At 43.4% G+C, this 130,000-nt stretch overlaps 6 protein-coding genes across 7 annotated transcripts in view; 4 read left to right on the forward strand and 2 right to left on the reverse strand.

Moving 5' to 3' along the window:
- The window catches only part of pxk (PX domain containing serine/threonine kinase), a 39,833-nt gene extending 27,000 nt beyond the window's left edge, over nt 1-12,833 (forward strand). Inside the window, 11 exon segments of the mRNA XM_078283864.1 lie at nt 76-292; nt 1,630-1,744; nt 2,167-2,245; nt 4,362-4,410; nt 4,520-4,597; nt 4,837-4,923; nt 5,119-5,182; nt 5,741-5,804; nt 11,000-11,006; nt 12,563-12,583; nt 12,585-12,833. Coding sequence (XP_078139990.1) covers nt 76-292; nt 1,630-1,744; nt 2,167-2,245; nt 4,362-4,410; nt 4,520-4,597; nt 4,837-4,923; nt 5,119-5,182; nt 5,741-5,804; nt 11,000-11,006; nt 12,563-12,583; nt 12,585-12,776 — 973 coding nt within the window. The 3' untranslated portion in view covers nt 12,777-12,833.
- Nucleotides 12,834-19,706: 6,873 nt separating this feature from the next.
- pdhb (pyruvate dehydrogenase E1 subunit beta) lies at nt 19,707-32,287 on the forward strand. Its single transcript, XM_078283814.1, has 11 exons — nt 19,707-19,773; nt 19,864-19,923; nt 22,338-22,445; nt 23,587-23,649; nt 25,008-25,043; nt 26,146-26,336; nt 26,789-26,883; nt 27,135-27,245; nt 27,769-27,860; nt 28,029-28,170; nt 31,252-32,287. The coding sequence occupies exons 1-11, from the start codon at nt 19,738-19,740 to the stop codon at nt 31,395-31,397; spliced, it is 1,080 nt and encodes a 359-aa protein (XP_078139940.1). The 5' UTR covers nt 19,707-19,737; the 3' UTR covers nt 31,398-32,287.
- Nucleotides 32,288-36,312: 4,025 nt separating this feature from the next.
- Nucleotides 36,313-44,224, reverse strand: LOC139931644 (uncharacterized). 2 transcript variants are annotated; one of them, XR_013504890.1, is made up of 6 exons: nt 43,342-44,224; nt 42,198-42,365; nt 40,376-40,554; nt 37,451-37,691; nt 36,481-36,957; nt 36,313-36,354 (listed from the first exon to the last, which is right to left on the reverse strand). XR_013504890.1 is itself a non-coding variant. In XM_078283820.1 (5 exons), exons 1-5 carry the CDS (start codon nt 43,903-43,905, stop codon nt 36,553-36,555), a joined length of 1,557 nt encoding a protein of 518 aa, XP_078139946.1. In that variant the 5' UTR covers nt 43,906-44,224; the 3' UTR covers nt 36,320-36,552. The 2 variants fall into 2 exon arrangements, 1 of the variants encoding a protein (XP_078139946.1); XM_078283820.1 differs by having other exon boundaries at nt 36,320-36,957.
- Nucleotides 44,225-47,227: 3,003 nt separating this feature from the next.
- kctd6a (potassium channel tetramerization domain containing 6a) lies at nt 47,228-52,991 on the forward strand. The gene is made up of 6 exons (XM_071925198.2): nt 47,228-47,478; nt 49,521-49,636; nt 50,287-50,456; nt 51,260-51,512; nt 51,967-52,125; nt 52,390-52,991. The coding sequence occupies exons 2-6, from the start codon at nt 49,610-49,612 to the stop codon at nt 52,498-52,500; spliced, it is 720 nt and encodes a 239-aa protein (XP_071781299.1). The 5' UTR covers nt 47,228-47,478; nt 49,521-49,609; the 3' UTR covers nt 52,501-52,991.
- A 15,138-nt stretch (nt 52,992-68,129) lies between these two features.
- On the forward strand, nt 68,130-94,893 carry ccdc71 (coiled-coil domain containing 71). The gene is made up of 2 exons (XM_071925195.2): nt 68,130-68,183; nt 91,479-94,893. Exon 2 carries the CDS (start codon nt 91,489-91,491, stop codon nt 92,566-92,568), a length of 1,080 nt encoding a protein of 359 aa, XP_071781296.1. The 5' UTR covers nt 68,130-68,183; nt 91,479-91,488; the 3' UTR covers nt 92,569-94,893.
- Nucleotides 94,894-110,285: 15,392 nt separating this feature from the next.
- stab1 (stabilin 1) overlaps nt 110,286-130,000 on the reverse strand; it is a 102,200-nt gene continuing 82,485 nt past the window's right edge. Inside the window, 13 exon segments of the mRNA XM_078283630.1 lie at nt 110,286-111,440; nt 113,084-113,188; nt 114,320-114,469; nt 117,682-117,786; nt 117,924-118,058; nt 120,745-120,864; nt 122,970-123,076; nt 124,461-124,626; nt 124,918-125,051; nt 125,836-125,980; nt 126,084-126,144; nt 127,040-127,172; nt 129,025-129,141. Of these exon segments, the coding sequence (XP_078139756.1) occupies nt 111,375-111,440; nt 113,084-113,188; nt 114,320-114,469; nt 117,682-117,786; nt 117,924-118,058; nt 120,745-120,864; nt 122,970-123,076; nt 124,461-124,626; nt 124,918-125,051; nt 125,836-125,980; nt 126,084-126,144; nt 127,040-127,172; nt 129,025-129,141 (1,544 nt within the window). The 3' untranslated portion in view covers nt 110,286-111,374.

Below are 130,000 nucleotides of genomic sequence, written 5' to 3' on the forward strand. Positions count from 1 at the left end.
CACACATATACACACACACACACACTCATATACACACATATACACACACGCGCACACGTCGAAACAAATTGTCAGTCCAACAGAATGCATTTTTGTGTGTGTGTGTGTGTGTGTGTGTATGTGTGTGCAGGGCCTGAAGCTCCTCCATGAAGGGGGCGTGGTCTTCGGTCACCTCCACTCGTCCAACGTTGTCGTCGACGACGGTGTGTGCCGGCTGCTGGACGTGGAGAACGGCATGCTGGGACTTCCCTCCGCGCTGCGACCCTGTTTCACCCAGTTCAGGAAGATCAACGTATGTAAACACACTGCTGAGACTAGTCCGGGTTAGCCTGGGTTAGCCTGGGTTAGCCTGGGTTAGTCTAGTCTGTTAGCCCGGGTTAATCTAGTCTGTTAGTCTGGGTTAGTCTAGTCTGGGTTAAACTGGGTTAGTCTAGTCTGTTAGTCTGGGTTAGTCTGGGTTAGACTGGGTTAGTCTAGTCTGTTAGTTTGGGTTAGACTAGTCTTTTAGTCTGGGTTAGTCTAGTCTTTTAGTCAGGGTTAGACTGGGTTAGTCTGGGTTAGACTGGGTTAGTCTAGTCTTTTAGTCTGGGTTAGTCTGGGTTAGACTGGGTTAGACCGGGTTAGTCTGGGTTAGTCTGGGTTAGGCTGGGTTAGTCTGGGTTAGACTGGGTTAGTCTAGTCTTTTAGTCTGGGTTAGTCTGGGTTAGTCTGGGTTAGACTGGGTTAGACCGGGTTAGTCTGGGTTAGTCTGGGTTAGGCTGGGTTAGTCTGGGTTAGACTGGGTTAGTCTAGTCTTTTAGTCTGGGTTAGACTGGGTTAGTCTGGGTTAGACTGGGTTAGTCTAGTCTTTTAGTCTGGGTTAGTCTGGGTTAGACTGGGTTAGACCGGGTTAGTCTGGGTTAGACCGGGTTAGTCTGGGTTAGGCTGGGTTGGTCTGGGTTAGGCTGGGTTGGTCTGGGTTAGTTTGGGTTGGTCTGGGTTAGGCTGGGTTGGTCTGGGTTAGTTTGGGTTGGTCTGGGTTAGACTGGGTTAGTCTGGGTTAGACTGGGTTAGTCTGGGTTAGTCTGGGTTGGTCTGGGTTAGACTGGGTTAGTCTGGGTTAGACTGGGTTAGTCTGGGTTAGTTTGGGTTGGTCTGGGTTAGACTGGGTTAGTCTGGGTTAGACTGGGTTAGACTGGGTTAGTCTGGGTTAGACTGGGTTAGACTGGGTTAGTCTGGGTTGGTCTGGGTTAGACTGGGTTAGTCTGGGTTAGTCTGGGTTGGTCTGGGTTAGACTGGGTTAGACTGGGTTAGTCTGGGTTAGACTGGGTTAGTCTGGGTTAGTCTGGGTTAGACTGGGTTAGTCTGGGTTGGTCTGGGTTAGTCTGCTAGTGCTAGTATATTAGTATAGTATTAGTATGTATATTATTAGTATAGTATTACTATATATTACTATTGGTGTATTGTAATATAAAATATGTAATATATACTACAGTATATTACCATATATATATATATATGTCATATATATATGTATTAGTATTGTAGTATTAGTGTATACAGTATGCTGCAGTACGTGTGTGTGTGTGTGTGTGTGTACCTGTGTGTGTGTGTGTGTGTGTGTGTGTGTGTGTGTGTGTGTGTGTTCAGACAACAGAGAGTATCGACGTCTTCTGCTTCGGTCTCTTGCTGTATGAGATGACATACGGCCGGCCGCCAGACAGCCTGCCTGTCGACCAGCCGCCTGCTGCACACACACACACAGGTACACACACACACACACACACACACACACAGGTACACACACACACACACACACACACACACACACCGGTACACACACACACACACACACACACACACCGGTACACACACACACACACACACACACACACCGGTACACACACACACACACCGGTACACACACACACACACCAGTACACACACACACACACACACACACACACACCAAGCCGACATGTCCTCTTCATGCTGTCAGAACTCCTGAGATCTGAGAACAGAAATTTCCTGAAATGTAATGATTTTCCAAAGTATATCTATATCCTCACTAACGCGTGTGTGTGTGTGCGTGTGTGTGTGTGTGCGTGTGTGTGTGTGTGCGTGCGTGTGTGTGTGTGTGCGTGTGTGTGTGTGTGCGTGTGTGTGTGTGTGTGTGTGTGTGTGCAGTGTCGGTGCTGCAGTCCATCCTGTCGACTGAAGCCTGTAAAAGTGGAATGCCAACAGTTTCCCAGCTCATCCAGACTCCGTGAGTTTCCTGCTTCCTCTCCGTTTCTCTCTTTCTTTGTCTTTCTGTCTTTTTCTGTCCTTTCTTTTTCCCTTTGGTCATGAATTTCCTGGAATATCATGGAGCTTGGAGCGCCGTCTCCCAGGCACCGGACAGTCAGGGAATGTGAAACGACGATCCTCCGGGGAAGACCGAGGAACAGGAAGGAACAGGCAGAATGTGTTTTCCGACTTGTTTCACACGTTCGCCGCATTTTCAGCCCGACTGGAGCGGAAACCAGAAACAATAGACTGAGAAACAGCATTAACAAACCAGGAAGAAGGAGTAAAATTAAAAAATAAAATTAAAATAAGTCACAGAAATGCTCTGAATTAGTCATGGAGAAGTTGGAGCTTTACATCAGGGCTTTACTCCTGCGCTCCACACAGCAGGAGTTTTGCCGTTGGAGGTTTTTGGGTCTCAGCAGCTAATTTCACTTCTTCTAATGTGCGTCCTTGTGTGAGATTTTCAAAATAATTGCGTCATTAACAGATGTATCGGTTATAAAACAGGGTTGTTGACAAGTCTTGGATTTCGGACCAATAGCGGGCGGAGCTGCGGCTCTGTGTCGACCCTCGGCTTCGCTCCGGCTGCTCCGGCTCCAAATCGCGTCGACGCGGCGGCGATCGTAAACCAGATCTGTCGGCTGGATGAAGAAGATGGAGCTGATGTGATGCTTCCTATGTAACCATACAAGGCTTCGCATCGCTCGCATCAGATCCCTATAAAGCCTCGTACCGGATCCCGTCTTCGACCAGCCAGAGAATGAATGAATAAATAAATAAACAAAAATATATATATATATAAACAAATAAATAAATACATATATAAAAAAAATGAATCGGAGGTAGATTGGACGACCTGTAGCCGATGCTGATACATGAGAATTTGCTGGGATCGGACCCGGATCGGACCCGGATTGGACCCGGATCGGACCCGGATCGGACCCGGATCGGTGCGTCCCTAGCTTCTATTCCAAAACCTGATGCATTCATTTTGGAATTCTATTTACTAGCTGAAATTCATTCATCATTATTTAATAAATGAGGCCAATTTCATCCTTTTTAAAAGTGCAACTGTTTAGAAAGCAGAAGTGTTCGGTTGGTTTATAGCTTCAATAATATTCCATAAGGAATATTATTGGCTATTGTATACATAAGGCTTTTGTAGCAGTAGGGCTTCTGTCCGTTTTTTGTTTGAGCAGAAGCAGAGAAATGGAGCTGTTGTTTGTCCATTTTGAGCCCAACACACACACACACACACACACACACACACACACACCCCTAACCTGCCAGTGATGCAACAGGAAACTGTTGATTTGTGTAGAGCAGGTTTAGTGACCTGGAATGTGGAAGTTGGTTGTGAAGGGATGAGGAAGAGAAGAAAGGGGGTTTGGTAAGTTCTGAATGAAAACATTTGACATAGATAATTATCTCATGGCCGGTGAGGATAAACCTAAACTGAAATGTCTATCCCCTAAACACTGTTGAAGTTGAAACATGATGCTGCAGTAACTTGGTACTTTATTATCTGTCTTGGGTAAGTTTTAATGCCGAACATTTTCTATAAAAACCTTTTCTCAAAAGATTATTTCTGGTCTTCAACATGCAAAAAAATGATATGCTTACCACAGTCTGGCTGCACCGACTGATAATGTCAGACTGTCACAGCGTTTGTCTTGTTTTTGTTTTACTTGGCAAATACCAGTTCTTCTAATTCATCAAGTAAACAATAATAACGTAAATATAACGACCCGACACTACCTGTTGGCGCTTCACCGCGTCTTCAGAGCTGGAAAACAGTCGAAGCAGCTGAACTTCAGTTTGTAGCTGCGCTGCCCGACGCGCCGCTGCATTTTACGCTCTGGCGTTTGCAGCGTTGTGTCGCCGCTTCCATTGAAAACAAATGACCTCCTGTCGCTTTGTAGCCCGCAGTCTGAACGCACCATTAGATGAGAAAAAAAATCCTCCCAAATTCTAGAAAATTAGGACCGGAGAAGTCGAATAGAACCTCGGGCCGCAGTACAATATCAGCTGAACTGTTTTCTGACGAGCCGTGTTGGATTTCCGCCGAGTTAAAAAGCTTTTGTGGTTTGCAGGCTGTTCAGCGACGTCCAGCTCCTCCACTCTGACAAGGTCCAGTTCAAGGTGAGAGGATCGACTCACACTTACAGTAGAATGAAAACGCTGCAGGTGAACGAACTGCCGGCTGTCTTTAAACAGGACAGTGAGTCTGAGTGTGTGTTGAACCCTGCAGATCCCCAGCAGGCTGAAGGAGGCGCTGAAGACGGCGAAGGAGAGTCTGGAGCGGAGGCTGCAGGACGAGCAGAGAGCGGTGCGTCGACTCTCATTTATTTTACTGTTTTTCTGTTTTTCAAACACCGTGCACTTCAGTCAGCTCCGTCAGCACGCTGGTTATAGCCACGCTCTGCTTCAATAAACCCTTTAAACCCTTTAAACCCCATCAAGCCCCACAGATACAGTATGTTGTGGTCTGTTTGTGACGTGGAGCAGGAAAAACCTCACTTTTAAATTTGAAAAAGTATGATAATGTGTGTTAATTTTGTGTTGAAGCTGCACCAGCACAGGAGGCTGACCAGAGCGCAGTCGCACCACGGCTCCGAGGAAGAGAGGAAGAGGAGGAAGATCCTGGCGAGGAAGGTGGGCCAGAAACACACACACACACACACCAAGAGAAACACACAACATGACTCCCTTCCCCCTCTGTGTTTTTATGTGGTTAACTGCTCTTCGATTATACTCTGATCCCCCTAGACGCAGGTTCATGCAGCTGGAAACCGGTCTTAGTGCTGTGTGGAAACAATCTAAAGTCATGATGTGTTTATTTCATTGCAGAAGTCCAGACAGTCGGCATACGAAAACGAGGAAGACGCTTCTGTCAAAAACAACAACAACTCTGGTATGTTACTGCTGCTGACAGCTAGCTTAATTCATCAGTTCATTAGTTAGCATCTCTTCTGTCTTTACAGCCTGTCCAGACCTTTTCTTATCCTAACTTTGGGCTACTAGTTAGCAGTGTTGGGGGTAACGAGTTACGTAATATAACGCGTTACGTAATATTATTTTCCTCAAAATACGATAATTTTAAGCCTCTGGTACGATACTTTAACATTTCCCATCTGGCAGCGCTGTAGTGCAGGAGGGAGTGGCTACACTGAGAAGTGCTGTGATCATCAGACTGACTCTAGAGCAGATCAGCATCAGATTCAACACATCAACACATCAACATTGTTCCTCATGGTCAGAAGAAGTCGGCAGATTTGCCGCCAGTCGCTTTTGAGAAATAAAGTCAGCAGGGTCTGAAAAGTTGCTAAATCACACAGTCACACAGCGTGGACAACCGGGTGAATCTCCAGAACACAAACTTTACCGACAGCTTCATCACTCAACAGCGATTGGTTTCTTTGTTGATCAGATTGGTTATTGATGCTGATTGATCTGTCTGTCTGTCTGTCAGCAGGTTCTGGAGCCAGTTCCCCTCCCACCTCCCCATCCTCCCCCACCCCCCCCCTCCACCACAGGTATGCCTGTCTGTCTGTCTGTCTGTCTGTCTATTTCCATCTCTCTGTACATCTGTCTGTCTGTCAGTATGTCTACCTGTCTGTCTTCCCATCTGTCTCACTGTCCCTCTCTCTGTCGAACTCTCAAACTGCTTAGCGCCGCCGTGTGGTGAGGAAGAGTCTAACAGCATCTTTACCGTTAACACTGAACTAGACTGAACTGAAACTAAATCTGTCCTTAACTTCAATCTGAACTTTGCATGTGTGAGGATGAAGAGTGATCATTTGACTTCACCTGTCTGTCTGTCTGTCTGTCTGTCTGTCTGTCTCTCCACCTCTTTTCTCGTTACCTGATTGGTTGGTTTCCAGACAGGTATCTGTCTGTCTGCTGTAGCAGTGTGTCTTCTTCAGCTGTCTGTCTGTCTCTAGCTAGCTGGACACAGGGTGGGAAACGCCGACGTTAGATTTTAGATTTTAGGTGATTAGCCAACGTGTGTTTATCGCATAATGACACTTTATTAGGCTCCTTAGTTTCTGTGATTGCAGAATGTTTTACGGAAAACAGATTGCATCTCTGAAAATGTGCTATGAAACAGCACATTTGCCATACTTGGTCTGTGTTAAAAATGACAATAGTTCTGATTGGTTAAAATATTACCATTGCACACATATTACATACTGGCTTGAACTTGAAGTCTGTTTTCCACGACCGGAGAAACGTATAATGTTGGTGGTCAAATGTTGATCACCTATTTTGGGGATGAATATTTGTGCTTTCATAAGATATTTACACACAAGAAAATTTTGGAAATGAATAATGATCATTAGTAATCAGTAATGTGTAATCAGTAATAGTAATGTGGGTATGATGAGCAGGTAAAGCCAGTCATTGTTCATTTCACTCAGCCAGAACCGGCTGATAAGTTCAGAAAGTTGTGTCACTTTACTGTAACGCCTTTAAGACCAGGAAGAGGAAGTGACATTTAAGTTATTTCACAATATTACGATATAATCCCAGACGATATCTAGTCGATATTGTACGATATATCGCCCAGCATCTTCACCTCATGTCCTGGTTTGTCGGCGTGGAAACATGTGAGGCTGAACAGCAGCAGTTTGTCTCGTCTGTTGCAGTTTAAAGGAATAGTTCTGTATTTTGAACCCTGGGCACAAATAACATGTTTTCCGTCATGATCCCTGTTAGTAGAAAGCAGAACTTCGCTGCCGCCTGCTCCGCCCGTCCGGTAACAACCGGCTGCCTCCTCCCACTCTGCTGCAGTAGAAACCTAGGGGCGGACGAGACAGTCTTTGAAAACTATGATAAACGTTGTTTTGCAAAAACACGACGCTCACAGTATAATCATACCGCTGTCAGGATGTTATCTTGACAAAATTGTAAAAAAATGCAAAAAAAGCTTTCTGTCAGCAGTTATTTTTGGATTCTTCTGGCTCTGTGGAGCTACAGCGGCTGAGAAGGCAGAGCGTCTTTGAGAAAAAATAGTTCCTATCCAAATAGAACACAACTATTGACAGAAAGCTCTGTTTTTTTTAATTTTTTCAAGATAACAGCGAAGTTATGCTTTCTACTAATTGGGATCATGACGGAAAACATGTTATTTGGGCCCAGGGTTCAAAATACCAAACTATTCCTTTAACTGTTGGTCGGCTCGCTCCGCTCAGCCGGCGGACATCGACTTGTTTCACATCACATCAGAAGAAGCAGCAGAACGGGACGACATGTCATTCCTACAACTTGGAAGCGTTCACGTGTTTAACTCATTGGAATGGCCACGTCCAAAATTATTTTGAATTTTAAATCAAACAAAACAAACTGCGAATGCAAATTAGTTTCCTACCCTGGTGTTTGTGTCTCCTCCTCTCCTCTCCTCTCCTCTCCTCTCCTCTCTCCTCCTCTCCTCTCCTCTCCTCTCCTCTCCTCTCTCCTCCTCTCCTCTCCTCTCCTCTCCTCTCCTCTCCTCTCCTCTCTCCTCCTCTCCTCTCCTCTCCTCTCCTCTCCTCTCCTCTCCTCTCCTCTCCTCTCCTCTCTCCTCCTCTCCTCTCCTCTCCTCTCCTCCTCTCCTCTCCTCTCTCCTCTCCTCTGTCCTCCTCTCCTCTCCTCTCTCCTCTCCTCTCTCCTCCTCTCCTCTCTCCTCCGCTCCTCCTCCTCTCCTCTCCTCCTCTCCTCTCCTCTCCTCTCCTTTCCTCTCCTCTCCTCCTCTCCTCTCCTCTCTCCTCCTCTCCTCTCCTCTCTCCTCTCCTCTCCTCTCCTCTCCTCCTCCTCTCCTCTCTCCTCTCCTCTCCTCCTCTCCTCTCCTCTCCTCTCCTCTCTCCTCTCTTACTGTGTAAATACTGACTGCTCTGATTGGATAACCATCGTCTTCCTCTCTCTCCTCCCTGTGCCGTCTCCATAGAGCATGCTCCATTCTGACCGTGTCATTGGGTAAAGTAAACGATGATGATGATGATGATGATGATGATGAAGGTCTCTAGTGGTTTTTAAAGCTGTCGCACACCCTGGCTTCCCAGCATGCACCAGGCCCAGGTCACAGAGTTCAGCCTCCTGAAGCCACAGAGGAATGAGGAACATTAAAAATGTCCCTGAGTGGGACAGACTTCCCATTGAATCCCATTGAAAGTCAGTGGAATCATTGGAAGATGCTGCTGACAGACTTCCCGCTCCAACCAGACCCAACAAATCTGCAAGTGAGGATGGGAGAAAATTAGTCTCAAAACAAAATTACGATGCTGTCCCGCTTTATTTCGTTTTTTGGGGTATTTAATTTTATATCGTATAAATTACATCAAATTTATAGGCTAATAATAATGTTATTGTTATTATTATTATCATTATTAATATTATTTGTAGCCTAGAAATTTTGATCTTACTCTTTAAGCAATGGGAAGGGAACCCATTTGAAATAAAATGACAATTTTCTCGGATTATTTTTGTTTTTTACTGTCCTACCACTAGTAGATTATAGGTTTCTAAGATTAAAAGTACAGCGGAAAATATTAAACGTCACCATTTGAACAAATTTCAGCGTCTTTTAAATATAAAGTTACTCAGCAAGTTCAATTCCTAGATCACCATCATTACAAGCAACCAATCATAACGAGGTCGTTCAATATCCTTATGACCACAGAATCATCATCTTGGTCCAAAGTGCTCAGAAAAATAATTATTTATTTCGTAGAGTAAATAGACTGTAAATAGAAATATGGCACTTCAACATTTCCTCCTGACTCTTCTTAGCTGATGTCTGAACCAGAGGCCTGACAGGATCTGACCTGTGTCTCTCTCCCTCCCTCTCCCTCCCTCTCTCTCTCTCTCTCTCTCTCTCTGTCTCCCTCCCTCCCTCCCTCTCTCTCTCTCTCTCTCTCTCTCTCCCTCTCTCTCTCTCTCTCTCCCTCTCTCTCTCTCTCCCCTTTCGACCGGCCTCTGCTCGCCTGGTGAAGGGTGTTTGCACATCTTTAAAAAAAACTTCACAATCTGCAATGATTCCCAAACCGTCCTGCAGGACTGTCTCCCTGTTCCACACCAGCAGACAGTCCGGCTCCCGATTCAGACCCGCTGTTCTCATTGGAGATTGTGATTCGTCAGTTCTGTCTGTCCTTTTATCTGCCTGTCTGCCTGTCTGCCTGTCTGCCTGTCTGCCCGTCTGCCTGTCTGCCTGTCTTTCTGCCTGTCTGTCTGCCCATCTGTCAGTCTATTTTGTCGTTTCGTCTGCCTGTCTGTCTGTTGGTTTATCTGTCTATTGTTCAGGCTGTGGGGTCCCAGTCGTGTGTGTGTGTGTGTGTGTGTGTGTGTGTGTGTGTGGGATGGGGCAGCAGTCAACGAAAGCAAGAAAGATCTGAATATCTGAAAACTTGGCTGGTCAGAAACTCCAAAAACTCGACATTGCTTTAAATGTACAGTTAACTGTAAAATGTGGATTTCATAGGTTTTTACAAATGTTTTGAGCCATTGGGCCGGTCCCAACACCTAACCAGCCACATGTTGAAGGACAGCTCCTGTTTTCTGATCCTTAAAGCTCACTGTGGCTGCTAAACTTCAAGTCAGTCCGTCTCACTGGAGACATTTGCGTTATTCTACAGTTGTTAAAGCAAGAAAATCGCATTTTTTGTGTTTTTCTTGTTTGTGAAAGACAGAGAGAACGCTGGCTAGCTTTCCAATGCGATCACACCGGGACAAAATAAGTTATTCCACTAAAAATATCACTTTCAAAGGTGACGATGTCTCCTGCTGTGACGAGTTTCTCCAGTTTTGGTTTTCATTTCTCAGAGTCGATGTTCAGTCAGTCCCAGCTCAGCCTGCGCTCCCACCTGCAGCTCCCACCTGCAGCTCCCACCTGCAGCTCCCACCTGCAGCTCCCACCTGCAGCTCCCACCTGCAGCTCCCACCTGTAGCTCCCACCTGCAGCTCTCACCTGCAGCTCCCACCTGCAGCTCTCACCTGCAGCTCCCACCTGCAGCTCCCACCTGCAGCTCCCACCTGCAGCTCCCACCTGCAGCTCCCACCTGCAGCTCCCACCTGCAGCTCCCACCTGCAGCTCCCACCTGCAGCTCCCACCTGCAGCTCCCACCTGCAGCTCCCACCTGTAGCTCCCACCTGCAGCTCCCACCTGCAGCTCCCACCTGCAGCTCCCATCTGCAGCTCCCACCTGCAGCTCCCACCTGCAGCTCTCACCTGCAGCTCCCATCTGCAGCTCCCATCTGCAGCCATTTTGCCTCTCTGCCTGTAACCACTGGGGTTTTAATCAATATTGGGATGCAAAATGGCGCAAGCAAAAGAGACCCAGCAGGGTCGGGTTCAACTCACCGTCAGTTCACTCTCCATCAGAACGACAAATGGACGGGAGTTTGTCTTGACGTTGATAACTAGCATGGTGGTTGGGGGCCGAAAGCCTTTTATCCAATCTGAATCCAGTATCGAATCCCTTATCGAATCTTTTTAGGTCATTTGTTGCGGGTGTGAAAAGACAATTTCTTAGTGAAAAAAAGGGTCTTGTTTTCATTGTACTATGGCGCAGCAACAAAGTAGCTTTCAGCAATGTTACTTAAGTCGTAAGCCGTAGAAGCTGAAATAAACATGAGGTGGAAATAATATTAATTCTACTTCATCACTGAGCCAACGTCAGCCGTGTCGAACTGACTTCTCCCCAGGAAACACACGGGGCGGTTAGACCAACTCGTATGACATCATCAAACTGCAGAAGAGGCGCAGTAACGGAGCGCTACTGGGTTTAGTAACTGTAATGGAATTACTGAAATTGAAATAATCCCTTACACTACTGTTACTGGAAAAAGTAATCACATTACTGTAACACATGACCGCAATGTTCAAAACATACAGTGAAACTGCAGTTCACAGAGCAGAGACAGGCCGTCACTCTGAAGCAGGGTCAGAGGTCAGAGGTCAGAGGTCGAGTCATGACTGAACTCATCAATCCAGTTCAGCTGAGGACTTGGAATTGGAATTTGAAAAAAACGGCAGGAAACAGAATTGGAATTGAATTGGAATTTCAGGAAGTTGAATTTAATTCTGTGAAATTCCATGTTTTTTATCTGAGATTCCACATAGTGTTTTATATGATCAATACTGAATATCATAAAATGTTAAAGGAGCCTTTCAGCTGGTATTTGATGCAGAACATGTGATGGTAATCCATACATTATGACTGAAGTGTCTTTTATCTGATTCATAATGTTTTGATTTATAATGTTCAGTGAGTCGAGAAAAACTCTCTTAGAAGTGGAATTTCATGGAATTAAGTGAAATTAAATTCTGTTTCCTCTTCAATTCACATTCTGGATGGACATTACAGACATTTCCTGAGTCTGAAAATCTATCTTATCTCAGTTTAGGATGATATTTAAGATATTTGGTATTACAGAATCACGTAATAAACTGCATTTAGGAAAAAATCCCATTTTATCTTAAGATAAGAATTTAGCTGTCACAGAAGCATCCTGACTTGAGAATATCCTAATTTAGGAATCCTATTTTAGAATAGTAGGTACTGAACAAGTCCTAAATTAAAAAATAACAGACAGAAATGGCAGCCAGACTTCTGCTGGGTTAAATGACGATGAAGAGAGGGAACAGAGACATTTACTGAAACCGTCCTAAACGTCCTGAACGACGTATTGATTAGGATTTACAGGAAGATCAGCCTCTGTCTCCTCATGTCTAAAATTAAAGGCCCTTCTCTTTTTATCACCAGTATTAGCAGCCATAATGCTAATGTGCCGTATAATGATATATTTATGTTAGTTGAAACAGAGCAGTTGAGGCACATTCTGACCAGAGCTACAGGCAAAAACAAACGATTGCCGATTGAGATTTAGATTTTACAAAAACAGTTTGTATTTGCTAACTGCAGTGGGGCAGCAGGTCTGAGATCAGAAACACAGACAGGAGTTTGGGATTTGCTTCTGTAACAGCAAAATAAAATTTTCCCTATCTTTGAAACTTAAGATAAGATCGGACAAGAACTTAGGATTTCTTTCTGTAATGAGGCCACTGCTTCCTCACAGCCGGGTGACATTCAAATTCCAGCTCCAACTGCAGGAACCGCGTTCTCAGTTGAGTTCATGACGGGACCGACCCTGATCTGAAGTGTTTCCTAACGGAGCGATATGAGAAGCCGTTACAGGAGAGGAAGCTGATTGGTCTGATTGGACTGAAGGTGAACTGACCGTCTGTCTGAAGTGTGAACAGCGAACGGCAGCTTCTCTCACCGCTCCTCTTTTTCTCCTCTGTCCATACAGGAGTCCAGCCTGCACCTCCTCCTCCTCCTCCTCCGCCCCCCCCCTCCTCCTCCTCCTCCTTCCTCCAGCCAGCCTGACTCCTCCCCCTCCCCCCCTCCTCCTCCCCCCCCCTCTAACGGGGCGGGGGGGGGTCGCACCGCCTTGCTCAGCTCCATCCAGAGCTTCAGTAAGGGGAAACTGAAGAAGGCCGAGACCGCCGACCGCAGCACGCCCGTCATCTGACCCCCCCCCCCCCCCGCCAACCCGGTAACGGTCACTATAGCGACTCGACCAACCGTTGCCGGAGTAACCACAGTGACAGGGGATGACGGAACAAAACAAAAAAAAATCCAACTACCGCTTCTTCTTCGTTCTGCTTTTTTTTTTTAGGCCTTTTTTCTGCTTTCAAATCTTAAACATCCGCTGTGTGTAGAGAGACTGGAGGGGAAAATGGCCGTCCAGAAACTGAAGAGTCTTGTCTCCTCCGACTGCTTCTTCTCTGGGAAACGACCGGCGGCCTCCAGACGAACGCTGGTGAACTCAAACGGTCTGGCGCGTTAGCCTGCTCCACCAACCAGCTAGCCTCTTTTCTATTCTCAAAAGGAATCTGGCTCGTGAAAATAGAAAAAGTGGAAATCCACCAGCCGCTGCGGACGGTAAAGTGAGTTTCCTGCCCTGGATCCTGTCAGTTCCGTTGTCCGCCTCCCACACCTTTAACCTTTAACCTCTGAACTCTCCTGGCGCTGTGATGAACTCCAGCTTCCCTCTATGAAATCATCTCCGACCTTCGACACGTTGCTGGACTGTACTGTGAGGCAGAGTGACTGTAGAAAACCAACGCAGCTGCTGCAGTTTGTCTTGGAGAAGCGGCTTAAAGTCTGTTTGAAGCGTTGTTGAGACGCAAAACACACAGCTACACTACCAGTCAACAGTCTGGACACACCACATTTTCTTTATTTTTACTATTTTCCACATTTTAGAATAATGGTAAAGACATCAAAACTATGAAATAAAACAAATGGAATTATGCAGCGACCAAAATACAAATCAAAACTATCTTATATTTTAGATTCTTTGCCTTGATGGAAAGCCAAAGGCTTTGGAAAGAAATTCATACATAGGATCAACTTCACTATTTATATTTGTCTAAGAAACTCATTTCAAGCATTTAAGCAGAAGCCTTTAGATCAGAATGGCTTCAAGAGAATGAAACACAGAACATTCAGTCAGGACGTCCAGACTGTTGACTGTAGTGTTTGTAGTTCAGACAGGCAGCCGAAATCAAAAAATCAAAAACTCTCACTGTGTTTTTATCAAAATGGCCTCCTAGCAGCTCCTGGGCCGGTGGTTCACTCCTGTTTGATTAAATGGCTGCTGGGTGGGAAGTGATTACCTTGGTCTGGATGGTAAGTCAGGGTGCGATCAAACCTCGACTTTTTCTGTATTTGGTTCATTTAGGTTCAAACTGACCAATCACAAGCCAACCAGGGCTTGGGAAAAAAAAGTCACATGACTCACAAGCAGCTCGTTTATTGGACAGAGTCTGAACCTGTCATCTGTTTCCACTTCCTGTAACTTTATCTAACATGATGGACTTGTCTGTCTCTTCTTCTGTGGTGTTCATACCAGTTCAGAACACATGAAGAAACAGCTGAATGTGAGTCAGTCCAGACTTGATTTTGTTCTGCTAGGCTTTCCGTCTCCTTCTACCCATAATCCCTTGTGTTTCGGGGTGGTTTCCTGTAGTTGGAGTTGCAGTTCTCTTGCTAGAGGACTGAGACTCTCGCTGCCGTTATTTGGTGCCACCAGAGTTCAAAGGTCAATGTTCTCACCTGGACAAACCAACTGAACTGAAGGAGGAAACACTGCAGAGTTCAGGTAAACCGATCAGAACGTGGTTGGTGTGAACGCAGCCTGAGTCGAGTCTACAGGTAATCAACCATCATTTGGAGTCCTATTCTAAACATCAGTCTGGTTGGGTAGAGAGGCGGTGTGTGAGGTAAGAAACCACTTGTCACTTCCTGTCTTCACCTCCGCTCCGCTCAGCGCTCTGGACCAGAGGGAGACCAACGGAAACTGAGTTTGACTGTTTCCAGCTCTTTCAACACTAGAAAGGCCAAGCCGCCGTCGACCGACAGCTGTTTTGAATTTTACAATTGAAATATCTCGGCTTGCAAAACGTCTAGACACCACTCTGTACAAACCACTCTAACCCTTAGATTTTCAAAATCAAACAAGGAAATAGTGGTTATGATTATATTTAACGCCTTGTTGGCCTTCTCTCAGACGCCCAAAGTCCACCGGTCTGCTCTAGTGTTAAAATTTGAAAAAAAACACAAAAGAAATTGTGAGAGACAGTAAATTTACTTACAATTCAGCAGTGCCTGAAAACTACAGTGTGGAGAAGAATTACTTGTAAGGTGGGAAGTGCGGAGGAAAGTCAGGTCTACCTGTGTGGCTCCTCCCCCCCGCCGTTCATCTGTGATTGTATTGACTCCTGCCATTTTTAAGTGTTCCGCTTCTGTTTTGTTTTTATTCTGTTGTGTTTTAATTTGTATTTGTTTTCCTCAAATTGAAGGAGCTCTGTGATTCTTTTAGTGTGCCATATGTATCCTTGTGCCTACAGAAATCGGAATATTTTTTGTATTACCATGTTGACCGACTCAAAGAGGGCTCGCGGGGATCAAACCTGGGACCTTCCGGTTACAGTACAGTCTCTCTAACCACTAGGCCGGCCTGCCGCTGCCATACGACTCAATCAAACACCAAGTTAAAGGACGACACTGACGTTTCGGGGAGTTTTTGGTCTCCTTACCCAACATCTGATGAGAGGAATGAGGCCAAAATCCTCTCTGTCTCTTAGTAATCCAGAGTTGGTATTAGTTTTTATTCTCTGACCTGTAGATTCATGACTTCTGAAAACAAAATCTCAATCTTCATCATTAGTGAAGTTCATTACGAATCAACAGACAAACCTTCAGCTGTCTGGCTAACTTCACTCAGTTCCTGTGTAAACAAAACCAGTTGTGCTCAAAGTCTCACGGGAAGAGAGATCTCCTGCTGTTGAAAGTATTTCAGAAGAAAACTTTCTTTTCATCCAATTTACCAATCCTCTAAACCAGCCTGGCAGGTTTACACACCAAACTGAACTCCAAACCCAAATCTGTGGTGAAGCCTGACTGAACTGGACGTCTGCTATAGGCTGATCTTTGGTGTCAGGTGATGTTGTACAGCAGGTGGTGACATCATCACCTGGTACCAAAGATCAGCCAATAGCCAATCAGCTATTAGTAGCATGTTTTCTACCATGCGATTTACACAGATTTGGGTTTGGGCTATTCTTTAAAATGAGCATCAGCCTCAGAGCTGCTACAAGTTTCCATTGTCTCGATTTTAGCATAATTATGGAAGCCCATTCCCACCACTCAATAAAATAAAAAACGACTCAATTGTGAGTTTATTTCTTTTTATTATCTCAGAATTCAGACTTTATTTCTCACAATTCTGACTTTATATCTCACAATTCAGACTTTATATCTCACAATTCTGACTTTATATCTCACAATTTTGACTTTTTATCTCACAATTCTGACTTTATATCTCACAATTCTGACTTTTCTGACCGACAAAACAAAACTCAGAATTGTGAGAGATAAAGTCAAAATTCAGAGAAATAAAGTCAGAATTTAGTCGTTTTTTATTGTGGCGGGAATGGGCTTCCATACATAACGCTATTCGCCTATGATTAATACTGTATGCTAAAGCGTTAGCATGCAGACAGAGCGATCCACCAGAGACGCAGAGAGGATTTTGGTGTCAATCCTCTCATCAGATGTTGGGTAAGGAGACCGATGGGACAAACTCCCGGACTCCGCGACCCAGATCACAAAAATCGTATTTTTAGCGCTCAGAAATTCTGTTTTAAATTACTTTGCTTTATGCTCAAAAAAAATTTTGTTTTGTTATTCAGTGCAATCGTGATCCAATCAAATGCAATGGTGTTTCCGTCTTGAATGATAGTGAAAATCTGTCAGAATGTTTCTCTGCAGCACTTTACCCATGAGGAGGTGAAGGAGGTTCCAGATGGCTGGAAATCAGATAATAACTATAGAGGGTCATCGCGGGTTCTTCTAACGCCGCGATCACTTTGTGTTGCTGTGAGTTTTAACTCTAAAACCTGCTAAAACCCCATTGGACAATTTAAAAAACTTGGGGATTCATGAGAAAATACGCAGTCTTATATCCTGAAAAACACTTTTTCTTTTGGAGGTACGTGGTTTTCTAACTGTGATGAGCTCCCTTGTGTTTCATTATGGTTGATCGTTATTCCAAAGGAAAACTTTTCCACTCATGTTGATTATTCAGTGTTTTTAGCATTTGTCTTGAGTTGACCCTTCCAGGAAGCAGAGCCCTACACAGACAGAGTTTGGCCATGTTGATGTTATGGACGACATGAATCCATATTTACAACACTTCTCATGCTGCGTTCCAGAGATGTTTGAATGTTTTTTTATCTTTAAAAAAATGTTCCCATGCTTTAGGCCGTAATGTAAGACGTGCAGTCTTACCGAGATTTTATAGAGTTTTATCTCACCTGAAGATTTTCTGTCCTGTCAGCTCTTTGGAGACTAACTGACTTTTTATTGGTGTTTTTTTCATAACTGACTGACTGCTGTGTTTCCTGCTGATGTCCTGAAGTGTAAACTTGGGGAACACTTTCAATTACAATCATTTTTTGTAGGTTTAAATTGATGCGGTCAATTTGACCCCAAACATAAAAGGCGTTTGTTAATTTTAACATTATAGGAGGATTAATATCATTAGCTGTTGCATAGGGAACAGTATTTTACTTTGGGCAAATTAAACCTCGCAGGTGTCCATGTTTCTCTCCTGGGTTTTCAGAGCTGGATTGCGATTACAACCCATCAAATGGGAATTTCCTACTTTGAAGCATTAGTTCTAGAGAAGATCATGGTACAACCTGGACGAACTCTGTCTGTGTATGGCTCTGCACAAAACCACCTCACACTGATGAACACAGCTCACCCATAGGAATCAATGGGAGTCCTCATGCTGTGTCCAGTCTGTTGGAGAGCAGCGGGGATCCACCACTTTGATTTCTGTATTCTTGTTTCCATGTTTTCCCGTCATGAACGCTCTGACAGAAAAGCCGTCCTGTGTTTTATTTGTTGACAGTCATTTATTTGGTTGTGTTTGCACACACTGCTGTCTGATTTTAAAGATTCGTCTGAACATTTACAGTTTCAGTTTGTTATTATTCTTCAGCAGGAGCCTGTTCTGAAAATGAAAAGTAGGTTCTGATGATGATGATGATGATGATGATGATGATTATTATTATTATTATTATTAGAATTATTATTCACCAACTGTATCTGATCTTAACTTGTCTTAACAAACTGAAGCAATGCTCCAGAGGCGGGGACACGAGTCACATGACTTGGACTCGAGTCAGACTTTTAATTGCTTGAGACTTGACTTGGGTTCTAGTGACTTGGGACTTGACTCTGACTTGTACTTTGATGACTTGAAAAGGTTTCTAAAGTCTTGACTTGAGATCTTGTGTTTGTGTAAATGACTTAGATTGAAAGTGATGAGATTTGTTCCAGCGGACGACTGAATTTAAATTCTGTTTTCTGAATTTGTATGGAATGATTGAATTTATTGAAGTTGAAACTGATTATAGAAATCAAACTCATGATGCTCTTACCAAGTTTTTATCCTATTAAAACCATATTGCATTGAAAAGTCCTAGATATTTAGTTTTCTTTAAGATATTAAATTGATACTGGACTCTTGATTTGTTCTGACTTGACTTGCTGTTCTACATTTAGACTTGAGACTTGACATTAATGACATGGACTTGACTTGAATTGATAATTTACATTTAGACTTGGGACTTGACTTGAGACTTGTGCCTCAAGACTTGAGACTGACTTGGGACTCGAGCAAAGCGGACTCGGTCTCACCTCTGCAATGCTCTGATCAAAACAGTCAGAAACCTCGGGCTCGTCTCCCTGGAGCGGACGCTGCGCTGCAGAATGTGAAACCCGATCGGCTTCTGGAAGCTCCGAGTTCCTCTGAACTCGACCTGATGTTTCTTTAATGTGAATTACATAAATCTGTTCAGCTGTGAGACGTTGCTGCTGTTTTCTGTCTTTGTCGAAACTCTCAGCACAAACACTTTGAAGGATTATTTTGAGGCGTTGCTGCTTTATCAGACAGTATGGAGAATTCTTCCAGTTAAAGGGACATTAAAGGGATAGTTCACCCCAAAGTGAAAATTCAGTCATTATTCACTGCTGGAGAAGCTGTCTTCCAAACAATTGCAGTAGATGGAGTCCAGTCCTTAAGGCTTCAAAAAGGGCAAAAAATGTCCAAAAATGGACTCAAACCCACAACCTGTTTGTTTTGTGTCTCCATGCTGTATAAATAATAGGATTAACTAACTGGAAAAGCCAGTTCTCTCTCTCTTTACATAACAGTGGAATTTGCATTAGACCTGCATTGATAACAGATCTATATTTAGAAGGAAAAAAAATAGAGGAGGATAAGATTAAATGACGCTTATCCCTGTGGGGAAATTGCGTCAAAATAAAGAGAAATAAAATCTAAAGAATAGAGCGACGGGTCTGAAACAACACAGCAGCAGAATGTGTTTACTAGAAATGAAGTGAGAAATATAAGAATAACAGCATACTGATGAAGAAATGAATGAAAGGTATGCACATATGAAACATGAATTATAGGCAGTATGAAAGTATTATTATTATTGTTATTATTATTATTATACGTATTATTAAATGCAAAGTTACACTGTACTGTAAAGTCAAAGGAACAAAACCAACAACAATCAGTTATAATAAAGGGAAGATTCAATTAGCGCCCATAGCTCGTTAAAATATAAGGTAATAAGTGAACTAAATCTGGTTAAAAGGTTAATAAAAGTTAATCTTGCATCAATATATTGCTGCTGTCTGTCGGTTCCAGACAGGAGCAGCAGAGCTGAGAGCTCAACTTGTCCTTGGATTGTTTTTTCAGTGTTTAGACTTCTTCCGCCTCCGTCATCAGAGGACAGCCGCGATTGGCTTTCCATAATGACAAGTTTGAACCGCAATTTTGATTGGCTGAAATCTCCTGTCGCCAGCAAGTTCCCGCCCACTCGCCAGCAGAGGACAGGTCAAAGATGGCGTCGCTGAGGTGTTTTCTTCGCTCCGGACGGGTATGGAGTTACTTTTATATTTATTTGACAGCATCTCATCGTGTGTGTGTCGGTAATATTCTGTCAGTAATGGCGTCTCTCCCTCTACAGAATGCCGCGTCGGTGGTCCTGCGGCGGGAATTTCACAAAACCGCGCCGGCCTCTGTCCAGGTCTGTCCCAGTCTGTCCCAATGTGGTTAGCAGCGCTAGCTAGCTGGCTGTCAGCTAGCTAACCTTCCAGCTGATGGTTATACTTGTCAAGGGCAGTTTATAATGAAAACCGACAAAGAGTGCTATGTGACACGTGTTTTACTACAGGTGTACTTCTTTACGGAGCGATAATAGGTTAAGGTTATTCAGGACGTCAGGCTCTGAGCGTGAGATGCGGGTTGTCTCATTGGATCCGGGCTGAGATGACTCCTCTTCTCCGGCTAGCTTCCAGTCCCCATCCAGTCTTTATTAAACCGAGTCCGGATCCATAAAGAGTCGTGGGAGTTTTCCCCTCATGACCAGAGTGATGTATGTGTCACTGAACCCGGCTCCCAGGGGACAGTTTAGGTCCCCGACAGGTTCTGCTATCGCCTTTATGGAATCTCCATTCAATATGTCAGTTTAATGTTGCCTTGCTTTTCGACAAACGTACATACCCGTTCGAATATAAGACTTTTCTATATTATTTATATTTCTATTTTCATAAGAGGCTTCTGGCAAATTCGGCATGTAAGTGATCCACCAAGCAGCACTTAATTTAAATGAAATATCAATGTAAGAGTTGGGATACACTGCCGCCCTCCACGGTGTGTTTGAATGACGAACCAATTATAAAAGTTGAAATTTTACTAAAATAACTGCTGCTTTGTGTATTGGATACCTGCCGAATTTTCCAGTTGCTCTCAGTGATTCTCAGTATGTCTAAAGTGAAGTTTTACCAGGTATGTACTGTATTGATATGCAAGACAACATTACATTGACGATTTTTTAAATGGAGTTTGGTGTGATGTTCTCCTCCATACAAGGAAGTGGAAAGTATTGGACTGTGTCTAATATGTTATATGTGCTATATGCAGCAGGTTGTCCTAGTAGTTTTATACAGCACAGCAGTACTGACAGTTTAATTGAAAGTTACAGCTGCTGATGTGACTGATACACAGGTTGTATGGAGATTTTACCTCCCACTAGGGCTGGGCGATATGGTTGAAATCAATATCATGATAATCATATGGATTTTTCTCTATATCAATATATATCACGATATGGTTCATGTATGCAAAATCACGTTAAATAATCAAATTAATGTTCATCTCATTGAACCGAATGGTAATGTTAGGTGTGATGTCAAACAAAACAGAAATATTCAAATAATATTCCTACCATACCTCATTTTATGAGAGTTTTTAAGTAAAATTTGCTTGTCATCATCAATTGAGACAGCAGAAATGTGTCACGATATCAAAATATCTTCATATCATCACGATATGATTCCACTGAAAGACGATAAACGATAATATTGAATTATCGCCCAGACCTACCTCCCACCGTCTTATAACTGCCTGTTTACAATCAGCCATTATTTCTGGCTCTTGTGCTGTTCTGGTGAAACAGGGCGAATTTCCTAATTTGAAGTTTGAGCTGAATAAAATGGAGCAAATGTAGAGACAGTTTGTTGTCTGTTCTGCGTCTGACCCCTAACCCTAACCCTCTGGTGAAGTGTTGTGATGATGTGAAGAAATTAGGGTTTGAGCGATATGGGTTCTTGAATATCTGTTTTGGACTGAGGCTGCTGATAGCTGATAATTATTTTTCAATATTTATCATCTTTAAATTTGAGTATTCAGCATTCAGTTTTCTTCTCTGAAACATTTAGAGCATCATGAGACACTAAAACTCTCCACTGAAACCCAGAATAACTAGTACTTCTGCTGCTTCTATTATTACTACTGATACTACTACTGCTACTACTGCTAATACTACTACTACTGCTAATACTACTACTACTGCTACTACTACTAATACTACTACTACTGCTACTACTACTACTACTACTACTGCTACTAGTACTGCTACTACTGCTATTACTACTACTACTGCTACTACTACTACTACTAATACTACTACTGCTACTAGTACTAATACTACTACTACTGCTACTACTACTACTACTACTACTACTACTACTGCTACTAGTACTGCTACTACTGCTATTACTACTACTACTACTACTGCTGTTGCTACTGCTGCTGCTACTACTACTAGTGCTACCACTATTACTGCTATTATTACTACTACTACGTTTACTACTACTGCTATTATTATTACTGCTATCACTACTACTGTTATTACCACTACTACTATTTCTACTACTAATGATAAAGCATCTTCATGTGGAATCTGATCAGAATGCCTCATTAGAATCAGTTCAGGTTAAGGGCTTCAGTATTGGGTATTGATCAGTGAATGTGTAATGAGTCAAGCTGCATCAAACCTGTCCTGTCAGACCGGAGCAGGACGTGTCGGTAACGGGACGTCCTGTCTGACAGCGGGACGGTGTCGGTCTGTTCTGAGCGTGTGTGTGTGTGTGTGTGCAGGTGACGGTGCGCGATGCGCTGAACCAGGCGATGGACGAGGAGCTGGAGCGGGACGAGCGTGTCTTCCTGCTGGGGGAGGAGGTGGCCCAGTACGACGGAGCCTACAAGGTCAGCACAACTATAATGATGATGATGATGATGATGATGATGATGATAATGATGATGATAATGAACTTTATTCATAAAGCGCTTATCGAAACATTTTTCTGTGTTCTGATAATTGATGTGAAATGTAATTAGTCGTTACCTTTTCACAGTTATCAAAGAACCGCATGATCATTAAAATGTTTATTTTCTGGAAGTCACAAAATGCAGCAAGCTAGCAAACTTGTGTTCACCAGAGGAGTCGTGTTGCATTTTGACACTTTAAGAAAAAACATTTTAATGATCCTGCTGCTGTTTGACAACCGTGAAAAGGAAACGACAAATTATTTCCACCAAATACATTTCACATCACTTATCAGAACTGACAAAACAACCACAGAAAATGTGGATTTACTGTTTTGCTCATAGAAAGTGAGTAGAGTTTCACACTGTGCAGGCGCGGCCTTTCTGCTGCGTCATCACCACTCTGATCTGTGGAAATATTTACACCAAAGTTATTTATTATTTGTTTCGTTCCTTAATAGTCAGCAGTGTTAGGTTGGCTCATCATTAGGCAAAGGCTACCAGCTCTCCCCACCCACGCCAGTTTGGCAGCCCGGCCGGTTACCATGGTTACTCCAAAACAAAAGCAAAAGGCAGAACCGAGCGTAAAGCAATAAAGCGATGCATTTAAAAGCCTGTTTTTGAATAAGCGATCGCTCCGGGGTTTTAAATCAGTTTAAATCTGATCAAGTCTTTGCTTTCAAGTCTCGGGTCTTGAAGCAGTCAAGTCGCAAGTAAGTCGAGTCTCACAGCGGACGAGTCCAAGTCTCAAGTCTACAGCTCTGCTATTACTACCACTGTTATTATTACAACTGCTCCTACTGCCGTCTCGACAGCTGAGAACATGTTCAGTGTTCATTTCCAAACTTTTTATGTTCATTTTGGAAATAAAATGTTTGGACCTGCCTCACTTTGATCTTCAGTGTTTCTTAAATCTAGAAGATCTAGTTTGTATCTCGCTCTCTTTGTTTGCGAGATTTGATTTTGGAAGTGAACGGTTACTTGAGCTAATAGACGTCCTGATTTATGGAGGTCAGGGTAACTTTCACAGTCATTTTGCGTGTGTGTGTGTGTGTGTGTGTGTGTGTGTGTGTGTGTGCAGGTGAGCCGGGGTCTGTGGAAGAAGTATGGAGACAAACGCATCATCGACACTCCGATCACAGAGGTTAGACGCAACACAGGAGATCTGACTATCTGACTGTGAACTGTTGCTGTGATGTGAGCTGCAGCAGGAAATGCATGTTGGGTAATTTCCCTGTCCCGCTGTAAAGACGGAGAGCAGAAGTTCAACTGTGTTGGTGCCAGAAGATGAAGCTGTACGGAAGAGGATTAGGGCCACATGTGAAAAAGTTATTTGAGTTTAAAGTCTGAATTCTGACTTTAATCTCAGAACTCAAATACATTTTTCACATGTGGCCCTAATCCTCTTCCGTAAAGTTCAGCTCACCACTAGCATGTGTTGTTTATTTTATACTAATGTTAATGTTCTTATAATAATAATAATAAACTTTATTTATAAAGCGCTTTTAGAAACAACAAGGTGCTTTACATAGGAAATGATCAAAAAGGTCCAGTGATAAAGAAGGGAAGTAAAAGAATAAAACAAATGTTCAAGTGTTCAAGCCACATGAGCAGTCAAGCAGTAATAAAAACATCAAAGGGTGATCAGATGCATCAGTTAGGTCTCATATCAACAGAAGTGACACCATAGATGCTACTAAATGATATTTGTGAAGCAGAATTGGATTCTTGTAATATTGGTGATTTAAGAACTGAAGCTTCTTCTACTGTTCAATAGAAATCTCTTAGAGAGTCGGATAAATCATTAAAAAGTAAATCCAAGGTTTTGAGTTAAAGGGGCGCGAGTGACATTTTCCTAATTTTATAGCAGAACAAAACCAAAACTTTAAATACCTGCATCTTTTTATTTAAAACATATGAAACGTTTAAACTTTCATGGGGAGTAAGAATCAGAAAATTGATATTTTATAAAAAGCTATTAAGTAGGGCTGCAACTAGCGATCATTTTCATTGTCATTTAATCCATCAATTATTTTAGAATCCCTAAATCCCAAAAGGATTCATTTAATAATGAGATGAGATTGAGAAAAGCAGTAAATCTGTGAAGGTGGAACCAGAAAATGTTTGGTATTTTTACTGATTAATGACCAAAACGATTCATTGATTATCAAAATTATAATCGATACATTTTCTGTCCATTGGCTAATCGATTCAGCCCAAGTAGGTCGGGCCGATTTTAGATATTATCGGATATCGCAGTATTTTCCGTGGTATCGAATGTCACTTGAGTCTTTTGGATTGTCCCCTTTATTTGAATTGAGTTCACGATGTTGTGTTGTGTTTGAGCGTCACACGGCTCAACAGCTTTCCACTGATGTAAACACATGTTGGGTCAAAATGTCTCTTCACCGTCGACTCAGCCTGTCTGTTCTGTCTGTTCTGTCTGTTCTGTTCTGTCTGTTCTGTCTGTTCTGTTCTGTCTGTTCTGTCTGTTCTGTGTAGATGGGATTCGCCGGCATCGCAGTGGGAGCCGCCATGGTGAGACACACTGCTGCTCTAATGATGAGTCAGCGTTTCCTGTCTGTATGCAGACTGATGTGATAGAGTCTATATGTATAGAGTCTATATGCAGACTGATGTGTATAGAGTCTATATGCAGACTGATGTGTATAGAGTCTATATGCAGACTGATGTGTATAGAGTCTATATACAGACTGATGTGTATAGAGTCTATATGCAGACTGATGTGTATAGAGTCTATATGCAGACTGATGTGTATAGAGTCTATATGCAGACTGATGTGTATAGAGTCTATATACAGACTGATGTGTATAGAGTCTATATACAGACTGATGTGTATAGAGTCTATATACAGACTGATGTGTATAGAGTCTATATGCAGACTGATGTGTATAGAGTCTATATGTATAGAGTCTATATACAGACTGATGTGTATAGAGTCTATATGCAGACTGATGTGTATAGAGTCTATATGTATAGAGTCTATATACAGACTGATGTGTATAGAGTCTATATGTATAGAGTCTATATACAGACTGATGTGTATCCATGCTGTTGTCATGGCATCATATCAGCTGCAGCCATACTGTTGACATTAGTGGCAGCGCAGCAGCAAGAGGCAGCTTTACTAACAAACTGCTGTTGTGCCAAAATTTGTTTCCCCTAAAAAACAGTGTTTCCCCTGGCGGAGCGTCTTCCTTCAGATCTCATGCCAGGGAAGAACAGATCAGAATGTGTTCAGTTGTTGTGGATTGTTTTCCCAGTGAAGCCCGCCAGCTGCGTCATGATGAACACGCATCAGGCCGGTTTGTGATCTCATCTCAAACCACAAAGCGTCCGTTGATCCTACAGGAAGTTGTCAGGCTCTACATATGAAGCACATTTCCTTCTATAATGGCAAAACAGCAACACACACACAGAGTCCAGAACGCAGACGGGCTGCCAGGGAAACGCGTTATTTAGGGAATTCACATTGTGGCACAACACCTGTCGACCGTGCTGACTGGCTTTATCTGGATCCAGACGCATCAGCGCTTTTGTGAATTCTGTGGCTAGTCTACTGTGTAAATGTGTCAGTATGTACTGCAGTGTCATGTTGTCCCCCCCCTCCCCCCTCCAGGCCGGCCTGAGGCCCATCTGTGAGTTCATGACCTTTAACTTCTCCATGCAAGCCATCGACCAGGTCATCAACTCGGCGGCGAAGACGTACTACATGTCGGCCGGTCTGCAGTCGGTGCCCATCGTGTTCAGAGGGCCGAACGGGGCGTCGGCCGGCGTCGCCGCGCAGCACTCCCAGTGCTTCGCTGCCTGGTGGGTTCAGGTTCACCAACACTGGACTGACTGAAGACAGATAGATAGATATACAGACGGATAGACCGATGGATAAACTGTGAAAGTGCTTTACAGAAAACAAAATAATAATACTACTATTACTACTGCCACTAGTACCACTGCTATTACTTCTAGTAGCACTACTACTGCTAGTATTACTATTAAACCTTAAATCTACTGAATCTTAAAATATTATAAAGATGTTGGTGATGATGTCACCAGCCTCCCCAGTAACATGGGAATATCTGGTTTTATCTTTTAAACACTGAACTCTTTTGAACGTGTTATTAGTAGTAGTAGTAGCAGTAATAGTAGTATTCGTATCAGTATTATCAGTATTAGTATTAGCATTAGTATCTGTTATCACAGTAGTAGTATTAACAGTAGTAGTATGAGTATCATCAGCAGTGGGTGTGCTCTGCTGTCTGCAGGTACGGCCACTGTCCGGGTCTGAAGGTCTTGAGTCCATGGAGCGCTGAAGACGCCAAGGGCCTCCTCAAGTCAGCCATCAGAGACGACAACCCAGGTGAGAGGCTTCCAGAGGTCAAAGGTCACGACTAACCCTACCTATATATGTAACTATATATGCTGGTAACTGATAAAAAGTCCACCTCTGTAGAAAAAATACAGTGTAGGTGTCACTGTTTCCAGTGAACTGTCCCTTTACCTGTGTGTGTGTGTGTGTGTGTGTGTGTGTGTGTGTGTGTGTGTGTGTGTGTGTGTGTGTGTGTGTGTGTGTGTGTGTGTGTGTGTGTGTGTGTGTGTGTGTGTGTTCAGTGGTGTTCCTGGAGAACGAGCTGATGTACGGTGTTCCCTTCGAGATGTCCGAGGAATCCCAGGCCAAAGACTTCACCGTTCCCATCGGCAAGGCCAAGATCGAGAGGCAAGGTGAGACTGGTGAGACTGGTGAGACTGGTGAGACAGTTTTCAGGTCCGGTACCTTGATTTTGATACCGATAGAATGAGACTTCTGTTAAGCCTTACTGCAAGTGACAAGAAAACCACTAAATAAAACCTTCACATCAAAACAAAATTCAAACATGGAGAGAGAACAGAGAGAGAAATGGGGAGCTTTTATTTATTATTTTATTTTATAAGTTCAGCTTCCATGCACAAGATGCTTTTACACTGGGGAAAGATCTTAGCTAGTACGCAGACGCAGAAAATCATCTTCTTCCAGAATTTAAAAGAGGAAGAAAAAAGAGGAACAGTGTGAAAACGGCCTGAGAGCAACAAGGAAGTTCAGGTAAAAAGATTCAGTAAGGACGAGTCGGACGGTAAGGAGAAGACCGAGAGACTCAAACTGTGTTGAGTTGTGTCATTGATGTTTTCTTGAACTTCTCTTCCTCCTCCTCTCTTCTTCTCCTTCTTCTCTTCCTCCTCTCTTCTTCTCCTCCTTCCTGTGTTTCAGGAAGTCACATCACTCTGGTTACTCACTCCCGGTACGTCAGTCACTGTCTGGACGCCGCAGCCGTCCTCGCCAAGGAGGGAATCGAGTGTGAGGTAGAGGAAGGTCCTGATATCTGGGCTGAAGACTCCCATTAATACCTGATGAAGAGGATCAGTCAGCTCTGCTAACTCCTGTTGTCTGTCTCTCTGTCTGTCTGTCTCTCTGCCTGTCTGTCTGTCTCTCTGCCTGTCTGTCTGTCTCTCTGCCTGTCTGTCTGTCAGGTGGTTAACCTGCGGACCATCCGTCCTCTGGATGTGGACTGTATTGAAGCCAGTGTGATGAAGACGAACCACTTGGTGACGGTGGAGGGAGGCTGGCCACAGTTTGGGGTGGGAGCCGAGATCTGCGCCAGGATCATGGAGGGTAACGGCTAACGAGCTAACCAATTAACTCACCAGCTAACAAGCTAGCAACCCAACACTACATTTTACACTTGTAGCGTGTAGAGTCGCAATTATCAAATCTAGGATTTAGTAAAGGTATGAAAATATGAAACTTTGATAAAGATATCAATTTACACTCGTAAGGGGCACCACCTTCGTAGATGAAGGACCTTTACTTATACTAATCAGTCATCAGTCTAAAGATCGTGAAATCTTTTCAATACAGGGATTACTTTACTCTGCAAGTAATGAAACACATAACAACTTCTCTGTAATAAATGGAAATATTTATTTAACTATTCAAGCATAACAAATTCAATGAAATAAGCAATATAAGGCACGTATATTGATCACCAGAATGAAGCACGGAAACTATAGACTAAACATAGACATGAAATGCAATGAAACAAATTAAGAATGAAAGGGAAATGATAATGAAATATGGGAATAAGAATTGGCAGCAGTAAATGGAGGTATGTATGGATCAATCAACCAGAGAAATGAGGCGGAACGCTACGGGGCAACTAGACTATAAAAGCCTTTAAACTTTTCCTGATCTATTTAAGTAATTTGAATCTAAGCTGTTGCATCAACTCTCAGCAGTAAAGACGTGGATAATCAGAGCCTACTTTGTTCAGTTGGGAAGTCCTGCCGGGTCGGGTTGTCTGGTCCCGCTGAGCTCGGAGAGACGGGCTCGGCGTGGCCGGTTACCTGGCAACGGCAGACGCTGGAACAGCTGGTCTCTGACGTGTTATCGTCACGTCGAGGCAAGCAGCGCTACCGGCTTTTCACAGGTGTAGACAACAGGCCTCTCTGGATGTGGAACACTGCGGCGATGTTGAACCAGGGTTTGGCTGCTGGTCTTGGAAGAGTTGACGTTTCTAGCTCTTCTAACTGTTATAAAACTAAATGATCTCGTTCCTAAATGGCTTCGAAAATGATCTTTGCTTGGCCGAGCGTTGATAACTTCTTAACTATTAGACGCGAGGTTCAAACTTCTTGTACGCGATTCTTAAGTTCATCTGGAGAAGACGTCTCTAACTCCAGGTTCAAACTCTTAAGTTTCAGCTAAAGTCGAATTGTAGCTAAATTGTTGGTCTTGGCTTCAGCAGGTTTCTTGGCGAGGGCAGAATGTTGAACTGTCTGAAAACCCAGATAAGAACATTTTATAGCTCTTTGAATTCTCAGGCGTGGTTTGCCATGCAAATCACGCTTCGCGCTCTTTTTCTGTTTACTAATTAATTTCTTTGTTTGAGAAGATTTCACCCCGAACCGAGAGGGAGGGGGGAAAGGAATGCAAGAGGAATCATTCCTCTAGTCTATTTTATTTTGGGATCTATTACTAAGTGACCCTAATAAAGATTCCTTTTAAAACACTATGTCGGTATTTTACATCTCCACCAATTACTGTTGTCAATTGATCGAAATAATAAAAAACTGTCGACTTACATTCAAACTTATATAGCTAGCACATCAATATAAGGACATCAAATAAACCTTCCTGGTACAATCTGTGGCTATAAAGTCTTCATCAAGTTGACTCATATATGTGACTTGTGTCTCTAACTGCGTGATCAATATGAGAAAAACAATTTAAACATTTAAGACATTTGGACGCACTGACATTTTATACGGACCTGTCGTTGCTATGAATGACCACAAGGTGGCAGTGTAGGACCATGAAAATAGTCTCTGGATGAATATCTGAAACAATTCAATCATTTAACGCATCATGGTCTATGCATGTAACTTTAGCTATTGAACATCTTCAACATATATATGGGCCTATAGTTAACACATCTAGTATACTTCAAACTACAAAATAGATCCATTAAAGACATTGGGAAAATATAGTTGAAAGTAGGTTTTAAAGGAATGTGAAAAGGGAAGAGATTTATGACTGTCCTGAGTCAGAGAGGAGGGGGGGGGGGGGGGGGGGGGTAGTGATGAGACTCTGGTACTCCAAATGAAGAAAGGAGGGTGATTCCCTATATTCAGATGTGTGAGAAGTATGGATGTGTGATTGTATAGTTCATTAGTATTCCTGAGCTCTTGAGTCCTTCTCCTCCTGATGGCTGAAAGATAAAGGTCGTTAATTGTGGAATGTGTGATGGCGTTTCAAACCTCTTCGCCGGGTTGGTATCCTGTCGTTAATTTCCTGAGCTGTCCTGTAGAGACATCTCTGGCTGGCATAGACTCAACTCCTTGAGCCATGGACTGTGTCCATTCGACACCTTTATGGCCACTTGTTGTGATAGGCCATTTGGTGTTGATTCAAGAAAGCAACAGAAAGGTTGTGGGCTTTCTGCAAATGTCTCCCTGGTATCGCTACACACTTTAGGCCGTTATCTGACTCTCTTAAAGGGTTCTAGTTAACCTCCAGTCTGTATTTAAATGTCCCACATCATGTACAGCAGGACTCCCTCTCCTCTGTGATGATAAAGGAGTTGGATGTGTATCTAAACATGGTGAAAGTATCAAAACTAAATCCACACAATCCATATTAGAAAAGCGAGCCTCTAAACGAGCCGTTTGGACTTCCGTAACTTTGCGGCGTCACAAAGGTTCGCTCATTATCATTTCTGTAAGAAATAATAGACTAACAAAGTGTTTTTTTCAAAGCGGTCGAGCGGTCGTCATTGTTTATTACCGGAGAGTTTTCCCTACCTGTAGCCGCCGGGCCGCGGCGTCTCACGTTTCGCTCTCGAAACGGTTAGCCGATCGGAACGGAGGGTCGTTAATATTAATGAGCCTTAAAGACACGGCGACAGAAACGGCCTGTTCTTGGTAAGGCTCAGAGAGATGCTGGAAAATGAACGTGGAGAAATGGATTGAGAGTGTTTTTGGTTCATGACACCACACACACAGCTTTGAATGGACAGAAAGACACAAAATAAAACTCTGGACAGTAGAATATGGAGCTTTAAGGGTTCTAGTTAACCCCGAGTCTGTATTTAAGGGTTCTAGTTATTAATGCTGGCTAACGAGAATCTCGAGAATTACCACTCACATCTAATCTGCTTTAGGTGAACTTGCCCTTTAACCTCAGTGTGTGTTTCAGGTCCGGCCTTTAACTTCCTGGACGCTCCGGCCATCAGAGTGACGGGCGTCGACATCCCGATGCCGTACGCCAAGATCCTGGAGGACAACAGCCTGCCGCAGATCAAAGACATCATCTTCTCCATCAAGAAGACCCTTAATGTCTGAGAGGACAACATGGCTGCCGTGCACGTGCACACACACACACACACACAGCACCTGGGTTTAAGCTCTGTAATCTTTAACTAAAGCTTGGCAGATCTGATGTTTCCACGTGTGGAAATACAAAACCAGATTTCATGTGGTTTCTCCATGTTCAGACGGCCATGAGGAGATCAGGTCTGGACAGCAGTGTGTGTGTGTGTGTGTGTGTGTGTGTGTGTGTACATGTGTATGAAACGAGGCAGCCATGTTTCTGAGCTCCAGACTCGGTTCAGCCTGATCTGCTCCTGGCTGTGTGAACGGGGGAAAAATCTGCTTTTTCCTGTTTACACCAACAGCGGAAACATCAACATCTCAAAAATAATCCTGACCAACCAAAAAAATGTAAAATAAAAAAAATCTCCAGGATGTAAAGTTGTATTGGAACGTCGACAGTTCCTAGATGAAATGCAGAACTGTTGAAGTGAGACTGTGGCTGACGCAGGAGGTTCGCTTGGCAAGAGCCACGGAGCCGCAGTGTGGCTCAAACATGGCCGCCGCTCAAAACTGCAGTGGCCAAACAGTGTGTGTGTGTGTGTGTGTGTGTGTGTGTGGGGCGGGGGGGGCTCTGGCTGATCTGTCCACTCCTTCCCTTCAAAACGAACCTCTCTCCCTCTGCTTATATTTCAGTATTTTCTCTTCTAACCACCAAACCAAGTCTGTAACGGTTTTAAAAAGCACTTGCACTGACTCGGGTTCAGTTCTTAAGGCAGCGTTAAAATAAATCACCTTATCTTTGCAGTAGAGATGATGGAGGAGTCAGTTTGAGTATTTATTGTAGCTGCATTGTACCGACACCATGATATTTTTGTTGCTGTAAATGGCTCTGTTACAGAAATAAAGCCTGTTCCACCCTGTCCACTGCTGTCCTCTGCTCACTGTACTGCAGCTACACCACACGCCTCTGAGTTACTGCTCAGGGTGTAAACAGCATGATATCAGATTTATTTATTTTTTTTGTGTTTTTTCCAAATCCGATTTGTGTGACGGCATATTAGGGATATTGTAGGTGATTTTTTTTTTTTTTTACCTCAGCTGGGGGGAGGTGGTAATATTCTGAGAAAAAATAATTTCTGAGATTTAAGTCAGAAATTCTCAATTCTGAGAAAAAATAATTTCTGAGATTCAAGTCGGAAATTCTCAATTTTGAGAGAAAAAACAATCTCAGAAATTTAGAGTCCTGTTTTTTGGGGACGGTCCCCAGATTTGGTGCTTTGTCCCCGGACACCCCGGCAAATACCTGACACCTGACTGAATGTTCTGTTTCATTCTCTTAAAGCATTTTGATCTAAAGGCTTCTGCTTAAACGCTTGAAATGAGTTTCTTAGACAAATATAAATAGTGAAGTTGATCCTATGTATGAATTTCTTTCCAAAGCCTTTGCCTTTCCATCAAGGCAAAGGGCGGCTACAAATCTAAATATAAGATAGTTTTGATTTGTTTAACACTTTTTTGCTCGCTGCATAATTCCATTTGTGTTATTTCATAGTTTTGATGTCTTTACTGTTATTCTGAAATGTGGAAAATAGTAAAAAAAAAACATTCCAACGTCCAAACATTTGACTGGTAGTGAATATATTAAGCTATTTCTCCTATAAAGGGGCACGTGTCAGATTCCAGAATACACCTACTGTGCAAAGTATTTCTAATTTCTGAATCACACAGCATCAGTATGGACGATCAATACGAGTTCGCTGAAAAACAGGTTATGAACGTTGATCCGGAATCACTGATGAATCTGGTAAAAACTACATTAGCAGACCTCCTCTAGTAATACTGTCAGTCATTTATTTTCTGTCTTAAATGATCTACCTGCTGTATTGTCTGAGTGAAGTCTGACATCCTGGAGTCATTTTAATCCCGTCTGGATTGACAACTTGCACTCTGTCTTATAACTTCACACTGAACCACGTCCCCGAGTCTCCTCCCAAACATCTGCAGCGCTCACCTCATCCGCTGCGAGCTGAACCAGAGATACAGAAACAGAAAGACACTCGACAACGCTCCGGCGGAGGTTTGGTCTTCAACAGCAGAGAAGACTAAAGAGCCTCGAGGTTCGCGTCTAGTGGCATCATTTGTTATTGTTCATTTGCACGTGTGAAGATTCAGGATGCAACCTGTCTAAACCTCCAAACACATGAATCAGATATGGGTCACATACGATAACGTGTGGAAAGTAGTCCAGATGAGAAAAGCCTCCAGGGGTCCAACATCCATCCAGAGGGAAGAGAATTTCCCTCTTGGAGGATCAATAACTCGGAACATGAACAAATCACAGTGAATCTGGTTTAGTACACAGACAGATCTGGATCAGATCTGGTTTGTTCCTGATCCTGAAGCAGCATCAACAGCCAATCAGATTTCAGCTTTCTTGTTCCTTAGTTTCATGAACAACTGTTCAAAATGGAGAAGTTGATTCCAGCTGTTCAAAACTTCAGTTCTCTACAAGTTTTATTTGAAAGATGACAGGAAGAAACGTCTCAGAAACTAAGATGGAGAACAGCTGATCCATCGTCAATGAGAACTGAAGGTATTTTATTCAGTTTTAGTTTCTTTTCTCTTAATTTACCTAATTAGCGCTTATTAAAACAGCGTTAACGTTATAGAAATCCATGATCTGCCTGTTAAAAACTTTATAGCTGCAGACCCTGGCCCCGCCCACAGCCGGAGCCTCTGGCCCCGCCCACAGCCGGAGCCTCTGGCCCCGCCCACAGCCGGAGCCTCTGGATAATGTTAAATAGGCCTAGGGTTATGTTTAGCAACACTGCAAAGTTTATATACTGTGTTAATGGAAATAGAATACTCTTCATTCTACTAGAGGTTAGCTGCATTATTTCATTACAATATGTAAAAAAACAAAGAAACAGCAGGAGGAACTTTGAAGGCAAAGAGTATTTTTAATAAAACTTAACGAGCGCAAATAAAAAGCCCATAAGAAAGCAAAAGAACACAATCACAGGCTATATTACATGCTTCTAATATTAGCGGCATGCAATATAACCTTAAACCTTGATAACTGATAACTTTCTTTTTTTTCAAATGATCTATTTATAGTTTTAATGTTGCAATGCTTTCTCTTTTAATTGTATCTTGCCCATTTATGCCTGTTTCTAAGTTCTTTTTAATTGTTTTTTGTGTTTATTTTTCCTTCTATTTTTTTTTTATTGGGTTGCTGATATTTTCCACATACATTAACGTCACAAACACTATGAACTGTGGGTAATTCCCTCAAGCAAAGTCTGCAGAATTGTGGACTTGCTTAAAGTCGAAAGCATAAAGGGCTCAGAAAGCCGTTGGGTCGTCGGGACGGTGAGATGTTGGGACATTGGGTCGGTGGGACGGTGAGATGTTGGGACATTGGGTCGGTGGGACGGTGAGATGTTGGGACATTGGGTCGTCGGGACGGTGAGATGTTGGGACATTGGGTCGGTGGGACGGTGAGATGTTGGGACATTGGGTCGGTGGGACGGTGAGATGTTGGGACATTGGGTCGGTGGGACGGTGATATGTTGGGACATTGGGTCGGTGGGACGGTGAGATGTTGGGACATTGGGTCGTCGGGACGGTGAGATGTTGGGACATTGGGTCGTCGGGACGGTGAGATGTTGGGACATTGGGTCGTCGGGACGGTGAGATGTTGGGACATTGGGTCGTCGGGACGGTGAGATGTTGGGACATTGGGTCGTCGGGACGGTGAGATGTTGGGACATTGGAATCGGGACAGACACTGAAGCAACACACCAGGTGAAGCCTTCAAATCAAACATTTTATTGACGAGCTGTTTTCTCAGAAGAATCACCATTCAGAAAATCAAAGACTCTTGGCGGAAACCAGTCGGCTCAGATCTGATCTCCAGTCAGTCTGAATGCGGTACGATCGGTCCGGAGATCCGATCTGAGCCGAACTGTCACACATCACGTCCCGTCTGTAAGCTCCAACAAACAAAACCTGGTCACAAATGAAATTATATTACAGCGTTTCCTGGTTCAAACTCTCCAGGAAGCGTCGTCCCGACTAGGAGAACTTCCTCTTTCCATCTGCAGCTCCGCCTTTTACAACTTGTGGGATTAATTCTGTTTAGAACCAGCAAAGAATTCAGAAAATACACTCAGGGTTTCCTCTCTATTAACCTTAAAGTCAGGCTGTTGCGTCGGCTCGGTTAACAGACAGGATTTAATATAGAAACACACCTTCAAACTATAAACAATAACAGCCTCGGGAATATGAGCGCACAAGTCTGGTCGCTCTTTCCCGCCGCACAGGAAGTGATGCGTTTTACATTTCCAGATTTGTTTGGAATCAACAGAAGAAGAACTGGGTAGTTAGCATGAGCAGCGATAGCCACCATGACTGAACAGACAAAGAAAAGAGAAACTCAGACTGCAGGGAAACAAACAGATGAAAGTCAGAGATGAAAAACACTTCAGGAGGAGGGGGAGGAGGGGGAGGAGGGGGAGGAGCGACCGGCGGCTTTCACCAAAACGAGCGCTGAGCAACAGAACTCCAGAAAAACAAGGATTATCATTTTTAACGTGAAACGATTCTAACATTTTGATCAGATCCCACATGTATGAATCTGTTTTGTTTAATGCAGTTTTGTGTCCAGATGATGGGAAACGCCGACGACTGGATCCGTCTGTCAGATCCTCCTCATCAGTCTGTGGTTATTTAGTGATGTCATTTCCTGTTTTGGTGAACCCACTGTCCCTCAGCCTGCCTCCTCCACTTCTACTGGTGATCTCCTACGTTTCCCAGAATGCCTTTCAACAACCTGCAGAGAAGGAGCATGAATTTGGGTTTCTGCTCTCTGAGTCGAGGCATACTGGTGTTTTCATTCTGGTTTAACTAGTTTGACTGGTTTAACTGGTGTCTGACTGGTTTAACTGATTTAACTGATTTAACTGGTGTCTGGTTTAATTGGTGTCTGACTGATTTAACTGATTTAACTGGTGTTGACTGGTTGAACTGGTGTTGACTGGTTGAACTGGTGTTGACTGACTGGTTGAACTGGTGTTGACTGACTGGTTGAACTGGTGTTGACTGGTTGAACTGTTGTTGTCTGACTGGTTGAACTGGTGTTGACTGGTTGAACTGTTGTTGTCTGGCTGGTTGTCTGCCTGGTTCAAGGGGCGGACAGGTCGGAGCGTCCCACCTCGGAGTGTCCCTTCAGCAGGTCGAGCCTCACCACCACCACCCTCCTCTTCTTCTGCTCCGAGCCGGACGAGCCGGACGAGCCTTCTTCTTCCTCCTCCTCCTCCTCTTCTTCCTCTTCCTCCCTTTCTTTCGCCTTTCGTTTCCCTCTCTCCTTCCTCTTTCCCTCCTTTCTTCTTCTCTGCTTTTTTGCCTTCTTCTTCCTCTTCTTCCCCTTCTCCACTTTTTCTTCTTCTACCAGCTCCTCTTCCTCTTCTTCCTCCTCCACCTCTTCTTCCACCTCTTCTTCTTCCTCTTCCTCCTCCTCCTCTTCATCTTCCACGTGTCTCACTTGCTCCTCTTTCAGCTTCTTCTTCTGCCTTCCGTTCTGTGTTGTCTGAGTAGAATACAGCACAATGTAAAGAAACTGATACAACAGTTTGTTTCAGACAAGCAATCTGATTAAACTCGCTCCACGAGTTCCTGCTGCTGCTACTACTACTACTGCTACTACTACTACTACTACTACTACTACTGCTACTACTACTGCTACTACTACTACTACTGCTGCTACTACTGCTACTACTGCTACTACTACTACTACTACTACTACTACTACTACTACTGCTACTACTACTGCTACTACTGCTACTACTACTGCTACTACTACTACTGCTACTGCTGCTACTACTGCTACTACTACTACTACTGCTACTACTACTGCTACTACTACTACTACTGCTGCTACTACTGCTACTACTGCTACTACTACTACTACTACTACTACTACTACTACTACTGCTACTACTACTGCTACTACTGCTACTACTACTGCTACTACTACTGCTACTTCCACCACCACCAGTACTCCTCCTCTTGGTAGTACTCACAGTTTTCTTGGCATTACTGATCCTGTGCAGTCGTAGCCTGACGGTGTCTTTGTTCTGGCAGAGTCCCATGGTGTTGAGGGTGTCGAGGGCGGGGCCAGAGCAGCCCTGCAGCCGGAGCTCCGCCCCCACGGCCGCCTGCAGGAAGTTGTTCCTCCAGATGTTCCTGGTGAAGAGCGGGACGGAGAGCGTCACCACGGTGCGGCGGGCCAGCAGCATCTGGGCCTGCTCCTCGCTCAGCTGGCTGCTCACACACACACACACACACAGACAGAGAGAGAGGCAGGACACCGGGTCAGACACACACACACATCAGCGCTCCACCAGAAACATTTTTAATACACAATAGGAGCATTTATTCACTGACAAATAGCCTAAACTGTACACACACTGCACTCCTGCGTTCACAGCTATACTGCTAACTTCATACTCTCTGCTCGCCAGCCTCACCGTCACACACACACACACACACACACGCTCTCTCTCTCTCTCTCTCTCTCTCTCTCGACCGCACCGGAGTCGGACTGGCCACCGCCGCCGCAGCAGTTTGCAAACGGTGCCACCGAACTTTTCAGAGAAGATACAGAAGATACAGAACTATCATGAAGTCAAGTAGATGGAATCAATAGCTAGCCATGCTGTTATCAGCTAACCCAGGGGTCTAGCAGCTCCTGCTGTAGCTAACGCTAACCAACTACATCCTTTAGCTGCTTACTAGCAACAGGTTGTTTGTTATCATATTGCTTGACAGATATTTATTTATGCGCAGTGAAGTCATTCAGTAGCGCTGCCGCTGCTGAAACTCCACTAGATTTTTTTTTAAATCAAATGTGTTTCTGCTGAGACGCATCTTTATGATCGAAATGACAATTAGTGACATGTGGTGATGGAAAAAGCGTCATCATCTCCGCGCTGTCAGAAAGAAATACACTGGAGCTAACGTTTGCTATGTGGCGCGTGGCTAACTTTAGCTACATCACAGGTTGTTTACCTGTCCAATAAACACAAGGCCAGCTCCACATCGCTCTTGTTTTCAGAGTCCAAGCTCCTCCACCTCTGCAGCAATACTCACTCTGGTTCTGGAGCAGCTTTCTTACCGCGGGCTGTCAGGCTTTTTAAGCTTGCTGCAGTTCGTTCTGCCGTGGTCGCACAAATGAAACTGAAAGGAGTCCCGAACTCCAGATTGATCCAAAATGATAAAGAAATTATTTAAGACCTCTGGGAATCTAATTTCAGACTTTTTAATGCCATTTAAGGCCTTAATTTTCGCAAAATTGATTTAATGCTTTTTCATACTTTTTAATGACCCGTGGATACCCAGGTGTGTGTGTGTGTGTGTGTGTGTGTGTGTGTGTGTTAGTACAGTGTGTGCGCAGCAGCCTCTGCTGTTTTCTTTGAGCTAAACCTGATAACTGAAATCTCCTAATTTTCTTTTCGTATTAGTATCAGCCAGAGCAGGAAGTCAGCAGACACATACACAGCCATTTTTTTGTAATGTAAATAGTTGTTTGTTGTTATTTATTACTTGAAGGCTACATGCCACTGTTGTTGCTTTTTGTACAGTTCAAAGTTTTCTTAAATAAAGGGAGTGTATGTTGAAGTACATGGGATTTATTTATTTTTTACCGTGGTATCGAGAATCGTGGAATTTCAACGGTATTGGTATCGACTACCAAATTCCTGGTATCGTGACATCACTAGTTGAACAGCAGGTCTACCACGGGACAGGCCTGCAGGGAGATCCCCCCCGCTGGCTCAGACCTCCGCTATCGGGATTTTCTTTTCTTTTCAAGTTGCTAGAGGCCTCAGCTGTTATAGAAAAATGTGTTTATTCTGCACATTTGGCCTCATGTTTAGTGTTTACGTCCTCTAGTTACACTGATAAGTTCTGCAGAATTATTAAAGTTAATCTTTTGAATTGTGTTTGGTTGAGTAACTTGTTGAGTCGGCCCCTAACCCTGAAGACAGGAGACAGGTGTAAAAACACACACTTTGTATTTTCTATTTTCTGTCACAAGCTGTTTTTTACATAATGATTAATCGATTAATGTGACTGACGATCGATTAAGGAAATTGATTAAAATTTGCATCCCTACATCTGACAACTACACACACACATCAGACCGTCACACACACACACTAGACCGCCACACACACTCATCAGACCATCTCACACACACACACATTAGACCGCCACACACACTCATCAGACCGTCTCACACACACACACATCAGACCGTCACACACACACACACACATTAGACCGTCTCACACACACACTCATCAGACCGTCTCACACACACACACACACATTAGACCGTCTCACACACACACTCATCAGACCATCTCACACACACACACATTAGACCGCCACACACACTCATCAGACCGTCTCACACACACATCAGACCGTCACACACACACACACACACATTAGACCGTCTCACACACACACTCATCAGACCGTCTCACACACACACACACACATTAGACCGTCTCACACACACACTCATCAGACCGTCTCACACACACACACACATTAGACCGCCACACACACACTCATCAGACCGTCTCACACACACATCAGACCGTCTCACACACACACACATCAGACCGTCACACACACACACACACACATCAGACTGCCACACACACACATCAGACCGTCACACACACACACACACACATCAGACTGCCACACACACACACACATCAGACCGCCACACACACACACCAGACCGCCACACACACACACATCAAACTGCCACACACACACACACACACACACACACATCAGACCGCCACAAACACACACACATCAGACCGCCACACACACACACACACATCAGACCGCCACACACACACACACACACACATCAGACCGCCACACACACACACACACACACACACACCAGATGTAGAACTGACCTGTTGCGTTTGGAGAGTGTGTTTGTGTCGGGGAAGAAGGAGCGCAGGCAGCTGGTGACCAGCGGGGCTTTAGACTCCGCCCACTCCAGGCAGCGTTGCCAGGGGAACGACGACAGCGGCTTCCTGCAGGAAACCTTCTGCTGGAAGGGGCTGTCCGTGTCCCGGGACAGAGCCTTCATCTGCCGCCGCAACACAACAGACGGGTCAGCGTCTCCAAAAACATTTAGATAATATAGCTGCGAGCGGCGATTGTGCGGTCCAAGCACAATTTGAAAAGACAAAACATTACAGAAGCTAAATGTAAATGTGAAGATCGGTCTATTAGTTACACCGGCTTTGTGTCGGCCCGTGACGTCTGTCGAGTTCATCTGTCCACTGCAACACACTGCTGGAGTTGTTCACAACGGCCAAACTTTCTAATACTTGTGCTTGATGACTAACGACTTTGGAAAGGTCAAGCCTGGATTTGAACCCACAACCTCCCACATGAAAGGGCTGTTTACCAATTGACGATTTCAAAAATCATGTTGTTTTTTTCCTTGTAACATACAGTTTAGGAGGACAACACTGTGGGATCACAGTCAGTTTCTGCTATAACCAGAGGGGGGCGACGTCAGAATCGGGGGTAGGTACCAGTGTACGAAAGATTTATCTCACTTCAGCCGACATGTTCTGAAAATTTCAGCTCTCTGGGACATACGGCTGAATTTTAATGAATTTTTGAAGCTGTGACTTTAATACCAATGAAGATTTGGTTATTATGCAATAAGCCACGCCCACTTTCATCAATAATGACCAAATTTCATGGTTCGACTTGGACATCATCCTAGAACATGTGTAAAAATTTTCATAAAAATCTATGTAGTCAATTATGAGATATGAACTTTTTGCATTTGTAGCGCCCACTAGTGGTAGAGCTCAAAATGCTTTTCAAATTTTGTCTTGATTAGATGAATGGTTAATGAGCTATGGACAATTTAGTGTTATGGCGTGTTTCGGTAAAAGTTTATTGGTGGATAAAAGCCAAACCATTTGACCTATCAATAACCTTTATACAACTTTGAAAGAGGACGGTCCCAAGATTCTCCACACCAAGTTTCGTGTGAATCGGATGAGCGGCCTAGGAGGAGTTGCGAAAAAAGTGTTTCTTAAATAATTCAAAATGGCGGACAATACAATATGGTGGACATTGAAAGAACACAGAATTGAATCCTTGTCACAGTGGAAAAGCCTCTGAAACATTTAGATCATGGGAAACTAAAACTCTCCACTGAAACCAGACTGATGAGATTGTTTAAAGCAAGACTCCACCGAGGTTTAACATGAAAAGCAGAATATAATCTCCTCTCCAAGACCAGATGCAGCCGGACCAGTTTGTAGTTCAGATTTTTACTTCCCATTCATTTGAATGGAAACTGACATTGAACACGTTGGTGAACAGATTCAACCACAGATCCTGCTCTAAGACAATAAAGCAGCAACTGGTCCGTCCTAATTTTGTATTTCTATTCTTTACACTAAAATTAGTATTTAAAATAAAAGTAGATCCGGTCTCCCAAACAGGAACTCTCTCTCCTAAATGGTATCCCTCCGCTGTGTTCTCTTCTATCAATAAAAAAGCTGTTTGGTGAGATTCTGTTGTGAAGCGTGGGACCAACAGTCAGCTGGACTCACAGCAGCAGATCTGATGTTGAATCTGTTCACCAACGTGTTCAATGTCAGTTTCCATTCAAATGAATGGGAAGTAAAAATCGGGAGGAGATTATATTCCGCTCTTTTTACTAAAAGCGCTCCAGACTCCAGGCTCCGCCCCCTCGCTCACCTCCTCTCGGACCAGTTTGCTCCAGAAGTCCATCATGGAGCGGCGTGCTCCCTTGGCGGTCCAGAGGGTTTTGAGGGCGGAGCCGTACCGGGCCTTGCTCACCAGTAGCGCCGCCCGGCTCTTCTTCCCCAGCTTCTGCACCTTCCTCCTCTTGTCTCTCGCCTCCGCCTGTCGCCACGACGACCACAGAAACAACAGCAGTAATTCAACATTTATCTATGTAGAATTCACATTAAAATAACCTTTTTGCCGATGTTTTTGGATCAGGACCAAAAAACGACAAAAAAAAAAGACATTTTTACACCAAAGCGAACAGAGCGTATCTGTCCATGACTCATCCTGCACTCTGGGGCGGAGACAAACTTTTCACCCCCCCCGCCCTATTTCTTTTGCCAGGATGCAGCTCAGTTCAGCCGCAGCACGGACGAAGGAGTGTTTTTGGCGTTAAGGAGCGTTGTTTTTTATTATCAGTCCGCGAAACTTAAGACTGAAGTGAAATTGATACTGGACTCTTGATTTGTTCTGACTTGACTTGCTGTTCTACATTTAGACTTGACATTAATGTACAGTGACCAGACGTCCCGGTCAAGGTTTTCACCACAATTAAAATAATAATAATAGTATTATACTTGTTTTCAGTGCTTACATAGACGTTTATCATGTTCTGTCCCGCTCATTATTACCTAACCCAATCAAAAAACATAAACAATGCACCACGTGTCTGAATGTTTTAGTGGATTTTTGGAGACAAAACCTCATTTTTTGTTTGCAGAGGCTCTGTCCATGGTGTTGAAAGGTGCAGTCACTAGGTGTGCTAAGCGCTGAGATAATTGTCCCCCATCCTGATGAAAACGCCTATGGTGCGTGCATGAGCGCATACATGTGCGCGTGCATGAACGCGTGCGGTACACTTAAGGGCCCCGGTTTGGGGGTTTGAAAATGTGGTCACCCTACATTAATGACATGGACTTGACTTGGTGATCTACATTTAGACTTGGGACTTGACTTGAGCCTCAAGACTTGAGACTGACTTGGGACTCGAGCAAAGTTAACTTGGTCACACCTCTGATATGATGATATGTAAAGTCCCTTGAGACTTGACAGTGATAAAGCGCTTTGTAAATGAACTGGATCAGACTGTCACCTGTTTGGCCGGAGGCGACCGCAGCCACATCGACCTCTTCCCGCTCTGTCTCCTCTTGGTTTTGCTCCTCAGGATCCGGACGCAGCCTTCACACAGGAAGGACTTGGCGTGCACCGCGGCGTCCGGGAACACCCACTGCACGGTGTCCGGCGTGGTGAAGGTGAACACGGACCGCCGGTTGAAGTGTCGGCCCTGCCGCTCGAACTCGCTCTTACAGCAGCAGCAGTTCCTCTCCTCCGGCGGCCGGGCGGCGGCGGGCTCCGGCTCACAGGTTTTGGTCTGCGGGTCTTCAGGTGGCGGAGTTCCCGCATAGTTTTCCCCGCCGGAGGGGTCGGGAAGCTCCGCCGGCGTAGAGGCGGACTGTCCCGGCTCGCTCTGGTCGGGCGGGGCCGGCTGTAGGACGCTGTTTTGCGGGGGAACCTCGCCGTCAGCCGCGGGCAGGTTGGAGGACGGCTCTGTGGAAGTAGAGGACGCGGTGTTGGCGTAGTCGTGCTCGTTCGGCTCGGAAAGAGCGGCTTTCTCTTCCTCGGCCCCGGTGTTCGTGTCGGTGTTTTCGGTCGCCATGGCGCGGGGAGGCTCTCCGGGTGTGTCAGCAGTCGAAACAGGCAGAGAAAACAACTTTACCAACGGTCATAGCTAGTTCCCAGCTCCGGGAGTGCAGCTACAAGCTAACAGCCGAGCTGACAGCGCGAAGCCCGCCAGAATAAAAAACACTACTTCCGGTCACAGCCTTCCCAATAAAACTATTCTTAACGCTTAACGAACTTTTTTATTAGTATTACACAGCAGCACGGTGAAGAAAACGAAATGATTTCAGGAGGAATGTGCAGTAAATGAAAACACAGAAGCAGCGACTGACCGGATGCAGCTACACAGATAAACAAAACAATTTCCGCACTTCTTCTCCGCCTGTTGTCGGCAGGAAGGCTGCAGGCGCCCCCAGGTGGCAGGAGGGCGAAGCTACAGGCACGTTTCACCAATCCTACCGAAAAATAATAATAATAAATAATATTCCTATAATACACCTATAATATCCCAATAATACACCTATAATATTCCTATAGGGGCTTACTGTGTTTCTGTGATACTCAGTAGTGTGTTTATAGTGACTTTATGGAACTTCATGGTATTTTATCTCCTGTAATACCATTATAATATTCCTATAGGGACTTATAGTTTAATATTTTAATTTTACTTTATTATTTTGTTTACACTTTTAGGGCTTAATTCTCTTCTAAATCTCTGTAAATCGCGGCCTTTTGTGTCTTTTATTGCTTTTATTGCTTAAATGTGTGTTTACCTGCCAGCGCGTCTCTCTTTGTGCGCGTCTGGAGCGCGCATCACTGTCGTATGAACGCGCACCAATTGGCTGGCCGCGCGCTTTTCCGTACGCAGAAGCGCAGTGAGACAGAGCAGCACTTTCTGCTGCCATGTAGCCTAACAGTAAAATCAAAATAATATGTAAGTTTTGAAAAGCTTTTCCCAAATGGAAAATCGAATGAACTGTAGAAGAAAATAAGACGCTGCCACCCGGTTACACTGTCAGACAGGAGAGACAATAATAATAAAAGAAAGAGAGGCAGATCAGATCTATGTGCTTCAATCATTTTATCCATTGATTGATTTATTGATTGATGTGATCACTGAACCATTTGCTGTTGTTAATGTTGCGTTATCGTGATTGATAACTAAATCTGTTCCGAAGTAAGTCAGTGTGCCAATAAAGCACCTTTGAATTGAAATTGAATGAACGCTGCGTCAAGTAAACAGAGACAGACAGAACCGAGGTGATGTAGACTTCAAAATAAAAGCGTCAAATTTTAGTTTGGAGGGTGTCACGAGAAGTCGCATGTTTTCTGCTGCTGGTGTAGGCTGGAGGTATCTGAACTGGAGGATGAACGGAAAAATGGCCGCCCATTCATTTGAACGAGGATTGGATTGAACAGCCTGTCTTTTTTTTTTATTTTTTTTATTTTACTATTTTTGTTTTACAAGTATACATACAACAACAATATCAACAAGTTCTCAACACTTTGTGTATACAACTTGATCACAATCACACAATTACAAACACGCCATTGAACAGCCTGTCGAGGTTCTATCAGCCTTCACTCTGACGTCAGAAGCCTGCGCCTACTCGCTCCAGGCATTACCAATCGAAGACTGTTCAATCCAGCGCCTACATAGGGGGTAGCGTGTGAATATGACGTAAACTGCTGTTATGCACTTCTGATGGGTGCTGTTTGCTGCTATGTTCTGTTACTTTTAATATATGTGTGTTCAGGGTAACTCAGACAGAGTCTGACATGTTACTTCAGTGCCTAGCACATGGCCAGTATGTGTGTTGTGTTTACATGCGCACTTTCCCCCCTGTGTATTCTGTTTACATGCTACGTTAATCTTTGTTTTGTTTTGGGTTTTTTGGGGGTTTTTTATGCTGTTTTGTTGTAATCTCTTTTTTGTGCATAGAAATGGGGCCATTTCTTTCAGTAAGGGGGACGTATGTAGGCGCTGGATTGAACAGTCTTTGATTGGTAATGCCTGGAGCGAGTAGGCGCAGGCTTGTGACGTCAGAGTGAAGGCGACGTTGTGTTGTGTTGAGAAATAAATGGAAGCGGTTTTACGAAGCAAGTTCAACATACGCAAGATATCTTTTGGTTATCTGGCTTCACTAAGCCTAACAACCGCAGTCACGCTAAGCGGTCACACGACGGTGTTATCAACTCGGTAAATCAACCCAGGTTTTCCCAATCTAGCTATGAGCGCGTTCACATGAAAGAGGCGGGGTTTGTAACAAATAGCCAATCACATGCAACATGGACAGATCCGATCAGACAATTCGGATGAGATAAAATGAAACTATTGATCCTATTGATCAATAGGACTAACTATTGAACTATTGATTGATGATAGTTTAATACATCCATGATTGATCCCTGTGGAGAAATTAGATTGTTGCACAGCAAAAGTAATATGATTCAGCGGGGAAAAGGACATAGAATATAAGCGCAAAACTATAAAAATAAGTAATAGCCTAAAAATAGGCGAAAATAATAGAATAGGCTAATCAAACAATAAAAGCCATAGACAATAGACCTAATTATAGGACGATATAAGCTCTAATATTTCCTGCTGACATTTTCAACACATGGGTATCGGAAAGAAATGGATAGCTACTAATATTGGGTTCTTCTCTCAAGAAGAACAAATTCTTATAATGAATAACTGTCAGCATTACAAAACATAACCGTGAAAAGTAAAAGTTGTTTCTGCTTCCAAGGCTAGAGAGGATTACTGGAGGAACTGCCCCGTCATTAGGACACAGTGGGCATATTTTTCATTGATAAAATAGTTTGTGGACACATTGAGGCTGTAAAAAGATTTTCTATTCATAAAGTCGGTCTCTTGTTCTTCAGGGCTGCGGTAATGGAATATGAAATAGCCGACATTGAACCAAACACTGTCGGGAATCCAGTTAAATAAAGTCAGCGCAATTAATGTATGCAACATAACTTTAATCCATTAATAATATGATCAATTAAGTAGCCTACCTGCTATATCTCCGATATAATAAGTTATCATGGAAAACAACGTGATTCTTTCTACTGGTCTGTAAACACGTCGCCCTGCGAACAGCACTTCTTACTGCCTGTTAATTCCAAAATAGCCTAACAGTTTTCAGTTTTTATTGTGATTTTCATTTGTATATTTGTCCATATCGGGATCCTGTAGGAATGGTGACTCCCTGTTTCCAGAGAGCTGATTGGTCAGGAGGCCTTTCATACGTTTTGATCCGATACCCTGAACTGAAGCTGCTCCGGAGCAGGTTAGCCGTGCAGCTTAAGTTACCATGGTGATATACCCCGGTTAGAAGTGAACCACCTTCGTGAGACCGAAAACCCAGGGTTAAACCTGAAGTTACCTCGCTAACCCCAAATCCTGCTTCGTAGTACAGGCCTCAGACTACAAGTTCCTGAGTTGTTGTATACATTAGAGTATATTTGGAGCCCACACACCTCGGACGCTACACTGGCTTGACAGCGATGTGAACGGACAGGTTAGCTAACCTGAGGCTAGCTTTCATTCCCAGCTGTGTTGTCTGGAAGCAGCAGCCGTAACGTGATGGAGCCGACATAGGTAAGACAGACAGGACAGGTTATGATTTAAAATAATAATAATTCAACATAGGAGCGGTGTGTTTTGGTTCACGCCTCCCGTGGACGCGCACGTTAACCAGTTTAGCTAGCTGCCGTTTACTGTAACGACTAACGTTAGCCGTTAGCTGTTATTTAGACGGAGAGAAATACAGACGGCGATGAAAGCTAAATGTGGGGTTTAGTTTGGTTCAACTGCCACAGTGTTATATAGAAAAACACAACGCTTTGCTTAGCTAAATATGACGGCATGCTATCATCATCATCATCATCATCATCATCATCATCACCTCCACCTGGACGTTAATGTTCAGTTTTGTCAGGATGCTAGCTACCTGTGTTGTAGGCAGTGTGTATTCAGCATCAGACTGAACAGAGGGAGTAGAAACACACTTTCTCTTGGCTAACAGGCAGCTGTAGCATTTAAAGTCACAATGAAATGAAAAGGCCTTTGTGTATGTCGTAGTATCCACACATTTAACAATTAACAGCAAAAAAGTTACAACCTTTTTATTTTCTTGTATTTTTACATCAGAATCCCATTTGTTCTCCTTCCTGAAACCAGAGTATCTTTAATGGTGACATCATACTGCACCAGGAAGAGGAAACTCAACCAATAAAACAATACAGATTTTTGAACAGTCCCACCCCTCACATCCAATCACACTGCCTTTCTCTCCCTAACTGATCTCCTATTGGTTTACACTTTTGAATGATCCCTCCCTGTGTTAAGCCCCGCCCCCAACATCCTGTTTCAACAGGAAATAACATCACATTCAGGAGGCAAGATGCTCTCAGAATGTCGTTTCATTGTGACTTGATGTTGTCTTGTAAACAGTGTTGGGAGGGTTACTTTTAAAACGTATTCCACTACAGATTACTGAATACATGCCCTGAAATGTAATTTGTAACGTATTCCATTAGATTACTCAAGCTAAGTAACGTATTCTAAATACTTTGGATTACTTTTGGAATACTTCAACAGGAGAGGTCCTGGCTTACAACTATAATGTATTTTAAAAAGTGTGAAATTGCCATTGTTTTGTCAGTCCCCACTTATTGGCTTGATGGTTAGCTACATCACCCGACCAGCTAGCCAGCTACTCTGCCACTAATGTTAACTAGCTAACGGCAGCCAGGCAGACTGCCGGCACTCCCTGGGAACATAGGACCCTGGGAACATAGGACCCTGGGAACATAGGACCCTGGGAACATAGGACCCTGGGAACATAGACACGCTCCCGCCGTCTGCTAGCTGGCTGCCGGCTAGTTAACATTAGTGGCAGAGTAGCTGGCTAGCCGGTCGGGTGATGTAGCTAACCATCAAGCTAGCAGACTGGATAACTAATCTCTAGGTGGCTAATTAACGATACATATCGGCAATTCGGCTAAGCTAGTTAGCCAAACTAACGAGTAAATTAGCATGACCAAAAAAAAGAATTTACCTCAAGGTGCTTCTTCAAATTAGACGTGGAGTCTTTGATGCGGAAAGCAGCTTGGTTGATGGCAAACAGAGCTTGCACTGCACCGTAATGTTGCGACCTTCTTGACCATGTTTGTAAGTAAAATGTTCTTTATATTTCCATGTCAAAAACGCTTTCCTGAGAGTGTCCTGGCTGTGTGTCTCCTCCACATTGCCATTGTCTTGTGGTGTGTGGCAGGTGCACTGCGCGCGCACAAATTGTTGCACATTTTTTAAATCTGTTTATGGGAGATGCGTGCCTCATATGAATTTTAGAGCAAATAAAACAAAACAAATAAATAAAGTAATCCCTTCAAGTAATCTATTTTTAAAGACAGTAACTGTATTCAGAATACCACCAATTTAAACTGTAACTGTAACGGAATACAGTTACTCATATTTTGTATTTTAAATACGTAACGCTGTTACATGTATTCCGTTACTTCCCAACCCTGCTTGTAAATAACGGATGTTTTATGTTTAGACCCATCACAGACTCAGATTATGTCGTCTCCATGGCAACACATCAGCTGAGCCTTTGGTGAAACTTGCTGTTGCTGCAGGTCTTGGTGGAAACAGATTTCATCTCAGCAGCCGACCTGGGAAGAGAAACAGTCAGTCAGTAAACCAGTCAGTCAGTCCAGTGGCGCTGATGGAGAATGGAGACTGGGGCTACATGGTGAGAGTGTGTGTGTGTGTGTGTGTGTGTGTGTGTGTGTAAGCATGTGGAGACCAGTCAGAGCATCTGAGCCGGTTTGGTTTCTGTTAAAGATTGAAGCTGGAAAAACCCTGAGCCGCCGTTTGGTACACTTTGTACAGTAGTAGTAGTAATAGTAGTAGTATTACATTAGTAGTAGTATTAGTAGTAGTATTACAGTAGTAGTAGTAGTATTAGTAGTAGTATTACAGTAGTAGTAGTATTAGTAGTAGTATTACAGTAGTAGTAGTATTACATTAGTAGTAGTATTGCAGTAGTAGTAGTATTAGTAGTAGTATTACAGACTATGAATTATAGGGTAAAGGACAACAACTTGCTTTTTGTCAAAAGCAAAGCATTTGACCAAGCGTTACATCTGGAGGAAATACTACCTGGGTCGTATTCTACCTGCCAGTCAGTTCAGTCCAGTTTCAGACTGACAGAATTTGCATAAAAACGTGCAAATTCTCCATTAGGCCTCATTCTCTCTGCTCTCTGTGTGAGACAGAACACTACTGTATTTCAGCACTAGGGGCCAAATGTGCGTTTTTGGAGCGGCGTGTCTGTAGCTCAGAAAAAGTGCGGTAGCGGCGGCCGTGCCTCGCTCTGACTGCTGTCCCTGCTGTGTCCAGACGGGGGAGCCGGTGACGCTGAACGTGGGCGGCTGTGTGTACAGCACGTCTCTGTCCACGCTGCAGCGGTACCCAGACTCCATGCTGGGAGCCATGTTCAGAGGAGACTTCCCCACCATGAGGGACGCACACGGGAACTACTTCATCGACCGTGACGGGCCGCTCTTCCGGTGTGTGTGTGTGTGTGTGTGTGTGTGTGTGGCAGGATTAACTCTTATTCAGGCTCTTTCCAAAAAAAAAACAGATTTGCTAACTTTCCTACCTCAAAATAAGCCAGTCTCATTATTTATGCAACAGTCTTAATCATTCTAGTATAACCTGAGAATCTAAGACCAGTCTAAGGCTTAGACTAGTCTTAAACTAAGTTTATGCAACTGGCTGCAGGTGTTTGGGGCTGATTCCAGTAACTGAATTTGTAAAAGGTACAAAGGTGGAAAACAGTGAAGAGCCCCAAACTGGCCAAAATACCAAGCAGAATAAGGGAAACCACTTGTAGTGCAGAAAGTAAGTACATTTATTCAAGCTTTACATCACAAAACCTAGAAAATGTGCTCAGTAGTCCTCCGCCTGTCAGGGTCTGTTTGGTGCATCATGACCCAATTATGGATCAGCTGTTCTCCATCATCGTTGCTGAGACGGTTATTCCTGACGTCTTTTCACAGTTCTGCCGTGACAAGCTTGTTGAGGGTCTTGTTGACTCCTCTCTGATTGGCCGTCAACCGACGATCACATTTCTGCTTCCTTGTTTCCCTGCTGATGTGATTTAGTTTCATGAACAACAGTTCAAAATGGTCAAAGCTTCAGTTCTCTACAACTTTTATTTGAAAGACGACAGGAAGAAATGTCTCAGAAACGATGTTTGGAGAATGTTGATCCATCGCTGGTCGATGGGAAGATCTGAAGGAGTTTTATTTGACGCTTGACGCTCAACGAGCCAATCAGGGCTCATCCTGTCTCTCCTCCTGTCGGCCAGCTACATCCTGAACTTCCTGCGGACGTCGGAGTTGACGCTGCCCTTCGACTTCAAGGAGACGGAGCTCCTCAGGAAGGAGGCCGACTTCTACCAGATCGAGCCCCTGATCCAGTGCCTGGGAGACCCCAAACCCCTGCTGCCCTACCCCACCGACACCTACGAGGAAGTGGTGGAGCTGTCCAGCACCAGGAAGCTGTCCAAGTACTCCAACCCTGTCGCTGTCATCATCACCCAGCTCACCATCACTACCAAGGTTGGTAGTAGCAGTAGTAGATTTAGCAGTAGTAGTAGTAGTGGAAGTAGCACTAGTAGTAGTAGTAGTAGTAGTAGTAGTAGTAGTAGTAGTAGTAGTAGTAGCAGCAGTAGTAGGGGTAGCACTAATAGTAGTAGTAGCAGTAGTAGTAGCACTAGTAGTAGTAGCAGTAGCAGTAATAGTATTTGCAGCTGTCCTAGTACTCCAACCTGCACATGCTCTTTTCTTCTTCTGCCTTGTTGCTCTCCTCTCTGCCTCTAACTCGTTCTCTCTCTCTCTCTCTCTCTCTCTCTCTCTCTTTCTCTCTCTCCCTCTCTCTCTCTCTCTCTCTCTCTCTCTCTCTCTCTCTCTCTCTCTCTCTCTCTCTCTCTTCTCTCTCTCTCCCTCTCTCTCTCTCTCTCTCTCTCTCTCTCTCTCTCTCTCTCTCTCTCTCTCCCTCTCTCTCTCTCTCCAGGTTCATGCTGTGTTGCAGTCTATCTCGACCAGTTTCACTAAGTGGAATAAACACATGATGGACACCAGAGACTACCAGGTGTCCTTCACCTTCGGACCATGTGACCACCAGCAGGAAGTCAGCCTGCGCGTTCACCTGCTCGACTTCATCTCCAAAGCTGTACGTTGTTTTTATACTGCAGAAAATACTATTCTCTCAGCTTTCAGACGGTAAATACTACAGAAAATACTGTTCTCTCAGCTTTCAGACGGTAAATACTACAGAAAATACTGTTGTCTCAGCTTTCAGACGGTAAATACTACAGAAAATACTGTTGTCTCAGCTTTCAGACGGTAAATACTACAGAAAATACTGTTGTCTCAGCTTTCAGATGGTAAACTCTACTTGGGAACTCAAGTGTCTATCTGTCTGTCTGTTCTTCAGGGTTTTACGATACGGAACACGCGTGTTCACCACATGAGCGAACGGGCCAATGAGAACACAGTAGAACACCACTGGACGTTCTGCCGGCGAGCCCGAAAAGTCGACGACTGACAGCCAGACCGATGGACGGACTTAGTGACATACAGACTGTTGTCAGACAGACAGACAGACAGACAGACAGTTGTTGTTGATGGTGGTTATGAGTATAATGTGTTAATTAGTGTTTTGTATGAGTGTGTGTTGTGTTTGTGATTGATGTGCAGAGAGTTCATCATGAAATCTGAATCCATCCCTGGATCTGTAGAAGCTAAAGAGCAAGGCTAGCTTACTGGAAGGCTAGCACATTACCCACATTTGGCACGTTAACATAAGCCATGCTAGCACAGATTCCCATTCATATTACCTCAGCTATATCAGCATTAGAAATGTTAGCACATTTCCCCATCAGTATTTCATCTGGTACGTGAGCATTAGCCATGCTAGCACAGGTTCCCATAGACATTTCTTGTGGTATATTAGCGTTAGCCATGCTAGCACACATTCCCATGGACATTACATCAAGGGGCTTGGTATAAACTGATAAAAACAATAAATCTTCTATTCAAAACCAGCAGCATCTGCTTCATTAACTACTAAACTATGTAGGACATTTTTGAAACTTGAATATTAAAGCTTGAATTTGAAACTTAGGTTAGCTTGTAGGTTAGCATGACAAATTAGAGGGGAGTCTGAGGATTAGTAGATTAGAATGGGAGTCAATATGAATTACAGGTTAGCTTGGTGAACTGATGAGTTTTATATATGACGTGGTTTCAGCTCCCTGTTGTATTTTCCATCCTGCAGATCATGAATTAGATTTCGACCAGTCAGGTTCTGTGTTCCAGCTTCTCTGCTCGGAAGCGATCCGCACCGACCGTCCTGCTGCTGAATACACAGAAATATTCATAAGTTGAGGAAAAAGCTATTCCTTGTGAAATGTCACATAATCGACCCTTTTCACACTTCCAGATTCTACACAACAGAAGTCGTCATAGCAGGGAAATTCAGCAGCGACGGCGGCATTTATGAATGAGATTGATTGATAAGAGGGCACGCCTCTAGTATTTTCATCCTCACTGCGATTTTTCAACAGAAGACGTCGTTCTTTTGGTGGAGCAGAACATTTTTCTATGTCTGTTCTAACTGTACAGCCATAAAAATGTGACTTGATTCAGGGTCACAAAACACTAACAGGTCAGGAATTGTGTCCTATAGTTATGGTGTGAAAAGGCAAAATGGCAGCTAACAAGCTAATGTTAGCACCTGCTAACATTCAGCGAGTTCAACTCAGAAAATGTCAAGAAGTTCCTGTGTACTTTTCTTCACCATAAATACACCGAACTATAAATACCCCGAAAACTGTGAAAGTATACTTACATTACACCACCAGTATTTGTTAGTTAGCCAGTTAGCACCACAGTGGTTTAACAAGTGGACTTTAATGGTCGTGCTTTTGTTTCTCTAAAACAACCACAAAATAAGACAAAGATGTAATTTACTGTCAGAATACAGGAAAACAGATGTGTTAAGATCACATTTTAATCTCCCAGCTTCTTTCTTTTTCTACCTTCAGTTTAGGGTGACAATGAAAACTTATGGTGTACCATGGCTGTCACCCCTTTCACCACATCCATTATATGACATAATCTATAAAAATGAGGGATCAAGACAAAGGGCTTGGTTTCTACAATCTATCTGGTAAAACCTCCCACTACATACATGTGGAGGGTGACACACCTGACTTAGTCTCAGACTTTGATTGGAAGGCTGTATGGTCGAACATCTTGGCCTCGAGGAATCCAGACCACCAGCAGAACTTTGTAGACAGAACATATCTGACTCCTCAGAAACTCAATGAAAATCACTAACAATCCAAAATGATGTTTTTTTGACGTTTTGACGGACAGAAAGTTCGACCCAGTTGAGTTTTTTTTTTAAATAGCAGCGAACACGTTGACGTTCCAAAACAGCTCAATGGACAGAAATCTATCCGTCAGTAATTCTGTCCGTTTTCTGACGGATCAGTGTGGCCGTGGCCTTACTCTTAACTCCTATTCCTTCAACCCCTACTGTACTAATCCTGAATAACATATCCCATCTTCATTTACCTATAACAAGAAGAAGAGGACTACTTGCAGGATTAACAGCTGCTAAACAGATGGTTACCCAGCGCTGGAAGCCCCCCCATGATCTCTCTGGATAGAGATGGCATCCTGGTGTTTGCTTTCCCCTCTACATTCGTATCCGGCTACTTCCTGGATAACGGACGGAAGCATACAGATGATGCAGTAAGTGTAGATGATATTCGATGATCTGAAGCCTGTCAGATCTGAAGCCTGTCAGGCTCCTGGTCCCATCTGACACCAGGAAAACTGCCTTTTAAAAGAAAAAGAACCCAACATTCCCCAATCCACAGTGTAACTATTAAAGATGAGATATGAAACTAATGATCACCATGGGAAGTCGATCCGGTTGTTGCAGCAGCAACAGAAGTAAGAATCGCTTTCTGGAAGACAGATCCCAGATAAAGATTTATTTTTTAGGCATTATTGATAGAGAGAGTAAGGTATGGGAGAGAGAGAGGGGCGGATAAGCAGCAAATGAGCGCGGGCTAGATTCGAACGCGGGTCGCTGCGGGAAGGACTGAGCCTTGTGGTATACGCTCTACTCCGTGAGCCACCGGGGTGATGGTGTTTGTTTTCTGGAACAGAACGATGGCGGCGGACAGCGATGTGGAACAGGAAATGGCTTCGTTCGATGAAAAGAAGAGACAATTTATGGATCATTTAGTGCTGAAACGATTAGTTGATTAGTTGATTGACAGAACATTAATCGATTACAATTTTGATAATCGATTAATTGTTTTAGTCATAGTTAGTTTATTGTCCTCAGAGAGGAAATTCTTTTCACAGTTGATGCACGCACGAAAACAGTTCAAAGACATGATACAAAATAACAGAAAAAACACACACGATCAATAAACAGAAACCCCAAAACACATTGGCATTGTACAGTGGTACAGAGACAAAAACATACTGACATTGTACAAACAAGTTACAAAAAGTTAATATTCACCAGGACAGGGGGGTGTTCCTATTTAAAGCTTGTGTGGCAGAAGGGACAAAGCTCTTGCTGAAGCGGGCCGTCCTGCACATGGGTGCTCTGCATCTACAACCAGAGGGAAGGAGGGTGAAGTGCCGGTGAAGTGGGTGTTCTGGGTCCTGTGCGGTTATGTGTGCTTTACGGGTCAGAGTTTTGGTGGTACGGTCGGATAAGTTGGGAGTGGGAAGGCCGATTAGTTTGGTGGCTGAATGGGTGATTTTTAGGAGTCTGTTCTTATTAGCAACTGTCAGCATGTTGAAAAAGCAGATGGCACCATACAGAAGAACTGGCTCAATGATACTGTGATGCAGGAGGAAGAGGAGATGGGGTTGGACGGACAGATGTTTTAATTTGCGGATGGCTGAGAGTCTCTGTTGGCAGCGTCTGTGAATGTCCGTGGTCTGCTGATTGAAGCTGAGGTTATTGTCCAGTGTGATTCCAAGGTATTTGAAGGCCTCAACCACCTCTACCTTCTCTCCCTTAGTTATGGTGTGGCTGGGGGTATGATCCGGTGTTGCAGGAGGGCTTATGAGCAGTTCTTTGGTTTTTGAGATGTTGAGGTGTAGAAAGTTATTGTCGCACCGTGTGCTGAAGTGGGATATGGAGTGCTGGTAGGCAGAGAGAGAGTCCTTGTCATTGAGCAGTGCGAGGATGGCTGTGTCATCTGCATATTTGAAGTAGATGGTAGTGGGAGATGCGCTTTGGCAGTCATTTGTGTAGAGAGTGTAGAGAAATGGGCTCAGCACACAGCCCTGGGGTGCACCAGTGTTAAGACTGATAGTGTGTGTCAATGAGTTGTCAACCCTCACTGCCTGTGGTCTGTTGGAGAGGAAGTTATGGATCCAGTGAATTAGTGAAGATGGAACTTGAAGGTGCCGTAGCTTTCTGATGACCTGATGACGCTGGATTGTGTTAAAGGCAGAGCTAAAATCAATGAAGAGTAGTTTGGCATGGTTTCCAGGGGTGTCCAGATGTTGTAGTAGATAGTGCAGGAGACAGGCCACTGCAGCATCTGTGCCTCTCTTTTGCTTATATGCGAACTGGAGGGGGTCCAGGGATGGTGCGACGTGTGGGAGAATGATGTTGAGGACCAGTTTCTCAAAACACTTCATTATGATGGAGGTGAGGGCTACAGGCCTATAGTGATTTAATTCAGATGGGTGGGGGTTTTTTCGGAACTGGGATGACAGTTGAGGTCTTCCATATGACTGGAATTGTGGAAGTGCAGAGAGATCTGAGGAAGAGGGAGTGGAGGATGGGTGATAGTTCCAGGGCCTGTGATTCCATCCGGCCCGGGGGCCTTGTTAGGTTTGCACCTCAGAAGCTGGAGGTAGACATCTCGCCTGGTTAGGAGGGACTCGTACTCCAACTTATGGGAGGGCAGAGAGTCCAGGAGGCTTTCACACTCTGCTGAAATGTCAGAGGTGTCAAACGGGGCGTAAAAGTTGTTGAGGTTGTTGGCAAAGGAGATGGGGTCTGATGTGCAAGTGGTCTGCTTAGCAGCTTGTCCAGTCAGTGCCCTTTAGTGTTCATTTTTGCAAATTCCTGTTCCAGTTTATTTTTGTAGTTTAGTTTGGCTTTGAAAATTTAATTCATCTCTTTATTAAATGAATCCTTGTGTTTCTGGCTGCTGCTCAGACTGAGGAAGAAACCTGAAGAGTCACTTTGGACTCTGGACTGAGATGGACATTTGTCTTTATTTTTGACATTTTATGGACTAAATGATTAATCGATTAATTAAAAAAATAATCGATAGATTAGTTGATAATGAAATTAATGGTTAGTTGCAGCTCTAGTATCGGTCCGACCGGCTACATGTTGTCTTCACTGTCAGCGGAAATCAACTGGAAACTCGTAGGAGGAAAAACAAACCAGGCCCAGCGGACCGATCGCTGTCCACAGCGTTGCGTCGTGTGAGTAAAGCATCCTGTCGTCCTGCAGAGCACACACACACACACACACAAACACACTTCACATCCTGCTGAGATCAGACTTCTCTCTGACAGCCGGACCGATCCATTTACATTCCAGAAGATGCTGAAAGGATTTTCCTTGTCAAGAAACCACAAAACACCGAAACAGGTTTCTGTGTCCTGTCGGCTCAGTTCAGTCTCATCATGTGACTCACATGGGAATCTGCTCACAGTCAGCGATGGACAGAGTTCTACTGTCCCACTGCAGTAGAATTATTGTTACTTTGCTGATATTTTACTTAAGTAGAAGTAAAACTACTGGTGTAAAATGTACTAATCCCATCCTGTAGCTGTAAAGCTCTGTGTAACTCTGGTAGCATCTTTGAGAGACTTGTTTTTATATATTGTCAGAATCTGCTTTGTTGGCGTTCCTTTATGCTAGTCAAATACTCCTGTGATTATTTCATGACAATTACACGTTACCAATTGATTATTGATTATATAATATTATTGATTAATGTTTTTTCACAAACATTTGTTAATGAAAGTGTATTTTCAAAACTTTTCTTTTTATATTCAGATTGTGTTCAGATATTCAGATTCAGACTGAGTTTATAAAGTTTCACAAGTTTCACATCTCATCCTTAACGCAGATCATTTCCATGTAAACACAGTTCTGAATCTAATGGGATGTTGCACTGTGAGGAAAACTGTTTAATTCTGTGAAACATTTAGTTTGTCAGTGCACATCCAAATGTCACATCACAACCCAAAAATAAAGAGTAACGTTTCCTCAGTGAAACAGAACATCGCTGGATCTTCATGACACAAAATGACTTTTCTTGATTTGTCTCAGATCAGATCAGGTTTGGCTCTTTAGCTGATGATACACAGGCAAAGTTTTAGGGCAAATCTGTGGCAAAATCTGCCGGCAATGAGCATGAGCGATTGGGCAATGGGCAAAAAGGGCAATGGGCAACTGGCAAATCTGACAGTTGGAGGACTGAAAATGGATGAAATAAACTGCTGCATCACTGTCATCATGGCCTTCTCTTTTCTACTGAAAATGTAATAATTTTATAATTTTATCAAGATTATCCACAGCAGTTTCATAACTATTATTAAAAAATATTAGATGTTTGGCTCTGGCTGAGGACAGGTCACCTGACGTATTTTCTTGTCTCTGATTGGTTGATGTTGAATCCTTGCCAGCAAGGCTTGGCTCGATTTCAAGCTGATAGATTTTCAGTGAGAAAATATTAATCATTTGGCCCCAAATTGCCCTAAAACTTTGGCTGTGAATCATCAGCTTCAGATCCAAACTCCACTGACACTGCAGTGTAGTGAGAGGGGGCGTGGCTAATTATCTGAACTGAACTGAACTGAACTGAACTGATCTGATCTGATCTGAACTGAACTTAACTGAACTGTACTGAACCGAACTGAACTGAACTGATCTGATCTGATCTGAACTGAACTTAACTTAACTGAACTGTACTGAACCGAACTGAACTGATCTGAACTGAACTTATCTGAACTGATCTGAAATGATCCGATCTGAACTGAACTGATCAGAACTGAACAGATCTGATCTAAACTGATATGCACTGACTGAACTGATCTGAACTGATTTGATCTGAACGTAACTGATCTGAACTGATCTAAACTGACTGAACTGATCTGAACTGAACTGATCTAAACTGACTGAACTGATCTGAGCTGAACATAACTGATCTGAACTGAACTGATCTGAACTGATCTAAACTGACTGAACTGATCTGAGCTGAACATAACTGATCTGAACTGAACTGATCTGAACTGATCTAAACTGACTGAACTGATCTGAACTGATTTGATCTGAACTGAACTGATCTAAACTGACTGAAGTGATCTGAGCTGAACGTAACTGATCTGATCTGAACTGATCTGATCTGAACTGAAGTGATCTGAGCTGATTTGATCTGAACTGATCTAAACTGACTGAACTGATCTGAACTGAACCGAACTCAACTGATCTGAAGTGATCTGAACTGAACTGATCTGAACTGAACTGAAGTGATCTGAACTGACCTGATCTGATCTGATTTGAACTGATATGAACTGATCTGAACTGATCTGATCTGATCTGAGCTGATCTGAACTGATCTGACTGAACTGATTTGATCTGACTGAACTGATCTGAACTGATCTGAACTGATCTGAACTGAACTGAACTGATCTGAACTGGACTGGACTGGACTAAACTGATCTGATCTGAACTGGACTGATTGAAATGATCTGAACTGACTGATCTGATCTGAACTGATTTGATCTGAACTGATCTGAACTGATATAAACTGACTGAACTGATCTGATCTGAACTGATCTGACATGATATGAACTGATCTGACATGATATGAACTGACTGAACTGATCTGAACTGACCTGATCTGATCTGATTTGAACTGATATGAACTGATCTGAACTGATTTGATCTGAACTGATCTAAACTGACTGAACTGATCTGAACTGATCTGAGCTGATCTGAACTGATCTGACTGAACTGATTTGATCTGAACTGATCTAAACTGACTGAACTGATCTGAACTGATCTGAGCTGATCTGAACTGATCTGACTGAACTGATTTGATCTGAACTGAACTGAACTGATCTGAACTGGACTGGACTGAACTGATCTGATCTGAACTGGACTGATTGAAATGATCTGAACTGACTGATCTGATCTGAACTGATTTGATCTGAACTGAACTGATCTGATCTGAACTGATATAAACTGACTGAACTGATCTGAACTGATCTGACATGATATGAACTGATCTGACATGATATGAACTGACTGAACTGATCTGAACTGATCTGAACTGATCTGATCTGAACTGACTGAACTGATCTGAACTGAACTGAGCTGAACTGATCTAAACTGAACTGATCTGAACTGAACTGATCTGATCTGAACTGGACTGATCTGAAATTATCTGAACTGACTGATCTGAACTGATTTGATCTGAACTGAACTAAACTGATCTGAACTAATATGAACTGATCTGAACTGATCTGATCTGAACTGAACTAAACTGATCTGAACTAATATGAACTGATCTGAACTGATCTGAACTGAACTGATTTGATCTGAACTGATCTGATCTGACACGATATGAACGAACTGATCTGAACTGATCTGATCTGAACTGATCTGACATGATATGAACTGACTGAACTGAACTGATCTGAATTGATCTGACATGATATGAACTGACTGAACTGATCTGAACTGATCTGAACTGATATGAACTGACTGAACTGATCTGAACTGATCTGAACTGAACTGATCTGAACTGATCTGATCTGAACTGAACTAAACTGATCTGAACTAATATGAACTGATCTGAACTGATCTGATCTGAACTGAACTGATTTGATCTGAACTGATCTGATCTGACACGATATGAACTGACTGAACTGAACTGATCTGAACTGAACTGATCTGATATGATATGAACTGACTGAACTGATCTGAACTGAACTGATCTGAACTGAACTGATCTGATCTGAACTGATCTGACATGATATGAACTGACTGAACTGAACTGATCTGAACTGAACTGATCTGACATGATATGAACTGACTGAACTGAACTGATCTGAACTGAACTGAACTGATCTGAACTGATCTGATCTGACACGATATGAACTGACTGAACTGAACTGATCTGAACTGATCTGATCTGAACTGATCTGACATGATATGAACTGACTGAACTGAACTGATCTGAATTGATCTGACATGATATGAACTGACTGAACTGATCTGAACTGATATGAACTGACTGAACTGATCTGAACTGATCTGAACTGATATGAACTGATATGAACTGATATGAACTGACTGAACTGATCTGATCTGAACTGAACTGAACTGAACTGAACTGAACTGAGCTGAACTGAACTGAACTGAACTGAACTGAACTGAGCTGAACTGATCTAAACTGAACTGAACTGAACTGAACTGATCTGAACTGAACTGAAGAAGAGTGTGGCTTTGGACACAAAGTCTGTGTATGCTTGCGCCGCAACTTCCTAAAGGAAATGTCCCACTCCGGCTCCCATATGAAATATCCAGTGAGTAGTGGTAGCTAACAAATATTATCAAAGGCAACAACTTGATCATTTACACAGTCGCTGATCATCACTAATGAAACCTTACAGCTGAAGACAGATGAACTTCTGGCTAAGTAAGTTAAGCCATCTAGATCTAGAGTAGGCTACTTCACAGCATCAGTTATCAGGAGCTAGTTATGTTAGCTAGCTGGTGTGCTAGTAAGCAAAGCTCTGGCTTTAATAAAGCCTTTATCCACAATATCCTCGGTAGTCCGCCACGACCAAGCGACCAAAACCTCAGGTGAATTTTGAAGCCGATCCTGAAGTGCAGCAGCAGCAGTTCCTCTAACGTCCGCTAGAGTCCGGGTCCAAAAAGACTCCAAACCGCCCAACTCCATGAAGTCAATGGACCACAACCCAACTAATGATAAAAATATAAAGTCGATACATTTTTTCCACAAGAGGTTTTGGTCTAAGTAGCTAATTTCACTTCTTCTAATGTGTGTCCTTATGGAGATTTTCAAAATAATTGTGTCATTAACAGATATAACAGATAAAACACAGGGTTATTTTCCTAGTGATTGACAGCTCGTCGATCACGGACCAATAGCAGGCGGAGCTGCAGCTGGACGACCCAAATTCTGCCCCCCCCCCCCCCCCCCCCCCCCCCCCCCCCACCACCTTGGCTCCGCCCTTTGCCTCTCTTTGGCTGCTCCGGCTCCAAAAAGTGTCAACATGGTGGCGACCATAAACACAAGCTCCAGGCTTCAAAACCCTTCAGAAGACAATAGAGGAAGAAACTCACTGCCAACTGATAACTCTGTTTACAGTCCGTGGTCACAATGTCAGCCGACGACAGAGTCTTGCTAACATATCTGGGTTTTGATGGTTGATCAGTTTAATTTCTCAAACTGCTGTGTGCAGAGCTAACAAAACAGTGGATGCTAATGTGAACATTTCTTGTTCATGTTCTTTTGGCCTCAAGATGATGATGTTCTTATCCGCCGCTACAGTTCAATGATCTTTCCAAGCCCACAGTATTGTTACTTATTTGTACATTTGTATTATTATGAGTGTTTATTATGTTAGATGCTGTAGTCTTATTTCTGTTCTGCTGAGTGAGTCTTAATAAAGCCTTTTCTTTTTTCGTGGCTGCCGGTTAATATGACTGACTTGTTGACTTTAGGGGGGACGATGTCATCATCCCATCATGGATTTACTCACCTGGAAGTTATTCTTCTAAAATGACAGCAGCCCGGCTCATTACTGTACATCAATAAATAGCCATTTGATGAGAATGAACATAGAGAATAAAAAGACAACATTTATATTCTTGCACAGCATGTGCTATGAAATTAAGGGAAATGGCATTTTGTCTGACAGGCTCCATTAAAATGTAATATTACATACAGGAGGCCCATTAATTTTCCTGTCAAGATTAAGATTTTAAAAACATTTCGAATATGTGATTTATGTCTTTGACAGAGCATGACAGAAAATGATGGAAAGCTATCTGCTATCACTAACAAATGTAGAGCGCATAAAATGATGAACAGTGATCAGTGTGACTTTTTTCTGGCGGCTCTTTGACCATAGGTGCCATTTACACTGGGGACGCTGGGGACATGTCCCCTCCACTTTTTGAAATGGCCGATTTTGTCCCCATCACTTTTTAAAAGCATAATTTGTTAAAAATGTTCTGAAAAATAGCTTGCACCAAGAAATGTTAACTAATAAATAAGAACACTTTGAGAAAGGTTTATTTGCACAATAAGAAAACATACAATGCAATGTAAATATTGAAGAAACAAATGCGCATTGTCCAAAAAAAGTAACGTAAGCTAAAAAAAAAAAAATCCATGTAGTTTGTTCTATATTTCACATTATTTGCGCACAGCCAGTTCTCGATTGGACCTCCATGGCACCTGCTGTGGCTGCAATTGCAAAGTCTCTATTAAACATACCAGCATTTCATTCCTCTCACGTGTGGTGGACATTTTACTTAGAGATGAAATTATTTGTTGAGGTGAACAGTTTTTACAGGGAAGAGGAAGAGGGAGAGAGCCACTGGAGGAAAAAAGGAGATTGAAGAGCAGGAGAGGGCATAGGTGTCATTCTAAATACGTGCATGCGCCGATCAGTAACTTTAACAAATTCTTGACACAGTTTCTTCTTGTCCAAGTTTTCCGTTCTCTCTCTGTGAACATGACGAAGCCACGCTGTTGAGTCGGGTTTGTGACATTGAAGAGCGAAGCCAGGTCTTCATGCACTGGTGCTTTCTACAGTAGATGTGATATTGGCATTGTTGGATTGACATGGTGTTGCAGCTGTGGATGTGATGCATATGGATGACTGTACTTGTGCGGTCGACGTGCGTTTTATGCTGAGTATTTTCGTATTGTCGACTCTGTAGTAGCCTAGGCTATGCCCTTTTGATGCGCCGTTATGCATTTTTTTTCTCGCTGTAATTATCTACTCTGACCTCATACTGATCCCCCCATTACATTGCCTAAAATCGCATATGTTGAAGACCATTTACAAAATGTTTTTTCATCTGAGCCCTTATGTCACCACTTTTCAACACAAAGTGACGCCCTTGTCTTTGACCCCAGCTGAACTCTGAAAGAGAATAGAGAAGATTACAGTCACAAGGCAGATGCAACAAAATGTACTCACACTGAAAAAACTGAGATAAATAAGAAAGAATTTTTAAGGAGGTATCGGAGAAAACACTGATATGTTCGTTCTGGAGGCGATAAAATTCCTGACGTAAAAATTACCAGTGAATCACCTGACCTCCCCTGGTGTTGCTAATCCCGTCTGAAAAGGGTTTTTCTTCGATGAGGTTGTGGAGGTAGATGAGGCGGAGGATGAGGATGTGGAGCTAGCTGCTGGGAGTCGATTCCAAAAGAATCGATTCTTCGATTCCAGGCATTTGGGATTCGAGAAACAACTCCAACGCTGTGGAGTTGATTCCACACAGTAAAGAAAATGTAGTTTCCCCACACACACGAGTGAATTCCAGAGCTGAATTCCTCTCTGGCGAGTTTGATAAGTGTACAGGTTCGCCCAGCATCAGAGTGAGACAGCGGGAGAGGCAGAGATTAGACCAGGTGTTAGATGCTGTCGCTGCCTAATTCTACACCACACACATCGGTAGTGTGTCGTTATTTTGTCTGGAATTGACTCTTGGAATCGATCTATTGATTCCCAATACTTGGAATTGTAATCGGAGTCGATTCCAAAACTTCTGGAATCAAACAGCCCTAGGCAATACCATCTGCTGGCACTCCGCAGGACCGGCCTGTTAGCCAAAATGTTTCATTAGCTGCCCAAAATCCACATCTGTTAGACAAAACTGCTTTGTTAGCTCAGTCTAGTTGTAACAAAAACATTTGCCAAAAAGAAATATATTTTACACATACATTAGCAACTGTAGTTATAAAATTGGGATACAAACATTTTGTGAGCAAGCAGGCAACTGAATAAAAGGTGAGTGAGCACTGTGTCGTTAGCATTGGGCAAAGTGAATAAATTCCGAACCTGATGCGCAAAAAACTGCTTTGCTAGCTCAATCTAGTTGTAACTACCCATGTACTAACTTGGCAGTGTAATAAGCCTTCATTTCTGCCCTTTGTTAAAATTAAACTTGTTACATAGCATCTTAACTTACACAACAGTGCATCTAGTAGACTTCAATGTATTCTGCATACAGTTTAGTTTAGCTACATGTATTGGGGTCAGTTCAGTCACAGCAACCTCAGATTTGACTGTTTCAAGTGTTGAGGTCAGCGTTCTAAGCATAGAACTTGAATGGATATAATGGTCATTCCCATTCAAATCAGCGTTCCTGGACAGTCGGAGCAGCGGCCATTTTGATGTGAACCGTCGGACTAGCTTCTGTATAAAGCGACTTACAGCAAGTCACTGAGCTGAGAGGTTTTACAGCAAGAACCAAAGCAGCTTCTCTGTCTCCTTGCTGCCATGGATTGCTAATATGCTAATGTTGACTAGAAGAGCTAGAGAGAGAAGTACAGTCTGTGATAAAGCTTTTAGTTGAGTTTTGACAGTAATCTGCTCAGTTCTGAAGCAAGTGTAAAGGTGTGTTCACATAGCCTAAGACCATCCTGATCACGTGACCTCACATTCTGTTTTTCTCCACGGATCAGTCTGGACCTCCAGCCGCCCACATCGATTTCAGTGGGCGGGAGTACTTGCCTTGACAGACAAACTCCTTCAGCCAATCTGCGAATCCAAATTCAAATCCACTCGGAAGAACGGCGAAAACGTCTTTTCCGCCGAGAAACTCCACTAGTGCGTACTCTTGTTCTTGTTTAATTGTTGTTATTGAGTCTATTTCTGCAATAACTGCACTTATGGCTGTGTTTACTCAACTAACGTTAATGTTAACATTAACGTTAACGCTTATTGCTTCGGGAGACGGCACGGCATTACTGTTTTGCCAGCGGCGGCCTGTATTTCACGTCATCAACTACGACGCAGTCCCTCATTGGCCCGGTTACGTCATCAACTACAACGCAGTCCCTGATTGGCCCGGTTACATTGTAATTTCAGGAAATCGATGTGGGCGGCTAGAAGTCCAGACTGATCCGTGGAGCGAAACAGAATGTGAGGTCACGTGATCAGGATGGTCTTACCAGGCTAGTGTTCACACCAAACGCGAAGCGAATTTTTCGCGTGGCGCGATTTCATACAAAGTCAATGCAAAGACGCGAACAGACGCGATTTCTTGCCGGGCAACGCGTATGACGCGGATGATGCAACACGAATGATGCAAATGACGTAAAATTCGCCTCAGCCGTGTATTCGCGAGAGTTGAAATTTTTCAACTTGAGTGGAAAATTTGCGACGCTGTGTCGCGAAAGCCTATCAGCGTCAAGATTCTCCCAACGTCACTGACGTCCTGACGTCCTGATGTTGAATCACAAAATGGAGGATACGCTAATAGTAGCCATCTGTGAGCTCCCGGAGCTGTATGACACAAGTCTCCTGGCAGAGACCGTAACAAAAAGGAGAGGGCTTGGAGAAAAGTCAGCGAGGAAGTTGGACTAAGTTCTGAAAATATGTGTCTGTTACTTTATTCCAGCTATCGGTTGTACTTTACTATGAACCAAGTTAGCACAAGCATTAGCCCCAGTTAGCACAACACAGCTGGCTTTCCCGGCGTTGAATATTCGCGGGTTGTGTACTCGCGTTACTCACGCGAGTAACGCGAGGCGAAGATTCGCTTCGTGTTTGGTGTGAACGCACAGTAACAGACTTTAGAGCCTTAATGTCTAGACTTCTGTTGCCACCATTGCAAATAACCCTTAAAATTCCATAATCAATATTTTATGCTATACTACCAAATTACCATGGGGAACAGTGGAAGAACCATTCTATCCATTCAAGTTCTGTGGTTCTAGGTTCAATCTGAGAAGGCTGGACTATCATTTATCCATCTTGACTGGCAGTTCGATGTTGACATGCACTTATAGAGTTAAGGCTAATATGGACAATTTCTATAGCCTGTTTTAACAAAACTAGCAACCAATTTTGCTCACATCATGTTACTTGTACTACATGTTTACTTTATATCTAAATCTTTGATTGACAACTCTCCTTTTGCGTATCTCTGTGAAAATTCCCAGAGCAATTATTTACTGCATCAGTGGGAACTTGAGCCAGCGTTAGGAATGGCTAATAGCTGGCAAGCTAACTAACTTGGCTAGCTGGCTCAAAAGGAGCCTGATTCTAAAAGACAGCTAGCTAGCGTATAGTGGATCAGTTCTTAATGATGATGTTATCTGGACAGCATCTGGATTGTCTGTGTTTTTGTTCACCTATCACATAATACAATATAATATTTCCATGCTACAAAGTGAGGCAGTTCTGCACATTTCTGCCAAATCGTACTGGGCGGACACACAGTAAACACAGAGAGCAATACATTTTCATGATGGTCTAATTTTTCTACAGCCATTTTACTATAAAAAATTAATTAAAAATTAATAAAAATTAATTTGAGATTGATATATTGAGGTCAATATTCTACACTTAGCGGCTTTAAGTTAACTCGCTTGGTCACATTCAACCAACTAAAATGCAATATTTGAGTTCCATTGTTATATTAGGCTGCTACTACTACTACTATTACTATTAGCTACTACAACAACAACAACTACTACTATGAATAATATCAATAACAATGTTTTTGGGTCACCAGATTAATGCTCATTTTTGTAGCCACAACCTCAAAAAATTGCATATGCTCCGCCCATGTGTGACGTCACGGGTTACGCTGGGTTCTCAGATTTCTGGTTTTGGCTTATTCACATCTGCAAATTACTGTTGCCCTGTCAAAGATCACAGGAAGTTTTTATTTCATTTGAATATATTATATGAATTTTATTTGGCTGTGCATTTTCTCAGTTTTCTCAATTTTCAATCTATTTCCTTCCCTCGTGCCCCCGCGCGCCCCCCCCGGCAGGCTGAACAGTTCCCGCCCCCCTCTCCTCTCTCCCCGGCAGCCTCCGCCTCTCCTCCTCGGTCTGTCATCCGCTCCGCTGTTGTTGCAGCCATTTTACCGTGGAGCGTCGGCACAGCGGCGACCGGAGGATGCCGACACAGCACCATTAAAAGGTAACTACGGTTTTTATTTAACACTTTCCTTTGTATCGGCACCCTTCATGTTTCTCCGTTAACAAATATGTCGGTTAATGTGTGAGAACGGAGAGCCAGGCCGGCTGGCGGAGCTGAGCTAACGTTACCTCAACAACTAGTGCTGTTCAGACAGAGGAGAGATTGCTTGGAGAGTGTTTGGCGAGCAAAGCTTGTAGCTGGCAGTTCACAAGTCCGCCTGAAAAATGGCGACGTCTTTCACAAAAGGACTGGAAGTTGTAAATGTGGTTCTACATGGTGTTTATTGGCGTGTTTAAAGCTGAAGGGTGTTGGATTGTAATGGTTCATAGATTAGACTGAGACGGCGCGACCGTTGGGGGGGCGCTCGTGAGCTACAGAACGACGTAGCCTCGCACACGATTTTTAACTTGCACCTGATTGGTTGATGTGTATTTGTTAAGGTTGTATATGGAATTTTCAAATTGAATGATTCGTTTTTTAGGTTTCTTTGTTCCCGTTAATCCAGCTAGTATATCAAGCTACTGTGTGGTATTTTGAACAGCTTGTTATTTTGAAATGTGGTTGTTGAAAGCTCGAGAATTGTTACAAAAGTATTTTTCTCCTTTTCCATTAACTTCAAAATTATTTCAATTGCTGCATTGCTATTCAAACGTTTTTGTAAGTTATGATGCAGTTTTTACGTTCTTTTGAGGCAGAAACATTTTTCATTGCTAATATTATTACTCGATAAATAGGGTTGGAAACGCATTTGTATATAATAAATAACATTGTGCAAGGACTCCACACATCCATTTGAAAAATGGATGTTTTCTGACCTAGCTATACTGTACTTTCAGTAGGCCGTGTTATTTGTGTCAATCCAGCTGATGGAAAGGCACTTAATTTGCATTTTACTTTTTGCAACATTTCAAAAAATTTCAAAAGAAACATGGCCAACAGTAATTATAAAAATGCATCATTTGTTGCCTCAGCTGATTTTATTCAGTCCTTGATGTTTCACTGTGCTACATTCATGCTTGGCATAGCAGGCTAGCTTTGTAGCTGTCTAGCTATGTTAAACTGCTATTTAATGCAAATGTAAAGAAGAAGCCAACATTTGGAGTGGAAATCCAACAAAGATGCAACACCACTACCCTAAATATGATGGATGTAGGCTATTTCGGCAAGCTTCCTAAGAACTAGGTTTCGGTTTTCCAGTCAGGATGGACAGTTACTGAAATTCAGATGCTGGTAAATTTTGTTAAGAGTTAGAGTCCTCTACCAGCCATCATCAGGTGATCCGCCTCTAAAAACCTAGTTTCCTTGTAGAAAAGTGAAAATGGTGAATTTTGCACTGCAGGTTCGTTCCCTTCCTGTTCCTTTGCAAGCTAACGTAGAACTAACTGTTTAATGTTGCAATAAATAATCTTGCGAACCAAAACAGCAAATGGTGTAAATTTTAGATTTTCTTTTTCACACCAAGCTTATAATTGAACAGTTTAATCCAACGCATAGAAAAATAGAGTTGACTGGTAAAATAGTGAAAGCTGTTGTTACAGCTGTTTTCTGCAGCCATTTTAGGACGGCCATTTTGTGTTCCCCCCAGTCAGCTGAAGTTTGGCTGAAGTCAGCTGGAGATACAAAATGGCGAGAGAAGAAACATAAGCGTTACCATTAGTGGTAGGGATGGGACAATAACTGGTATGACTACTAAAAAACAATAACGATCATGACACCGCCCCTAATTTTTATTACTGTGACGATTACAGGTGACTTGTTGGGAGGCTGAATAATCAGACTGGCGATAAAGGTTTAAGTCTTGATAATAATCATCAAGATAATATTGTATCAAGATAATCTATGAATCTACATCAAGATATAGTATGAAACTTTCATATCAGCACATGCTTAATTAGTAGCTAGAAATCTAGGCTGTTTATTTTGCTGTCAGCGGACTGCAGTGACATTCAGTCTTCATGTTTACAAGGCGAAGAACACAGCAGGTAAAAAAAGTAATTGTTTAGTTGAGGATCACGGAACGCAGTTGATCTATAAGTCAGTGTTCACCTGATATGGGTTTTTGAAGCCGATATTGATCTTTTTTGCTGACATTCATTATCTGTAAATTTGACCATTTTCCTACTCCCCAAAAATACAAAACGTGACAAGTATTCAGTGTTTCCCACAGAATTTTATTCTCGGCAGGGTGGGAAGGCGGTTTCCCTAAATTTCCTTAAAAATATTGAGGCTACCTAAAAAATGTGCTTCCTCGTGTGGTTTGCTCTCGTTTTGTCCTTTGAGTGTTTTGTTGTTTTGCCACTGCACAAGGAAACACTGTGTGGAGGAAATGTGCTTAATTAATGACAAACTGACTAATGTAGAGCCTGACAACTTCCTGTAGGATCAATGGACACTTGTGGTTTGAGAAAATAAGATCACAAACAAGTGATCACTGTTCATTTTGAAGCAGCTAGGTAGCTTACTTTCGGTGGGCTACTTGTATTCTTTGTAACCTCGTGAAATGTTCTTAAAACATTTTACTGCTTTAAAAGCCAGGGCTAGAAAAACAATTCACAGAAATTGAAATGATTGTGTTGTTTTCTTCCCTGGCGTCAAACCGAGGTGAAAACACACCGCCAGGAAAAACACATTACAGCTAGTGTAGGCAATTTATTTTAGAAGCATTTTGGTTATATTTGTCGAAATTCTCTTAACATCCCTACAGCTATCAATAAATCAAATGCTCTGTGTCTGTCCCAGGCTGTAATCAGCTACTCCAAAATCTCAGGGCGCCCGAATCTTAACAACCAATCAGGACAGCTCTTCCACAAGGTGGCATCCCGCCTTTGCATGTCAATCACACACGCACAGAATAGTCCTGCTGGTCCTGCAAACTGCAGAGAGAAAACTAACATATGTACAGAAGAGATGAGGTGAAACAGCAGGAATCCAAACTGAATCCTGGGACTAGAATAAATGTTTTGTAAGAAGTCAGTTATTTTCCTCACAAAGACCTGTTCATCAGCAAGGAGCCACATTCAGCTCAGTCTGCTGTTAGGAGCTACTGTAACTGTTGCTTTGACACTGTGGGAGATAGCCTAATATATGTTTAAAAAATTGTTTTTTTTTTGGCCGGCGAATATTTCAGTAACAACTACACTGAGCTAGCAGAGCTGTGTTTTGTGTAAAAGGTTTGGAATTTATGAAGTTTGCTCAGACGCCGCTCTCTCTCTCTCTAATACAGAGTGAACCTCGCTCGACCAGCGTCCGTATCGCAATGTGTGTCTGTAACCGTACTGACTAATCTATGCGGACAAACATTATTTTTGCTGGAGAATGTTTTAGTTACAGCTAGATTGAACTGGTAGAGTTGTGTTTTGGTGAAAGATTTGAATTTATGAAGTTTGCCTCTCTCGTGCAGCCTGAGCCCCGGTTGGAGGGAGGAGCTACAGGAGGGAGGGAGGAGTTACAGGAGGGAGGGAGGAGTTACAGGAGGGAGGGAGGGAGGGAGGAGTTATAGGAGGGAGGGAGGAGTTACAGGAGGGAGGAGGGGTGTTTTTTGTTGTGTACATTCTAATTCTTGTTCATTTCTCCAAAGTTGCCTACCCTAACTACGGGACAAAATCCTTGTGAAATCTTCTGACATCACACTGGAATGATTTCTGTGGTCGGCCATCTGATGTATCAATAAGAGTAATAATAACAGTGAAGGGATGATCTACCAGGCCTGGAATTAAGTCGTTTTTAGGGCAAGGCCACTTTGTCCTTTGATAAATACAAATTTATTGGGGCATCGTGGCCAAAATGCACTCCAAGGCCAAAACCAGTGGTTATTAAAATCCTTTTTTCAGTCCTTTTTCCTCAACAAAATAAATATCCTAATAGAAAAATTAAGTGCTGCAGTGTGATACAGCACATTTGTAAGATGGCTCACACTGCAAAGTTAGTTACATGTCCAGTAACACATGATAACGTAAGTGTGACCCAGGTTATTTTCTGTAGCTACAATTTACCGATGTTCCCTAAACGCCTCATAAGCAGGCTACTGCTACTGATAGCGGTTTTGCTGCTCTCAACCCGGTTAATTTTGCTATATTCTTCATTACAGCGGCTAATTACCCGCTGTACATTTAAACTTACACTAGTTCTGCTCAAGCACTCACAGCTCTCTCCTTCTTTTAGCGACTTTCTCGCTAATCCCACAGTTGTTTACACGCTTTTCAGATCTGCTAGTTACTTAGCTTAGCAGTTAGCGATGGCTTCTCTCTCTCCCTCTCAGTTTAATTAATAATTAGCTGTTAATGTTTACGTTAACGTTACACATATATTTGCGGGAGTGGGAGAAATCACACGCTACTGTTGATGTCCGGCGTGATGACGGAGACTCTGGGAAACGTGAGTTTGTTTATTTGCTGCGTCGCATGTAGTTTTAAATGAGGAAATCCAAAACTTTCTTTTAAGGGCACAACAGCCAGTTCAAAACAGGGCATGCCAAACTGGCCGTGTGGATAGTTCATTTTAGAAGGGGCATTACGGCCACACTCCGGGGCGTCCAGGATACCATGTGATCAATAAAAGTTCAGTGACAACAAAGTCTGACTGTGCAGAACTCTGTTTATTTCTGAGACTCAAATCTTTCTAGCGATGCCATTGGCTGCTAGAATGTAAACAACAATTTAAAAATGTCATTGCAAAGTGACAATAATATAATTTGGATGGAGAGCTTGTGAAACTGTGATGGTCAAGAGTCTCATTAGTGATTACTACAGCAGAATAACATGGAGCTGATATCACCATTCATGTTCCTGACAGCAGAATAACATGGAGCTGATATCACCATTCATGTTCCTGACAGCAGAATAACATGGAGCTGATATCACCATTCATGTTCCTGACAGCAGAATAACATGGAGCTGATATCACCATTCATGTTCCTGACAGCAGAATAACATGGAGCTGATATCACCATTCATGTTCCTGACACAACATACGGATTGTTACATTTTTGTATTGTGATATATTGAATTTAGATATATATCGTCCCGTCCCTACTACTAAAACATTCTGTAGCTGTGGTGTTGGAGGAACCTCCATCATATTGTGGCTTTAGTTGTTGTTTGCTAATGTTGGTCAGCCATCTGAACAAACAACTCTCTCTGTTGATTTGTAATCCACTTAACTTCCCTCCCATCACTCTGAGCATATTTGTTGATGAGCTAAGCTAATGTTAGGTAAGGGGCTAGCTAGCTAGCTAACCCACTAAACCCAGGAAGTGAGCATAGTAAGCTGCTTTGCGTCAGGTTTGGTTCTTATTTAGCACATTTAGCTTCTCAGATATTAGTGGGAACAGAAAGTGAGAGGAAGGAGGGTCGTGCCTGGATAAAGACAGTTTACAGCTGTTTCACTTGTTTTCAGCTGTCTGCCTGTCTGTCTCTATACAGTGAGTGTCTGTCTGTGTTCACACCAGCCACGCCTTTCTAGATCCTTCTGTGTTTAATCGTAGTGAACTGGAAGAGAGAGTCTGGGCTTAAAGGGGCAGTAATTCAGGTTTTTATTGCTCCGTAGGACAAACGGACCATAATATTTCTGTGGGGATTGATAGGATTGTTGATCAATACCAATGACTCATCGATTACTTGGCCAGCTGCTGAGATTTCTGGCTTTCAAAACTGTGCAGACTCTCCCAGTCTGTCTTATGCAGCAGGAGATCAGTTCTGCTGCTGTTGCAGTTCCTGCGGCTCGGAGACAGAGGGCGATAGATGTCGCAGATCACTTCTTTTTTTACCTTTATTTAACCAGGTAAAGTCTCACTGAGATTTAAAACCTGGCCAAGACAGCAGCAATTAAACATACATAAAGTTACAGATAATACAGCAACAAAAATAACTTACAAAATAGAAACATAAATCTATATAATATCAAATCAAAATCAAATGTAATCAAATTTGGATTGGTGATAAAAGAACTAATAATTTCGACAGTCACAGCTCATAACGACACTGAAACACGAAGAGAGCAGCTACATTTAGCGAACCAGTTTCAGAGAGTTGTTTGGTGTTTTTTCAGTGCAAATGATTGAACAATTTAAAAAGCCTTTACCTGGTCCCACAACCCTTCCTAACTAGTGTATGTAGTTTCAGCTCCAGGCCACGCCCACTGGTTTAATGGCAGCCATGTTTTTTGTTTTTAGAGTATTTGTTGACAATAAGAAGGTGACAGCTGCTACAGAATCAGTTTGGTACACAGGTGTAAACTAGGGACGGGACAATATCCGGTATTATTATATATTGCGCTAAAAAACAATAGCGGTTATGACATTACGTCTAATTTTTATTACTGTGACAACCGCTGCTCTCGTCTGTCAGCATTGATGTTTTATTTTGGCCTCTAGTAAATTGCTATATTCATGTTGCTGACTGAGTTAAAGTGGATGCAGACCAGTAGCTCTTTAATTGAGTCTCATTTGACTTTATTTTAGATGCTGTTATAGTTTCATTTGTGTTGTTGAAGACTATCCTTACAAGTCTTCTTCTATAAGATAAACCAGCATTTTATAAATTTACGTTTTTTTTTTAGAAAAAAGTCTTGTCTTGTGATTGAGATTATAAATACATTTTTAAGTAATTGAAACATATTACAGTTTTTTAAGTTTTCATCTTTTTAATAATAATTAAGACAGGCAAAGGCAAGGCAAACTTAAATATATTTCATACACAAAGCAAATTCAATGTGCTTCACCTAAAACAAAAAATACATAATTTGTCAGGTAAAATGACATTCTCAACTTATAAAATGACATTAAAAATAAAGGAAGACAGTGTTTCCTCTAGGATTTTTTTTAGCAGCGGGGGAAAGAGTTTTGTTGGGTGGTGCACGCGCGTAGTACGCCAGCGGTCGGAGTGAATATCAATAGGTAATTAAAAAATATGAAATAAAGTAGGGATGCACCGATACTGGTATCGGTGCATCACTGCTTCACTCTGCTCTGCTTCACTCTGCTCTGCTTCACTCTGCTCTCCTGCTTCACTCTGCTCTCTCTCCTGCTTCACTCTGCTCTCCTGCTTCACTCTGCTCTCTCCTGCTTCACTCTGCCCTCTCTCCTGCTTCACTCTGCTCTCCTGCTTCACTCTGCTCTGCTTCACTCTGCCCTCTCTCCTGCTTCACTCTGCCCTCTCTCCTGCTTCACTCTGCTCTCCTGCTTCACTCTGCTCTGCTTCACTCTGCCCTCTCTCCTGCTTCACTCTGCTCTGCTTCACTCTGCCCTCTCTCCTGCTTCACTCTGCTCTCCTGCTTCACTCTGCTTCACTCTGCTCTCTCTCCTGCTTCACTCTGCTCTCCTGCTTCACTCTGCTCTCTCCTGCTTCACTCTGCTCTCTCCTGCTTCACTCTGCTCTCTCCTGCTTCACTCTGCTCTCCTGCTTCACTCTGCTCTGCTTCACTCTGCCCTCTCTCCTGCTTCACTCTGCCCTCTCTCCTGCTTCACTCTGCCCTCTCTCCTGCTTCACTCTGCCCTCTCTCCTGCTTCACTCTGCTCTGCTTCACTCTGCTCTGCTTCACTCTGCTCTCCTGCTTCACTCTGCTCTCTCCTGCTTCACTCTGCTCTCTCCTGCTTCACTCTGCTCTCCTGCTTCACTCTGCTCTCCTGCTTCACTCTGCTCTCTCTCCTGCTTCACTCTGCTCTCCTGCTTCACTCTGCTCTCTCCTGCTTCACTCTGCCCTCTCTCCTGCTTCACTCTGCTCTCTCCTGCTTCACTCTGCTCTCTCCTGCTTCACTCTGCTCTCCTGCTTCACTCTGCTCTCTCCTGCTTCACTCTGCTCTCCTGCTTCACTCTGCTCTCCTGCTTCACTCTGCTCTCTCCTGCTTCACTCTGCTCTCTCCTGCTTCACTCTGCTCTCCTGCTTCACTCTGCTCTCTCCTGCTTCACTCTGCTCTCTCCTGCTTCACTCTGCTCTCTCCTGCTTCACTCTGCTCTCTCTCCTGCTTCACTCTGCTCTCCTGCTTCACTCTGCTCTCTCCTGCTTCACTCTGCTCTCCTGCTTCACTCTGCTCTCTCCTGCTTCACTCTGCTCTCTCCTGCTTCACTCTGCTCTCTCCTGCTTCACTCTGCTCTCTCTCCTGCTTCACTCTGCTCTCCTGCTTCACTCTGCTCTCTCCTGCTTCACTCTGCTCTCTCTCCTTCACTCTGCTCTCTCTCCTGCTTCACTCTGCTCTCCTGCTTCACTCTGCTCTCTCTCCTGCTTCACTCTGCTCTCCTGCTTCACTCTGCTCTCTCTCCTGCTTCACTCTGCTCTCCTGCTTCACTCTGCCCTCTCTCCTGCTTCACTCTGCTCTCTCTCCTGCTTCACTCTGCTCTCTCCTGCTTCACTCTGCTCTCCTGCTTCACTCTGCCCTCTCTCCTGCTTCACTCTGCCCTCTCTCCTGCTTCACTCTGCTCTCTCTCCTGCTTCACTCTGCTCTCTCTCCTGCTTCACTCTGCTCTCCTGCTTCACTCTGCCCTCTCTCCTGCTTCACTCTGCTCTCTCCTGCTTCACTCTGCTCTCCTGCTTCACTCTGCTCTCCTGCTTCACTCTGCTCTCTCTCCTGCTTCACTCTGCTCTCTCCTGCTTCACTCTGCTCTCCTGCTTCACTCTGCTCTCCTGCTTCACTCTGCTCTCTCCTGCTTCACTCTGCTCTCCTGCTTCACTCTGCTCTCTCCTGCTTCACTCTGCTCTCCTGCTTCACTCTGCTCTCCTGCTTCACTCTGCTCTCCTGCTTCACTCTGCTCTCTCCTGCTTCACTCTGCTCTCCTGCTTCACTCTGCTCTCTCCTGCTTCACTCTGCTCTCTCCTGCTTCACTCTGCTCTCTCTCCTGCTTCACTCTGCTCTCTCTCCTGCTTCACTCTGCTCTCTCTCCTGCTTCACTCTGCTCTCCTGCTTCACTCTGCTCTCTCTCCTGCTTCACTCTGCTCTCCTGCTTCACTCTGCTCTCTCTCCTGCTTCACTCTGCTCTCTCCTGCTTCACTCTGCCCTCTCTCCTGCTTCACTCTGCTCTCTCTCCTGCTTCACTCTGCCCTCTCCTGCTTCACTCTGCTCTCTCCTGCTTCACTCTGCTCTCTCCTGCTTCACTCTGCCCTCTCTCCTGCTTCACTCTGCTCTCTCCTGCTTCACTCTGCTCTCCTGCTTCACTCTGCTCTCTCCTGCTTCACTCTGCTCTCCTGCTTCACTCTGCTCTCCTGCTTCACTCTGCTCTCTCCTGCTTCACTCTGCTCTCCTGCTTCACTCACCTCCACTACTCCTGCCTGTCTACTTGTCTAATAAAGTTACATTTGAGAATGAGTAACGTTAGATAATTCTCTCACATCACAAATATTTGACCACGCAACCAGTAAGAACATTAAAATATTGTAGTAGCTTCACTAACGTTACATATTTTAGAACCAGATCCCTTCAAAACTTCGGGGCAGAGCTAAGAACCCTGAGCCCCTCCCTAGCTAAAGTAACGTTACCTGACTATCTTCCTCATCGACATCAGGCATCTTTCTCTTCTTGGAGAAATATTTTAACAAACTCATCTGAAAATGCAATCAGGAATATTTTAATCCATTGCTTATATAAACATCATTGGCAATTATTTTACCGACGTTTACTGAAGTAAGGCTGCGTTCACACAGCGTTTTTTCCCCAACTGCCAGCGGCCTTTTCTCATCAAAAGTAATGGGAAGCGGCCGCAAGGCGCACAAAAGGCCGCCGCTCCCGAAAAGCGCTGCAGCGGCGTTTTTTTCGTCAGAGCGGAGCGCTTTCAAAAGTTGAGAAATGTTAAACTTTTCAGAAAAGCGCCGGGTGACGTGAACCGCTTTTTGCCAGCCGACCAATCGCGATGACGGAGACGCTGGCCGTTTCCCATAGCAACAACAAATATGGAGAAAGTGAAAGTGCCGGTGGAGAAATGGAACGTTGTAATAAGTGAATTTCCGTTACGGCAACAGCGATCATAAAGTCAGTATGGATTATACTGGACATGTGTTGGAAAAATCTGGTAAGCCTTTGCTTGTTGCACAACACTGTTCTGTCTGATAGAAGAGCTAACCAGCCGGTTAGTGAGCTAGCAGCCGCTCGGCTAACCAGCCGCTCGGCTAACCAGCCGGTTAGAGAGCTAGCAGCCGCTCGGCTAACCAGCCGGTTAGTGAGCTAGCAGCCGCTCGGCTAACCAGCCGCTCGGCTAACCAGCTGGTTAGTGAGCTAGCAGCTGCTCGGCTAACCAGCTGGTTAGTGAGCTAGCAGCCGCTCAGCTAACCTCAGGTGACGTTGCCATGATCCGCTTTTTATTTCTCCTCACAAAAAGCGCTCCAGGCAGCGCTTTTTCCACATCAAAAAACGCTGTGTGAACGCAGCCTTAATCTACCTTTCTCTCTCTTCTTTCTTTTTCTCTTCTTTCTCTCTCTCCCTCTCGCCTCGGCCGGGTGTCGCCACTTCCTGTATCCATCGTTTCAAATTAAAAGCCCTCTGCAGAGTTGTGTAATTGCGACTTCATGACATTTCATAAAATTCTGAAGCAGCTGCGGGAATAATTTTGCAGCGACGGGCCGCCGCTGCAAAATGTATATAACGGAAACTCTGGAAGATACATTTTGGTCAAGTTAATCGTACTATGACATTTTCACATTGACACAGGCCATCTAAACTAGACAAAACAGCCAGGGAATTATTTTTCTAAAAAAAATACAGATTCGTAGAAAAACCGTCATGGCCGACACCGGAGCTCCATGTGGCAGCAAACTGTGCTGCGTTTGCTAATGCTAGCATGTTAGCCCCATCTGCTAATCTACTAGATTCAAAACCACCAGGGTCTGCTTCATCAACAGTCACACCAGGGAGTTTGTGTTGTGTCTGCTGCGTTCACATTGTGTGCGAGTTACCATAAACTAGGGATGGGACTATATATATACCGATTTAAGAGGGGAAAAATTCACCAATTACCGATATGGCGGCCGATATAGTGAATTTTTGAGCTGGAATGAAAATAGACCTTTTCTATGTGGACTGTGCACCGATTTTGCACCGATATGACTATGCAAAGGTACTCAGAAGGCTGCTTTCTTAAACAAATAACTTTATTAAAGAATATTTAACATTATTATACATTATCAACCAATTCTAGAAATGAACACTGAGAAAATAAAGAATATTTCCTACTTTGTTGTGCTGTAGCCTACAGACAAAGTTAATACAGTTATGTCCAGTTATGAACGACATGGATCAAAGATTTGTGGCTGTGTTTTAGTTGTTAAAAATACATTCATCCTCATAATTATTTTGTATCTATATTTCATATACAGTGCCTGTTAGCAGGAGAACACTTTTCTTCTGTGATGTGATGTGATATACGATCGGGAGTCTGCACAGGGTGTTTTATTTTGAAAATTGACCGGATGCTCTATGCCGTTCCTGTGTCTGACTTCCTGCCCAGCTCGATCTGCTCTGTGCAGCTCGACGCCGTATTCTGCTATACACGTTCAGGGGAAACTTTCAACGGTGGAAAACCGTTATTTTAACTTTTGTAAATGCAACGACTGGAATTGTTCGGTACCGCCATGTCACTCATGCTTATCACATAGCCAGCTATAGTTTGTCAGTACAGTCAGCAACGTAGCAGATTGAAAGGCAGCGTTAACAGTTAAGCATCAGAGCAACTTTCTGCAGCTCGGCGGTAGAGTTGTCACGGTGGTGTCATTTTGACACCGGTGTCGTTTCCCTCCTCAACACCGGTCACACCGGTTATACCGCCTGTCGCCACTAGGGAGTCTAAGTTCCTACGTTTGTTCTGTAGAAACTAGCGGCGAACACAGAGACGACGGTCCGACCGAAACAAAGATGAAACAGAGAAAGCCTGGTGGAGCGTTGGGATGACTGGAGGTTTTCAGATCAGTTTCTGATTTAATTTATACTGTAGAGTCTGTTTCTTCTTCTGTTCTTCTGCCTCGCTGCCATGTTGACGCTCACAACAAACCAACACACACACATCTATCATCGATAATTCTGTCTGTTTTCTGATCGATCAGTGTGACCGCTGCCCAAATTGACAAAAAACAACTTAGTGCAGCAGGCGTTCCTGTTTCGTGCATATTTATTATAGTAAAAATAATCGTTAAAATATTTTTGTAATTTTTCTTTTAACATTTTCTTACACCTTTTCCGTGTCGTTGGCGATAGGGGAAACACTGCATGAGGTTTCTTCTTTAATTTTTAAATGTTAATAATATATAAATAAATGTATAGCCTAGGAATTATTATTTATTAATGTAGTAATTGCAGACAGCTGTAGGTTTGTGCAGGCTGATACGATAATCTAATAAAAGCTTTTTCCTGACAAGTCTGACAGCGATGAGAGGAGAAGCAGCCAGACAGGAAGTCAGCCATTCTGCCTTCAAAATAAAGCCTAAATGTCAGTTTTAGTAATTATTAAGTAATGTTGGTATAAATATATGATGTGAACAGAATTTTCATTTACCATAGTGTCCCCCTTAAATATATTAATTTATGGTAGAAACTTTGTAATAGTCAGAAAAATGGCAATGCATGTTCATCAATATGGGTTTTATTCTGAAATTTTAAAGATTTATTTTTTTAGGCATTTTATGCTTTATTGACAGAGATAGTGTGAGAGAGAGACAGGAAGAGGGGAGGACACGCAGCAAATGACCGCGGACCGGACTCAAACCCGGGTCGCCGCGGGAAGGACCGAGCCCTGTATGGTACACGCTCCACTCGGTGAGCCACAGGGGCACCCCTTATTCTGAAATTTTGACCAGAAAAGCATTATTTTTAAATTTCTGGCAGGACTGACAGCATGAAAATGTTGACATGCCGTCGTTTGTGAAAAAGAGAATTCTGCTAATTTTCTGTTCTATTATGACTATTGTCTTTTAGTTGATTGAGGATTGTTACAGTTTTTAGTGTACATTTTGATCGCATGAAGCACTCGTTCCTCTAATTGTTTTATAATAGACCAGTAGGCAGCATGAAGGAGTGTTAGTTGCGTTTTACTGGTGTCGCTACTGAATAATTGGTTTGTTCTTCCTGCACAGAAATCCTCTGTTTAGTTGATTTGTGTTTTCATTAAGGATCTCCATCACTGCTTCCCAGAGCTGTAACCAAGTCAGCTTTGCTCGAGTCCCAAGTCAGGCTCAAGTCTTGAGGCTCAAGTCAAATCAAGTTCCAAGTCTAAATGTAGATTTACAAAGCCAAGTCCAAGTCATTTATGAATCCAAGTCAAGTCTCAACTATTTTCTTCATGCATCAAGTCAAGTCTCAAGCAATTACAATTGAGACTCAAGTCTCAAAATCATTCTACTGAAATGGCCATCTGCTATTGGCTGATCTTTGGACCCAGGTGATGATGTCACCACCTGTTGTACTCTATAGAAGGTGACATCATTGCCTGCCATCACAGCTTTATAGCGTTGAAAATCATGATTATGTTAATACAGATAGACTATATTAAAACTATTGGTCAAAAAGTATAAGGTCGTATTAGGGTTGGGCGATAGAACGAATATATCGGCGATTGGCTGAGTCCATCGCCGGTTGATTTTTTTGGGCGATTTTTGTCATTTTATTTTGCTGATTTAATGGTCTAATTTAATGGTAAATAATTAAACTGTAAAGCGCAATTCAAAGCGTGTGCGAATAGGAACTGGCAGTTGGAATTGGGCGCCGTTATCCCCGTATTTAAACGACATCACGTCTCCACCCTCTCTATGACAGTTGCCTTTTCACTCCGCTTTCCAGAGTGGCGTTTAGTACAACCATAAACGTAAAGACATTTGATTTCCAACGTGATCCGAAGAACCAGTTATATATAACAAACATATATATATATATAAAATATATATACATATATATAACACACACGCCAGTGGCGACTGGAGCAGAGTATGAAGTTAGCAGTATAGCTGTGAATGTAGCAGTGCAATGTGTGTGTCGCTGCCCGATCTCACAGTGACAGTCAACTTCTAGCCCGTGATGCTAATTTTTCAATGTTCAGCTCAGATCGGGCAGCGACAAACCCATTTCAGATCCAGTTTATAAGTCGCTAACACTTTAGCATAATCAAATGGGATTTGGCACTAATTAGCGTTGCAGCTAGCGGACTTTTAGATCGCTAACGTTTTTAGCATAAGTCAATGGAGTTGAACATAGCGAAAATTAGCATCACGGCTAGCGGACATTTTCTCTAGTTAGCTAACGTTACTTACTAGAAGTTGACTCTGTCGCTGTGAGATTGTGCGCGACTCACATCTGCGGTTGACTCAGATCGGGCAGCGACAGTGTGTACAGTTTAGTTTTTGATTAAAGTGAAGGGGGTTATCCCCGAAGTTAGCGACAGTGGCTAACCTGACCAAGCTCACTTAAGGTGGACTGACCTTTAAGGTGGACCAGCCATTCTCATTGTAGTGACAATCTCAGCTGCTCTGACACCCGGCGAATATATCGGCAATCGCCGGTTGTTGGGCTGACGGTGGCCGGTAGGAAAATTTTGACATATCACCCAACCCTAGGTCGTATGAACAAGACTGAACAGCCAATGATAATGAAATGGAAGATGTAGTAAGAGCTGAGCACCTTCTAGAAGACAAGTTAGTTTGTCAGTGTTTCTATCAGATTTGGCCGAAACACACAGGATGTTACTGTGGAGTTTGATCTTTATAATGGTGAAGCAGATTCAGTATTCTGGAGTTTCAGGCACTTCGGGTGTAAATGTGGGTCAAAGGTCTCACATGAAGTCAGCATATAGGAATGTTGCTTAGTGTAGGTATTGTTACAGTTCTTCCTCAGCAACAGTCCAGGCGGTGTGTTGTTTTGTCAAGACTAGTGCTGAAACGATTAATAATAATAATGATAACTTTATTTATATAGCACTTTATCAAAACAGAGTTACAAAGTGCTTCACAGCAGTAAAAGAAAGTAACTAGAAGGGCACTCGGAGAGCGCAGACCTCCGCCAAGGTTCGTGCTATTATTGCTTGTTCGTGAGTCGGATCCGAATCCGCTCCAAAATGTAATGGGTTCTTCCTCGGCCCATGCTACACCCTTCCACCAAGTTTCATGAAAATCGGACCAGTAGTTTTTCCGTAATCCTGCTAACAGACAAACAGACAGACAAACAAACGGCACCGAAAACATAACCTCCTTGGCGGAGGTAATGATAATCCATTAATCATTTAATCATTTATCAGTAAAAACATGTTCTGGTTCCAGCTTGGAACCATTTGGATGGATTTGGATTTTCTGCTTTTCTGTTTCATCTCATTATTAAATGAATCCTTTGTGTTTTCTGGCTGCTGGTCAGACTGAGAAAGAAACCTGAAGAATCACGTTGGACTCTGAACTGAGATGGACATTTGTCTTTATTTTTGACATTTTACAGATTAAATAATTGATCCATTAATCAAAAAAATGAAATGAGAAATGAAAATAATTGTTCGTTGCAGGCCTAAAGGCGACATCACCGTCACTATAAAGCATTAAGGGAAACCCTGCTTGTCTTGCATCAGGCTACATTTTAAATGACCAAATATTCACATAGTTTGAATCTAAAATAGGAAAGAAAATGTCTACTGGTCCATCACCGGTGGAAATTCCCTTTTGTTTTTTTGTGCCGATCCCCAATGTGTTTATTCAGTCGCTCCAACCCTGTAACTAATCATCATATATGACTTTAATTTTGAAATGGGAAGCATCAACACATCTTGCTTCGTTTAATTTCACAAAAATCCATTCAGTAATATTTACATGAACGACAAAATCAGTTAACGAACTACACTACCCAGCATGCTTTTAGCTAGCTGGAATGTTCCATCTCCTGCAAAGGGAACAAGTCTGTTGTGGAAGTTTCTGCACCTAAAATAACAGAAACAAATCGTCTAAAAGTAGGGGTCAACCGATTGTCAGCCTGTCTGATATGATTGCCAATAAAATAAGTAGGAGCTCCCTGCACTTTATTTTTCAAAACATAATGTTGAAGTGTTCTGTTTTCTAGTATTTCATGAAACATATGTTTAAAGGCATTTAAAGGAAGTTTTGTGTTGGAGTTTGTGCTAATTTGTCAATTTTGACACTAACATTTTCTTTTTTACTGCAAATGTAGGCTATATCAGCCCCAAATATTGGTTATCGGTCTCCTTGATAACTAATTATCGGTAAAAAAAAAACATATCGGTCAACGCCTATCTAAAAGCTTATGTTGTGTGTAGAGAGAGAGATGAATCAACTCGTTTCTTTGTTTAGTTGCAGAAGACAGACTCGATGGAAAATAATGTTCATAACTGAGCTGCTAGTCAACAGAAGACTTCAGCCTGTAGAGTGACAGCGTTTGGTGAATTTTGGAAAACATTCGCTGTAGTGTAACACAGTTGTGAGAGAGTGCTGTACAGTCATGGTGAATCATGGCCAACCTGAAGGTCTGGCTTTCACAAGAGCGACTCTCTAGTGTACTGTAGTCTGTTGAAAACCACTCTCTCTGGGTTGCCAGGTCTGCCGGTGTCGGCCTGTTTCTACAGCCGGACTGTTCACTGAGTCTGTATCTGGCCGAGGTTTTCCTGTTTAGGGTCAGTCACACTGGTCAGGTAATCTGCCGGTGTGTACTGTCTGTATAGGGCCGAATATCTTTCTAATTTACTTTGGGATTTAATTAATTTGTTCCAATATGTTTCAGATTTTTCTTGATTTTCTTGTTTGGTTATAATTTGGTTGGGCTGAATTAACTGATGTCTGTCCTGGGGCAGAGCAGTGAGCCCCCCCTGTCTCTCTCTCTGTCTCTATGTCTCTGTCTGTCTCTCTCTCTGTCTCTTTGTCTCTGTTTCTCTCTCTGTCTCTCTGTCTCTGTTTCTCTCTCTGTCTCTCTTTGTCTCTCTTTGTCTCTCTCTCTGTGTCTCTCTCTCTCTCTGTCTCTCTCTTTGTCTCTCTCTGTCTCTGTTTCTCTCTCTCTCTGTTTCTCTCTCTCTCTCTGTCTCTCTCTTTGTCTCTCTCTCTGCCGCTCTCTCTCTGTCTCTGTTTCTCTCTCTCTCTCTGTCTCTCTCTCTGTCTCTTTCTTTCTCTCTCTGTCTCTGTTTCTCTGTCTCTCTGTCTCTGTCTTTGTCTCTCTCTGCCGCTCTCTCTCTGTCTCTGTCTGTCTCTCTCTGTCACTCTGTCTCTTTCTTTCTCTCTCTCTCTGTCTCTCACTGTCTGTCTCTCTCTCTCTCTCTCTGTCTCTTTCTTTCTCTCTCTGTCTCTCTCTCTCTCTCTCTCTGTCTCTCTCTAGAAAATCAAAAGCAAATACTTTTTGTTTTGTTCCACTGGCTGGTAAATCACAAAAATCCACCAGTCATTTTAAGCAGTGAAATGAAAAATGACTTCTCACCTTGTTATCTAATTCTTCCTATCATTATTTACCTCTTTAACAATAAATGCTCCAAAATTATTTTTTTCTCGGGACGTCCCAGTGTCTCAGTGCATGTAACTGTGACGTCTTGGGTTTGAATCCGGCCCGGGACCTGCTGCGTGTCGTCACTCTCTCTCTCCCATCCTTCCTGTCTCTTTTCACTGTAAAACTGTCCAATAAAGGCAGGCAGAGCGGGCCGACCAATCAGAAGAGACTCTGGGCGGCGACTCGCTCACTGCAGCGTTTGTTTGGAGTGTTTCCTCCAAAACAGAGCGGAGGTTTGAAAGCCAGAAATCTCAACAGCTGGCCAAGTAATTGAATCAAAACCAATCAAACCAAACCGAACCAGTCTGTAGTTTTATCTAACATGACGGACCTGTCTGTCTCTTCTTCTGTGGTGTTCATACCAGTTAAGAACACATGAAGAAACAGCTGAATATCTCAGTCCAGACTTCAGTTTGTTCTGTTAGGCTTTCCGAGCATGAGGAACCAGTCTGATGTCCTGGTGGAAACAGAGCTGAAACTCCTGTTTTACTAAAACATGTCTGTGCTGCTGCTGAGCTGCCTGTCTGCTGACTGACTGACTGACTGACTGACTGTCTGTCTGACTGACTGTCTGTCTGCTGACTGACTGTCTGTCTGACTGACTGTCTGTCTGTCTGACTGACTGCCTGTCTGCTGACTGACTGTCTGTCTGACTGACTGACTGTCTGTCTGCTGACTGACTGACTGACTGACTGACTGTCTGTCTGACTGACTGTCTGTCTGACTGACTGCCTGTCTGCTGACTGTCTGTCTGACTGACTGACTGTCTGTCTGTCTGACTGACTGACTGTCTGTCTGTCTGACTGACTGACTGACTGACTGACTGTCTGACTGACTGACTGACTGACTGACTGTCTGACTGACTGACTGACTGACTGACTGACTGACTGACTGTCTGACTGACTGACTGACTGACTGTCTGACTGACTGACTGACTGTCTGTCTGACTGACTGACTGACTGTCTGTCTGTCTGACTGACTGACTGACTGTCTGTCTGACTGACTGACTGACTGACTGACTGACTGACTGACTGACTGTCTGACTGACTGACTGACTGACTGACTGACTGACTGACTGACTGACTGACTGTCTGACTGACTGACTGTCTGTCTGACTGACTGTCTGCTGACTGACTGTCTGACTGACTGACTGTCTGTCTGACTGCCTGTCTGCTGACTGACTGTCTGACTGACTGACTGACTGTCTGTCTGACTGACTGTCTGTCTGACTGACTGCCTGTCTGCTGACTGACTGACTGTCTGACTGACTGACTGACTGACTGTCTGACTGTCTGTCTGTCTGACTGACTGACTGACTGACTGACTGACTGACTGACTGTCTGTCTGTCTGTCTGTCTGTCTGACTGACTGACTGACTGACTGACTGACTGACTCACTCTGTTGCCCCATACACAAATACAGACAGCTTCTGACACTGGCTGCACTCTGGTAGGTAGTTAGTTAGTCAGTTATTCAGTTAATTAGTTAGTCGGTTATCCAGTTAATTAGTTAGTAATGGTGTTCATGTTAACTAAGGTATTAATTTATACATTATTTAATAGTCATCTTTATAAACTATTAAATAATGTGTAAATTAATACCTTAGTTAACATGAACACCATTAGTAAATTATTACCAGACACATTAGTTAGCTGTTAATTAAGGGTTAGTTAATGCTTATTAAGCATTAACTAACCCTTACTGTAAAATGTTACCAATTAATTAGTCAGTCAGTTAGTCAGTTAATTAGTCAGTTAGCTGGTTAGCTGGTTGGTTGGTTGGTTGGTTGGTTAGTTGTGTAAATGTGACAGAATATAGTTATGAATCTCAGGTCATGTTTGATGTTCTCCATGGTAACGAGATTTCATACCAAAATGATCACTGCTGCAGAAGCGGCTCATGACGACGTCTCGAACGTAAACAGTGGGCGGGGCTTGAGTGTCTGCTGGAGCTTCATGCTAACTGTACAATATATTTCCCCAGTTTGGGCAACAGAGGGAAACGACCGCCAGATCAGACCTGGGCCCATATGAAAAGCTCATGGTGCGATTATAATTATCTCAATATACAGTATTATCTCAATAATTAGTAATAAGAAGAAAACTTTAAAAACGCTACTGTAATATGCTTCAGTTCCTAAGATATCAATCACAAGACATTTCTCTTTTTTACACTCATTTTAATGTAAGATTGTAGAACGTGTAATATTTATGTAAAATATTGAGTTTTTTTCTCAAAAAACGAAATTATAAAATGTTGCTTTAAGCTGTGTTCACACACAGCGTTTTTTCCCAACTGCCAGCACCTTTTTTTCATGAAAAGTAACGGGAAGCAGCGCATGTCGCACAAGGCCGCTCCAGACAAAGCGCTGCGCCCGGTGTTTTTTTTTGAGCGGAGCGTTCAGAGGTTGAAAAGTGTTCAACTTCTCAGAAAAGCGCCGGGTGACGTGAACCGCTTTTTTTCTCAGCCGACCAATCGCGATGAAGGAGAGGCCGGCCGTTGCCCATAACAACAACAACAGAGACGGAGAAAGTGAAAGTGCCGGTGGAGAAACCGGTCGTTGTAATAAGTGAATTTCCGTTACAGCAGCACCGATCTAAAGGCAGTATGGATCATACTGGATGTGTATTGGGAATATCTGGCAGCCTTTGCTTGTTGCAGCACTGTGTTGTCTGATAGGAGAGAGAAGCAGCTGGTCAGTGAGCTGCAGCTGGTCAGCTGACGTCACACGACGTTATCACCCTGCGCTTCTTCTCCTCCTTTTTCCACACAAAAAATCTGTGTAAACGCAGCCTTAGCTTATAGAAACTGTAAGGAGAGTTTTAAACAACACATAAAAATCCAATTAACAGCATATAAAACTAGAAGGGCACTCGGAGAGCGCAGACCTCCGCCAAGGTTCGTGCTATTATTGCTTGTTCGTGAGTCGAATCCGGATCCGCTCCAAAATTTAATGGGTTCTTCCTTGGCCCATGCTACACCCTTCCACCAAGTTTCATGAAAATCGGGCCGGTAGTTTTTCCGTAATCCTGCTAACAGACAAACAAACAGACAAACAAACAAACGGCACTGAAAACATAACCTCCTTGGCGGAGGTAAAAAAGTCAAATGAGTCTCAATAAAGTTAGAAAAAGCTTCAGTCCGCCGTGTTTCAGCGATCTGCTGTCAGGCAGCAGCTTTGATAAAACAACACAACATTCAGCTTTGTTAAAAATACATAAATCAGAAATTATTTCTTGTAGATTTTTGACCAGCCTGGTGCAGACTGACTGGATGTGTCGTAATTTGCATATATTTGTGTTGATATTTAGCAGCAGCCTGACGCCCGGCTTCCAAACCGCCAGGTTGACCTGGAGCTGCTTTCTGACAGAAGTGTCCCATAAGGCATTGCTTCCCTGTCCCACTGGCCCCGGTTGCCATGGTAGCTAACGAGGCTCATTAAGATCAGAGGCAAACAGGCGCAGCTGCGGAGCGCTGGACTCAAAACGGTCGAGGCTTTTACTGTGAAAGTCTGTCGGGACAGTTGAGTTTCACTGCAGCTTGTTTATATCTGCTGTGTTTTTATCTCCTGATTCATCAACCTGTTAAAAAGCTCTAGCCAGTGTTCACAGTAGGGTTGGGCGATATGTCAAAATTTTCCTACCAGCCACCGTCAGCCCAACAACCAGCCGCCGGGTGTCAGAGCGGCTGAGATTGTCACTACAATGAGAATAGCTGGTCCACCTTAAAGGTCAGTCCACCTTAAGTGAGCCTGCGAAAATTAGCATCACAGGCTAGAAGTTGACTGTCGCTGTGAGATCGGGCAGCGACACACACATTGCACTGCTAACGTTACATTCACAGCTACACTGCTAACTTCATACACTGCTCCGGTCGCCACCGGCGTGTGTGTGACGGTGAGGTCACACACACACACACGCATATATTTATGTTATATATAACTGGTTCTTCAGATCACGTCGGAAATCAAGTGTGTTTACGTTTATGGTTGTACTAAACGCCACTCTGGAAGGCGGGCCTTTCGGTCCGGATCCTTTTTTGTTTCGCCTGTGGTGAAAATGAATAGTCAATCATCCTGTTCATAAAATGGGTGAAATAATGTCAGTAGAAATGAGATATGATGAAATTATTACATATTATAACACGTTACTGAATTTTTAAAAACACATTTTCTAACAACCATGGTGTGGATGTTGTGTTCTCATGAAATGCTGAATGCTAAACTGTCTGGTGAGAGATTTCTTCTTTTTTCATCAGAACCAGTCTATGGGGAAATAAATATTCTTTTATTAATTCCTGACAAACTTTTTGTAGATCCTGTGGTTTTCAACAGACTACAGTACACTAGGGCTGGGCAATATATCGATATTATATCGATATCGTGATAAGAGACTAGATATCGTCTTAGATTTTGGATATCGTGATATGGCATAAGTGTTGTCTTTTCCTGGTTTTAAAGGCTGCATTACAGTAAAGTGATGTAATTTCTGAACTTACCAGACTGTTCTAGCTGTTCTATTATTTGCCTTTACCCACTTAGTCATTATATCCACATTACTGATGATTATTTATCAAAAATCTCATTGTGTAAATATTTTGTGAAAGCACCAATAGTCATCCCTACAATATTGTCACAATATCGATATTGAGGTATTTGGTCAAAAATATTGTGATATTTGATTTTGTCCATATCGCCAGCCCTACAGTACACTCTGTTATTCCCCGGTCACTGATGTCAACAACCTATTCCAAAAACTAATAAAAAGCTTTACTACAAGGCACAGATAACTGATCCCTTTTCATTTCAACAAATTCACTTTGACTATAGAAAGCCTCACTTGTTACTCCGTTCTATTTTTGCCTTCTTCCTGTTTACCTTCTCACCACTAAAGCAGAGATAGATAAGTGTCTGATAGGTGTAAAGCACATCCACAGACACACACTGAAGACAATCCTATGATTTCAGATTGCTGTGAGGAAGTGACCGAGAATGTTGTTGAGGAAAACAAATCATCTTGGATTTATTTTCAGTGCTGGTGTGTTTGTTCCTCACTCTCCTGCAGACTTGGTGGAACGCCACAGGAGGAAATGGAATGTTTAAAGCCATTTTTCTTACTTTTTACTTTTAGACACATAACAGATTAAAACACTCAAAATCAAAATATCACAAATTGTCAAAATTTCACCATGTGAAGGGTTTTTGCAGGTCACCACACTTACAGTATATCACTACAATGCAGAGGGCAGCACAGCACACTGGCTTCACTCGGTCTGTAGTGTTGTTTGCAGTTGGTATCTGTTTTGGTTTAATATACCACTTTTACCATTTTCTAATTCTCAGGAATATTTCATTGGGTTCAGTCACTGCCTACCTATTATACTCTCTCCTCCTCCGTCTTACTGTCGACGTCTTGGTAAAATAAATTTCATTAAATAATTAGATTAAATAGATACAATTTTAATAGCTCGCAGCAACAAATAAGAATAGGATACAGTACAGAGAAATAAAATAAAATACAAATATAGCAAATGGGGGTATTAAACGTGGTGGAATTGTTTGTGTGTGTGTGTATACATATATATACATACTGTATGTATATAAATAAATATATATATATATACACATACATACATACATACATACATACAGTGAAACAATATGAATTGCAGAAACTTGAGGGTGCAAACAGAAGTAGAACAAACCGAGACAAAGAAAGAAAAAGAAAAAAAGAATGAAAATGTCCAGTATGAAAATGTGAGAAAGTGTATTTATGAAGCGGTGGTAATCTGTCCGTCTCAGTGGCAGGAGCTTCTTCTTTGTTGTTTCTTTCTGATTCCGTTTAACCGACCACTTCCTGTGTTTTCGCCGGCAGGACTAGCGACATGGCTGACGCGGCGAGAGGTCCCGTTGTCAGACGGCCATCGGCCTTCGCCACCGAGGAGCGGCGGGCGGTTCACTCCTGGTCGCGGATCTCGTCGGCGGGGCACAGCGTCCTGCTGGAGGCGCTGCAGATCCTCAGCCCCATGTCCTGCGACCTGTCCGACACCGAGGAGCTGGTCAGCTTCCTGCAGGAGCTGAGCGAGGAGGGCCACAGGCCCACGGTGCTGCGCAGCAAGGACGTTTACGGCTACCGCTCCTGCATGAGCCGACCGCTGACCGAGGACATGCTGAAGCCGCCGGAGAAAACCTCGAGACCCACCGCCAAGAGGAGGGGGAGGAGGCCGCTGGCCAAGAAGAGGGAGGTGCACCCGTCCTGGAACACCTCCGAGAGGAGCGGCCCCCGGATTCAGGGGGTCCGCCCCCCCGAGCTGCTGGTGGACCATCGCGCCGTCGTCTGCAGCAGGACGCCCGTCCGGACCGAGGCGTCGCGGGCGCTGCAGGTGCTGCCGTGTCTCAGACTGACCAACATCGAAGGCGTGTCTGGCTGCCACACCGCCCGGCTGCAGATCCACACCACCTGGGACTCCTCCGTAGAGCCGCCCCCCGCTGTCTTTTCACAACAGCAGCACCCTCCAACGCTTTCAGGAATACCGTCTCAGCCTTCTCAGAACGGCGGGGGGGCGCCCACCACAGCCGTGGCCTTGTTCAGCCAGAAGAGCCTGTCCTGCCCCGTCCGCCTGGACGGCGCCCTCATCGGAGACTCTGCGCCCGTCTTCTATTCGAACGGCCGGGCGTTCCCACAGACTCACACCGAACTGACCAGCAACGGCTGGAGGGGCAACGGGGTCCACCCGCCCCGCCGAGGCCCCAAGGACGCCGAGCGACCGCCGAGCGATCCGACCGGACAGAGGAACGGCTGGAAGGACAAGAACGGTCTCAGGTGGAAGGTTATCAAGGTGGACGACTCGCGCTCGGTGGCCGAGGCTCGCAGGAAAGCCCAGAAGATCCTGCAGGTCAACCTGTCCCCCGTCATCCAGATCCAACCCTTCATGTTCAGAGACTTCAGACACCACAACAAGTGACCATGCTCCCCTCCTTTAGCACATGTCAGTGTTTTACATCCGTAAGCCACTTCCTGGATCGGCCCAGCGCTCACAGCAGAAGTCATAAGTGTTTTTGTCATGCGGGTCGTACTGGAACCAGCCTCTGTCTGGCCGAAGTTTAACAGTGAAGAGAGATATTTTGGTTCTTGGTTAAGGCGGTAGGAAGTGAAAGGGATTGGAGGCTCTGAGGTAAGGTGATGCTTTTCCTAGCAGGCTGGGAAATGACCATCAGCCAGATGCTGGTAGATTCTGACTGTCTGGTAAGTTAGCCAAACCACCAGACACCAACCATCATCTGAAGGTCCTTTCTGTTCTTAACATCAAGTCGTCTGGTGGCTTGTGAATGTTGCTGATGAATCTTGGGATGCACCGGCCGTCACAGCTGGTGGAAAAAAGCTAATCTCCTTTTCATTCCCAAACCACTTTGTCAGGTTTCCACCAGTCTGCTCTGTTTTAGCTAGCAGCGCTAAACTGATGCTTGTGGGAAGCACCGGGCGTGGCTCCTGCTGCTGTTTGGACACTATTGAAAACCTGTTCAAAGCATAGTGCTCTTCTGCTAAAAGATTAAAAAATGTTAACATGCAGTGCTCTAAAACAGCCTCCCTTCCTTTGTGGAGAAATGAGGAGAAGCGGAGGGAAGAGAGGATCCTGGTGGAAACCCAGACAAACCGGTTTCCAGATGAACCGGCTGTGGTCAGTCCTTTCTTGGGTTTTATGGCCAAAAAGAAAAAAAATAAGTTTGTTTTGAGGAACAAAAAAAAAGCTAAAAGTTTCAGTTTGTCTTCCTTCTTTGTATTTTCTCTGCATTTCCACTGGAGATCAGAAAGGGTTAGCCTCTGGGATAGAACACAGCACAGGACGGGCAGCGCTGCAGCAGGGAATCGAACCCGCAGCGCACAGAGATCCGTACAAGGCCGAGTCGGCCGAACGACTCCGCCTTCACAAAGTGTTCCTTTATTTTAGTTTGTCCACACGGAGACGACGGAGCGTCTGGTTTTAGAGCAGCTTGACTGTTGGGAAAGTTTGATGTCTTACAGTGAGAACTTCCTCAGTCCGGTTCAGTATCCAGCATGGCGTTCAGTCTGAGGCGTTTCCTCCGGTTAAGAAACATCACAGCATGGCGTCAGGGAGGGAAACGCCCAGCAGCCTCATGCTGCTGAAGGTTTGTTGGTGTCTGGGATGTTGGTTTACTCTGCAGTAGCCAACCATCAATTGGAGTCCTGGTCTAAAAACTCTAATTGGCTGGTAAAATAAAAACCGTGGCTGGTGCACCACAGGCCGTTTGTTTCCTGCCCAGTTTGCAGCATCGGCTGAAGTTTTAGTTCCAGCAGAACGCTGCGGTTCCCCCTCGTTCGGCTCTCGTTTCCGTCGACTGCTGGTTCTCCGGGAGATTTGCCCAACATAGCTAATTGACTTTTCTGTCTCCTCTGTTTCTCGGCTGTTGATCGAACAATTACAGCTCAACTTAAAAACCTGTGACGCTGATTCTGAAAAGCACTTTGAGACAGTTTGACAGTGATTTATTGTAGCCTGTTTCTGAACACGGAAGTCTTTAATATTTTCTTATTTTCTGCCATTAAGTAGAATATCAGTTTTAAATTATCTTAAAACTTTTGGTTTTGTGTCATGAAGCAATTTCTGAGGTGGACTTGTTTTCCTACAGGTGCTAACTTTGCAGTGTTGGTGCTGACTTTAAATTGGCACAAGAATGTCATCATTTTTTCTTCTTTTTAGTTCATATTGGAATAGTTTGTTCCCAGCAGTTGAAAGCGGACTGATAGCGCTGCTGCCCCCTGCAGGTTGGGATGAGCGTGCCAAACTGCCTTGTGTGCTTTCCAAACGTTCCTTTTCTCCGCGGTGAGGAACCACAGTTACCGTTTGTCAGAAATTCCTGTGTATTTTTGCTAAAATTGTTGTGTTGAGATATTTGGGCAAAACCGCATTCCAAGAAAAAAAAACAGAAAACAGGTCTTTTAATAGAATACGTCACCATTCAAGTTTCCGGTGCACTGGTGAAAGTATTTGGACAGTCGGCTAACTTCACAGCCAGATCTTCAGCTCTAAGCTAGAACTACCGAGTCAGGAACCAAAGTTGGTCTTGTATTTCAGAATCAAAAATAATTTAACAAAACATCCCAGGTTCATATTTCATTCCACATCTTGGTCTGTTCTCACCTGCCTACAATCCCTTTTCTAGTTTTTCTTTCTGTTAGTCTGTTTGTGCAACACTTGTATAATATTGTATTTCCTACATGATCTTTCAAAAAAAAATTTTTGCTCAATAAAACTGATCTGAAAAATGAATTTGTACAACTGTGTCCTCAACTTCAGATGTTTGTGATCCTTTCAAGATGTTTCAGAATCTGTTGACGGACTCCGACATGTTCTACAGGAGCGGTAAGGTTCTCTAATGCAGGTTCTCTGTTTTTACCATGTGATCAGATTGAAGCTCTAGAGGAGAGATGGAGTGGTGCCGTGGTTTTCAACTTGGGGATCCCAGATAAGTTTGGGGGTTCACAAGATTATAGGAAAAAACATATTTCTACTATAGAGATTTATTATGTCTATTTAAAAAAAAAATCTTGTGAAATACTGATTCGTTTTCAGCCTCTATTAAAGTGACAGTTCCTGTTATTTTCAACCTTTTCCTAGTTTTTGCCATAATGACAATTGATTGTGTTGAAAATGTCATTACTTACTTCACTGTGAGCTTTACGGGGAGTGCTGCTGTCCAACACACACACACACACACACACACACACACACACACACACACACACACAGCTGTAATCTCCAACAGTTGAATCCACAAAGCGATTAAAACAGCGCTGGTTGTTTTCTGCTGCAGTCAGGTGACATCAGAAGAAGCGGAGGAACAAAATTTTGTTGCTTCAGCTTGAAAGCGTTCTTTATCAGTTTTACTCGCTGGAACGCCCAAATCCAAAATCATTTGTACTCAGGAATTTACAATCAACATAAACTACAGCAGATAAATCCCCATGAACTGAAATCCCATTCCCTTTCCTCGCTTTTCTTTCATGCTGACATCATGCTGCACCAGGAGGTGTAAATAAAAAATCCAACCAATAAAACATCACAGATTTTTAAACAGTCCCGCCCCTCTGCCCCTCCCATCCAATAAAACTGCCTTTCTCTCCCTAACTGATCTCCCATTGGTTTACACTTTTGAATGATCCCTCCCTGCGTTAAGTCCCACCCCAACATCCTGTTTCAACAGGAAATACATCAAATCCAGGAAATAAAGACACTGTTTGATGGAGTCTTTAATCTTCAATTCGATTCAGTGTGCTTTATTGGCATGACAGTTTACAAACAAACAATATTGCCAAAGCATATAACAAGAAATGAATCCTAATGAATTAACCAACGTTTCAGAAAATTAATCCCATCATTTGTGTTGTTTGGAGTCTGCAGCGTTGCCTGGTAACAGATGCAGTTTCCAAACAGACTAATTAGGCCAAAGCTGAACCAGTCCGGTTCAGATCCTGAGTCTCGATCCACTCTTCAGATTCTGTGGAGCGATTCAGAGAGTCCGGTGTTTCCCTCGTCAACGGCTTGTTCTCGCTCGGAGAAACAACCGAACCAATCAGTGCCTTTGTGGGCGGGACTAAAGTTTTAATTGTTAGTCTGACGGTTTTTCATTGGTGTTTCGGCAGAACAGATTTGTTGAAATCACCTCTCGTCTTTGCAAAGACGATATGTTTGTCAAAATGGAGCGAGTGACTGACGTATCTGAACCGATCACTAGTGACTGATCACTACTGACTGATGTATCTGAACCGATCAATAGTGACCGACTTATCTGAACTGATCACTAATGACTGGACTGACGTATCTGTACCAATCACTAGTGACCGACGTATCTGAACCAATCACTAGCGACTGGACTGACGTATCTGTACCAATCACTAGAGACGGACGCATCTGAACCAATCACTAGCGACTGGACTGACATATCTATACCAATCACTAGTGACATATCTGAACCAGTGTTAATTTCGTTGACGAATAATTTTCATTTTTTCATTGACGAAAACGAGACAATAACTAAATAAAAAATAATTTATGATGACAAAAACTATGACGAAATGTATTGACACTTTCGTCAACGAATAAAAACGAGATGAAAATGTTTGGGAGAGACGAGTTGGGAAGAGATCTAAACAGAAGTAGTCTCTTTGTAGGTCTGTCTCTCTCTCTCACCGGACCCGTCTGCCTCCCATTGCACACGCGGGCATGAGGGATATTTTTTTTTTTCCATGCCAAGAAGACAACCGTCTGAATTCCTGAAAAGAAGAACTAACAGTTATTAACGTTATTCGGAATACAGCTGGGTTTCTGAGATTAGCAGATTAGCTGTATAAAGCTGCTAGTCAGTATCCACTGAGTGGACTGATAACGTTAATATTAACGTTTTAACTCTGACTCTGAATGTTTGCTCCCTCAATCCAGATTAATATTGAAAAATATTTTCAAAGAAGGAAAAGGACTGGTCCTGAGGAGGAGCAGGACAGTCTGGACCAGAGGAGCTGAGCAGTAAAACAGAGCAGATAATGTCACAATGTTACAGGCTGTAATGTAACGGCGTTACAGGCTGTAATGTAACGGCGTTACAGGCTGTAATGTAACGGCGTTACAGGCTGTAATGTAAAGGCGTTACAGGCTGTAATGTAACGGCGTTACAGGCTGTAATGTAACGGCGTTACAGGCTGTAATGTAACGGCGTTACAGGCTGTAATGTAACGGCGTTACAGGCTGTAATGTAACGGCGTTACAGGCTGTAATGTAACAATGTAACAGTGTTACAGGCTGTAATGTAACAATGTTACAGGCTGTAATGTAACAATGTAACAGTGTTACAGGCTGTAATGTAACGGCGTTACAGGCTGTAATGTAACAATGTAACAGTGTTACAGGCTGTAATGTAACGGCGTTACAGGCTGTAATGTAACAATGTTACAGGCTGTAATGTAACAATGTAACAGTGTTACAGGCTGTAATGTAACAATGTTACAGGCTGTAATGTAACGGTGTTGCTGTAATGTAACGGCGTTACAGGCTGTAATGTAACAGCGTTACAGGCTGTAATGTAACGGCGTTACAGGCTGTAATGTAACGGCGTTACAGGCTGTAATGTAACGGCGTTACAGGCTGTAATGTTACGGTGTTACAGGCTGTAATGTAACAGCGTTACAGGCTGTAATGTAACGGCGTTACAGGCTGTAATGTTACGGTGTTACAGGCTGTAATGTAACAGTGTAACAGTGTTACAGGCTGTAATGTAACGGCGTTACAGGCTGTAATGTAACAGCGTTACAGGCTGTAATGTAACGGCGTTACAGGCTGTAATGTTACGGTGTTACAGGCTGTAATGTAACAGTGTAACAGTGTTACAGGCTGTAATGTAACGGCGTTACAGGCTGTAATGTAACGCGTTACAGGCTGTAATGTAACGGCGTTACAGGCTGTAATGTAACGGCGTTACAGGCTGTAATGTAACGGCGTTACAGGCTGTAATGTAACAGCGTTACAGGCTGTAATGTAACGGCGTTACAGGCTGTAATGTTACGGTGTTACAGGCTGTAATGTAACAGTGTAACAGTGTTACAGGCTGTAATGTAACGGCGTTACAGGCTGTAATGTAACGGCGTTACAGGCTGTAATGTAAAGGCGTTACAGGCTGTAATGTAACGGCGTTACAGGCTGTAATGTAACGGCGTTACAGGCTGTAATGTAACGGCGTTACAGGCTGTAATGTAACAGTGTTACAGGCTGTAATGTAACAATGTTACAGGCTGTAATGTAACAATGTAACAGTGTTACAGGCTGTAATGTAACGGCGTTACAGGCTGTAATGTAACAATGTAACAGTGTTACAGGCTGTAATGTAACGGTGTTACAGGCTGTAATGTAACAATGTTACAGGCTGTAATGTAACAATGTAACAGTGTTACAGGCTGTAATGTAACAATGTTACAGGCTGTAATGTAACGGTGTTACAGGCTGTAATGTAACGGTGTTACAGGCTGTAATGTAACAGTGTTACAGGCTGTAATGTAACGGCGTTACAGGCTGTAATGTAACAGCGTTACAGGCTGTAATGTAACGGCGTTACAGGCTGTAATGTTACGGTGTTACAGGCTGTAATGTAACAGTGTAACAGTGTTACAGGCTGTAATGTAACGGCGTTACAGGCTGTAATGTAACGGCGTTACAGGCTGTAATGTAACGGCGTTACAGGCTGTAATGTAACAGTGTAACAGTGTTACAGGCTGTAATGTAACGGTGTTACAGGCTGTAATGTAACAGTGTAACAGTGTTACAGGCTGTAATGTAACGGTGTTACAGGCTGTAATGTAACAATGTTACAGGCTGTAATGTAACGGTGTTACAGGCTGTAATGTAACGGCGTTACAGGCTGTAATGTTACGGTGTTACAGGCTGTAATGTAACAGTGTTACAGGCTGTAATGTCACAATGTTACAGGCTGTAATGTAACGGTGTTACAGGCTGTAATGTTACGGTGTTACAGGCTGTAATGTAACGGTGTTACAGGCTGTAATGTAACGGTGTTACAGGCTGTAATGTAACGGTGTTACAGGCTGTAATGTAACAATGTTACAGGCTGTAATGTAACAGTGTAACAGTGTTACAGGCTGTAATGTAACAATGTTACAGGCTGTAATGTAACGGTGTTACAGGCTGTAATGTAACGGTGTTACAGGCTGTAATGTAACAGTGTTACAGGCTGTAATGTAACGACGTTACAGGCTGTAATGTCACAATGTTACAGGCTGTAATGTAACGGTGTTACAGGCTGTAATGTTACGGTGTTACAGGCTGTAATGTAACAGTGTAACAGTGTTACAGGCTGTAATGTAACGGTGTTACAGGCTGTAATGTAACGGTGTTACAGGCTGTAATGTTACGGTGTTACAGGCTGTAATGTAACAGTGTAACAGTGTTACAGGATGTAATGTAACGGTGTTACAGGCTGTAATGTAACAGCGTTACAGGCTGTAATGTTACGGTGTTACAGGCTGTAATGTAACAGTGTAACAGTGTTACAGGATGTAATGTAACAGTGTAACAGTGTTACAGGCTGTAATGTAACAGTGTTACAGGCTGTAATGTAACGGTGTTACAGGCTGTAATGTAACGGTGTTACAGGCTGTAATGTTACGGTGTTACAGGCTGTAATGTAACGGTGTTACAGGCTGTAATGTAACAGTGTTACAGGCTGTAATGTAACGGCGTTACAGGCTGTAATGTAACAGCGTTACAGGCTGTAATGTAACGGCGTTACAGGCTGTAATGTTACGGTGTTACAGTCTGTAATGTAACAGTGTAACAGTGTTACAGGCTGTAATGTAACGGTGTTACAGGCTGTAATGTAACGGCGTTACAGGCTGTAATGTAACGGCGTTACAGGCTGTAATGTAACGGCGTTACAGGCTGTAATGTAACAGTGTAACAGTGTTACAGGCTGTAATGTAACAGTGTAACAGTGTTACAGGCTGTAATGTAACGGTGTTACAGGCTGTAATGTAACAATGTTACAGGCTGTAATGTAACAGTGTAACAGTGTTACAGGCTGTAATGTAACAATGTTACAGGCTGTAATGTAACGGTGTTACAGGCTGTAATGTAACGGTGTTACAGGCTGTAATGTAACAGTGTTACAGGCTGTAATGTAACAGCGTTACAGGCTGTAATGTAACGACGTTACAGGCTGTAATGTCACAATGTTACAGGCTGTATTGTAACAGTGTAACAGTGTTACAGGCTGTAATGTAACGGTGTTACAGGCTGTAATGTAACAGCGTTACAGGCTGTAATGTTACGGTGTTACAGGCTGTAATGTAACAGTGTAACAGTGTTACAGGATGTAATGTAACAGTGTAACAGGCTGTAATGTAACGGTGTTACAGGCTGTAATGTAACGGTGTAACAGGCTGTAATGTAACGGTGTTACAGGCTGTAATGTAACGGTGTTACAGGCTGTAATGTAACGGCGTTACAGGCTGTAATGTAACGGCGTTACAGGCTGTAATGTTACGGCGTTACAGGCTGTAATGTAACGGCGTTACAGGCTGTAATGTTACGGCGTTACAGGCTGTAATGTAACGGTGTAACAGTGTTACAGGCTGTAATGTAACGGCGTTACAGGCTGTAATGTTACGGCGTTACAGGCTGTAATGTAACGGCGTTACAGGCTGTAATGTAACGGCGTTACAGGCTGTAATGTAACGGCGTTACAGGCTGTAATGTAACGGCGTTACAGGCTGTAATGTCACAATGTTACAGGCTGTAATGTAACGGTGTTACAGGCTGTAATGTTACGGTGTTACAGGCTGTAATGTAACAGTGTTACAGGCTGTAATGTAACGGTGTTACAGGCTGTAATGTAACGGTGTTACAGGCTGTAATGTAACAGTGTAACAGGCTGTAATGTAACGGTGTTACAGGCTGTAATGTAACGGTGTTACAGGCTGTAATGTAACGGTGTTACAGGCTTTAATGTAACGGTGTTACAGGCTGTAATGTAACAGTGTTACAGGCTGTAATGTAACAGTGTAACAGTGTTACAGGCTGTAATGTAACAATGTTACAGGCTGTAATGTAACGGTGTTACAGGCTGTAATGTAACGGTGTTACAGGCTGTAATGTAACAGTGTTACAGGCTGTAATGTAACGACGTTACAGGCTGTAATGTCACAATGTTACAGGCTGTAATGTAACAGCGTTACAGGCTGTAATGTTACGGTGTTACAGGCTGTAATGTAACAGTGTAACAGTGTTACAGGCTGTAATGTAACGGTGTTACAGGCTGTAATGTAACAGCGTTACAGGCTGTAATGTTACGGTGTTACAGGCTGTAATGTAACAGTGTAACAGTGTTACAGGATGTAATGTAACAGTGTAACAGTGTTACAGGCTGTAATGTAACAGTGTTACAGGCTGTAATGTAACGGTGTTACAGGCTGTAATGTAACGGTGTTACAGGCTGTAATGTAACGGTGTTACAGGCTGTAATGTAACGGTGTTACAGGCTGTAATGTTACGGTGTTACAGGCTGTAATGTAACGGTGTTACAGGCTGTAATGTAACAATGTTACAGGCTGTAATGTAACAGTGTAACAGTGTTACAGGCTGTAATGTAACAATGTTACAGGCTGTAATGTAACGGTGTTACAGGCTGTAATGTAACGGTGTTACAGGCTGTAATGTAACAGCGTTACAGGCTGTAATGTAACAGTGTAACAGTGTTACAGGCTGTAATGTAACGGTGTTACAGGCTGTAATGTAACAATGTTACAGGCTGTAATGTAACAGTGTTACAGGCTGTAATGTAACAATGTTACAGGCTGTAATGTAACGGTGTTACAGGCTGTAATGTAACAGTGTAACAGTGTTACAGGCTGTAATGTAACAATGTTACAGGCTGTAATGTAACGGTGTTACAGGCTGTAATGTAACAGTGTAACAGTGTTACAGGCTGTAATGTAACGGTGTTACAGGCTGTAATGTAACGGTGTTACAGGCTGTAATGTAACAGTGTAACAGTGTTACAGGCTGTAATGTAACAATGTTACAGGCTGTAATGTAACGGTGTTACAGGCTGTAATGTAACGGTGTTACAGGCTGTAATGTAACAGTGTTACAGGCTGTAATGTAACAGTGTAACAGTGTTACAGGCTGTAATGTAACAGTGTAACAGTGTTACAGGCTGTAATGTAACGGTGTTACAGGCTGTAATGTAACAGCGTTACAGGCTGTAATGTTACGGTGTTACAGGCTGTAATGTAACAGTGTTACAGGATGTAATGTAACAGTGTTACAGGCTGTAATGTAACGGTGTTACAGGCTGTAATGTTACGGTGTTACAGGCTGTAATGTAACAGTGTAACAGTGTTACAGGCTGTAATGTAACGGTGTTACAGGCTGTAATGTAACAGCGTTACAGGCTGTAATGTTACGGTGTTACAGGCTGTAATGTAACAGTGTAACAGTGTTACAGGATGTAATGTAACAGTGTAACAGTGTTACAGGCTGTAATGTAACAGTGTTACAGGCTGTAATGTAACGGTGTTACAGGCTGTAATGTAACGGTGTTACAGGCTGTAATGTAACGGTGTTACAGGCTGTAATGTTACGGTGTTACAGGCTGTAATGTAACGGTGTTACAGGCTGTAATGTAACAATGTTACAGGCTGTAATGTAACAGTGTAACAGTGTTACAGGCTGTAATGTAACAATGTTACAGGCTGTAATGTAACGGTGTTACAGGCTGTAATGTAACGGTGTTACAGGCTGTAATGTAACAGCGTTACAGGCTGTAATGTTACGGTGTTACAGGCTGTAATGTAACAGTGTAACAGTGTTACAGGCTGTAATGTAACGGTGTTACAGGCTGTAATGTAACAGCGTTACAGGCTGTAATGTTACGGTGTTACAGGCTGTAATGTAACAGTGTAACAGTGTTACAGGATGTAATGTAACAGTGTTACAGGCTGTAATGTAACGGTGTTACAGGCTGTAATGTTACGGTGTTACAGGCTGTAATGTTACGGTGTTACAGGCTGTAATGTAACGGTGTTACAGGCTGTAATGTAACAATGTTGCAGGCTGTAATGTAACAGTGTTACAGGCTGTAATGTAACAATGTTACAGGCTGTAATGTAACGGTGTTACAGGCTGTAATGTAACAGTGTAACAGTGTTACAGGCTGTAATGTAACAATGTTACAGGCTGTAATGTAACGGTGTTACAGGCTGTAATGTAACGGTGTTACAGGCTGTAATGTAACAGTGTAACAGTGTTACAGGCTGTAATGTAACAATGTTACAGGCTGTAATGTAACGGTGTTACAGGCTGTAATGTAACAGTGTTACAGGCTGTAATGTAACAGTGTAACAGTGTTACAGGCTGTAATGTAACAGTGTAACAGTGTTACAGGCTGTAATGTAACGGTGTTACAGGCTGTAATGTAACAGCGTTACAGGCTGTAATGTTACGGTGTTACAGGCTGTAATGTAACAGTGTAACAGTGTTACAGGATGTAATGTAACAGTGTTACAGGCTGTAATGTAACGGTGTTACAGGCTGTAATGTTACGGTGTTACAGGCTGTAATGTAACGGTGTTACAGGCTGTAATGTAACGGTGTTACAGGCTGTAATGTAACAATGTTACAGGCTGTAATGTAACAGTGTAACAGTGTTACAGGCTGTAATGTAACAATGTTACAGGCTGTAATGTAACGGTGTTACAGGCTGTAATGTAACGGTGTTACAGGCTGTAATGTAACAGTGTTACAGGCTGTAATGTAACGGTGTTACAGGCTGTAATGTAACGACGTTACAGGCTGTAATGTCACAATGTTACAGGCTGTATTGTAACAGTGTAACAGTGTTACAGGCTGTAATGTAACGGTGTTACAGGCTGTAATGTAACAGCGTTACAGGCTGTAATGTTACGGTGTTACAGGCTGTAATGTAACAGTGTAACAGTGTTACAGGATGTAATGTAACAGTGTAACAGGCTGTAGACAGGACAAAAGCATATAGCCTATATTATATTTTTAAGTTATGTTATCTTTGACACAAAATACTACTTGAAAGGGAGTACTTCAGATATATACAGTTTAGTTATTTGTTTGACAAATGGAACTATTTCAAATGGAGTACATTAGATAATTTTTCTGTCATCCAGGTAATGGGATCCTTTATTGATAATAGCCTATTGACAATATACGAGAAAACAAGAATTAAAAAGACCTGATGAATGAGCATAAACTGTTCAGAAATGTCTTTGCTTTAGCCAGCGTTTGGGAGAAAGAGAAGAACAGTCATATGGATAAATGTAGAGCAATCTGTGTATAGGCTATATACAGAAAATTAATTGGAAATTCAAGAGAAACGTTTAAATAATGCATTACACTTTAACTAAAGTGTAATGCAAGTTTTCATCAACTAAATCTACTGTAGATTTAAAATTAAATTGAATATAAATTCAAAAAATGTAAATTCAAAATTAACACTGATCTGAACCAATCACTAGTGACTGTCGTATCGGCCGCTCTGACGTCACATGATGCTGCAGCCAGTCAGCCTCTACATCCATAGTTAGCAGACATTTACCAACTGACCAAATCTGAAAAGTGGGCAGGACACCAGTGTGATGTGGGCCTTTAATTCAAAGTTCTGCCAGAACCTCAGGTCTTTCTCAATACACATTCTTGTCTGTTCTTGTGTTTAACTGCTGAAGTAAGGTTCCCAAGGACGGATAAAGATCTCTGAAGTTTACTTTCCAACCACAAAAACTCAAGGATTCTTTGGACAGTGACTTGAGAAAGAACGAGAAGCTCAAAAACTAGCTGGCACAAATAAACATGACACAACACAGTCCGTCTCAAACTGAAGTATGTTCTCTGTTCTTGAGAAGTTTGTTCTCTCCAAGACAACTTGGGAACATCATTCTCCACAAGAACACGAGCTAGAGGCCGGCCTCAGTCCCTCTCCCTCTCTATGTCTTCTTCTTTGTCGTCGTCTTCTTCTTCATCGCCTTCTTCGTCGTCGTCGTCGTCTTCTTCTTCATCGCCTTCTTCTTTGTCGTCGTCTTCTTTTTCTTCCTCCTAAACTGCCTTCCCATGCATGAAAAGACGCGACACTTTGCACACAACAACACTCATGGTGACGCTGCAGCAATCAATATAATTTAAAACCTTTAAAATAATCTTTGCTTCACTGAAACTTACAGTGAGTTATCAAGTCAATCACACTGTTTATATCAGTAAGCGTAAACCTAATTAAAGCTAACTCCTCCCACAGTTTAGGTTCAAATGACTTGTTACAGCACCTTCAGACCTTCATCAATAAAGGATCCACAGGATTTTTTTAAATCTAAAAGACTGCGCTCACAGTTCATGAAAATGTCTGACTGTAAACGGTTCTGTATACAGTCTCTGTAATAAGAATAATGAGAATAAATTACATTTTTCAGTCTTTGTAGATGAAATATGACCAATTTCAGAATTTGAACTCAAAAAATTAAAATTGACAGCATTGTGAAAGCTGCCATCATGCAAAGCAGCAGCTTCACACATAAAACACAAAAACATAAGAATACATTTCCATTCTGCCCTTGTTGAGAAGCGAAGTGCTAACTGTAAACTTCTGACAACATTCACTGTTGGTCATGAAGTGAAACAAACTGATGCACCAATCTGGGAAATACATCAAAGTCCAGATTATTTGTAAAGCTGTTAATCACTGTTACAGTCTCAAAGGCTTCACAACGCCACATTATGAAAATTATAAATAAAAACGACCCCACTTTATGATCTTGCTTAGGCCCCGCCCTCTGTTTACATCCAATAGCCTTTTTTCTTCCCATGACCCCTCCTGGGCACCGTACAGAATAAAAAAAAAAAAGGATTTCAGTGAGAGGTGACAGAATGAGCGACTGGCTAAACCAGGAATTATATTTAACCTTTAACACGGATTTAAAATATGGCTGGTAGAGTTGAGGACGCTAGCAGACCCAACCTGGTCGTGTCCCTTCCTCAAACCCAACCTGTCTCTCTGCTGCAGTGCATTCTGGTCTCTCTCCTGCTCCTGTGGTGGAGAAACTGGTCTCTCTCCTCTTCTACGATGGATTTCTCCCTGTATGATTGTTGAACGTCTCTCGGTGCAAAATGGCGGCTCTAGAAAGAAGCCCTCGCTCTTTGATTCTGAGGGACTGACACCAAAACCTGACGTTTACCGCTGATGTTTTACATCCTGAAACATTTTCTCATATCAAACTCCACTGGAGCTGCTGGAAACATCTGGAGGTGACGTCACCTCGTCTACGATCTTCATAATGGGTTTAAATCGACAGCAGCATACATTTATAAAACCCTACAATTGGTTACATTCTATTTTATTGCTTTACTGGTTTTGATTGCTTATTTTCTATTGTGTGTTTATTGTATTTATCGTTTTTCCTGCTGAATCCTGTTACTGTTGCTGCTGTGAAGACCTTGTTTCCCTACAGGGATCAATAAAGTTTCATCTGATCTTAACAACTTCTCCTGATACCGACAGCAAATCTAGACCTGATTACTGACATTCAACCAATAAAAAACGTTATCCTGGGGTTTAGCTCTCAGCGCCTGAACAACTGCTAATTAGAAATAAACCTATCACTAATAATGACAATGAATCATGGAACTCAAGGGAATCACCAACCAGCTTCTCACAATAAATGTAACTGTAATGCTAACTGATAATAAACCTGCACAAATAGCGATCAAATAATTTGCAAGAAAGACTCTAATCAGAAGCTCTGAGCTGATTGGTTCCCTCGCTCTGCCTGTTCTGTTCCGGCTGTTTGTTCTCCGGCTGTTTGACTGCTGAGTTTCACACTGAACAGATCTCACTGCTGTTTCCTGCATGTTCCACCTTCAGGAACGTTCCGTCACAGAACAGCAGTCGCACGGTCGGTCAGAACATTCTGGAACTCTGTTGAACATCCTAGAACACTGTAGAGCATTTTGTTAAAGTCTACAAAAATTCTGCAACAATGTTCTAGAACATTGTAGAATTCTGGAACATTCTACAGTAGAACATTGTAGAATTCTGGAACATTCTACAGTAGAACATTGTAGAATTCTGGAACATTCTACAGTAGAACATTGTAGAATTCTGGACCGCTCCTCTGCACGCCATCACAGATAAAAATGCTTTCTTTCCAAAATGAAATCTCCACCATTTGGGGGAAAAAGTGATACCAAAAAAATTGACAGATTCCAAAACCAAATCCAAGTGGATGTCACCTTTTTAAAGAACACTTGAGAACAGTTTTCCAGCCTGGATCCTCTACAGATTTCAGAGATATTCAATAATGGACTAAAGGTAATGATTTCTTTTCCCAAAAATGACAGGTCCAGATTCACTTAGATTGTATAAAATCAGCACATTGCTTGTGCCTCAGTTGTTTGGCAGGGCATTTGTATCTTTTTCACTAAATTTCCAAAAACTGTACAAGCAAATATTCCTCTTCATCACCGACTGTAAGAACAAACAGCTTCAGCTTTAAGAGACGGAACCTCCGAGCCCGAAAGCCTTTTTACAACTGGAGCGTTCTCCGACCTGACGTGAGGTTCTCCTGCTGCCCGCTGCGTCCTGCAGCCACTCTCGTCTTTTCCTTCTTCTTGGCTTTACCGCCACCTGATGCTCCAGAGCGCCTGCGATCTCTTTAATCCCGACTCCCAAATAAGGAAAGCAAACTGAGCAGTGAGCGCTGCTGCAGACAGAAACAAAGTCTTTTTAAAGTGACCTGCTGCACTCCGACTCGCTCTCTGTCGCCCCCTACAGAGCCGACGACTCCTGACAATATTCACAACTTGCAATGATCTGCAGTGTAATGTTTAGCAGATCTTAATCTCATAATGACTTGCTCTCTCTTTGGTATCAGTGGCTGCGTACACACTGCCAGGACTCGGGAGTGACAACCGAACTGATGAATGAGAGTGAATTTGCATCTGTCCGGTCACACTGGAGCAGAGCGGAGTGAAACGACCAGACCGTCTGTACGGGTAACGGGAGTCGCTCCACTCCTCCGATCTCGCGATGTTTGTAAAGAATGTCTGTAACCATAGTAACGTTTACTTCAGACCAATATGGCGGCTACCGTTGCCTGTAGTTTCAGTTTACTTGACACCGGTAACACCAGTAACCAGAGGCGTCAATTTATCCATAACAACCTCCACTGACAGCGGCGTCATGTTCTCTTTTTCCACCGCGTGGACTCGATACTTTTAACCGCGACATTTGGGCCGAGACCTCAGAACTGAAGGAACAACCTCAGTGTCGAGGAAACAGACGGGACGGAAAACGTTCACGTTGTGAGAATGTCTCACAACACTTAGCTCCCTCTCTTTCAAAATAAGGATGATAATGTTACGTAACGTAACGAGTGTCGCGCCTGACGTCACGTAACGACCGGCTGTCCGATCCGGTTCCGGTTCACACTGCCGGACTAACCGAATCCGCTCTCAAATTCGGTGTCAATACCTGAATTTTCAGGGAGTGAGTTGGGTTGTAGAATGCGGTTCTCTCTCTCCGTAATAACCGAACCGTGTGAACGTAACAGGATTAAGCTCCGATGAGGAGTGACAGCTGTATTTAGCTGCAGTGTGGACAGAGCCTATGTCTGTCCTTTTCTCCATCGCCTTCCTCCACATAAAACATTTTGCTTTCATGTGAATTAGCACAGCAACCTGATCTCGTCTCGATTCATTTCCCCAACATGAACTGAACCCAGGTGAAGAGTTCTGGAAGGTGCTTGCAGCATATCAAAGTCTTTACTCCTTCTTTCAAAGGATCTTAAATGATTTGGAGTTGGCGTTGCGTTGTGTTAGTGAATTGGACACAACCTCGATTTGCATGGCCTCACATACAAATAACTATTATGTGAACAAAATAAAGAGATTTCCATATAATTTCCATATGTATGAGCATGACCGGCTTCTGTTTGGCAGCTTGGCTTCTGATTTGGTCGTTTTGGTGGAGCGGCGCGCTCTTCCCTACGCAAAACCTGTAATGAATCTTGGCCGTCAGTGTTTTGGAAATGTACACAGAAAGCTAAATGCGATTTTTTTTTAACCCTTTGTTCTGGGCCTGACTGGGTTTGGCTGAACAGCAGCAGTCAGGCTCCATGTGGTTTAGACAGACAGCAGATCAGATCTGAACCTCCAGCAGTTTGAAATGAGTCTGTTGTGGCGGCGTAAAGCCAGCCAGCCTCCAGCAGCTGAGGTCAGGGTCTACGGGCTTCTACACCCCCCCTCCTCCCCCCCCCCTCCTCCCCCTCCTCCTCCCCCCTCCTCTTCAGCGTCGCTTTTCAGGCAAAACCATTTCCAAGCTGCTCTGCTCCTGCAGCTCGGTCCTTTGTGTGTTGGGGGAAGGGAGAGCAGCAGAGAGACCGGCTGGACGTTCACTCTGCTGCTGCATGCAACTGTTTTACCTCATTACACATATGGATTATCTACTATTAAATAGATTTTTCAAACCAAATCGTGAATAATCACATTATGGTTTGAATGTATGAACTGCTGTTTTGTACACCGCTTTGGCAATATTGTTTCTCAAGCCAATAAAGTCTCTGAACTGAACTGACAGCCAAGCGGACAGCATGGGGGGGGGGGGGGGGGGGTTGTTTTTGTTTTGTTTTTTGCTTCTCAAATGTCGGAAGCTGAGAGGAAGCTATTTAAAGGGAAGGTTTGACAGGAAGCATTGGGGGCAGAAAAACGATCTGTTCTGGATCTGTTGGAGCGGAGAAGCCGAGGAAAGGCGGACGACACAGAGCGGCTCCTCCGGTCCGCAGAACAACATGGCCGCTGAGTTTCAACTGCGCGAGTCAGACCCGACTGCCGAAACAAAACATTTCATCTGAATTTTTCCATTCAGACAGCCCAAAAAAAACAGAAGTGTGGAACGCAGAGGTAAAAACCAGATGTAGCGGCCAAAGGAAACGCAGACAGATCGGTTCACCGGTCGTTCCGAATCAGCCGGTCAAATACGATCAGCGGACTGAACCGGATTTAGCCGGTTTTGAGGTGAACAAAGCGTGAAAACAATCAGATCTGGGAACAAAGAAATGAAGGAATAATTCACTGTCGACAAACTAACATCACTTCAGCGTTTTATTGAAACAGCAGCAAGATTCCAGAGAGTGAAATTACATTATGAGTCTTTGGCTTAACAGTTAAAGTCGCTATAAAACAAAAGCCTGATTCTGATATTTCCACTTCATTCAAGCAAAAAAGGGGCGGGAACTACCGGCTTTGAGACCATCGGATTGGTTCCCTCACACAACACGAGCTCAATCAAGCACTGATTCGGTGTTTGAAAGGATTTATAATCCCATTTAGGGACACTGAAACTCTTTCATTTAGCCGACAGAAATGAGGTTTTTGCTTCCTGGAACAGAATATGGTTGCTAGGTGATATTGGTGATATATATAGACTAAACTCTGCTTATTGGCTCAAAATGGATCCTGTCAGCTGATGTCAGCGCAGCTCTTGGTAACACTTAACTTCATCATCGTCCGCCACGATGACATCTGGGTCGGCACTGTGGGTCGGCTTCTCTCAGACGCCGCCGATCGGATTTTGACGAAACGTTGGGGAATGATGCGTCTCATTGCTCCGTTCTCGTATTGTTAAAATCCCACTGATTGTCCTAAAGGGGGCGCTGCAGCGTCTGTTTACTTGTTGGATTTTACAGAAACTTGGGGGAGTGACGCATCTCACCGCCGTGTTTTCACATTTTCAAAATGACTGAGAGGAAACTAGAGTTAAAGCTCAAAACGAGAAGACACACTGATTGGTCCAGACGGTGGAAGACGTTTATTTTTGTTTATTGTTGCTTTGATAACCTGTGTATTAACCTATGGAAACGTATTTTAAGTGCACTATGTGATAATACTGTTATTACAGCCAGTTGCCGACTGTCCACAGTGTTGTCACAGCTGTAGCTCCTTCTCTTCCACAGATTAAAACAGATTAAAGCCACTGTGAAGTTAAGTGTTACCCAGCTGTTTACTGGCAGCCATTTTGTATTTCTCCCAGAGAGAATTTGGTTTAATTAGACTGTTAATTGGTTTATTTATGGATACAGATGAACCTGAATGAGGCCTAAACCGGACGACAGCTGGTTCTCTGGCATGGAAACGTAGCCACAGTCAGAACTCCGGTTCCTCCGGTTCTGCTGGTGTTCCTACTCCAGCTCCAGGATGTTCGGAGGTTCTGCTGGCTCCGCTGGCTCCGCCCCCTGACCCGGCTCCTGGAGGAAGGAGAGACGGTGATGTCAAACCATCGCCTGATATCAGACAGAATTGTCAACACGTTACACTCCATTTCCATCTTCAGTCTGACGTCGCCTCCACTCTAACCGATTTCCCTAACCAATCACTAGAGACCGACGTATCCGCCTGAATCTAACGCCATTTTAAGTCGACACTGATGCGAAAAAAACGTCTCCCCTTTGAATAAATGTCTTCAAAGCAGAGTGCTGTTCGGATTTCAAAGTAAAAGGTACTTTTAATGGATTTAGAACAGCCTCGATAGCAGCGTCTGTCTTGTCTACAGCGGTCGCCATTGTTGTTACTCCTCCTTGGTTCCGGCGCACAGCTTGACAACGGCGTTAGTCCCGCCCGTGGCGCTGATTGGCTAATCGTTAGTCCCCCCCGGTGCTCATTGGACAGATCATTTTTCAACTGAGAGAAACCGCTGTTTCATGTCAGGATGCCGGACCAGAAGCAGTCAACTGGTGGAGAGGGCGGAGTCAAAGGTCTGGCAAGTCAAACCAGGAAGTAGCAGAGAAATAAGAGCTGAGGGGAAAGGTAGAAGGGATTTTTGAAAAGTTGAGATTTGTGTTTTTTTGTGGAAAAAATATTGTTTGGATGGGATTGAAGTCCCATTCACAGTCATCTTCAGAAGATGAAGCCTTTCATCAATATTATCATTATATGCAATATCAGTATTAATATTTTATCATGTGTGTCATCGCTGTTAGCAGACCACTACTGTGTTTGTTGCGTTCAATAAATATTTTTGGTGTAGAGTTACACCCGGAGCAACTGACTGGAGCCAACACTGTCTGTGGCTCCAAGGTATGAATCAGCGTTCTGATGCAGATTGCTGCTTCTCATCACAGTGACGATTATCTTTACTGACTGAATCAGTCTCCGGTTGTTTTCTCTGCTGTTTGGAGCTGAATGGGAGTGAATGAGCCTGAGAGGTTTGGAGAAACTGATTTAAAAATATCTTTAAAACCTCTTCCACCCTGCCAGTCCCTCATGCAGGTCCGTCATTACAAACACGTTTCTCAGCTGAGCTTTGTTCAAACCCGCAGAACTTTATTTTAAATTCTAGTCCAGATCTCAAGGTTTCCAAAGACACCAAACATGTCAGGCTGAGTTACAAGGAAATGTGGAGAAAATGAAGCACAAACATCTGGATTTTTTCCATTTGCTGTGATGTTGCAGCGTCTTGTTTGAATATTTCTCTCAGTCTCAGCAGCTTCAGTGAGGAGTTGAACAGCAGAGACACGAGATGAGCAGACACTGAAGGACAGGGTGGAGAAACATGTCTAACTTTGAAGCTACTTAAGAGGAAATCTAAGGGGAAAGTCAGGGTGTGAGGGGTTAATGATGCTGCAGGTGAAAACAGTCAGAATTAACATTAAAGGGATGGAAAATGTAACAAATGGAGCAAAAAACTGCATGGAATTGTCCTGTAAGTCGTTGGTCGACTAAATGAGACACTTTGACAGACCGGATCCTCTAGACTACAGACATGATGTGATGAGCAGCCGGGCGGTCCGGGCGGTCCGGGCGGTCCGGGCGGTCCGGGCGGTCCGGGCGGTCCGGGCGGTCCGGACGGTCCGGACGGTCCGGACGGTCCGGACGCTGACTCCAGACTCACCGCGAACGGCTCGGCGAAGGCGCGGGAGCCGCTGTACAGCGGGTTCGGGATGGACACCAGCGCCGGCTTGGCTCCGCCCCCCGACGCCCCGTCCTCGTCCTCGTTCTGCCGCACAGAAACACCAGGAACAGGAAATGATGAACCTCCATATTTACACTAGCAGTCAACAGTTTGGACACACGCATTTCAATGTATTTGTACTATTATCCACATTTTAGAATAATAATAATAATAATAATAATAACTTTATTTATACAGCACTTTTCTTAACAATTGTTACAAAGTGCTTAGACAAAGAGTAGAACAGAATAACAGTAAAGACTCAAAACTATGAAATAACAAATGGAATTATGCAGCAAAAAAGTGTTAAACAAATCAAAACTATCTTATATTTTAGATTCTTTGCCTTGATGGAAAGAAAAAGGCTTTGGAAAGAAATTCATACATAGGATCAACTTCACTATTTATATTTGTCTAAGAAACTCATTTCAAGCCTCTAAGCAGAAGCTTCAGATCAAAATGCTTTAAGAGAATGAAACAAATTCAGTCAGGTTCAGACTGGACTGCTGATTATTAGTATGTATTTCTGTAAATATTGTAAATATCGTTTTGTCTTCTTGTTTTGTTTCTGTAAATATTGCAAATAATGTAAGTAATGTGCGGCCATCTTGTTTTGTGTGTGTGGAAGGGGCTTTTATTTTCTTATTTGTATTTTTTCCTTTTTGCCTCTTCTTCTTCTTCTAGGGAACTTCTAGAGACGAGAACATTTGAAATGCACTGTCTTTGCTCTCAGATTTTGTCCCTGCTGGCCACCGTACACTCTCTCTCTGACCATCAGCCAATCAAATCAAAGCAAATCCACGGCTCTGTACCAGGCTCCTGATTGGCTGCTCTACACACAGCGGCAGCGTCTGAACTTCCTGGCTGTTAAACTGGATCCTGTTTCAGTGAGTCAGCAGCTTTTAAAGATCAAATCACAGTGAAGTTCTTCATGATGTTCTGCAGATAAAATGGAGTTCAGTTCAAAGTTAAAGTCGTCACAATACTGGCTCCTGATTGGCCGACAGCAGCGGCTCCTCTAATTCAAATGAGGTGAACGTGCTGAGTGGAGGCCTTCAGTTCAAATGCTGCAAACTGGATCCTGATTGGACAGATTTCAGTCATTCTTCCGTGAGGGAGCCAATCAGGAGCGAGTCCAGCTGTGTGTGTGTGTGTGTGTGTGTGTGTGTGTCTCACCCTGAAGTAGTGGAAGCGGAAGGCGTCAGTTCTGTGTCTGAACACGTAGCAGCCGAGGCCGGCCAACACACACAGCAGCAACACACACACCAAGATGGCCGACACCGTGCCGCTGGAGTGGGCGCGGCCACGGGAGGCATGATGGGAGATCTGGAGAGAACAGGTGGAACACACACACACACACACACACACACACACACACACATGTATTACTACACATATAAACGCATTCCATTGACTTCCATTCATTTATCATCCAACTTCAAACCTCTTGATCGTCACCACCAGGTGTCTGAAACAAACACACACACACACACACACACTTTATCAGGCCAACTCTAATAACCATGGCAACAGCTACAGTCTGCTGCATCGTCACCATGGAGACGGGGCTGTGTTTCCACTGGGTTAACAGCAGCTTTATTTCCCCGGAGGACGATACAAATTCAACAAATTAAAATGAATCATTGAGGTTAAACATCCAATCAGAAGCCTCCACCCTGTCCTGACCTGTAAGTCCCACAGTTAAATATGTTGAGTGTCCAGAAATAATTGGTAATAACATGAGAACTGGTTGAGTGAAGAGCTGTAAGACCCACATCACTGTGGCATTTCAAAACCAGCTCGGTCCAGCTGAGTCGCATTCAGGTCTACAGTCCTTCTACCTGCTTCACTGCTGTCGTTTCATTATTCACTGACATTGTTTCCTACATTCAAAAACGATATCCTGTGACAGTATTTGTATTGAATATTGATGCGTACTCGAGCCAGAATCTGTCTGGTAAAAGGTTGAAGCCACTGCAGCTTCCTTGGTGTTTCTGTGTGATTAGGACGTCCCACAGTGTGACGGCATGTTCACGTTGTTCAGTCATTTTACATCATTTACAAATTAACATGAACATTTACCAGCAATGGAGGAAAGAAAGATGGCCGCCAATTCTGAAAATATACACCAGTTTTAACTACACCTTAATGCTGTATTACAGCATACATATATTTTCATACTATACATGAATATATTTTATAGTTTTATATAGTTTTATTCCTCTATCTGCCCTATTGTTATTTAGATTGTATTTTTCTCTGCTGTATCCTGTTGCTATTTGTCTCCAGAGTCGTATATATAACAGAGTTGTGACATTATGAGAGTGTGGAAATGTTAAAACCTCCGCTGATCCAATTTTTATTTCCTGGAAATGACATTTGGTTGCCGAACAACAAAATCCAGCCCTCCGCTCACTGTCTGGAACTGTATCTGTTGCCTAGCAACAGCAGCAGACCAGGAAGTACTGAGGGGAGGTCGTCACGACGCCTCCTGGTGGCTGAACTGGAAACATTTATTTTCTGTTAAACTGCAGAAGGCTGATGAAGACAAAATGACATTTACACTGAATAGACTTTTTTGTTTCAATGCAATGAAACAAGTGACTGTGCAGTGACCGTCAGAGCTGTGACCAAGTCAGCTTTGCTCGAGTCCCAAGTCAGTTTCAAGTCTTGAGGTACAAGTCCAAGTCAAGTCCAAGTCATTAATGTCAAGTCTCAAGTCTAAATGCAGAACAGCTCCACACCAGACAGTCCACAGCTGTCAGTCCTCCATGCGTCTCTCATTCTGTCTTCATCTTTCTTGTGAATTGGGTTTGTGTGTTGCCGTGGAATTTCTCTTCGGGGAGAATAAATTCTTACTAAACCTCACTGTCAGAACAAATCAAGAGTCCAGTATCAATTTAATATCTTAAAGAAAACTAAATATCTAGGACTTTTCAATGCAATATGGTTTTAATAGGATAAAAACTTGGTAAGAGCATCATGAGTTTGATTTCTATAATCAGTTTCAACTTCAATAAATTCAATCATTCCATACAAATTCAGAAAACAGAATTTAAATTCAGTCGTCCGCTGGAACAAATCTCATCACTTTCAATCTAAGTCATTTACACAAACACAAGATCTCAAGTCAAGACTTTAGAAACCTTTTCAAGTCATCAAAGTACAAGTCAGAGTCAAGTCCCAAGTCACCAGAACCCAAGTCAAGTCAAGTCTCAAGTCTTCTCTTCATGCATCAAGTCAAGTCTCAAGCAGTTAAAACTGTGACTCGAGTCCAAGTCATGTGACTCGAGTCCCCTCCTCTGCTGCCTGTAGATTACAGATTCCACCCTCAGGTTCTGCAGAGTGCATGAAGGTTTGACCAGGATTTCTCTTTCTTTTTTTTTCTTTTTCTGTCAATGGGGAAATGAATATGGATTCTCGACGACCAGCAGGGGGCGCAGGAGGCCGCTCCCCTCTGTGCAGGGAGCCGATGTGGAAAAACTAGCTTGTTTTTTGGGGGTCCAGGTCCCGGTTCAAACCCGTCACAGTCACATGGGGTGCGCTCCATTCGGTAACGATTTCTCCTCGCTTCGCGTCTCTCTTCCTCACGGAGGAGAGGAAGCGAGCGAACCGGGTCCCGTCAGGCGGAACGTCCTCGCACGGCCGTTTGAGGCTCCGCCCACAGTATGTCCTTCTCCTGCGTGATGACAGCTGTCTAGTTTTATCCACAAACGTTTCACAAAGTTAACATTGATGTGTAATTCACCTGTGTGAATTACACATCAATTACACGAGCCTCGTCTTCCTCATGGAGGCAGAACACCTAAAAGAAATGTCTTAACCCGATGTGTGTCTGTGCTTTATTGTCCGACTTGATGCTTTTTTGCGACTTGGGTTAGGCAATGATGTTTGTTTTACATCTCACTAGCAATGAACCAAAGTTTTATATTTTTTTATTCCCCTAACTGGCCATAGATCTAGCTGTAAGAACATAATGTGCAAAATACACAGTGAGGTTTAGTAAGAATTTATTCTCCCCGAAGAGAAATTCCACGGCAACACACAAACCCAATTCACAAGAAAGATGAAGACAGAATGAGAGACGCATGGAGGACTGACAGCTGTGGACTGTCTGGTGTGGAGCTGTTCAGACACGTCAGTCATCTTCAGTCATTATTTACACAGAGGAAACACCTGAGTATCCTCCAACCTCATTGGAGGTCGGAGGCGAGGAGACATGAAGGATCCTTCATGCGTCTTTTAACCAATTGGAACGTCCTTAATGATGGCGGCTCATTTTTGGATGCCGAGTCAGCGAGGAGACGAGGAGAGGACGCATTTTGGAACAAATGGAACGCACCCATGGTGAGAACCGGCAGGTCCTGAAGGCTCGCTGCTAGCCACATCTGGTAGAACAGCATTAGCCATGCTAGCTACATCATACATAATATTCTGGAGAGAAAAGCACCGGGCTCTGTGCCATTTACAATAAAACATGTTAATCATTTCAAGGAAAGAGAACTGAAAGCTTCAGCTCAGTCTCCATGGTGACTCACCGGCGGGGGGGGCGGGGTCAGCGGAGCCGCGAGGACGTGGATGATCCCGTTCAAGGCGGGAATGTCCCAGTCCAACAAGAGCTGCTGGTTCACCAGTTTATAACTCTGATGAAGAAGGAGAAGAAGAAGAAGAAGAAGAAGAAGAATCTCCCATCTCACCTTTTCTTATTTTAAATGTCTCCCATGTTGTTGTGGTTGAATTATTGGAGCTGTGTGTGTGTGTGTGTGTGTGTGTTACTGACCTGGTTGTTGCCGTGGGTAACGGTCAGGTTGAACCCCAGCCTGGATGTGATGACTTCCTGGTGTCTCAGATCCTGGTAGAGTCGTCTGCTGTGATTGGCTGAGATGTGGTACTCTAGATCTCTACCAGAGAGAGTCTACACACACACACACACACACATCACACATCACACAAACAGAATAGAAATACATTAGATCTGATTGACATGCAGCCAATGACTGACCTCCCACCAGCCTCTGCTACTTCTGATTGGTCCTGTCCTGTCCTAATCTGTCCTGTCCTGATCTGTCCTGATCTGTCCTGATCTGTCCTGTCCTGATCTGTCCTGATCTGTCCTGTCCTGATCTGTCCTGTCCTGATCTGTCCTGATCTGTCCTGTCCTGATCTGTCCTGTCCTGATCTGTCCTGTCCTGATATGTCCTGTCCTGATCTGTCCTGATCTGTCCTGTCCTGTCCTGATCTGTCCTGTCCTGTCCTGATCTGTCCTGATCTGTCCTGTCCTGATCTGTCCTGTCCTGATCTGTCCTGTCCTGATCTGTCCTGTCCTGATCTGTCCTGATCTGTCCTGTCCTGATCTGTCCTGATCTGTCCTGTCCTGATCTGTCCTGATGTGTCCTGTCCTGATCTGTCCTGATGTGTCCTGTCCTGATCTGTCCTGATCTGTCCTGTCCTGATCTGTCCTGATCTGTCCTGTCCTGATCTGTCCTGATCTGTCCTGTCCTGATCTGTCCTGTCCTGATATGTCCTGTCCTGATCTGTCCTGATCTGTCCTGTCCTGATCTGTCCTGATCTGTCCTGTCCTGATCTGTCCTGATCTGTCCTGTCCTGATCTGTCCTGTCCTGATCTGTCCTGTCCTGATATGTCCTGTCCTGATCTGTCCTGATCTGTCCTGTCCTGTCCTGATCTGTCCTGTCCTGTCCTGTCCTGATCTGTCCTGATCTGTCCTGTCCTGATCTGTCCTGTCCTGATCTGTCCTGATCTGTCCTGTCCTGATCTGTCCTGATCTGTCCTGATCTGTCCTGTCCTGATCTGTCCTGATCTGTCCTGTCCTGATCTGTCCTGTCCTGATCTGTCCTGATCTGTCCTGTCCTGATCTGTCCTGTCCTGATCTGTCCTGATCTGTCCTGTCCTGATATGTCCTGTCCTGATCTGTCCTGATCTGTCCTGTCCTGTCCTGATCTGTCCTGTCCTGTCCTGATCTGTCCTGATCTGTCCTGTCCTGATCTGTCCTGATCTGTCCTGTCCTGATCTGTCCTGATATGTCCTGTCCTGATCTGTCCTGATGTGTCCTGTCCTGATCTGTCCTGTCCTGATCTGTCCTGATCTGTCCTGTCCTGATCTGTCCTGATCTGTCCTGTCCTGATCTGTCCTGATCTGTCCTGATCTGTCCTGTCCTGATCTGTCCTGATATGTCCTGTCCTGATCTGTCCTGATGTGTCCTGTCCTGATCTGTCCTGATATGTCCTGTCCTGATCTGTCCTGATATGTCCTGTCCTGATCTGTCCTGATGTGTCCTGTCCTGATCTGTCCTGATCTGTCCTGATATGTCCTGTCCTGATCTGTCCTGATATGTCCTGTCCTGATCTGTCCTGATGTGTCCTGTCCTGATCTGTCCTGATCTGTCCTGTCCTGATCTGTCCTGATCTGTCCTGTCCTGATCTGTCCTGATCTGTCCTGATATGTCCTGTCCTGATCTGTCCTGATATGTCCTGTCCTGATCTGTCCTGATGTGTCCTGTCCTGATCTGTCCTGATCTGTCCTGTCCTGATCTGTCCTGATGTGTCCTGTCCTGATCTGTCCTGATCTGTCCTGTCCTGATCTGTCCTGATCTGTCCTGTCCTGATCTGTCCTGTCCTGATCTGTCCTGTCCTGATCTGTCCTGATGTGTCCTGTCCTGATCTGTCCTGATCTGTCCTGTCCTGATCTGTCCTGATCTGTCCTGTCCTGATCTGTCCTGATCTGTCCTGTCCTGATCTGTCCTGATGTGTCCTGTCCTGATCTGTCCTGTCCTGATCTGTCCTGATCTGTCCTGTCCTGATCTGTCCTGATCTGTCCTGTCCTGATCTGTCCTGATCTGTCCTGTCCTGATCTGTCCTGTCCTGATCTGTCCTGATCTGTCCCGTCCCGATCTGATCCACTCAGCAGAAAACCTACAAGCAAACAAAATACAATGATGAACAAAAGAAACATTACAATGAAAACCACACTGATTATAATATAATATAATATAATATAATATAATATAATATAATATAATATAATATAATCAGGATGACCCCACATATCTGTTTTGGACAGATCTATTAGCACCACTTCTACCTTTTTACCTGTTTAAAGGATAACAGATGTATTAACTACAGGTTAATTGATGTGTTAACTTGTTAATAAAAGGTTAATAGATGTATTAGTACTTGGTTAATTAAAGGTCAATAAATGTATTATTGCCTGTTAAAAGTAAAATAAAAGTGTACCTTATTTAACAGTTAATATACATATTAGTACCTGGTTATTTACCAGTTAATATATGTATTAATACCTGGTTAAACAGAGGTTAATAAATATGTTAGTAAGTAATTAATGGTTCAAGTTGTCAAGGTTAATACTTGTATTAGTAAGGGTTAGAAGATTTCCAGTTGTATTAATAATTAGTAATTCATTAAAATCATTAAGTCAAGAATTAAAAGTAAATAGTTATTACTCCATGTTAATTAATTGTTAATAGATACATTGAAATATATTTTTTTTATATTACTTAGTAATTAAATAAAGGTTAATAGATGTAATTAGTAATTAAAGGTTAAGATTTAATCAGGTTTGTGACCTGGTTGTGGCTGAAGCCGGCGTTGTGAGGAACAAACAGAGTGACCTCCGACTTCCTGTGGGACAGGAAGTCAACGAGCTGTCGGCCTTCTGAGGAAGAGTCACTATAGTCCAACAAGAACTAGAGAGAGAGAGAGAGAGATACAGACAGAGAGAGAGAAGAGAGGAGAGAGAGAGAGACAGAGAGAGAGAGAGAGAGAGAGAGACAGAGAGAGAGAGAGAAGAGAGAAGAGAGGAGAGAGAGAGAGACAGAGAGAGAAAGAGAGAAGAGAGAGACAGAGAGAGATACAGAGATAGAGAGACAGAGAGAGAAAGAGAGGAGAGAGAGAAGAGAGGAGAGAGATACAGACAGAGAGAGAGAAGAGAGACAGAGAGAGAAAGAGAGAAGAGAGAGACAAAGAGAGAGAAGAGAGGGATAGAGAGACAGAGAGAGAAAGAGAGAAGAGAGAGAGAGAGACAGAGAGAGAGAGAGATACAGACAGAGAAAGAAGAGAGAGACAGAGAGAGATACAGAGAGAGAGAAGAGAGAGACAGAGAGAGATACAGAGAGATAGAGAGACAGAGAAAGAGAGAAGAGAGAGAGAGAAGAGAGAGATAGAGACAGAGAGAGAGCGAGAGAGACAAAAGGGGGGTGGGGTGGGGGTGGGGTTAATTGTCATGTGACCAGAAGGAGGCGGAGCCTCTTTATCTGGCTGTTTTCTTGCAGGTCATTAAAGGAGCCGAGTCATCTTTCCTCCTGTCTTCATCTGGTTTACATTCCCCCGGTCATCATGCTGCATGGAATTAGATTTTTAATGTTTACTCTCCGGTGTCAAAGCAGGAAGTTTGGCTTCATGTTTCCTGTGATGGATTCACAACACACACACACACACACACACACACTCACTGAAACAGCTCTTCTCAGAGTCTCCAATGAGATCTTGATGTCTTCTGATGTGGGTGAATGCTCCGTTTTGGTGCTGCTGGATCTTAGCGCAGCTTTAGATCCTGTAGATCACTGCATCCTGACTGAAAGGCTTAGGCAGTGGGTGGGTGTCTCTGGGAGTCCTGGACTGGTTCTCCTTCTATCTCTCGGATAGGATTTTTTCTGTGCCGGTCGGTCCCTACATGTCTGCACCTGCTGCCCTGTCCTGCGGTGTGCCCCAGGGTTCTGGTTTGGGTCCTATCTTATTTGCTTTATATATGCTTCCCCTAGGACTGATTATTAGCAAATGTAAAGGTATTTCTTATCACTGCTACGCTGATGATATTCAGCTGTACATCTGTTTTAAGCCAGATAAGACTGACAAACTGTCTGTTTTGCACGATTGTCTGAGTGCCATTAAGGACTAGATGGCCAACAACTTTCTACAGCTTAACGCAGAAAAGACTGAGGTCCTTATTATTGCTTCAGACAGCATCGTTTCCAAGGTTGCTCAGTGTGTTGGGTCCCTTTCCTCAACTGTACGGTCTAACCTTAGAAATCTTGGTGTTATTTTTGATCAGGATGTACTTTGATCAACATATTAAGTCATTGTCCCGTACATGTTTTTTCCATCTAAGAAACATTGCCAAACTCTCAGGTCTGTTGTGTCACAAGCTGAGTTGGAGATGATTATTCATGCCTTCATATCATCCCACCTGGACTACTGTAATTCCCTTTTCACATGCCTCAGCAAGTCATCCCTGGACCGTCTCCAGATGGTCCAGAACGCTGCTGCGAGGCTGCTGACCAGGTCCAGCAGGACGTCTCACATCACTCCCATCTTAGCTTCTTTACATTGGCTTCCCATCAAGTTTAGGATTCAATTTAAGGTTCTTGTAATCACATATAGAGCCCTGCATGGTCAGGCAGCTGAGTACACCTGACCTGCTCCATCCCTACAGCACCAGCAGGTCACTCAGGTCTGACCAGGCTGACTGCTCGTCCCTCGCTCCAGACTCAAAACAAAAGGTGATGGAGGCTTTGAGATTGTGGCTCCTAAACTGTGGAACGCTCTTCCTCTGGACTTAAGATCTGCGGTCTCTGTTGACACTTTTAAAAAGCAGCTAAAGACTCATCTGTTCAGACTGGCCTTTGTCTAGCCTCTTGTGTCTGTATTTCTGTGTTTTTATGTCCTTTGTTTTTATGTTTTATTGTTTCTTACTATTTGATGGTCTTATTTGAACTATTTTACTCCACTTTGTGACTTTGCTTTGTGAAAGGTGCTGTATAAATCAACTTTACTTACTTACTGACTTACTTACCTTGTAGAAGACAGAGAAGTTGGTGTGTGTTGCGAGGACGCTGGTCAGGACGCCGTTACAGAACTCTCCATCCCCGACATAACCAGTGGGACACACACACGACACGTCTACACACACACACACACACACACACACACACACACACACACAGTTAAACATTTCATATCTCTTATATAACCACTGCTACTGTCACGATCTCAGCCCTAGCCCTTGTTGTTTCCTTGTAGTCTGTGCCAGTTCGTTGCAAGGTTATTATAGTTTTGCATTTAGTTTAGTTTTTATTTTTATTTCGTTTTGACTTTTTGTTTTCAATTTCAGTTTCGTTTTAATTCGTTTTTAAAGCGGGTTTGCTAGTTTAGTTTAGTTTTTATTTTTTGAAAATGCTTAGTTTTAGTTTAGTTTTTATTAGTTTCAGTGTTAGTTTTAGTCTTTTTTTTGTAATATGGGGTATTTGTCAGGGGCGAGATTCAAAAAGGTAAAAAATAAATTGGAAGATAGATTTCATATCCACCCAAAATACTAGGCTTATGTATGAAATAAATTGACAAAGACGAAAACTAAAGACATTTTCTCTATAATTTTAGTTTATTTCAGTTAGTTATCGTTTTTTTTGTAAAGCCTCGTTTTTACTTTTATTTCAGTTAACGAAAATGTTTTTTCACACCTAGTTTTCGTTATTTCGTTAGTTTTCGTTAACAATAATAACCTTGGTTCGTGTTGTCGTGTGTGTTATCTGACCCTGTTTCCTGTCTCCTTGCTGTGTCACCACCCAGGTTTGGTTCTGTGTTGCCTTTGTTCTGCCAGCCTGGTTGTGGTTTGTTACTTTTGGTTAGCCTTCAGTTAGTTTTGCCTTTTGCCTTTTGGATTTGCCTGCCTTGGTTTTGTTTGTTGCCTAGTTTCGTCATTAAAGCCTTTTTTCGTAACCCTAGTTCTCTGAGCCGGTCATTGCATTTGGGTCCAGCCCCCCTCCTCACATACGGGACAGCTACACACACAGATCACCTCTAACACACTGTGAAACACTGAATAATGTTATTTTAAATACACTTCTATATATATATATACACACACACACACACACACACACACACAGGGTGATGACAGGATGGTCTTATTTGTTTACAGTAATTATACAAAGGCATAATTATTAATCTGGAAGTATTATATTTATCTTGACAAGAGAAATAAACAGGTTGAACGATATGAGAAAAAAACGTTGTATATACTTATATAATGGGAAAAGAACTTGATATAACAAGATAAAAACTCGTAATGAGTTGAGAACTTAGAAAATAACTATTAACAGAGAAGAACGCGATGTAACGAGAAAAGAGGGGCGGGGTGGGGTGATGCGGGACAGGGCGGGGCGGGGCGGGGCGGGGCGGGGTGGGGTGATGCGGGACAGGGCGGGGCGGGGTGGGGTGATGTGGGGCGGGGTAGGACAGGGCGGGGCGGGGCGGGGCGGGGCGGGGCGAGTCACGGCGGTCGGACCTGTGAGCCGGTAGCAGTAGGCGTCGTAGCGGCTGCTGCGGTCGACCGGCTCTTTGTAGAGAACCACGCCCACATGGTTGTCTCCGCACTTCAGAGACGGGAAACGAGTCGGATATCCCGCCTGCCCGCCCTCCAGCCAGCCCGCCACACACAGGTGCATCCCCAACTGGAACAGACAGGAAGTGATGTCAGAGACACGACTGATCAGACTGATCAGAGGTAACAATAAATTATTCATAACAAATTGAATAGGTTAATAATTATAATATCACTATAAATATAACTACAAATACATTATATAAAGATGTTACATGTTGGATTTCCTCTATATCCCTATAATTCCTTTATAATTCTTATATACAGTATATATACTAATAAAGGGATATTTCCCTGTTGTGCATATGACTACTACTCTAACTGGTGTGTGTCCATCTGTCCATCCAACAGTCACATTCACCTGCTGTGCGTCTCCCATCTGTTTGAGGCTAGCTAGCGTGGCGTCCTGGGCCCGGCAGGCGGCGTCCGCCTGGCTGAAGTTCATCTTGTACTTCCCCTCTGGAGAGCGCAGGTGGAACACTCCAGCTGTACTGGCTGACCAGGAGAACCAGGAGAACCAGGAGAACCAGGAGAACCAGGAGAACCAGGAGAACCAGGGGAACCAGGAGAACCAGGAGAACCAGGGGAACCAGGAGAACCAGGAGAACCAGGAGAACCAGGGGAACCAGTGTTACTGTGACTTCAGACTGTCATCTTATTGTGCTATACTGTTAATTTGTCTACTCCGAATCCAATATGGTTACCATAACAAGCTCAGTGCCTTAACGAGCTCTGGGCCTTAACGAGCGCTGGGCCTTAACGAGCTCTGGGCCTTAACGCAGCCAGCAGTGCCAGTCTGCCCTTCATCACAGCTGATTGGTTATTGATACGTTTGTTTCGTTACATTTTGGTGCAGCACGCTGTTCTGTTCAGATCTCCTTCCTGCTGTTTTGTTTCTGTTCCATGTTTAGAAGTCAGAAGTGTTGGCTGTAAATATGGAACAATATTAACATCCAAAACATCACCATGGTGACATTATAAACATCAGCTGTCATAGAATCACCAGTTACTGTAGCAACTGCTACAGAGCAGGACTGTGGAGCCAACATGGCCGCCACTGAGACAGCAGACACAATACAATAAAGTCCAAGATAAGAACTCACTGCTGATCCAGTTCGTTCTTCTAGACACAAAGAAGTTCTAACACTCCAATGATACTACGGTAACTGGTTCATTCCAGATGTGTTACCATGGTAACATGAGGTAGCTGGTTCATTCCAGATGTGTTACCATGGTAACGTGGTAACATGAGGTAACTGGTTCATTACAGATGTGTTACCATGGTAATGCAGGTCCTTGCAGGAGGCCTTGGGGTCGCAGCCCCCGTTGTCCTCCAGACAGCGGTCCACAGGAGGCTCCACCTCCTCCAGACACTGGACTCCATTACCCACGTACCCCGGCAGGCACGCACACCGACGCTCGTTCTGACAAATCAGACACAGAGGCTCGTTAACCGACCAATCACAGACAGAAGACTAGTGAAGTTACGAGTTACTGGCTGAGGGTTTCAGTTAGTGAGCGACTCACCGGGCCAGTGAACTTACAGGAGGCAAAATCACTGCAGCCTCCATTAGTCTCTTCAACACACCTGGTTTACAACAGACAGACAGACAGGTAGACAGACAGGCAGACAGACAGACAGACAGACAGACACACAGACAGACAGACAGACAGGCAGACAGACAGGCAGACAGACAGACAGACAGACAGGCAGACAGACAGGCAGACAGGCAGACAGACAGACAGACAGGCAGACAGGCAGACAGAGAGACAGACAGACAGACAGGCAGACAGACAGGCAGACAGGCAGACAGGCAGACAGACAGACAGACAGACAGACAGACAGACAGACAGACAGACAGACAGGCAGACAGGCAGACAGACAGACAGACAGGCAGACAGGCAGACAGACAGACAGACAGACAGGCAGACAGACAGGCAGACAGACAGGCAGACAGACAGACAGACAGACAGACAGGCAGACAGACAGGCAGACAGGCAGACAGACAGACAGACAGGCAGACAGACAGGCAGACAGACAGGCAGACAGACAGACAGACAGACAGACAGGCAGACAGACAGGCAGACAGGCAGACAGGCAGACAGACAGGCAGACAGACAGACAGACAGACAGGCAGACAGACAGACAGACAGACAGACAGACAGACAGGCAGGCAGACAGGCAGACAGACAGACAGACAGACAGGCAGACAGACAGACAGACAGGCAGACAGGCAGACAGACAGACAGGCAGACAGGCAGACAGAGAGACAGTAACATTTTCAATCCATTAGATCACTATGTAAAAAAGCCACTGGATGAAGGTAAATTCTCTACCTGTGAAAGTCTATAATAAATAATATAATAAAATAATAAAACAATAATTTAGTAGCTGCAAAACAGAAGAGAAAATCACAGAAAATCAAGGAAAAGAGGAATTTAATTTAAAGAAAATGACAGAAAAGAATGAATGTCACACCCACCTGTTGATAGGGTCACAGGAGAAGCCGTCTCCATGGTAACCACTGTGGCAGGTGCAATTAACCAGCAGTCCTGTTTGGTTACAGTCTGCGTTCTGGTGACAGCCGCCGTTATACTCTGAACACCGGTCTGGAGCTGCGTTAATAATCACTGCTGTTACACTCTGAACACTGTTTCACTCTGAACACTGTTTCACTCTGAACACAGTTACACTCTGAACACTGTTACACTCTGAACACTGTTACACTCTGAACACTGTTTCACTCTGAACACAGTTACACTCTGAACACTGTTTCACTCTGAACACTGTTTCACTCTGAACACTGTTTCACTCTGAACACTGTTTCACTCTGAACAGTTACACTCTGAACACTGTTTCACTCTGAACAGTTACACTCTGAACACTGTTTCACTCTGAACAGTTACACTCTGAACACTGTTTCACTCTGAACAGTTACACTCTGAACACTGTTTCACTCTGAACACTGTTTCACTCTGAACAGTTACACTCTGAACACTGTTACACTCTGAACACTGTTTCACTCCGAACACTGTTACAACACTCTGAACACTGTTTCACTCTGAACACTGTTACACTCTGAACACTGTTTCACTCTGAACACTGTTTCACTCTGAACACTGTTTCACTCTGAACAGTTACACTCTGAACACTGTTTCACTCTGAACACTGTTTCACTCTGAACACCGTTACACTCTGAACACTGTTACACTCTGAACACTGTTACACTCTGAACACTGTTTCACTCTGAACAGTTACACTCTGAACACTGTTTCACTCTGAACAGTTACACTCTGAACACTGTTTCACTCTGAACACTGTTTCACTCTGAACACCGTTACACTCTGAACACTGTTACACTCTGAACACTGTTACACTCTGAACACTGTTTCACTCTGAACAGTTACACTCTGAACACTGTTTCACTCTGAACAGTTTCACTCTGAACACTGTTTCACTCTGAACACTGTTTCACTCTGAACAGTTTCACTCTGAACACTGTTTCACTCTGAACACTGTTACACTCTGAACACTGTTTCACTCTGAACACTGTTTCACTCTGAACACTGTTACACTCTGAACACTGTTACAACACTCTGAACACTGTTTCACTCTGAACACCGTTACACTCTGAACACTGTTTCACTCTGAACACTGTTACACTCTGAACACTGTTACACTCTGAACACTGTTACACTCTGAACACTGTTACAACACTCTGAACACTGTTTCACTCTGAACACTGTTACACTCTGAACACTGTTACACTCTGAACACTGTTTCACTCTGAACACTGTTACAACACTCTGAACACTGTTACACTCTGAACACTGTTACACTCTGAACACTGTTACAACACTCTGAACACTGTTACACTCTGAACACTGTTACAACACTCTGAACACTGTTTCACTCTGAACACTGTTACAACACTCTGAACACTGTTACACTCTGAACACTGTTACAACACTGAACACTGTTACAACACTCTGAACACTGTTTCAACACTCTGAACACTGTTACACTCTGAACACTGTTACAACACTCTGAACACTGTTTCAACACTCTGAACACTGTTACACTCTGAACACTGTTACAACACTCTGAACACTGTTTCACTCTGAACACTGTTACAACACTCTGAACACTGTTACACTCTGAACACTGTTACACTCTGAACACTGTTGTGAAATATTTTATGTTGATTTAATCAATTTTTCTTAATGTTTGCATTCTAGATTATTAGTGTGTAGGTTAATGTTATTTCATTATGTGTTTTTATAAATTGTTATAAGTAACTGACGACCACACTGCCTCCAAACTGTGTGCTGCTGCCTCCGCCCAGCGACTACAGATGGAAATTAGCTTACAGCTACATCTGGCACAATATATTTATTGAGCAGTGTCTCTGTCAAATAAATAAATAAATAAATATTGCTGTCTGTCTGTCCGAGGCAGAGTACCCACGTGGCTCTGGGCTGCAGGAGGTCCCGTTCCCCTGGAACTGAGCTTTACACCGACAGCCGACGCCCGGCACACACACCGCCTGAACATCGCACTGCTGGCACTCTGCTGGGACCGAGGCTGGGGGGGGGGGGGGGAATATTGATAAAACCGTATATTTAACAGCTACGAAATTCAGTAGATCAGCAGCTGTGCATTTTTCATCATTATTATGACATCAAACATTGATATGGGTGCTCACTTTTTGCATTTGACGATTAAATACAAAGTAATGGTTTAAAACAGTATTTCTACCTCTTTTTTACTTTGAAGGCTAAACGGCCAAACTGGAAGTGTTGTTTCTGCTAACTGGAGCGAGTCTGACCTATCAGGGCGGGGTGTAAACGTGACGTATTTTGAAATAACAGCTAGAGGTGATTTCAGCTAAATAATGGTGTAAATGTCTTTTGAAGTCACTTTGGGATCTTTTGGCTTCAGGAGACTTGGATGATGCTGTAAGAGCTGCATGGAGACATTTTCTGGTTATTTTCTGTTATTTTCTGAACTCTGAAGAAAGGAAAGGGGGGGGGGGGGGTAATGACTGAAACTTCATTTTTGGGCGAACTGTTAATTAATGGGCTATACTTGTAGAATAAGATGTTAATAAGTGTTTTGTGATGACTAATAATTAACCAATACACTACTAATATGCATGTTAATAAGCAACTTCTTAATAATATGTGTTCCCTAATCTAAAGTGTTACCAAAACTTGGTAACACTTGGGTTAGGGTTAGGTCATGAGTTGGGAGTTGAACCCGGGTCGTCGGATCCGCTATTTCACATGAGCTCCGCCTCCTGCGTCACACGTCATCACGCTGTGCTGCAGCTGAGCAGCAGTCTGACGCTCACTGTCCTGCAGCTGAGCGGCAGTCTGACGCTCACTGTCCTGCAGCTGAGCGGCAGTCTGACGCTCACTGTCCTGCAGCTGAGCGGCAGTCT

This window comes from Centroberyx gerrardi, chromosome 5, assembly GCF_048128805.1.
Source record: "Centroberyx gerrardi isolate f3 chromosome 5, fCenGer3.hap1.cur.20231027, whole genome shotgun sequence".
NCBI classification, from domain to species: Eukaryota; Metazoa; Chordata; class Actinopteri; order Beryciformes; family Berycidae; genus Centroberyx; species Centroberyx gerrardi.

Excerpts from the sequence above, each read along its gene's own strand:
- pdhb (XM_078283814.1), top strand. The coding sequence starts at position 19,738 with ATGGCGTCGCTGAGGTGTTTTCTTCGCTCCGGACGG. Across the intron at positions 19,924-22,337 it reads CCGCGCCGGCCTCTGTCCAG|GTGACGGTGCGCGATGCGCT; the intron begins GTCTGTCCCAGT and ends GTGTGTGTGCAG. Across the intron at positions 26,337-26,788 it reads TCCCAGTGCTTCGCTGCCTG|GTACGGCCACTGTCCGGGTC; the intron begins GTGGGTTCAGGT and ends TGCTGTCTGCAG.
- LOC139931644 (XM_078283820.1), bottom strand. The coding sequence starts at position 43,905 with ATGGCGACCGAAAACACCGACACGAACACCGGGGCCGAGGAAGAGAAA. Across the intron at positions 42,366-43,341 it reads GGTCGCCTCCGGCCAAACAG|GCGGAGGCGAGAGACAAGAG; the intron begins GTGACAGTCTGA and ends TCGTGGCGACAG. Across the intron at positions 37,692-40,375 it reads ACACTCTCCAAACGCAACAG|CCAGCTGAGCGAGGAGCAGG; the intron begins GTCAGTTCTACA and ends GTGTGTGAGCAG.
- kctd6a (XM_071925198.2), top strand. The coding sequence starts at position 49,610 with ATGGAGAATGGAGACTGGGGCTACATG. Across the intron at positions 50,457-51,259 it reads CGTGACGGGCCGCTCTTCCG|CTACATCCTGAACTTCCTGC; the intron begins GTGTGTGTGTGT and ends CCTGTCGGCCAG. Across the intron at positions 51,513-51,966 it reads AGCTCACCATCACTACCAAG|GTTCATGCTGTGTTGCAGTC; the intron begins GTTGGTAGTAGC and ends CTCTCTCTCCAG.
- ccdc71 (XM_071925195.2), top strand. The coding sequence starts at position 91,489 with ATGGCTGACGCGGCGAGAGGTCCCGTTGTCAGACGGCCATCGGCCTTC.